The sequence below is a fragment of the Borostomias antarcticus genome (assembly GCF_949987555.1).
Source record: "Borostomias antarcticus genome assembly, chromosome: 5".
In the NCBI taxonomy this organism is placed as follows: Eukaryota; Metazoa; Chordata; class Actinopteri; order Stomiiformes; family Stomiidae; genus Borostomias; species Borostomias antarcticus.
Window position 1 is genome coordinate 9,618,868 of NC_140238.1, and position 144,179 is coordinate 9,763,046.

Genomic DNA, 144,179 nt, shown 5'->3' on the forward strand with positions numbered 1-144,179 from the left:
CACCCCAATGGCTTCACTACATCTTCAGACAGTCCTCCACAAACGATCTTCACAGATTTTTGAAATATAAAAAACAGACCCATGGCCATCAAAATGTAGAACTGTGAACAGTACTATATGCAGCTACTGCAAATACTCGCTCAATAAATTTCCAATGTTCATGAAAAAAATGGCATTTCCCATGACATGGTAGATGTAGTGTGAATTTTTTCACAATTTTATCTCAAACTGCATTTTTGACAGTAAGTCTGTCCCCTCAAACTACTGCTGTTCATACAGGAAAAAGTACACTACCCACAATCTTAAAGTGCAACAGCAATGTCTCCACCAATCACATATGTTGTTTTGGCAATCCTGCCCCAGTAGCGGACCCTAGGACTACAACTGGCAAATTTGACTCTGATTGAGAGGAGACCTGTGCCACTGATTGTTTGATTGGTTCACCTGTCTTGTTAGTCTGTATACACAGTATATATTCTACACATAGCTCCCCCAATCCAGTTCTTTGACTGTTCATTATTTGCTGTAGCTGTGCGTTGTTCCTGATGTTTCCTGTGCCATCTTGTAAGTTTGCAAACTTTGTCTTTTGTTCTCCACTTGTTCATTGTGTACCTTTGTTCTATTGTTTAGTCTTTGGTTTAGTTTTTTATCCTTTGTGGTGCCTTTAACAAACATTTTGTGGAAACTGATGAAACTTCCATGTTACATACACCTGTGACATTTACATGAAACCATTGATTGCTTAGAGGAGTAGTAAAGGGAAAATGCATGTTTAGCCCTGTTTTAAGGTTACTCCCTTAAGTCATAGTGTGAAACCATCTATGGCTTCTCACTTGGCAGGTAGCTCAAGAAAGATCATGACTTACCCTTGGTGTAATGTGAGTTCATGCCCAGGGTGATGCAGAATAAAAATGTGAATGCATACTCATTGTGCTGTGCGACTTAATTTTAAAGATATTTTAAAGTTTTAAATTATGGTCCAGGCAGTTCTGACAGACTCATGTATTTGTCATTTGTCTCCTCTTCCTCCTCTTCTACCTCATGCACCCTTCCCCATAGTTTCATTTAGCTTAGCTATTAGCCTTTGCACAGTTTATCCTTAGGGGAGTATCCGACTATAGTTTCTTTGATATATTTTTTAAAATGTGCTAGTTTGTCACTCTAGTAGTTGTAGAAAATGCTTGCATGAAGCAGATACATGCATGCATAATAGGGTTAAATCAGGAAGTGTGCAATGACCTGTTAATCGTTACTAGTTTAATACTAGGACTGTCCTTGACCAGAAAATCCATTGGCATGGGTTTCTAAAATTATTTTAAAAGCTATTATGCAATACTTCCTAGGCTCAAAGACATATTACTGAACGGGCCTGCTGGGCTCAGGCCCAGGGGCCCAAGAGCTCAGGGGGCCCTTTGCATTTTTTGTCACATCGTCAAAAGGCTTAGTCATTAATTCAATAACAGAGCCTCAAAAATTCTGCTGAAAAACTGAAGTAATAGCCTAAACATTCACTTTAAAGACATCACAAGAAAGAAACCATCACGATTAAGTGAATGTTTATCTATAATACTTCTAGAGGGGCTGAGTACTCCATGCAATATGGGCCCATCAACTCTTTTGGGGAGAAATCCAAAAAGCAGGTCCTCCTCACAGAGTTGAGGTCCCTCGAGTCAAAACCGAAATTTTCAATAAATGAAATGGGTGGGGGCCCGTTACGTGTCTACAAATGTTGTTGGAGAGGAAATTAGTAGCTTAGTTAATCCACATTAGGCCTATGTCTGAGAAATGATCTTGCATTCCAATGTAGATAACTTTAAAAGAAAGAAGAGTCAAGGACTTGCAAAGCTGCGCAGAGTATTTTGTACTCTTCACTTTATAAAAAGATTTGTCACATGAAGTGTTATATCCTGTAGGTCTGAATAATAAATCTTCTGTAAACATTGAGCATTGAGTGATCATTTAGGAGCAGCAAGTTACTTGATTTATTTAATGCATTGTGTAATATTCACAATTCACAATTAATTATTGTGTAATATCCATGAGGCAGAAGGCTGTTCTGCAGATGGATCACAGGTAGCCACGGCATATTTTTGATTTGAGCTTTGGAGAGGACATTTAATGCGAGTGTGTGTAGCGCGAGTCACGTTTTTTTGCACTACTGTATATAAAATAAAAACATGGCTACATCGGAGCTACAGTCAGATCTGATTATCCTGATGGCTGGTTCTTTAACAAACTGATGATCATGCATTTGGCCCACATGTGCAGTTACGATACAATACAATAGCCTTTATTGATCCCCGGGTAGGGGAAATATGGTTCACACAGCACAGGCAGGAAAGAGTAAGGCCTGATTCATACTCTACGCGAGCTACGCTGACGCGGCTGTGAACGCGGATATACGCAAGTATTTTGGTTCACTCTGAGCGTGTGGGGGTCGCTGCCTTGCATCAGCACCCATATCGGTTCGTGTGAAATAGCACTTGCGCTCGTGTAAAGTAATTTTTTTTGGCATGACACACGTTTCTACACAAGGACACATCAATGTCACCTTGCGTAGCTCGCGCTAGCGTAGCTTGCATAGAGTATGAATGGGCTGTAAAAGAAACATACAGGACATGGCAGTGTACTGTACTAAAAAGACAATATAGAATCAAATAAATACAATAAGAACAAGTGTCTCAATCCTCAAACTGTGCTATAATACATATGTTGCTACAAAGTGATAACTGATTGGGTTAAAAAATAATAATACCTAAACATACCTAAACCTTACATGTCTGGTTACTAACGTTATGCAATTCAGTAGGCGAGTGAGCCTCGTCGTGGCTCAGATCTTGCCGCATTTGCAATGGTAGTCAAGTCATTGCCGTTAATAGGGGATTGTCCAGTTTTTAAAAATAGAATACAGAATCAATACGAGACGCGATGATTTTCTTGTATATATGTGCACAGAACTGTAGTGTTGATGTAGGCTCTGAGCTTTGTAGCCACACAACCAAATTCAACCAGATACTACAGCCAGCCTCTCACGCGTTAGCAAGAAATGGCAAGCCAATATTACCAATATTGGGCTAGAGAGGCAGGACTAGTAGAGAAGGACATCTGGTAAGCGTTTGTATACCAAATTATTGCTGGGGACAATTCAGTAGTCTGATTATTGATGGGGACATGTCCCCAGCACCCCCCCTAAATTATATGCCCATGCAGGTAGCCTTTATGAATTTGGCATATTGCCCCTCTCAGATAACATTACCATTACCGAAGTAGAAGCTGCTGATGAAGGCCTTTAAACTGTGTTCGTATACAGTATTGCATTTTATTGACTGATTCAAAGTGGGCTCCACGCCACAAGTGTTGTACATGCAGAGAATTAAAAAATCAAGATTTCACAGGAGATCCCGGGAAAAGCATCTCAATTCTCGGGACATAAAATGTCTCAATTTCTGGAAAAATATTTAACCCTAATACATACATAAAGTACATGAAGGCTGCCACATGCCTCATGTGATTTAAGTTTGTTTGAAAATGTTTTTTTGTAGAATTAAGTTTTAGAAGATCAAGCGAAGGCCAAACTGCCAGCTTCTCACTTGGCTCAACTTGAACATGACCTTCCCTTGGCTATGTTTGTGAGTTCAATCCCCGGATGATGCAGAATAAACATGCTAATGCCTACTCAGGCATTGTACTGTTGTGATTTCAAACACATGATTTTAAAGATTTTTTATTTAATATGTTTTAAATAAATAGTCCAGGCAGAGACCTTCATGTATTTGTCTTCCTCTTCCTCCTCAAAATGTCCGGCCCCGACCCAGTGCTGCGCAGGAGCGATCATTTTCCCATGCTTTTGCCTTGTTTAAAGGATGTGCCTACCTACCGACTTCACTTTGATTTCAGCAAACGGACTCAGAACATCCGATGCATGTCTTGTAATGCGGGGGGGGGGGGCAGTTACTATGAGCTGGATCTTGGTGTCAATGATGATGGCAGGCAAACAAGCTGGAATGTTGTTGTCTTGGCCATTGACCAAGTGTGTGTGTGTGTGTGTGTGGGGGGGGGGGGGGATATATACAGTATAGAGAAATAAAGAGAGTGAGGGAGATATACTGAGCTAGCCCTGAGAGAGAGAGAGAGAGAGATACTGAGCTAGCTCTGGCATGTGTTGACCGTGTTTGTCTCATTACTCATGGCATGTTGACATGGTCCATGAGCAGTGTTAGAGCTGTCTGAGGGAATGTTACTTTGTTCTCTGACCAGCTTTTATATGAGAGCTAAAATTGTGGTATTCAATAATTGGGTGTCATAAAATTCTTATTTCCAAATAAAACTCAACGTAACCCAATAAATTTAACCTTATGAAATTGGAACATCAAAGAATTGGCTCTTTAATGCTCAACATTGTTAGGGTTTGGGGCTGGTAGGTGGAGGTACTTTAGGACCCAAAAGCAGATGGCAGGCAGGCAGCGCAGGTTCAAAAAATAAAGTTTTTAATATCAAAAATAAACAAGGAACACTGGGAGGAACACTTGGAGGAAACGCATTGATCTGAACCATTGTATATGATCATGAGGCTCGGAGATTGAGTGGATGTGCATGGACGTTGCCAGCTTTAAAATCGTCAACGTCTACAAACCTCGGCCCTCGCGAATCACACCAGGGTATCTTCCAGTTTTCCCCCACTCCTGCCTCTATGCGACTTCAATTGCCAGCACGAGGATTGGGGGTACAACACCAATACATCCGACAGAGACAACCAGGCTGCTCGTGCAGCTAATAACAGCCTAGCCCTGCTGTACGAAGGGCGCAGCCAGCTTTGTCTCAGGTCGCTGGAGAACTGGGACGAATCCTGACTTGGCATTCACAAGCGTCGGCATTGATAACCGGCTCCCTGATAGACGCATGCTAGGAAAGTTCCTGTGGTCCCAACATCAACCATCACTGCTGCCCTCCGGCATGTAAAGCGAGGGAAAGCCCCGGGGCCTGATTCTATCTGCCCGGAGCTTATACTCCATGCCGCACCTGCCTTGAAGTCCTGGTTAAGAGCGTTCCTCTCTTCCTGCTTGCGCCAACTCATGATCCCCAAAATCTGGAGAAGAGCCCTAGTTGTTGCGATCCCTAAGCCAAACAAGCCTGAAGGGGACCCCAAGAGTTACTGCCCCATCTCTGTTATTTATCCCCTTCAAAATCCTCAAGCGTATCATCTACGCCTGCGCCAAACCAATCATCTACCCGCTGCTCCCACAGGAGCAGGCCGGGTTCCGACCTGGGAGATCAACCGTAGATCAAGTCACTATGATCACTCAAGACATCAAGGACAGCTTTAAAGCTAAAAAGAAGGCCGGAGCCATCTTCATAGACCTGACGGCTGCCTACGACACCGTATGGCACCGCGGCCTCACCTGCAAGCTGCTCCGCCTGCTGCCGGACAGGCACATGGTCAGCCTGATCCTGGAGCTAGTCCGAAACTGCAGCTTTACCCTCACCACAGGTAGCGGACAGCGAAGCAGGTTGCGACGCCTTAAGAACGGCGTCCCCCAGGGATCTGTTTGGCCCCTCTCCTTGATAACATCTACACCTATGACCTGCCGATCACAGTCTCCAGGAAGTATGCCTACGCAGACGACCCTGCGCTGGTGTACTCAGCTGGAGACTGGCAGGCTGTGGAGGAGACCTTGAGCCAGGACAAGACAGTACAAAATATAGTAACACAGGGAGCAAAGGGCAGGAGCGGTTATTATCATCTCTGGAGAAAAGGGTACCCACTGTAGGAAGGAGAGATACTAGTTCCCTCTTTCGTCCACCTGGGAAGTAACAGACTTAACAGGTGTCCTACCACAGCCTGGAATAGCTCTTACCTTTCTGCTGTTGATCATCCACATGGACATATTGTCAATATCTAACCATCCACTCTCTGCCCTCTCCCCCGCCGTTCCCACTCTCTGTCTTCTGTCCTTTGTGTTTCTGTCAATCCACCCACCTCTCTCCATCATGTTTCTGTCATTCTCTGTATCTCTTTCCCTCCTCTTGCCCTCCCTCCTCATCCTCCATCTCCCTTCTCATCCCTTTGTTCCCTCCCCATCCCTGTCCTCCCTTCTCCTCCCTCTGTCCCTCTCCCCATCCCTCTCCTCTCTTACCCCAATTCTGCTCCATGCCTCTCCTCCATCCTTCCTTTCCCATCCTCCCTCTCCCAGTGATCAGTTCCAGCTGTGCTCTACTAGACCGGTCCGTGGGGGAGAACTTTCCGGAACACCTATTTCCTCCCCACCTGAACCCAGAGGATGAGAGCCATGGTAAGACTCCACTAAACAAGTCAAGTTTATTGGTAAAGCACAATGGTCAATGGTCATATCAATGTGCTTGTGTTACTCAATGTGCTTCAAGAATAAAAAGGCATACATATAAAATAGTAATATATATATATATATATCAGTGGCGGCTGGTGACTCAAAAAAATGAGGAGGACAGGAGGAAGAGAGGCGAACCGCCCATGGGCGCCGGGGGGCACTTTCCCTCAGTCAATTATTATTTGAAATATCAGCTTTAAAGTGGATTAACAGTCAATTTTAGCATATGAAAAACTGAATTACACTTTCTTTAACTACATGCAGCATTTATTTATCATATTCATGATAAAATATTACAAAACAACAATTAAACATTGTAGGCCTAAGCAATAGCTGTTGTAATGGATTGTACTCTTTTATAAAGAGAAAATAATTGATATTGGTGAGGTGCTGGAGAGGTTAGGTGATATATGAAAGATTTTTGATTAGAGGACACAGGTGTTCTGGCTCTCAAACAGTTGTTGGCAAATAGATTTGACAACTGGACAATGGAATACGTTGCACAGCAAATGCAGTATCCTACAGTTCGCTCATGGCTAGTGTCTGTATAAGACTTCTTTGCTTTGACCTTGTCAACTTTTACTAATCTTTTCTTAGTACCTTCTTCTGGTACTACTCCCGTCCCGGGAATACTAACGGTTGATCCCCAGGCAGGCGACCCTTCGGCTTTGGCGGCCAGGTCGACACTAGCTAGCAATGGTACAACTATGGGATTAGCTCATTTGGGTTGCTGTCAAAGCTGCCACTCTATGTTGCTATAGCCTACAATTATCAGAACAATATGAACATTCAGTTGAAGGTTTTCCATCCACCCATCCATCACTGGATGAGGAATAAGCACCGCAAAGCAATCAAATCTCACGCAAGCAGGAGCCAGGCTGTGGATTTCTCCAATCCGGTGTTGCGACCCAGTCTCTAGAAATGTTTTGGATGAGTTGCCGACAGTTTGCGCCTCCAGCCAATCTGCGCGCCTGCCTATTCCGTAGCCTGACGTGCACCTCGGATCGTTACCGGCTATAGCCAGCCAGTGGAACTGTCGTGTTCAGACGGCTCAAGCTTAAAATGTATTTATGTCATCTTAGATATTTAGATGGCTAGAATCAAGACAAATGGACGAACAGTTTGATGTATAATATGTCCCATAATACTTTCGGATGTATTATATTATGGAGCTACGAACACACAAAAAGTCTCCAATGGCACAGGGAAGAGAAACACAGACATCAACACCCACTCAATCGGCCTTCACTGTGGTAAATCTGGAATCTGGAATGTGATTGGACTAACAAAATGTCAATATCTGAATCCTGTTCAGACAGGGCCGGAGTACTGTCCTCCCTTGCGGTAATTTTTCAGCGTTTTGGCCAATCACAAATTGGCAAGAAAAAAGGCATTACATTGATTTAAAGGGTTCCACATATGCTATACTCAATAGAAAACATATTTTTCACCCTCATTTCGTTTTTTGAGAGTCTTACTGATATGCCCAGTCCCAATTCCTAACACTCGCTGCTCTCTCTGTATTGCCCGTGAGCGCTTTCCCCCCCTCCCCCCTCCTATCAATTGCTTCCCTTTCCGGAGGTGTCGGCCCTGACGTCACGTTTTTTGAGAATTTGCATACTTCGCCCCTGATTAGCATATTTAGATTGTTGCGTAGGCCACCTTATCATTTACCTAGCCTCGCGTCTCCAGTCTCTCCTACGAGGATGGACATTAAATTTGGTAAACCAAACAAGCCTCTCCACTCCCTCCCACGCGATGAAAGAAAGGATGTGGTTGAATTTTATTTATAATTGTAATATTCCCGAAACCCTTCCTATATCAGTCTTAGTGTGCGCTGCGCACTTTACTCGCAAATCGTTCATAAATCTCGGCCAGTTTGAACAAGGACTTGCAAAGTTCCTGCTTCTAAGGAACGATGCTATACCAACTGTTCGTGAAGACGCTGAAACTGTAAGTACAAAAATACCAAACTCCACGAGTTGTGCTTTGTGTGTTTGGATGGTGGCTGTTGTAGCCGGCGCGCTAACGTTAGTATTATTCTAACAGGCACTTAGATTGTTTACAGTTGGCTCGCCTATTTGCTATTTTGGTAATAACGGTAGGCCTATGTGACTGCTATTTTAGCCTCCTGGTTTAACTAAAAAGGCTCGGGTACATTAGCCAACAAGTTGCTGGTAAGCTATAGACCTTTTTCTGTGCAACGTCATCATCCTGTTTCGAAATTGCACACGCATCGCTGTAATGACACCTGTCAATAGAATCGATGCATTTGATTGATGCACCTGGTGGCAACCCTAACTCTAACGGCTGGTGGTTGTCGTTTTCTGGATCGCTAGGCGGGTCAAAATCGTAAGGAACCAAATTAGCTGCCATCTTTTCAAAACAGCAAAGTGGGCGGTAACATTACCTGGCGGGAACTATTTTAAATAAATAATTAGCATACTCTGAATCAAGTCAATTCAGCCTGGGGGGGGGATACTAAAATAGCCCTGATAAATAAATACATGTTTATTCAGACCAAAGGACATTATAGAACACATTTTCGGGACCAAAGGTAGATATAGAAGGTAGGTTAAATTAGCATATGTGTAACCCTTTAAGAGAAAAGAACCCGCCCTAAGGGAGGCTAGCCTCCCTTCCATAGATATCTATGGGTCCTCCAGCTGCATGTTATAGATGTCACTGCTTTAGAATTTCAATAATGGATTTTTATCCATAGGGAAAACCTGCTTTATGAACAAAACTGAGATAATATTAATTATGAATAAATAAATTAATATATTTATATTTTAATCCCTCTCTCTTCTTTCCAAAAACTGAAGAGGACTGTCCTTCCCTGCCTCAATGGACGAGCCTCCACTGATGGTATATACATTCTTTTTATTGTAATTCCTTTTTATATGACTGTTTTATCTTATCTTACATACTTTTATATTTGTAATACACTCTCAGTATATATATATATATATACTGAGTGTATTACAAATATAAAAGTATGTAAGATAAGATAAAACAGTCATATAAAAAGGAATTACAATAAAAAGAATAAAAGTAGAAAACAATTTTAGAGCACCACACACGTTTTATCATATTTTTTCCCCAGCGAGTGAGTGGGGAATTGTGGGAAGTGTGGCTCTTCAAATGCAGTGTTGATTTTATCGTGACCAGAGGGGCCGCCAAAGTGCCGAGATATCTCATGTAGCTTTAATCTGCTTTTAAATGAAGACACAGATCAGACAGCAGATCTCAGCTCATGTGGTAGAGAATTACAGAATAGTAGGACCATAATGACTGAAGGCACCAGAAGCTAATTAAGAATTTAATCTGGGGATATTGAGGAGACATTTACTTGTCGATATAAGGGATCTAACCTATGTATATTTCGATGAGCATATCAGAAAAGTACAAGGAAGCTAGACCATTCAAAAACGTAAAAATAATTAGAAGTATTTTGAAATCAACTCTTTTTACTGGGAGCCAGTGAAGAGAAATTAAAATAGGATTGATATAATCAAACTGTTTTATTGATTGATTTTATCTGGATGCCTCAAAGTTTTTTTTAGAGAGTAGAGCTGTGGCGACACGTCAACGTAGTCTTATATTGTATAGCTATACCAGTGGCGTGCACAGACATTTTGGGGGGCAGGTGCTCAGTGAAAAATGAGGGCACCTTGCGAGACGTTAACGGGGTGCCAGATAATTTGTATTTGGATTGTTGCGCGAGTTGTTGACGGGGGGGGACTTGGTTATGATACTGATAGCCTCACATGTTGTATCAACAACAAATTCTACCAACATTGGTCGTGTGGTGGTCATCATTACATTAAATCCATTAATTGATTATGTCTAGCGTCAAATAATAATAATAATAATAATAATAATCTTTATTTATAGAGCACATTTCAGACAATGTGCCTCTCGGTGTGCTTTACACAACATAATAAATACAAAATGCATATACAATAGACTTGTTAAGCAGGTGGGCAGTCGGCTAATTTAGGCTCAGCTGTTTGGCGCGGTATGAGACTTACTTCACAACAGAGACAAATAAATGCAAGTTATAGTTTGGCAACTGAGGCTTAGGGGGCAAACAATACACTTGTTTTGTTTGTGTTACCTGGCTGGTTAGCTGTCATCACTCGGGCACTCTGGATGGGGAAAGGGCAGGGGAGGAGATGTGTGTGCTGTGTGCAATGCTGCTGCAGCACGCCTCCGTTTGTGTCCGCTTTTCGCGTTTACCGTTGACAAAGGAAGAGGGGGAGGAGAGGGGCACGTGTGTGTGTGCGGGGGGGGGGGCTGGCAAAATTACAACGCATTTTGGGGCATTATTATTACACGCTTTTAATCGAGAATTGATCAATGTCACCATGGGCCACATACAGTAGGCCTACACTGTAAAAGAAAGGCATGTGAAAACCACAACAACTGAGGCATGTGAAAACCACAACAAGCCCTCGCTCTATGGAAGCACAACTAGCGATTCATAAAAATGGATTGATGAAAACAACCGTTTTGCGGCAGAAATACGTTTTAGAAGCTGCATTCTCGGTGCCCCGTCCGCCGCCATTTCATGGATATACTTGCTCGCGCTGGATTTAAAATTTCTTCTACAGGCCTCCAAATTACACAAGTTATCTCGGTGAGTCAAATGTCTTATAATATGCCGTAAATAAGGTCCAGGTTGTCGAAAAAAAGCATTCTCTTTAAGGTCTGCTGACCAATTGCTGCTGGAGGTGCCAAAAAACAGATTAAAGTCTAGAGGTGACAGGGCTTTTGCGGTGGCCGTCCCTAGCCTCTGGAATAGCCTGCCCCTTTATATCAGATCTTCCCAGAATCTTGATATTTTTAAATCCTCCCTAAATACCCGCTTATTCTCCCTAGCGTTTCACTCAGTCTGATGCTGTGTTCACACCAGGCGCGGCGAGAAAATTTGCACCGCCTAGTTTGCATCAATCTCGTGGGATTCAATGGGTTGCCGCGCGAATCCGCCGCAGAAAGTAAAAAAAAATTAGAACTTTTGCGAATGTCGCCGCACGGAAAGATTTGCGCCCGGTGTGAACACAGCATGAGCACAAGCAGCGTCTGTTTCATGCTTGTATTGTCTGTTGAAATTCATTGTTTTTACTTTGGGGCCCACCTCTGTATAGCACTTTGGTTGACTGCTGTCATTTTAAATGTGCTTCATAAATAGTTTGCCTTGCCTTGCTTTATCATACACACCTGTCGGCTAGTTCCCGCTGGTATATCCCGGTTGCCAGGAAACCCAGAGTGGTTAGTACCTGTGCCAAAACATGTAGGTTAGGTCACTTCAATATGTCCAAATGTGAACAACACATTCATTATTACCATTCATTTTTAGAGTGCTGCCTTGGCCTCATTATTCAATTCTATATGTGGTCCGTAGGCCTGTTGGCACTGACATTGTGTGAATGCACCGGGTGGTCCTTTCTAATGCTTGACCAAGTTCAGCACATAGCTCAAAGAGCACGGCTCTAGGGAGTCTAAATTGGCTGATTAGCCAGTCAGCATCATGGGCATGCAGATCTTGTTGGTCCCGGAACACCCACTCCCTTCTGATCTTCCCACCACCGTCTCCGGGGTCAGCAACGGCGTTGCGCACAATGGCATTGGCGAGGTTGTCCAGCAGCCCAAGGATTGCTGGATCCATCTTGTTCCATTACGCACAGGTGGACTTGCCGCAATATTTATATACTTGCAGCAAACAGGTGTACTTGATCACATCTTGATGACAATCTAATTATCAATGATTGGCATTTGATTTGATGGTGTGCTGGATTTGAGATACATTTTTGTGGTGAATTGGGCCATTATAGGCATGATAGTGCATTTATAAACTCTCCACGCTCTTCCTCTCTCCCTCGCACATTGAAATTCATCGACTCACCACCTGCGTCGCCATTTCCCCCTGTCTTCAGAAAGGGTGTACACCATGGTCAGAGTGGGTGTAAATGTCCACACTTTTTCCCGTCGAGTTTTGGTTTGATAGATCACATACCTGGCGGAGAAAAGTGTGTACGCACAAAATGGGGGAAAAAAGGTATACTGTAGAAAGAGGTGTATACACAATGATAAATGAGGCCCCAGGGCCGTGCGCACATGTAACCAAGTTGAATTGGTTAAACTCACTTGTCAGTATAAATACCGCCCACCCGCACCATCGACTCGCTAGCTTTTCGGTGGCATAGCTGGCTAAAGTGGTGTTTTGGCATGTCATACGACCCACGATCAGGATAGTGCAAAATACAATGGGGAAGCTATACTACAGTATACAATACACAATACAATCCCCAAAAATTTACAAAATAGACAGTGAGGGTGGAAACGATACTGACGAACGGCACAGTGAAACCTGTGACACACAAAGGAATCACACACAGACATTTAAAAGTTCAGACAGAAGTCAAGCATGCCCAAACGAAATTCTTAAGAGGGTGGAGCACCAGACTCCACCTGTCATATCTCGTAGCATCAGTAGTGGATATAAAATAACACAAGAAAATATGCATGGGATGCTATTATTCATTCAGTGAACACCATCCGGGGAAGGGTGCACAACAGAGCTATCTGAGCAGGACCAGGCACATCAGAGACACTATTGGAAAGACAGCACTCTTGCTTTGTAAAATAATGAAAAAAACATTTAAATATATTACAAATGATACCCATATTATTGTATTTCAACCCTATAATATGATACAACTGTAGAATTGAAAAAAGTGAATGTCAGAATCTTCGTGAAAACTGTAAGTGGGATTTAAGAAGAAAATGCTTCGTAACAGCAGTTGGTGAATGAGGCCCATTGTCATTCAACAGCAATAAAACGAGACTTGATTTAATTTTACAGCCAACCACTTCCCATTGGCCTATTTCTGGCCAATTCCGGAGGGCTTCCTTTGGCTTCCTTATTAGTGCTTTCCCACCAAAAAAAACACTCTCTCACCCCCTCCCCTCAGATAAACCCACTCTCTCATCCCCTCCCCTCAGACAAACCCACTCTCACCCTCAGACAAACCCACTCTCTCACCTTTCTCAATGATAATGGCGATATAGATGATGCCGGGGAGAAATCTTCCTCCTGTAGGAAACAGGTAAACAGCCTAGTTACAGATAATGGAGCTGCTGCTAACTGTTTCTAAATCTCTGTAATGATTGAAATATTAACCGTACTGGGAGCCAGTCCATGGACTGACATTGTTTGGAAAATGTGTGTATGTGTGTGTGTGTGTGTGTGTGCGTGCATGAGAAATATAGAGTGAGAAAAGAATTAGTGAGTGGGATGGAATGGCCAAAACATTCTTACAGGAGGTGTAACTATATCTCATACTTTCTCTGCCCTGAAGAAGACAGTGAGGTCGAAATATGTTGGTTTTTAGATTTTTAGCCCAAGATGATTAAATAAAGGCTTTTTTCTCCTACCTTCCTCGCCTTCTGTTTTTGAGTGCCTGGAGACTGCTGTTTTTGCATTGAAGTTTCCCTCCCAAACTCCAAGAGCACCTGAAAGACTCCTATTACCTTGTTCTCACCCGAGCGCCAAGTTGAATCTGCTCTTGTAACTATATCTCGTTGGTTTCTGCTGTTCTCTTCAGCTTCACACTGGGTCCTTGGTGTTGACAGCTGTATGATACAGTACTGTGTGCACACACTGTGTGTGATAGTGTCTTGTTCAGGACATTCGACATGTGGACAGGAGGGGCCGGTAATCGAACCGTGATCCTGCGGTCATTGGACGACCCGAACTACTTCCTGAGCCACAGCCGCCCATTGACCTCATCATGCAAATATGTGTCAATGTTACTATGTGTCAATGTTACTGTTAGTTACTACAGTATGGTGTGGTGCTGATCTTATTGCTGTGTGTGAATGGGCTCAGAATGAACAACAAGAGAACATTCAAGCCATGACGTTCATGTTTACTGTGAGTAATGATGACGTTGGTATTAGTAAGTGCTGTGTTGTGTAATAGATTTACTACATGATGGACCTGGTTCCTTACTATCCATTGATCAGTCACTGACCTAACTCCACCGTCTGGCCCCACCCTGCAGCTACTTCCTGTGATTTTGAGTCGGCCTGTCCCTGGACCCTGTCCAATCACAGCGTCCGAAGCGACTGGCGGATCAAGTCACCACAGCAACAGAGACCAAGCACACAGACCGACTTTAGGCCTTTGTCTGACCACTCTGAGGACAGCTCTGATGGTGAGGAGAAGAGGATGACCATATTCTAGAGTTAATGACCATATTTGTACAAGATATGGCCTTATGACCATAATATGGATTCAGAATCCCACTAACCCAGGTGTTCTTCCTGTTTCCCTTAGGTCACTTCCTGCTTCTGAGCCCCTCCTCTGCCTCAGAGGCCTCTGGGAACTGTGAATACCACCTGACCAGTCCGGTGTTGCTAGGCAGCGGTCCGCTGTGCTATCTGCACCTGGCTCGCTATTGGTCGGGCCCCTGGGTGGTGAACCTGTCGGTCCTGGTCAGACCTGCCCACTCAGAATCCATCATCAGTTCTTCAGTCCTCAGAGCCAGAGGACCATATGGCGGCAGGTCAGAACGGTTCAGTTTCCTTGATTGCTTATCCTCTTCCTGTCCACTTACCTGAAAATGACACAGCACAAGACAGTCCAGGGGCTGTTTAGAAGGAAACCTCCCCTTCAATCCTGATTCAGCCTCTCTAGCCCTACCCTCAAGCCCAACTCCTGTAGCCCCTACATCTCTGGCCTCTAGCCCCCAACCTCTCGAGACAGCTCCTTGAAGATTTGAAAGGGTCATAGAATAAATTACGTACAGATCCTTTTCCAGGAACTTGTGAGTTCTGATACATCTGATTCATCTAAGAGAGAGGGGAGGGGTTGAGGGAGGGGAGAGAGAGGGAGAGAGAGAGAGAGTGTGGGCGTCTTGATCATAGTCTGTGGCTCTGGGCTCCTGTACTATCCAAGCTGACCTGCAGTAGTCTGAGTGTGATTAGTGGAGGTTATTGCCACTGTGCCCATACCTGTTACCTCCCTACATCTCTGCTGGTGGATGGAAGTTGCTGTCTGGCTGGATAGTGGTCAGTATGTAATGCTGTTATATACCGAGCATGCTTTCAGCTTGGGTTAGCCTAAGTGGACTTGACACAACCTTTAGTACCACATATCCAGTAGAAAAGCCATGGAGTCCATTAAGCTTCAGATTGGAATAGGATAAAGGATCTGACTAATATTCAACAGAGAGGTGATCATCTTTCCTGACCTGAGCACCTGTTGTACAGATGTCGTTAATATTCATCAGCTGTAACATTGAACTTGAAGCACGTCCATTCCGGGACGAGATAAAAGCATTTATGTTTCCAAAAGCTGAACGTCAAAATTTATTTGAGTGTAATAGGCTAGGACAGAGGAGAGAGGGATGGACTAGCCGATGAGATTAGTGGCTTAGTTAGCGGAGGAACTTATTGAGTCTTTTATTTAGAGGGTTTGGTCTGAAATCAGGGACTATACTGTATGAAATTCTTTATTAATGTGGGATAAACCCCTTGAGATGTAACATCTTGTTTACGAGGGGGTCCCACACAAATACACAATACAACACAAACAGGACAATCCAATGTACAACACTGACAAAACAGAAACAACACGTGACAAGAACAACAATTAACAACCTTAGTCTCAACATAAAAGAAAAACAGAAGAAGAAAGACTGAGACCAGTATTGATCCCAGCCTGTTCATATGATGCTTTTTTAAAGGGAAAAACTGAACTTTGATCAGCAGTCCTATTCTGAGATGCATGATAAGTGACTCTCCAGTACTTTTTATGTTAAATGCAATTATGTAAGTCAATTTGGATAAAGGTTTCGGCTAAATGACTAAAGTTATGTGAACAGCCAAAGACATGCAATGCTGTTGCTAACTAGCCAAATAATGAATCTTACAGTAGCTGTGTGTTGCTGAAAGTTGGTGGTAGTCATATTATTGGTTGAAATTGGTTCAGTCTAACTACTGTATGTAAGCAGACATTTTGTTTTACACGCACACACAACAATACACGCACACACAACAATATGCATAATAAATGTAATTGCCACTGGAGGTTTGGTCCTGATGTCTGCCAAGGTCATTTTTCACTTCTTTATAGATTATGAAAGTGTAAATTGTAAGCTTTCAAATGCCATTGAAATCTGCAAATATTTGAAGAAGATATGCTTCTGTGAATGTTGGTACACCTGAAATCACTAAGCAGAGAAAAAGGGCTTCAAAGAGTCAGAACTGTTCACACTTGTCACAAGACATGGAATTTGACAACAAAATATGACAAATGTAGTGATCCTTAATGGTTGTTTATATTGATTGAGTTATTTGCAACTTTAATTTAAAAAAAAAAAGAAAAGAAAGAAAAGAAGGAAAAACCTATTTAAAAAAAAAAAAGAAAGAAAAAATCTCATCTGTGATTGGTTGTGGCAGGGAACAGTGGGAGGAGCTGGAGGCACTGATTGGGCGAGTGGAAGAGCCGTTCCAGGTGACCCTGCTGTACCCCTCCTGCCTGGGCAGGGAGCAGACCTCTCTGGCCCTGGACTCCCTGGAGCTCCGCGACTGTGACCTGGGTGAGTTCACACTCTTCCCAAATGGAAATGGAAAATGTATTTGTATTCACACCAAGCAGAGACATTGAAACAACCTCTCAGTGAAACAGACTTGTCCTCCTCTTTGTATGTATGTTGTCTAAAGAATCATGTCTGCTGTCCATGGCTGCAGTAAGAGATGGGAAAATACATTACATTATATTACATTACAGTAATTTAGCAGACACTTTTATCCAAAGCAACTTACAATAAGTGCATTCAACGTAGGTAGTCAAGAGATAGAACTCAAAAGTGCATCTCCTTTCTAAACAAGCGTCTAACCAGTGCTAAAGTAAAAGTGCAAAAACAGCTAAATACAAATAATAGATACAGGTACTTACATTAGGTGCTTAAAGGAATGGTCAGGGTAGTACTTCTTGAAGAGGTGAGTTTTCAGCCTGTGGCGAAAGATGGGCAGCGATTCCGCTGTCCTGACGTCAATGGGGAGTTCGTTCCACCACTGTGGTGCTAGGGCAGAAAAGAGACATAATTGGGTTGATCGGCTTCAGGGAGCAACCAGTCGCCTTGAGTGTAGTGGTTGGGAGGGGGTGTAGGGCTTGACTATGGCCTAGAGGTAGGAAGAAGCTTTTCTTTTCATTGCCCTGTAGGCTAGCACCAGAGTCTTAAACTGGATGCAACCTGCTGCAGGAAGCCAGTGTCGAGAACGGAGGGGCAAGGGAAGTTGTCTGGGAGAACTTGGGGTGGTTGAACACCAGGCGAGCTGCAGCTTTCTGGACAAGCTCCAGAGGTTTGATGGCTGATGAGCGGGGCCCCTATGAGGAGGGAGTTACAGTAGTCCAGGCAGGAGGTGACAAGAGCCTGGCTGAGCACCTGTGCCGTTTCTTCAGTGAGGAAAGGGTGAATCCTCCTGTTGTTGAAGAGCAGGAATCTGCAATAGCGCGTAACTGATGCGATAAGTGCCGAGAATGACAGTTGGTCGTTCAGGGTCACACCCAGATTCTTCACAGTCCAAGATGACCAGGCATCATTGGTGATGGCCAGGTCACGGTGTGGGCAATCCTTCCCCGGGAGGAACAGCAGCTCTTCTCCAGGTTGAGCTTGAGGTGATGTGTCGCCATCCACTCCAAGATGTCAGCCAAGCACGCAGCATTGTGTGCCTCCACTTGCATGTCAGATGGGATAAATGGCAGGACGAGCTGGGTGTCATCTGCATAACAATGGTAGGAGAAACCATGCGAGCGAATAACAGAAGCCAGTGATGTCGTGTAAAGGGAAAAAAGAAGTGGACCCAGAACTGAACCTTGTGGAACCCCTGTAGTCAGCCTGCGTTGTTCCGACATGCAGTGCAGAACTGTTCCAAGAGAACTGACAACACTCAGTTCCATCAGAAAGAAATCGAAACCACCACACCTCAAATGCATCGACAAGGTTTATGAATTATAATTACTGTAAACTGTTGGGCAAATGATGAACTACATTAAGAAGTCTAATCTGTGATATCACTAATAGTACAATATGAAAATTCAGAAAGTTGATGAACATGGTGCAGTAATGGGTGTTTCTTCTGTATATCTGTCCAGGTCACCATGATTTTGAGCTGGGGTCAGATTGTGAGGAGATCAACTCGTTCCACTGTGATGACAGCAGCTGTGTCGACAGGACACGTGTGTGTGACTTCCACAGTGACTGCCCCCTAGGGGAGGATGAGGGCTTCATCTGCGGTAAGTACCAGCTTCAGCTCTAACAGCTACCGCAGTCAGTGATGTATTAATGCATACATTTTTCATATTTATTTGATATTTGTACAATATGCAATGAAAAGTTTAACATCCTTGTCAAGGAAAATATTGAGTCTATGCAGAGACACACATGAAGTAACACTAAGACTGTTGTGCTGTTCTTTTCCTACTTGTTTGTTCTTCTCTGAGAACAACATCCTCCAGACATTCTAAGAGCTAAGATAAGGTATATGGCAGGAAAACACTCCAGGGACATACAGTATCTGTGCTGAATTTATGGTCCTAATGTTTAATCAACTGTTGTCTCGAGTTGAGTTCAATAATTTACATTTCAGATAACTCCTGTATAATTCCACTGATGTTGATCACTTGCTGCCCTGAAATCCCTCCTCTAACGCCCATTTTGGAGTTTTGAATATAATGTTATGCTGACGATATTAGTGTCGTTCTTGGCAGAAACATGTCTCCCTCCAGCAAGGTTGCAACTGTAGGTTTGGAAATAAAGAAACCATTTATTGATCTTTGAATCGAACCTTGGCAAATCCTTTGCTCATTATTTCTATTTATGTAAATGGATCAAAATGATCTATAACAATTTTCAATTTGGGGCTTGAACCTACAACCCTGAGATTAAGATTCTCATGCTTTATCAACTGAGCTAGTCATGTGGCCAATGGGGTTTGAACCCACATCTCCAGTGGATACCAAGCCCTCAGCTATTCACGTCTCAAGCAAGGTTACTTAGTTATGTGATGTGATGTTACCAAACCACTCTAGAGACCTATTCAATCTGTATGTTTTGATACAGAGAAACACACACAATACTACCTTTTTAAAGTTGTCTTAGCGAGGTTGACTCACCATACCAGGCCAAGTATTGTGTAAAAAAAAAAAAAAACACGAGTAGAGTAATTCTAGCCTGGTGTCGCCATCCTGATCACGTGAGCTCGTTCTATTTCACTCTGTAGATCAGTCTGGTCATCCTTCCGTTCAAACGTCCGTTCCACCCAACCAGATTTTGGTCAGGCCAATCACAACCATTTATCTAATATGGGGCAGGTTTGATACAACGACTGTGCTGTGGTTCAGAAGGTAGAGCGGGTCGTCCAATGATCGTAGGGTTGGTGGTTCAAATCCCGCCTCCTCCAGTCTACATGTCGAAGTGTCCCTGAGCAAGACACTGAACCCCCAATTGCTCCCAGTGAGCAGACTAGCGCCGTGTATGGCCTGCCGGCGCCACTGGTGTGTGAGTGTGTGTGTGAATAGGTGAATGAGAGGCCATTGTAAAGCGCTTTGTCCCTCAGGGGTGAGAAAAGCGCTATATAAGTGCAGCCCATTTACCATTACCATTTACCACTTGGGTGATACAATGATACTATGACTATCCAATGTTTCATTGCTCTGATTGGTTGTAGGTCTATCCAATTGCGTCCAGAGGCATTTTGCTCTGTGACCGTTGGGAATCTAAAATAAACGTAGACTTGCAGACCCTTCACATTTTTGAGAATTGGGTCTGGCGAAGAGTAATTTCCCCTCGCATCTTAAATTCACATCACAGTTCTTGTGATTGGATAGAGTCCCATTGGTTTGCATTTTGAGTAAATGAGGTCCTGTAAGTGAATGTGTTGATGGAGTGAGTCTGCAGGGAGGCGTGGCGTGGCAAGGCACAGGGACAGAGATGGAGAGGGAGAGAGATCCTAGCCCCCCTGGCAGCCTGCCTCCCTCCTGCATTAGCTGGATTCAAATGTAAGACTGTGCTAAACTGTTTATCCCATGACTGGAGGCTATGGATTAGACTACCAGGGTAAGAGAGAGAGAGAGAGAAGAGGAGAGGGGGAGAGGAGAATAGAGGAGAGAAGATAGGAAGGCAGGGGAGGAGCAGAGAAAGAGAGGGGAAGAGAGGAGCAGAGGAAGAGGGGGGAGGGGAGGAGAAAAGATAGGAGGGGAGAGGGGGAAAGGAGAGTATAGGGGATGGGAGAAGAGAAGAGGGGAGAAGATAGGGGATGGGAGGGGAGGAGAGAAGGGCAGAGGAATGAAGAGGATAAAGGGGGAGAGGGAAAAGGAGGACAGGAAAACTACTGCAGCAACTACTACCACTGCCGACTCCATGAAGGATTTTCCCATTTTTTGTCTTTTTACTGGGGCTAATTTAGTTTTCTAGGTTTTATCTCGTTTCTTATCTATCTCTTTATCTCACTTAAAGGGGTTAAGTCACACTTGTAGGTTTTTATATTTGAACAAGAGGGCATTGAAGAAACAAGATTAACGTATTAAATATGTCTGTTCTTTAGTTTTGGAGAAAAAGGCATGTTAAATGTATCGTTCTATTTTCAACTGGTTGAGAATGTTCTCCTCTAGCAAAGCCACACAAGGATAACCACTCCCCTATCATTTCATTTAGCTAGCTAGCTAAGAGGAGAGGAGGAGGGACAGGAGGGGAGGAGAGAGGAGAGGGGAATATGAGGGGATAACAGACAGGAGGTGAGAAGAGAACAGAGGGCAGGATAGTAGAGGAAGAGGAAAGTAGAGAGGAGGAGAGAAAGAGAAGGGGAAAGGAATGGAGAAGAGAGGGGGAGAGGGCAAAGGAGGACAGGAAAACTACTGCATTGCCGACTGCATGAAGACCTGAGGTGTCAGGATTTTCCCATTAGTCTTTTATTGGGGCTAATTTGGTTTTCTACATTGCTGTGCTCTTATCATTATGCCTCTATCTCACTTAAAGGAGTAACATGGTCAAAGTCACACTTAGTTCTTTAATGCTATTTGAACAAGGGGCATTGAAGAAACCTGATTAAAGTATTAAATATGTCCGCTCTTTAGTTTTGGAGAAATAGGCATGTTAAATGTATCGCCCTATTTTCAACCAGTTGAGAATGTTCTCCTCTAGCGAGCCGCACAAGGATAACCACTCCCCTATCTTTTTATTTAGAGAGTTAGCTAGTTAGTTTGCCTTCATAAGGATGTGATAGTTGTGCTTTTTTTTCTTAACTTGGCTAGTTGGCTAGAAAAAAATATTATTGATCTATATAAGTAATATTATTGGTATATAAGTCAGCGTCCTTCCATTAGCTATTAAAAATTACTATTTGATGGCTACTAGCGCGTAATGGTTTAACAGTACTCTAAAGAGTAATCCAACAGTGGCCATGTTAATTCTAAATTACCCTCCATAGACAAGAACAGAAGTAATTTGCTTAGATTCTGTGAAAATGTTAGTCTTTCTATGAACAGGGAGTGGACAGGACAATCTCTCTTCCTCTCTCTCTCTCTCTTTCTTCAATCAGTGAATAATTTTGAAAAAAAAGAATGCCGCTGCCTTGGGTCAAAGCTGTAAAAATGTGAAAATCATAGTCCAGGTGCTGTTCAAGGGTGGGCTGGTTCATAGAATTGAAAAAAGCTAAAACACCGCACTAGCCAGGGTAGGTGGACTAGGCGGCAAGAAGCTGGTCCCGAGGCACTGTATAGTTAAAAGTCCTGTATTTAAATCTGGACACGCACCAACGCGTTTCGACGACTGTCTTCATCAGGGTATGGGCATGCAAGGTAACAGGTGTACTATTAAAAACAATCAATGGGTGGTCATGTGACCAATTAGGTGTGGGAACAAACCAACAAAGGGGGGAGGGGGGGGGACACAAATGGGGAAAAGGACATGAGGCCCAGGATGAGCATAAACATAATCAAAATATACAATAAGGTGGCAACAAAGGTTAAATGGAAAAACGCTTTCCAAAAAAAGAGAATGAAAAATAAAGAAATTATGCATGCACAACAGTGGATCAATCATAGAAGGCAAAGACAACGTATTTACAAAAGTTTTCAAAATTAATACATGTAAATGCAAAAAGCAAGTAATAGAAATACATAATGGAACTAAGGATAATCATGAACAAACAAGTAATAAAATTATATAATGGAACTAAGGATAATCATGAACATTAGAAATAATATGAGGAGGGGAATGGCCCAGGATCACCCACACATGGGATGAGGGTTATGTGGAGCATACAGTGTGTAGGAAGCTGGCTAGAGGCTAGAGGAAAGGGGAAAAGTCAATCTCCTCGTTGAGGCCTAGGTGGGAGGTGGCTCTGAGTGTCTATCCAAAACGTCTCCTGTTGCAGGAGACGTTTGAGCCTGTCGCCACCTCTGGCGTGGTTGTGGACCACTTCAATTACCATGGCCTTCAAGGAGTCAGGGTTGGTGTGCCCAGCAGACTTGAAGTGCTGGGCCATGGGATAGTTAGGGTTATGAGTCCTAATGGCGTATTTGTGCTCTGCACAAGCCTCCGCTTGGTGCGACCAATGCAAGCCTCCTCTTGGTGCGACCAATATAAAAGCAGCCGCACTCACACTCAAGTCTGTAGAATAATGTTCTATGAATACTGTGACTCATTAAAAACTGTCAAGTCTCATGCTGCGTGTGTCACATGCAATGTCTTCCCCAGATGCTCTACCATTTGGTTCCCACTGTGCATTTGAGGCGGGGCCCTGTGGGTGGTCAGTGACTAATGAGCTGTCATCGTGGAGGAGGGTCACAGGGGAGGAGCTTACGTACAGCGAGGATATGCTGGGGACAGCTCTATACAACTCACCAGGTGTGTATGTGTGTGTGTGTGTGTGTGTGTGTGTGTTTATGTGCGTGCATGCGTTTGTGTGCATTTGTGTATTTGTCCTAAGGCAGACCACTATAGGCGTACTGTATATACCCACAGATGAGCCCTCAAACTTTCTTTCCACAATTCTCTTCCTCAAGTACTCATGCTATGGAACTCCTTATTTTCATTGACATCCAAACAGTATTTTCATTTCCTAGATAGTTTCCAACTATCAGGGAGGCCTCAGGGCTTAGTGTAGGAATATCCTGGGAGGCTAGCAGAATATTTTACTGGACTGTGGATAATTGTGAATCACTGGAGGACCACTGCAGTGGACTGTGGGGCCCAATGTGCACTAAATAATGTTACATTAAATCCAATTCTGTTATTACTGTAGACTGATTTCCATATATCGAGTCCAGGACCTCACTTAGCAGCCTGCTGATCTCTGTCCAACTGGCCAAGCATGGCTGATGGCAGGCAGGATTTACTGTTCCAGTCTGGAACCAGACTCTTCCAGTCTGCTCTGCTCAGTGAGCTCCATCAGTCATACCCCTGCCAACAGCTGCTCTAGGTCTTAAGACGCCCGCACACCGCAGTCGACATCACCACGCCACACCGCATCACACCACGCTGTGCAGTTTCAGTTATTTAGCTCCCATTGTTCTCTAAGGAAGCCCACACACTGGCGTCATTCCACAAGCAGCCAACGTTAAGTTCGACATTATATGCTGTGTAATGGTTTTGGACACATAATAAAATAATTTTCCAAATTGCTCACAGCTGCCAGAGGAAAAATATGTACAGTAGTGAAACTTGTACTAGGTGCTAAGAGTCCCTTTGGTTTCACCTAGCAACTAATACAAGCGGTGTCTCACTTCTATCTAACTTTAGCCACTCTTCAGACAACAGTATGAGGATGTATGGTTCATAAAAAGCATATGATTGAGATTGTAACACAATAAAAGCCACATTGAGCTATTTAGATGTACTGTACTGTAAATTACCATTGCTGTCTTGTTGACACCGGTATATCAGGGCTAATCAACTCAGCAGTTGTAGAGGTCTTGCGCCGATGGTTTTGAGCCGGTGTGCGGGTGGCTTTACGGTTATTCTGCTCCCCAGGACACTTCCTGTTTCTACGAGTGAGAGGGGATGGTTCTCAGCAAGAAGCATCCGTCCAGAGCCCCTCCTTCCCCCAACCTGTGTCCAGCACCGCCTGCCAGGTACCTGAGTTCACATCACCACCATCTCCATCACCACCATCACCATCAAGAGCTCTATTACCATGAACATCACCATCATCATCAGCAGCATAATCATAAATATCTCCATCTCAATCACCATCAAGAGCTGTATTACCATCACCATCATCATCACTATCACCACCAGCATAATCATCAACATCAGTATCATGGTCACCAGCACTAACACAACCATCACTATCAGCACCATCCCATCATTATCCCCATCACATCATCATCACTATCACCACCATCACTATCACCAGCACCATCCATCATCACTAATACCATCACCACCATCACCATCACTATCACTAGCTCCACAAACATTTTCACTACTGCATAAACTCACATAATGCAAGCCAAATATTCACAGTAAATACACACACTGCACATAATATTGCATAACACAATGAAAAAATGTGTGTGTGTGCGCGCGTGCACATGTTTGTGTGTGTACATGTTTGTGTGTGTATGTGTTTCCAGCTGCATTTCTCGCTGTACGTGTATGGGGAGTTTAATGGCACGGTGCTGGTGGCAGTGGAGGAGAATGCCACAGCCAGCTCTCCTCTGGTGTGGGTGAGACCTGGGCACTGGAAGGACGAATGGCAGGAGATAACCCTGCAGCTGCCTGGCCTCCTCCACGGGTAACTAGGACACAATGAATAACTCATTCACTTATGTAGGATATATACATACAATACAGGACTTAATGTCGGACCTGGGTCAAAAAGTATCTGAAATCCTTTCAAATGCTTAAAGAGTGTTTGGTTGGAGTCTGCCTGGAGTGTCATTGTGGGTGAGGTTTACATTTTTGGGACTAGCCCATTGGATCCATTGTCAGGAAAGACAAATTCAGCATAGATAAGTATTCAAAACTATTTCATTTAAATATGACAGCACTTCTTACAGTACCAGAAGCACACTAGGTTCGACAGTCTTTCTGAGTGTCCTGTGTTCTCTGTTCTCTCAGGTTTCATGTCAAGGTGACAGCCATGTGGATGCAGGGCTCCAAGGCTGACATTGCCCTTGATGACATCACCTTGGGAGCGGAATGCTTCGACACAGGTACAGGCACACCCCCTCTACATAGACACACAGGTAAAGACACCCCCCTCTACAGAGACACACAGGCAAAGACCCACTCCCTCTACAGAGACACACAGGCAAAGACCCCCTCCCTCTACATAGACACAAAGGTAAAGACACAGTCACTATGTAACGTAGCAGAGGTGGTTTGGAACAAGACATACCAAGGACATGTGCCTGCATCTTCAAAAGCCCAGTCTTCCTGACTCCTGGGGACATCCATCTAATTGTAGATGTTTGGTTCGAATCCCACTGAGGACACATGTATCCCATACTCCACAGCAGAGACAAACTGCCCAGGCCTTCTAGGCTTTCAGTGAAGGCCTAAGATGAAAATTAGAAATGGTGTTCAGAGTGCACAGACCTCTGCCCATGAATGCATTTCATGGCTGTGTGCATGCGCACATGTGTGCGAGCAGGACATGTTTGGTATTACTGCATTCGTTAGGTCGAGAGCATTATGCCAGTCGAAGCCCCATGTCTCTGTAACCTTCCCATGTCAAGATATGGTCCGTTTCAATTCCCCCTACTGACAATGAATGGCGGGAATGTTTTGCTACATATCTGTAAGTCCAAAAATGAATGGAGGTGAATGGCCTGGTGCTGTCGCTGGGGCGAAGGTATTGATCAAATAAAATAGAAAAATTGAATCTACTGAGGTGAAAATATATTTCAGTTATAATTATATCTTATTGATTTGGTTGTAATTTACATTGCTTTGGAAGTGAAAAGATTCCTATCAGGATTGTAGATGTTATTGTTAGATGTTGGCTCTTTCTGGGTAGAACAATTTAGTTAACGGTGGTGCATGAGACGATGATGCATGAGACGAAAATTTAAATTCTAAAGAGTGGGACATTTTTTCACAATATTCTCACCACTTCTGAGCCTTCAAGGAAATAGTACAATCCTCTTAAAATGTTGCTGTGTTACTCCTTTGTGCATGTATGTATATTTGTGTATATTAGCTAGTTAGCTAGCTATTTGACTTAAGAGCTGTCTAATGTTTTCACTCACTTGTCTTGCATACGCTGGCATAGATCGGCAAAGCTTGCAATACTTCTTCCTTCTCCTTATCATACCCTAGCCAAGGCCAGTGATCTGGCCAGTGAGGCTGGAAAACTCTCTTTCGTTTTTTTCAGACTCCCTGTCATTATGGCGCAGTGCTTCTGGTGAAAGGTGGTTTTCTTTTTTCAGTAGTTTTTTTTGCCAGGTTTTTGGCCAGCAGCAGGTGCCTTCAGAAACATTTTATTAGCAACCTTGATTAGCGGCTATGTACTAGGTATTCGGCTGGCTTGTCTTCACATTCAAGTTCTCACGCTGGCGCATTACCACAGCCATTCAGAGTAAAGGCTCGGCGGTTTGTTTTTTTGTCACGCAAAGCGTGCTGTGTTCAAGTGCTCCTCAGAAATATCCTATTTACTGTATTTACGAGTTACGAGCACATGAACGGCCCTCCAAGGTCGTATTTACAAGTGGGAAATTGGGAAATAACGATGATACCCGAGTTTACGAGTTGTGACGTTTCATGAATTTCTGGACAGCATGGTGGAAAGAGTGGAAACCCTGGCAGCAATTGACGGTAAAAAATTATAGGCTATAGTTCGTTATTCTGTTCTGCTAACAAGTCTAGCTAAGCACATTTTAGCAATATAGCTAGCTAGCTAAGCAACTTTAGCTAATTATACAGTTAATTAAGCTAAATTAACACAGAGAAAACGTGTCGTTCAACCTGGAAAGCATAGCAAAACAAACGTTTTGTCGGGGCTGATCATTGCGTCTCTGACTGCAGCCGTGGTGCCAGCCTATTCTCCAAAAATGATTTGTTCTCGCGAATCTCTCAAAAATGTGTTTTATTATGGGAAGACAATTGTAAGCTTGTATATCTTGTGTGTGTGTATATATATATATATCAGTGGCGGCTGGTGACTCATTAAACTGAGGAGGACAGGGGTAGGGATGGGGAGGATTTTATCGATACCGATACTGCTTATCAGTACTGATACTAAACAATACTCTTATTGATACTATACCCTACCACTTTGGGGGTCATAGACGTCTGTTGGCCTTCATTTACATAGTAGACTGTCACTGTAATATATTGATCCTGTGTGATACTTGTACAGTCATTGCTGGTTATGGCTACTTTTGACACATTGGCAAGCTCACCTATGATATTTCTCTTTTCAACTGCATTCTAAGCAGGTATGGGTGTCTGATGTGCCTCTGGTAACTGGGGTTAAGGGCTGTGGTCATCTCCATACAGTAACAGTTAAAGGTACTCCGAGGAGTTTATTTTTGGTTACGAAACAGTCTCATTTTAATGTGGGTGAATCTACATTACCCACACTTGTTTGTGTCCATTTTCGACATGTCGTTTCTTGTATGTAGTTTATTTTTAGATTATTATTTCGTGGTCGGGTCGTCCAGAACTTCCTTGGAATGATGAAACGATTTACTGCAGTAGCCTGTACCCCGCCGACAACACAAAGAATAATTTAAATATGACCGTTATATATTGTCAAAAGTAACGTTACTAGTAAGACCTATGTAATGACCTCGGCGGTGGTGATTGTTCCATCTTCAAAACATCCGGCTCAGGTAGCTGAGGTTTACGAGGAGGCACATGGGAAATGTGGTCTTTTTGGGTGGATTTTTGGCCTATATAGCCTACAACATAGGATGTTGTGCTGTGGTCATTTTCATTAACACATTTGATTAATCAGTGAATAGTATTAAGTCCTTTTTGATCGTTTTCTGTTTGCAGTGTTAAGTGTAACCTTATGCAGCCTCAAAAATGTAATGGTTACAGCAGTCAAACTGTGAATGTCTTCATGTAGTTGTTTGTTCTAGTGTTGCACGATATACCGGTACCAACGGTCTACCGTGGTGCCAAAACGTCACGGTGCCAACTATACTATAAGCTCTATACAACGGTACTACCGTGGAATACGGTACTACCGTTGAACACGGCAGGGGGACAATGTGACCTCTGTTCCCAAATTCACTGGTTTCTGCTAATGAGAAGACTGGCTTACGACACCGTTGTGCAGCTCCCAGTGTGTTGGCTCGCGCACACATGCAACTCCGCAGTCACAATACATAGGCTATTGACGTTATCTGTATGCCTGGGCGCGAGCCAGTCTTGTTCTCAGTAGGCTATCGTAATGTCAGAAGCGTCAGAAGCGTTCTCTAGCTCCGAGTCCGTACCATCAAATGTAACATTATTGAAGAAAGATAACTCTAAGGGGCGAATTCACTAAAGGATTGCGCAGCTTTTCCTGATGCAAAGCCTGTGCAAATAAGTCAAAAATAATGTTTGCTATTCACAAAGCCCTCGCAAAGGGTGAAATACGGTGTTAACTGCGTTGCCTTCATCATTGCGTTTCTCTGCGCCGGTGTTAGCTGATATTTAAATTAGGTAATATGGGCGGAGAATGTTCCCCTTTCTATGCAAATGAACATTTTTGCAAAACCCGCCCAATTCACAAAGATCGGCGCAAATTGCCTCACGCAGTTAAAGTGAAATTAATTGCGTTTTCAGAGACGTGGTTGTATTTAAGCACAAGGGGTGTGTCGCGGCCAGCCTTTCCGCTGATCATGGCAGCAGTGATTGTTGCGAGGCGAATTCGGCATCGCAATGCCAGGCATGTTGTTCGTGAGAGAATATTTAGAAGAAGGTCACTTTTTGATTTAACACTAGAACCACCGTGGTAGCTGTTTGGACACCAGAGCGCGCAGCTCTTCAGCCAACTGGAGGATGAAGTCGCGTCTGGGGAGGCTCAGTTGACTATGCGTCTCTCCATCCGTCCCCAGCGAGTCCAAGCTCCCCCAATGAATAATACTTATTTATAATAGCCTACATAGCACGAAACTGTGCGTATAATAGTCTATACGCGAAACTGCGCATTCCCTATAGCTGTTCATTGAACGGCTGGGGGCCGATATAGGTATAAATAAATAAAAACATAGCCTACACAATATTTTTTTTATTTGAATGGTCTTGAAAATATTTTGCTTTTGTATCATAGGTGACGGCAGGTATCATCTTCAGCCATGGATGATGACTCCCGTGCGTAATCCTTCCAACGTTGGAGAGGCGGCGTACAACTGGGCTCACATCAGGACGCGCGGTGTGATTGAGTGCACATTTGGAATCCTGAAAAGCCGTTTAGATGCCTAGATCGTACCGGTGGGGCAATGTTATACACTCCCCCAAAAGTATGCCAGATCATCGTGCTGCAACTTGCATAACATAAAATGACAATTTTTCCTTTGTTCGTCTTTTCAAATCATTCCACCTCCGTTTGCAGTCTTCCGCGTTTACACACACAAATGGCACTGACTGATTGGGAAATTAAACCCCAAATATGATTTTTTGCTGCAGTCGTGATATTTTTTGAACCTCGTCCGTGAGGCCTTCAAGTTCGCTGTCTGAAAATCGTATCTTTCTTTTTCTGTCTGCCATCGTCCAATGATATGCATACGAGTTGTATGCGCTGTATGCGCAGTATTTATAGTCATTTCCTATATCAGCAGCAAATTGCACTCAGCCGCAAACACCGAATGGGCGTGTTTGCGCTGGGATATTATTAGCGCAATGTCTTTAGTGAATAGGTTTTTAAAACGGAGCACATAGCTGGCGCAACTGACGCGCAATGTAATGGTGCAATTAGCGGGCGCAATTTGCTTTAGTGAATTCGCCCCTAAAAGTTTAATATGGAAGTATTTTGGTTTTAAACCATATAAACAAGGAAACGCCGTAGAAGATGGCCGTCCGTTGTGCAGGTGATGCAGCAATGCCGTACAGGCAAAATGAGACATCAAACTTAATAAAGCATCTACAATCTTGTCATCCAGACCTTGCACTGGAATACAAGCGAGCTGATGAGGTTAGAATGACTTTTTGTTATAACTAGCAGTGTTCTTGCCATTAGCTAATATTACAAAAATTAATGAATAAATATCTTAGCTAAAGCGTGTGCTGCTGTTGCTAGCTAGCCAGCCAATGCTAGCCAGCTGCCTAGCTAATGAAGTAACGTTAGCCTACCTGCTGTCATGCACAGCTGTTGAATGAAATTTGTCGTTCTCTCCATGGTTCTCTCATTCCAACTCCAAACTCCTTAAAATAATGTGAGCTAGATTATGTAGTCTGAGACGAATCCAATGATATCCACCTCTTGACATTTGGTCGTTTGATCTGGTTTTGACTTAAACGAAAGTGAAAGCTAGATAAAGCATATTGATGTCACTGCCATCGACCAAAACCCAGTGGCCCTCTGCTGACCTTTACTGGTGGTTGGTGATACTACACTTGTGTGTATACATGGCTGATTCTGTTGTTGTTGTTAGATATGCTTTTTAAATATTGAATATTAATAATTCAGAATATACATAATATCTTTTTACTTACCTGTAGAGTTTCAATGTAATGCGTTAAATGCATGTTATTCATGCACCACTCATATAAAGTGATTACACTGTACTGTAATGTACTGTAAATACATTGCACGTTCATAAAAATAAAATAAAAATGTAAATGCTGCGGTATCGTGATACTACTTGGTATCGTGATACTTTGGCTGGTATAGTATCGCAGGTCAAATATTGGTATCGTGACAACACTAGTTTGTTCCAAGGTCCATCTCCCATAGTTTCACAAAATTCGCTTGGAAACACTGCAATATGTACCGTTTAGCAGATGTAATAGTTATACACACAGCCTACTGTAATTTGCACAGACAGACGAACGTACTTTACTGATGGTTTTAAGTATTTATTTATAATGATTAAAAAAAAAGATAATTAAAAGTAAACAATTATGTGGGGACTCATGGCCATGGAGCACATACAGTAGAACTGACAGACACTACTGGGACAGCTACATCCACAATAGGATATAGGACAGAACAGACCCACTGGGTGGTTTGGCTGGGGAGGATGAGAGGAGGGAGAGGAGGAGGGGGGGTGGGAAGGGGATGAGGAAGAACAGTGAAATTAATGGACAATGTGATGGCAACAAATATGTCTTGGTACAAAAATGTAGCCTACTTAGCCTATGTATACTAAACTAACAAAAAAAGGAGCAATAGCAGTATGTTCATCAACACATAAAAATAACACTGATTTATTTGAGCTGTTCTTATTAATAAAAAATAGTGCTTAGTTCGTTGAAGTTGCAATCCAGAGGAGGTGTAGGCCAAAGCAACTTCACCCACTCTGGGTTGTGGCTTCAAGGGCCCGCGAGATGTTTCTTAAAAAAAAGGTCATTACCCACCAAAGTGGATAAATGACATCCATCAGGCTCAAATAAATCAGAGTTGTCATGTTTTATTTCAGGATGCCCAACACTGTTGCCGTCCAGTTCCCTAATAAATGTGACCATCACATTGTTCACGAATTTCCGAGCTTTGTTGAGTCTCGCCGGCTTGACAGGGATCCTCTTGTCCACTTGCGTCTCTCGTTGATGGGACCCTGCAGGTCCCGCTGCATCACACTGGCGAGGTCCACACTCAGGTTTTAGCCAAGGTCGTTTCCACGCAGTGGATGAGCAGGACGTCCGGAACTGTTGTTCCTCTGAGGGACTCCTCGAAGAAAGGGACAAGCCTCTTATGTTGTGGGGTGCTAATTTTATATATTTTTGCCATAGACTCAATGTGAATGGACTAGTCTGCCTCGGGCCTTGTAAAGAACTCTGTGAGGATTCCCCAGTGACTGCCATTTTCACCCATAGGCACCTGCTGATGTTAGAATGAGAAGTGCTCAACCACAGCTCAACCAGACCTGCTGTGTTTGACCTGCTTTTAAGCCCTTTTGGAGTGTTTTGCGTTTTCTGTGTGCACTGTCAAGTGTAAGCCAACCCACCTTTGATGCAGTATAGCCTACTCCATACTTTCGGAATAGGCTGCATAAGGTTACACAACACTGCAAACAGAAAACAATAAAAAAGGGCTTAATACTATTGACTGATTAATCAAATGTATTTCAAACTTAAAACTATCAGTAAAGTACGTTTGTCTGCCTGTGCAAATTACAGTAGGCTGTGTATAACTATTAAATTACATCTGCTAAACGGGTACATAATGCAGTGTTTCCAAGCGAATTTTCTGAAACTATGGGAGATGGACCTTGGAACAAACAACTACATGAAGACATTCACAGTTTGACTGCTGTAACCATTACATTTTGAGGCTGCATAAGGTTACACTTAACACTGCAAACAGAAAACGATCAAAAAGGGCTTAATACTATTGACTGATTAATCAAATGTGTTAATGAAAATGACCACAGCACTACATCCTATGCATAATAATAATGCATTTTGTGTATATAGCGCTTTTCACAATACTCACTCAAAATAGTTGTGGGATTGGTGATAAAACTTGAGTGATCATTTGACAGAAATGATTTGCCTTTTCCAGAAATGGACAGACGTGATATTTTGTAAATAACTGGAATTAACTTTATTCACATACAGTACATGGAAATGAGTTGATGTTGTGTAGGCATGAAAATGAAATGATAAACTGTCATTCAGCAATTCCACTATAATAAGCCTACTGGTAATACATCTCCGCACTGGCCTGTGAGCCCCCCGAGCTCGGCGGGTTAGCCGCGAACTTCATGCCGCAATGAGAGATCCCGTCTCTGGGTGAACAGCTGTTCAACTCACCTGGGACCAGGTCACCTGAAGCTATTTCGCCTGGCTGTCCATCGCGTTGTTGTGAACAGAATGAATACCACCTACTAGCAAACAAACATGTTCAGTCACAATTATACTGTTAAAACTAAGATGCCTGGATAAAAAAATATGTTTTCCAACGGATATATTTGATGAAAGTAGATTAATAAGCAAGCCGGTTTTCATTGCTAACTCAGAGCGGGGAGAGCCATGAATGCGTGTTTGCATTTCACATCTGTTCGTGGACTACAAGAACGCGTCATTGATACCTTTGACTGCGCATGTCGCAAGGGCCGATGTAGAAGGCAAAAAAGAAAAATATAGGAATGGATTTTTCCACCTTTTTATTTTAGGTGGGCCCTATGGATCTTATCTATGCCATGGACATGTTAACAGAACAGTGGGGTGGGCCCTCTTCAAAGTAACCAAGCAATTGATGTCAGTCCAATGACCTTGATCCTTGTCACACGCACCTTGCGTGGATAACCAACGTCAATCAACGTCAACGTCAACTTTTCTGTTCGCGGTATCATAACTAGCTAGTCTGAAGATAAAATGTTTCAATGGCAGCAACATTTAGCGATGTTTGCACAGCACTGCTGCTGTACCTCACCATACCCGTTACTGTTGCAAGCATGGAAGGCTCATTCTCCAAGCTCAAGTTGATAAAAACGTATTTAAGGAGCAGCATGGGACAAGAAAGACTCATTGGATTGGCTATACTGATAGAGAACAGCCGGACCAGGAATCGGAACTTGAGCAGTATTGTTAATGACTTTGTTGAGCGCAAGGCCTGTAAGATGATCATCTAATGAGTGAGTGAGTACAGTTCTTTTTTTCTGAGTGGGGTTGGGAATTTAAATCAATGTCATTCTAATGATGTTGGGGAATGCGCCCCTATATGCTGCTGTGCTTTCCGTGATGCTATTTGTTCTAATGACTTACCAACTGCAATTGTGTTAAATTGTTAGTGTATGCTGGCTAAAGCTATGTTGTTTAGTTGGAGAACTCAGGCTGTGGTCCAGGGCAGCCGGCTGTTATTGTGTAGTGCATTTGACGAGTTGTGTGTTCGTGCGTGTGTGCGCATGAGCGTGCATTACTAGGTTTATTTTCGGGTGGGGTGTATGTGTGTGGGTGGGGCCCAAAAAATATATTTGCCCCGGGCCCTCTGACAACCTAGTTAAGCTGGTGTACCTTACGATGTATCTTCAGATGCCCACTAAGGGATAGTTTGGGAAACACTTGTAGGAAAAACCGTGTTGTAGATCGCCAAGGTACATCGTATCTGGGAAGCGTGGCCCTGGTCCATTCTGAGGACATGTCCTAGTCAATGGAGCTGGCATTATTTAATTTCTAGCACCACATTGCGACAGTTTGTGTTTTTATGCAGGTCCTCATCAGAAATCCTTTCCAGACAGAAGATGTGACATATCCCTGGAGACATCCATTGTGGAATGCATTGATCATCTTCATGTCACTCTCAACAACTTGCCAGCTTTCTGAGTCAAACAGCAGAATTGACTTAATATTGCTGTTATACAGTCTGATCTTGGTTTTTAGGCTGTATTGCTTTGACTTCTAGGTATGAAGGATTGCGAATGCACTGCGAGCTTTCCTAAGCCTTATGCTGATGTCATTACTGCATGCATTGTCCTTGCTGAGTAGACTTCCCAGATGTGAACTCCTCAACATATTCAAGAGAGCTGCCATCCACGGTGATTGGCACATGTGTTGTTGAGTTTATGCACATCACTTGGGTTTTGGAGGTATTAATGTTAAAACCCATTTGTTTGGCACATCTGTCAGCTCTATCTGTTTTCTCTTGCAGGTCAGTATGATTTGTGGAGAGGATGGCTAGATCATCAGCATAGTCGAGATCTTCCAGCTGGGTGAAGAGAGTCCACTGGATGCCTCTAGGTTTGTCTGAGGTGGTTTTTTGCATGGACCAGTTAATGACAATCAGGAATAGAATGGGAGAGATGATATATCCCTGGCATACACCAGATTCCACAAGGAACCATTCAGTGAGGTTGCCATTTGTGATCACACTACACTCAAATTGATGGTAAAACATTATCAATGCGATTATCTTTTGAGGAACTCCATAGGATTGCAAAATCTCCCACAGGGTGTCACGGTGTAAGCTAAAAGCTTTCTGAAAGTTTATGAAATTGATGTATAATCGGTTGCTCCACTCCAGGCATTGTTCAATGATGTTCCTTAGTGTGAAGATCTGGTCAGTGCACCCTCTTCCTTTCCTGAAGCCTGCTTGTTGTTGCTTCAACAGTCAGTCGCTGTGTCAATTATGCCTAGCAGAATTCTGCAGAAGACCTTGGATGGTATAGATAGCAATGTGATGCCTCACCAGTTGTTGCAGTTTTGCAGACTGCCTTTCTTTGGAATTTTAGCATTCGGACCATCCACAGGAATGACATTTCTGTCCCAGATGTTTCTGAACAGGTCTGTGAGAACCTTAACTGAGGTGTGGAGGTCAGCGTTCAGCATCTCTGCATGGATGGAGTCAAAGCCTGCAGCTTTCCCATCCTATGTTATTTGGCTGGCACTTCTGACTTCTGTTGCAGTAGGAGGGCCGGTGTTGATGTTGAGTAGGCCTATGTTGTCTGCAGATGTGGGGTTAGAAGGATGTTCTGGTTCAGGGCAGTTGATGACTTCAGGAAAATGCTGCACCCATCTCACTGCCTGTTCACTCTGTTAACAGGTTGTTACAATTTGTGTCTTTTACAGGAGTAGATTTGCTCGTGTTTTGCCACAGATCTGTTTGGTGATTTAATATACAACACTAATTTTGCCTCTTCTTGCTGCACCTTTTGCTTTACAAGCTACTGTAGCATCTCAACAAAGGCCCTTTTGTCAATCCTTGCACTCTTTTTGACCTCCTTATCCTTGGTCTTATAGGCTTCTTGAATCTGTTTCTGGAGCCTCAGTGGCTTGGTGTTCAGCATCTTGGTCTTAAATTGTTTTCTTTGTCCTATTTTCTGCCAAGTGCTAGGTGTCAGCCACTCTTTTCTTCTTTTCTCTGTAGCCCAGGATGTTAGTAGCTGTCTCAACATAGGTGTTCTTGATGGCTTCCCATTTGCTGTGGATATCGGAGTCCTCATCAGTTGATTCAGCAAGGCCGCCAAAGGCGCCAAGAGCACCAAAGCGATTTCTCAGCTCCAACACAAACTCTTTGTTGATCTTCTGACAATTCAGTTTGCCGATGTTGAGTTGTCTCTTTTGTTGACCCTGCTGTTTAACTTACCTGAGCTTCAGCTTGATCTTAGCTATCACCAGGTGGTCGCTGTTGGAATCCACACCATGGCAAACACTAACATCTTGGTGGGACCTGCACCACTTCCCATTGACTAGGATGTGATCAATCTGGTTAGTCCATCAGATGACCCCCAAGTCCACAGCCATGTCTCCCTATACCTGTAGCTTGGTCGCAGCTGTCGGTCACCTATGATCAGTAACATATCGTGTTGAGGGACCTTGGAGACGGTTCGTTGTAGTTCCTCATACTAGTCATCCTTGTCCTCTCTCTCAACTTCATTTGCTGGTGGATAACATTGTATGATGGTAAGTTTGCAATTTCTGGAATTGAAGCGAGCCCTCGTCACTCACAGGTTCCCATTCTACCAAGGTTTTTTGCCTTTTCTTTGGAGACTGAGAGCCACGCCGTGTATGTGCTTGTCTTCATGCCCTGAGTAAAGGACAATCGATACTTCACTGGTTGTTTGCCGTCTAGAATCAGTCCATTGACATTCACTGATTCCCAAAATATCCTGCCTGTACGTTTTCATCTCACTGGTGTTGGCTAGTTTGGATGTCTCATATATGTTGTGTACGTACGTTACATGTTCCTAGGCAGACCTTTGTTTTTGGCCCAAGTAGGCTCTCTGTCGCACTCCTAGCTTCCCGTTGAAGGCTTTCACTAGGACCCTGTTTAGACTTGGTTTTAAAATGTGTTTTGGACGATCAGATCAAAAGCGAGATCAGACAGCGAGAGACAACATAATTTACACCTGTGTCTATCATGCGTCTCCTAATGTGTCCAGCTGACCACTTGTGTTCATATGTAGTAACCATAGTAGCTCACTCACTCACTCCTGCCTGCGTGCGTGTCGCACAGCTGTTCCATGTAAACAAATCAATAGGTTAGCAGATTGAAAAAAGTGTGCACGAAAGCAACCGAAGATGAACTAATGAACAGGGCCGTTTCTTGGCATAGGCGAGATAGGCGGCCGCCTAGGGTGTCAAATGGCCAGAGATGCGCACGAGCAAGAGGAAAAAAAAAAAAAATGTTACGCCCCGCCCCCCCCCCCCCCCCAGCAGCTGCTATCGTTTTGCACACAAATAAGACATAATAAAAATCCTTTCGCCGATCCGTTGACAGCTGTTTTATGAGCTCATCATTCACCTAACATTATAGGTCAGGTAAAAAGATTCTGGCTTATGGAAATCAACACCAAATGAAAGATCAACCAATCAAATTAGCCCACACATACAAAACCACGAAAAATGTTGTCATCAGTCGAAATGTAACCTACAGTACTGTAATCTGTCATTTGTCAAAATCCTTAAAAGTGGTCGTAGGGTAAGCCAGTTCTCGAAGTGCTTACATTGGAATTCCCATTGACATTTTAACATTGAGACGGTTTATCCAATCAAAACTTGTCATGACTGTCCTGTCATTCACATCACCTGTTGATCACGTTTCCCACTTTAGCTGTCTATCTACTGGCAGCATCAATGAAAATGGAAAATGGAGATCTTGAGTATTTGTTGAAAGTTGATTCCAAAATGAAGTGGATTATACGAGTTTGGGTTACGATATAAGCTAGGTCTTTTGTGATTAATTATGATTTGTTATGGTTGTGCGTTTTGCTTTGCCTAGCACTCGAGAGCGTGAACTTTGCTTCCTGGAGCGGTGGGCTAATAGGCCTAGTATCCTACTGTAGTAGGCTAGTAGTAGCCTGAACACTGATTAGTGAAGTAGGGGAGTAGGCTATTGAGTGCTGTGCCCTAAGGGGGTGTATTTTGTCATTCTGTCATTCCTCTTCGTGGTGCTTGGCTATTGTTGTCATATAACGGCTGTTTATTTAGTGTGTCCAAGCTTGGTTGTTTTGACCTAAATATTGCCCTTTTATTCACTCGCTCTCAAATTATTGGCCTTTGTTGACGTGTTCAAAAACATCAGTAGCCTGGGCTACTGTAGTTTTCCTGTATGTTTTTTACATATAAAAATGCCAATGCTCAGCGCCCTTCTGGTGCTGTGAAGCCTCCCATCAGGGCATGCTTTGAAAGCGCACTCCCCAAAAAATTGTGCTTACCCGGTTCTAGGACCCACCAGATGCCACTGTATGTACGCATCATATACAGCGATAGCTGATATCCAGTTAGTGAGTGACATGACATCTCACATAAAGTTAGCTAGCTAGTCAGTGTAAACTGTTGGAGCCAATTTAGGCTATGTTTTGGGAATATATTGATTTGTTGAACCTATTTGCTTTCATTAAAATACATTTTATATTTTGCTTTGGATTCAGAATCTGATCATTCAAAACCCATTCTAAAACCAAGTCTAAATGGGGTCTAGGAGTGGTCATACTGCCAAGGATTTTGCTTGAGTCTACTATAGGGCCAGTGGCAATTGTAGCGTTTGTCATAGTTTCCGTAATGAGTTGTCTTTTTCCGGGGTGGATTTGTTGGCCCCACGCCCAATTCCCAACCTGGAGGACCAGGTGTTGCTTTTCGTCTGACCTCTACCTTAAAACCTGCCCGGCTTGGTTGAACCTGCTGGGGGGAAGGGGGGTGACCCCCCCACCGGTATAGCCTTCATGGTCATGTAGGCAGCCAATCCTTCCCACCATGACAAGGTAGCAAGGTAGGGGAACGTTCTGCTGATATTACGTTGATGCAATCTTCAACACTGAGTGCACAGGAAGAAATCCTACAATGTTCTGCGAATGTGATACAGTAACATCCAAACGATGCAAACTTTTTTGAAAACAATGGTAGACAAAAATATCTCTGATGCAAGAGAAAATGTACGCCACCACTAATATATATATATATATATATTATTATTATATATACATATATATATCTCAAATATAATATATATATCTCAAATATTATATATATATATATACAGTATATATATATATATATATACAGTATATATATTTGGCACCGCTAGGTATCAGTACCATAATGCCACTGACCCAAAACAATTTATAAAGTTAAAGGTGCAGATTTTCATAAGATTTTAAACAATTTAAATATGACTATATTACTAGAACAAGGACCAGACAAGCAAGCAAGCACTGAACTAAATAGAAGGGCCCCTTAGTCTAATGGGCAAAATGAACTGTGGCTAGCACCCCCAGTGGTGGGCTCTGGTACATTTTGTTGGATAAACAAATGGCCCATTTTAATAGCCTTCCCCTTCCGATTTCATCAGGTGGAGGACAATAGATTTGAATGCATCACCAACATAACTTGCCTCTGTGAAGTTTTGAAGATCTAGTTCGTAAGGCCTCCATCAGACTATAGTATCACTGTTATTATAATTTTTTATTGTGTTGGGTCAGAAGTTCATCAATAGATCAAAGCCATGGGATTCTAACAGCAAAATAAAGCATTCATGCTGTTAAAATGATCTGTCCCTTTGAACATGCTCTCAAATTCATTTTGTTGGGCACTCAGGGCTCTCAGAATCTGGTCTCACTTTTACCAGAAAAGCGTCTGTTGGATTGGGGCAGGGGTTCAACGGTTATCACATCATATGACTTCAGTGGAAGAGGAAGGATTTAGACAGTGATTTAGAAAGCTGGTAGCTCTTAAGTTGAATGTTAGTTTTTTTTGGACCTGGACACTACAATATGATATCAGTTACTGTGCAAAAAGTCTGTATTGCTTCTCTCTTGTGTAACAAATTGTCTGTCTGTTCCCAGTAACCAGAGGTTGATATTCTCGGAGCACTTGCAGTAGCCTACCCACCCATCTAATCACAGTATTATGAGCAGAATAAAGGTGCAAATGTACACTTGCTTCTGGTGCTTCATTGACACAGAAGGGCAATACATTAGTGTTGGGGGAAAACATGTTTACTGTTTGTTCATCAATTCACAAAATGTCGTACTGTACCTAAAATTAAATTGTCCACTGTAGCATACTGTATGAACAAGTACATTTCAAGAAAGAAAAAAAAAAACGCTACAAATTGGCTTGGTTCAACAACAAAGAAAATGCTACAAATCTAGATGAGAGAGAGCTTTATTTTGAAGATTTCCCTAAGGAGCCATATTGCCGCTTATTGGTGTTGGCTTTATGATACTGTACGTATCAGTACCACGCACCCGTTACTTTCATGTATCACTGTTGGTGTGTAACAGTGATGGTGACTACTAATAGGTTTTAGGCTATTTTACTTGAGCGGTGTAATTGTTGTTTTGATGGGCAATCGTTTTGTGCTCCATCACTGCTATGCAGTCTGGAGCATGCCTAAGGTTTTACTGTCTCGAATGACCAGACCAGAGCAGCACAATCCAACGTACAGGCAGACAGAGGAAGGGGTAAAGCCCGTAGGCACGTTTATTTACAGGGGGAAATAATATAAAGGTCACTGCTGCTGACTAAATAACCTAGTGTGTGTGTGTGTGTGTGTGTGTGTGTGTGTAATGTAAATGGGATGTGAAACCAAATCTTGAATGCATGCATGCATGTAGATTGAGTGAAAATCCGGTGTTATATATGGTGCGATATCTACCAGGGGGAAGACTGGACGGGCTGACTGGAGGAGGGGGGGGGTGCGTCAAGGACGACGCAGAGGGAATCCTGGGAGAGCGAGGCGGTGCGCTGGGTACGTGCGTCAGCAGACACGGAAGGTTCACATGTTCAATCACAGCTTCTATGCATCATATTTTTATATAGGGCATCTCCCCTCCGACAACTACCTTGTCCTCCCACTCCTACTCGCATCAATATCTCAGGAAGATCTCTATCTTTCTAAGCCTTCCACCTCCACGGGACTCCATGCTGTAAAAACTTGGTATTTTACCCGGGGGCATGTTGTGTGCCTGATAGGCTCGCCTTATCGATTTTTGGATCAGCTTTGACCTCGCATCACCAGGCTCTTCTCTGGGGGATAGAGCTGTGTTTCCATTAACTATCCGATTCAAATCCTGTCTATAGCCTGCCTACTCCAATGCTGCATCCGGTACTTTGGATCTGGTTTTGTATTAAGTTGGATACGGTTTTGTATTACTGTAGGTTGGATCCAGTTTTGTATTAGGTTGGATCCAGTTTTGTATTAGGTTGGATCCAGTTTTGTATCAGGTTGTATCCGGTTTGTCGCTACAAGATAGAATAAAAAATGGACATACCAAACGAAGAACTGGATACATCTTTGAAGCCACTACAGCGGTTTTATATCAGAAATTTAACTGACACTTTTTTGGAGCACCCTTTGATTCCTAGGCACATCTGTAGCTATACATCCATGGGATCCATCTGGATGGATGCAATCTCTCCTTAGATCTGATCTAAAAAGAAAAGGGAATGGCCTCAGACTAGATAAGCTAGCAAAACCGTAGTCTGTCTCACAGGATGTAGGTTTTTGAGATAAGCCTCTCCCTGTGAGTGAGCACAGCCTGTCCGCCCTGGGCAGCCAGGTCTGCCTGACGGCCTGTCTCTATGACCAGGGCCCTGTACTACACAGCAAAAATGTGTTGACATTTCAGGGTTAAACATTTCAGAGTTGATTTCCACTCTCAAAGTGTACTTTCTTTTTTCATTCACCTTCTGAATACCTTCTGAATTAAATGACGTTCAGTGTTGGAGTTATTTTACAGAGTTGATCACATCAGTGTTACCCAACAACACCGAGATGTAATTAAGCTCCACACATGCATTTCACTTGTTCGAGTTGTTGGAGACAAATAAGTCGGAGCCATCTTCTTCCATGCGTGCAGTTCTATCATGGTAAGTGCAACTATGTCAAACGTATAGAAACAATTAAAAAGTTGTGCTGTGAACTGCAGTATGTACAATGGAACATCTGTGGAGATGGTTTATGCTTTACAAAGCCTTCAGGACGGAACAGTAAATTGGTCCAGGTCACCATGTGCTAACTGTCAAGTTAGCTAGCTAGCCAACAGTCTATGCTACTGTAGCTAGCTGAAAGTCTCTCATCACAATTTAACATTATAATAATTTAGCAATTTACATGCAAGTGCGATGACAAACAAAGCTTTGTATGTCTGTTTTTTATTATATAAAATCTTGTTTGTCGCTGGACCTAAAGTTAACGTCTTTTTCACTGGTTTCACTGCGGTTGAACATCAATGGGCCGCCAAACACATGTACTGTACCAACACACACTGTGTGGACGTAGCTTCATGTTGTCCGTTTTTCCATTTAGTGTTAATTTAATGTCAAACTTTCTTGCATGCCTTGAGTAAAAATGCGGGTCCAGGTGAAGTACAGCCAACTGCAGAAGTATGTGAAGTTGGATGAGGTTTAAGGATGGTTTGACTTTATGTAATTCCAAAACCACCCCACTAAAGCAATCAGAGAAGAGTATGCTCTTGGGATAGTGACGCTGTTCGCTTCCCTCCAGGATCCATATTCCAAGAAAGGCTATGTAATAGTTATTATTATTGTTTGCATGACACTTTGATGTCATACTTGAATGATGTGACATAAAGCTGTGTGCATGACATTGACATTTGAATTATCTAAGATTTCTTATGACCGCATGTATTTATTTATTTTCATCAGGAGAACTTCTATGATGCTCCAAGCAACACAGGATACCTTTCTTGGCGTCTGAAAACAGTCCTAAGGAAGATTCGTCGAGCATCTGCACTGCCACCAAACAGCTCTACTGACCTTTCTCCAGGAGGTCCAACTTCCCAGAGGGCTGTTAATATGGAAGAGCAGCTTGATGGGGATGCTTGCAAAGAGGCCATGTCTTTTATCAACCATACCAATGACAATTCCCTGATATTTCAGAAGATGAGAGAGACTTTTCAGCACCGTCAGAAGCTTGTTAATGACCCAGGCAAAGGTAATGATATCCTCTCCACTTTCCCGAGATTCCTGGATACAAAAGGACTGGTAAGTTTGGAATGGAGATGTTTAGAATGGCTTGACATTTGAAAGTATTTCCTTTAGTAGTTTAACATCTTTCTTAAAGGTGGATCAAGACTTCACTCTCCTATTTGATGATGAGACCTCCTCTCAGCTCTTTCAGAAATGGGATGTGGTCTTCAAGCCAAATATCATAAGAGGCTTTGCAGCTCACTTCAACACCGGAGTTGCGTCGCTTGGTGAAGTCAGCAGAAAGTCCCCCAGGAAGTGATCTTGATCTTGATGAGGCAACAAGTGAGTTGTATTTGTTTTGCTTGTTTTAACACATTTGCTATAATTGCAGTTACAGTTGCTTCATTCATTATTTTCATGACTATATGATGAATATAGCCCCATGTGAGTTCAGATCCGCTACAAAATTTCCCGTCACGCCCGCCTGTTCAAAATGTTGCTGCATGTTGAACAGGCGGGCGTGACGGGACACACGGAACCAAACACATTACCTAACGCCCCCAGACTTAATGCCTCGTTGTTCTCTCTGTTCTTGTGACTCTTTGTCCTCAGGCTACGACCCAGAAATGGCCTCCCTGTTGTTGCTGTTGCATCTCCTTCCCCCACCACCGACCACGACTGAAGTCTTCAAAAGTCAGTGCCTCTGATGCAGTTGAGAGACTTGTAGTCTTTCATGTAATACTATTATTAAGGTGATTATAATAATTTGTGACATGTTAACTTCTTCAGGGATGTGCTTTTTTCTGATTAAACTGGAATTCCTGCTTTTCCTAGACTTCACTGCTGTGTTTTATTCTTGTTATATAACAGCCCTGTTACAGTATGCTCTACCATTAGTGTAGGTATAGGCTACTCAATTGTCACAACAGCTTCAGTGTTCCTGTTCAGTAATGGGAGAACCTGACAGAACCTGACTATCTCTGCAGCACTCCATCCAGTCCAGAGCCCAGGGTCCTGAAGTCTCGACTCTTACGATACTCCGATGATGCAACGTTTCATATACTACTCTGGTCTGATGAGTCTGACTAGTTGTTGCCACCTCTCAGGTGGGCTTTGGCTTAAATGGAGAGCTAGAGAGATGGTTGCCCTTGCAAAAGATGGTTGTCCTTCTCCTGTCTCTGAAGTAACTCTGAAGTACTTTTATAGTGACCATTAACCACCTGCTTCTTAGCCACGTGTAAATGAGGGTTGTTGGTGGATGAAAAGTGGATGAAATTTAAATTAAGTCTTAGTTTCCCATTCTGCACTAGTCAGGGAGACGGCGTTTGAATAATCACTTCTATAAAGTAGTTTTCTCTGTTCTGTTCAAATAGAATGCCATGCTCGTAAGGCATGAGTGCCGAGTGGATTGGTTCAAGGAATATTCTAGATTTTTTAACTAGGGCCTCATTTTCAAATTACCTTTGATGTTATTGACTGATGGAGATCATTTTCAGTTAATTCCATGCTGTAGATAGCTTTGGGTCATTACATTTTCCACTGGTGGCTAATGCTACAGTAGTGCAACACAATGAAGTCCTGTTAGCCTGTCCAAAAAAACACCCCCAAACACCCAAAGTGCATAATATCGTATAATCCGTTCTGTTTTGGGGACCTATATTATTACATGCTCTAGCCGAATCTAACTGATTGTTACTCCGCCTGCCGACTCAGACAGAAGTATAAGTTCCACAAACGGACGGCTGGCCATCGGGAGCACCGGGAGTTTTCCCGGTGGCCTGGCACTAGAGGTCTTCTCGGGTCCAAAAAGACGGACCCGAACCCGAATGGATCCGATAAATTCGTTCCGAGATCCGACTGGATCCGATCATTTGAAAAAAATATATATACCGACCCGAATTTGTCCCGAGACATTACAGACCCGATCCGATAAATGTCCGAGAGCAGGAGTAGGACAGTACCCGAGTTCGGGTCGGGTCGGCGGATCCGACAGACTATTTAAAGTTGCTACTAAAATGCCACACTGCTAAAAACGTTTATCAGGTCGTAGTCTCCCTACAACATATGGTAGCCTCATACAATCAATCAAATAATCGATCAAAACAGAAAGACCTAACGAAGCTTGTGCCACTTTTTGACATGACCTGACATGCTTTAAAAGATGCTTTAAAAGATGCTAAGTGCCTGTCTTATATGAATCAAACCGGAACAGTCCGCCACACGTAGTACACTTAACAGCGCCTACTTTCTTCTCCTCTTTGTTGACAATATGCATGAAGTTGGCCCAGACAGAAGAGGTGCCGGTGGGTTTGACCTCTTTATATTCATTATTCTGTAACTTTAGTTTAACATCAGACAAGCTGCTAACGGTGTCCATCTTTCTTTGTTTGCTATTTTCCCCGCTCTGTCTCAACTCGCAATCACGCATGCGTTTCTCTCGTGAGATTCAGCGCTGCGCGCCAAAAGAAAATAATGATTAAAAAAAAGAAACGATTCAGCGCTGCGCTGATCACGGATCTTCTCAGATCCACTCGGGTAATACACATAATGATAAACAGACCCGGGACCGACGGTAATAGAATGGGATCCGACCCGGACCCGACTGACCATAATAAAACGAGGAAACGTGGACCCGAACCCGTACGGGTCTCGGGTCGGGTCTCGGGTCCCTCGGGTATACCCGACCCGTGAAGACCTCTACCTGGCACGCTAACTGGCCTGGTCCGTGGTGAATGGCCTGCGTCAACAAATCGCACGACAATCAGAATTGCCTGTCACCCCCCCGTCAACAAAACGAAACTGAGTGTTCCATCTCACCGCGTCGGCTCGTGGCCTGACTGGGGCTACATTTCCCGGCCTGAATTATTTCCCCAGTCCGCCCCTGTCCACATATCAGAACGGATTACACAATAGTTTGAATTCAAAACGGATGGTAAATAGACAAAATAATCGTTTGGCCCTAGTTCAAAAATTCCAGAATATCCCTTTAAACTCATTCCTCAAAAAGAAACACCCATTACTAAGCTCTGCCAAGGGAGCTAGCTCTCTTGGCACAGTTGGTAGTGCATCCGTTTGTGGAGCGTGCTGTGGAGAGCGTGGTATCAAATCCCGCCTCTGCCCCTGGGCAAGCCCTTCACAGGCGTTACAGTTGCACATTATTCTTGTCTAATGTTCAGTTTCCTTATCTTACAGTATCTCTAGTCATGCTGCAGTTTGGAGGAGCATCTCTGCAACCAGCAGGGTCAGCAGCTGTACCTTCTCGCTGTTGGGCGTCAGGAGAGCAAGATTGACTGCTTTTATATCGTCATGGATAAGCATCTCATCCCATGCCAGGCGAACCGCTCGCTTGGGGCATTTGATGAACTTTCCAAAGCACATTTTGTGTTTAACGTGTCTTATGATGCTGCACTTGAGAACTTCTACACATTCCTGCAGACGACAGTGTTTAACATTGATGTGGGGAAAATGGAGACACCGAGTTAGGGAACTGAGAGCCAGACTGCTTAACCATACAGTACTCATATACGTCGAGTAAGTGGCGAAAGCAATGCTGAGCTGTTTCATGTGTCAAAGTATATCCCGACAGTCAGCAGTTGATTTCACATTTAAGTGTCCAACTGAAGGAAAAGTTTGCGCTGTTAAAATTAGATTCAAATGTCAGTCAGGTGCGTGGGCCCAAATGCACTGATCAAGGAAAAATGGAAGAAAAAACCCACACACTGACAAAAAAAAGAGAGGAGGCACTCTCATACAGTAGGACCCCACTTATCCGAACCCAATGGGACCGAAGGTCGTTCGTATCTCTGAAATGTCCGGATGACTGAAACGTATGTTAAAATGCACCAAATTCAATAAGTGGTATACTTGTTTCATATAGCCTAGACTCATAATAGACCGATAAATACGCTTACGCTTACTTTCACACTTGTGAAAATGCATCAGAATTGCAATCAAATGGCCAACTTATCTCATATAACCTAGCCTATAATAGGCCTACAGTAGCCTATAATAAAATCAACTAATTTCCACATGAGTGCGTGCTTTGATCAAATACAGTACTTTATTCTCAAATGAGGCCTACGCTGCATCGATAGGCTACTGTATTCGCAGAACAAAATGCTATAGCCTAAAAACAACCCAACATTAGAACAAATATTACAAATTAGAGCAAATGATAATCAATAAATAAATAAATGAAATGACAGACAAGTTGTCGTGTCTTAGGCTATTGTAGCCTAAAAGAAAGTCTCTAAAACAACCGATGTAGGCAAACGTGGCCTAGGCTGTAGACTATTATTTAACAAATACAGTAGGCCTAGTAGGCTAATTGACATGCTCACAACACGTCTGTGTTCCTGAAGTCCATTAACTGGGAACGAAACATGACTCGATGCTCCTCTGCTTCAGGTTTCTGACGTGCTTTCTGGCTACCAAAGAATGCAGCTCTCGCAGCAGACTCGTTTTCGTTTTGCGCTCGACATTAGAGTAACAAGGAAATGAAACGTGACAGTAGGCCACAGCCTACAGGCAACATGTAGGTCTACATACAGTTCTGTTTTTATTCACAGTAGGATACAGTACATGTTTATTATGACAGATTTAAATGCAAGTACAGTACTGTAATGAAAATCCCACCAGTAACCAGATAGCAGGCTAAAAAAAAAGAAACGTTTTTTTTAAGCCTGTCCGGTAGACCAGGAGGTTCAGATCTCTGTAGTTCGGATGAGTGGGGTCCTACTGTACAAATAAAAAGCCATGTTCAGCCCTGAATACAAACATTTTGGCATGGTATATATAGGGAGACAGCAATTGGCAAATGCCAAACAGGGGAGGGGCTGATCAATTGACCTAATTGGTAATCAAGCAGTCATCCTATATAACCACACAGTAGAAACACACAGGGTGAGTGTACATAGCAATTCGACCCATAAAATCAAAATACTTAGACAGATTCCATTTCAATTCTTTGTAAGCAACATTAAAGGAGTAGAAAAGGGGAAAATCATGTTTAGCCCTGTTTTAAGGTTACTTATGATCATATACAATGGTTCAGATCAAAAGGTTGACAAAACTAGCACTTTTGAGAAAGTTGATAATTGCTCTACCACCGTTTAGGTCATACAATGGATGTGGGTGGGCACCTTGAAAAAGCATTCAAAAACATGTTAAACTTTCGATTTCAAACACAAGAAGCTCACCGAGGGGGTAATTGGTGTCCGTTGGTGTTCTGACATCAAATTCGCCGCAAAGTATGAATCCTGTAGGGTTTTATTGATCATTTTATGAAATCCATTGACTTGTATTGACGCGACCGTTGTAGATCTGTAGATCAATCCGCAGAGGGCATTCAGGAAGTGGAACTACTTACGGTAGCTATTGTTTATGTTGCTAGGCTACCTAGTTTGCGGAAGTTTACACACGTATGTGCTGCGACTAAATAGTTCTATGCTAAATATTTAAAAAAGCCTTTCCAGAAGAACTAGAATCTTACTTTATGGCAAATTTTATGTCAGAATGCCAACTAACACCTCGGTGAGTTTCTTGTCTTTGAAATTGAGAGTTTAACATGTTTTTTGAATGATTTTTCACAGTGCCCACCCACATCCATTGTAGGACCAAAACGGTGGTAGAGCAATTATCAGACTCTCAAAAGTGCTAGTTTTGTCAACTTTTTAATCTGAACCATTGTATATGATCATAAGTAACCTTAAAACAGGGATAAACATGATTTTTCCCTTAGGTGAGGGACCGGCGGCCAGGATAAAATCACGGAGTCTGCAGGTGTTTGCCTCCCACTCTGCACGCCAGGTGTGGTCTGCCTATCCTGCCTTGCTGATGTTAAGATCTCTGCATTGCTGCAGGAGGTACCGTGTGGCAGGCACAAAAGGGTGTCTTGACTTGAGACGCTGGGGAGGCTCCACTGTTGCAGTGAGCCTGTCGTAGAGCAGATGGTTAAGCTCCACGGCCCGGCAGGCGAGACGTTCTGTGGTTCCCGTGCGGCGGAGGCCAGCGGGCTGGATGCTTGCAAGGATGGGGAGGTTATCCACAGGAGTGGGATGCAGGCATCCTGTCACAATGGGCAAGGCTTCATTGATTGCTGGATCAATGAGCCGGGTGTGAGTGCTGCGGCACCACACTGCTGCACAATATTCACTGGTCGGGTAGAGGGGCTAGGACTGCCATACGCAGTGTTTTTGTGCCGGCTCCCCAGCCTGATCGGACCAGTCGCCTCATCAATGCCACACAAGCTGTTAACTTCTTGCGCAGTGACTCGAGGTGTCGGAACGTGAGCGACCTGTCCAAAGTCACGCCGAGAAAGGTTGGTTCGGCGCAGCATGGCAGGAGTGTTCCATCGATGTGCACTCGGAACTCACGTTTGTTGTTAAGGTGGAAGGCTGACCATGTGCCTGTCCGGCAGCAGGCGTAGCAGCTTGCAGGTGAGGCTGTGATGCCATACGGTGTGGTAGGCAGCCGTCAGGTCTATAAAGATTGCTCCGGCCTTCTTCTTAGCTAAAAAGCTGTCCTTGATGCTGTCATGGAAGAAGGCACAGTGAGACTCTCACACTCCACATCCCAACATGGTTTAATGCTATTTCGACGTCCACGTGGGATGGATTTTTTGGGCGCTTTCACCAGAATGCCGCAGAGTTCCCAGTACGCCTCGTCCACGTTGTTGGTATTAGGTGGTGGAAGGCACCTCGTGGATCTATGGGTAAGGAGGCGGTAGCGTTTCCATTTGGCCTCTCGGAAGTTCCATCGCTTCACCGGTTCACTCAGGACGAGGTCCACAGGTTTAGGCATGTTATCAGCGATGGTCGATGTTGGGACCGCGGGAACTTTCCTAGCACACATCTATCAGGGAGCAGGTTATGCTGGCTGCGCCCCTGCGATCGTACAACGGGGCCAGGCTGTTGTTAGCTGCCTAAGCAGACAGGTTTTCTCCGTCGGATGTATTGGTGCTGTACCCCCAATCCTCGTGCTGGCAATTAAAGTCGCCAGCATAGAGGCAGGGGTGGGGGTAGATTGGGAGATACGCTGGTGTGATTCGTGAGAACGGAGGCTTGTAGACTTTGACAATTTTAAAGCCGGCAATGTCCACGCACAACCACTCAATCTCCGAACGAGTCGGGGATTGGTCAACAAGAGTCCAGTTCAACCTTTGATGGACGAACGTAGCAAGGCCATGCTTCCTGCTTAGGATAGACCCAGCTAGAGCGAAAGTTGGAAAACTAGCTTATCTGCTGTTACGCAGGGGGTCTCCTGGAGGAGGATGACGAGGGCTTTGGTGGTGCAGGCCAGGTGATCAATGACGTCGATCTTACTGGGGGTGAGCCCTTCGATGTTCAGCTGCAGAATTCTGGGTTTGGAGCTGGCAGAGCATGCTCCGCCGGCTGCCCTCCCCACCTGTGGCAGCCGAACACCAGCCCGGGTGGTGGCCCTCAGTTTGAAGAGTTTGCTTCGCCTATGGTGGTTAATTGCAGCTACTGAGAAGGTGTCTGCCTTGCCCCACCGATGATCCTTAAGTCATCCTTCGTGGAAAGGATGTGTTTGAAATGCATTGCCAGTCTCCAGGAAAACCCACAATTGAAGTATATGGTTTGAAAATAAAATGTACACTTAGTTTATTGAAGTATTTCCATGTTTGTAATAACTATTCATTTGATATAATGCATGACCTTCTTGAGGGAATGGCTCAATATGAGATAAAATAGCTTTTTGGATATTTATTGTTTTGATTAGGGATTTTTAGAACGAAAAAAACGTCCCACAAAGATCATTCTGTAGAGTGCTGGCAATGGCATTGGTCTGACTTCTATTCAGACATTGTGTCTTGTGAAAAACATCTCACTGCATTATTCCTGCAGGAAACAAACACTAGAATTTGTTGCTGTTGCTACTTCAAATACTGAACATAGTTTTTTCACCTTCTCTCACTCTAGGTATGACAACATATTTAAAGCATTTGATTGTTGAGCACCACACACTATTTAAGCTCCTGTATCTACATAGAAACGTAATACCTAAGCATCATTTTATGATACATTACCCATCTTCTATAAGGAAAATTGGCCCTTTATTACATATGTGGTGTATGAGGTTTGAAGCCAAACACAAGGTGTTTAAAAATTATTTTAGAAATTTCAAAAATGGAACCAAATCCAGGGCCGGTTCTAGTCAGGGGCAAGACAAACAAACAAATGCCTTGGCCCCTCAAATCAAATCCGCCAAAAAAGGCACAAGCTTTTTCATCTCTCTCTCCTCTCTGCTCCGTGATCTGTGCCGGCTGTATGCGATCTAATCTCTGCAGTTAACGTAGACGCTCCCTCAGTAAAGACCAAATCACTGTTAAGTATGCAAATGAGCAAAGAAGTAGCTTGACTATCTGGTGTCGGATTTCTCACTCTCACTGAGGCAGGATAAACGGAAGCGGTAAGACTTTCTGACTTTGAGGCAGTGGCGATTGCGCCTATAAGCCGGGGTAAGCCTGGTTTACCCATATAAATCCAAATAAAACGTGATTTTTGCGCCTTCACGAAAATGGACTTTCAGACTTAAATGCGTCTTGTATTCTGCCATCACTTCATTTTCATCCGTGTTTAGCGTTTTGGTAGTGCTCCGTCGCCGCCTACAGTCCTCATGAAAATACAATCCACGTTACGGTTTGTCGACACCAGTCTTACTAGCTTGTCATTCACTTAACATTGTAGGCCAGGTAAAATGATTCTGGCTTACGGAAATCAAGACCAAATGAAAAATCAACCAATCAAATAAGCCTACACATACAAAACTGCAAACAATGTCGTCATCAGTCGAAATGTAACCTAATCTGTAATTCGTCGAAATGTTTAAAAGTTGGCGTAGGGTAAGCCAGTTCTCTAATGGCCCTTTTCCACCAAAAGAACTCTGGTTCGTGAACCGGTTCTTTTCTAAATTCCTGGAACCTTGGTTCTGTCCAGAGACCAGTTTTGAGCCGAACCGTTGTACGTCAGCCCACGCCCATGATCTCATTTCTTTTTGGTAAAAATGCTCGGAACCATTCAAAATTAGGTTTGTGAACCGGCACCGAACCGGTTCCCTCTTGGTGGAAAAGGCCTATAAGTGTCATGTCAAATGTCAATTGGAATTCCCATTGACATTTTAACATTGGGACGGTTTATTCAATCAAAACTTGTCATGACTGTCCCGTCATTCACATCACCTGTCAATCATATTTGTTGAAAGTTGATTCCAAAATTAAGTGGATTAAATGAGTTTGGGTTACGATATAAGGTAGGTCTTTTGTGATTAATTACCAGTTGTTATGGCTGTGCGTTTTGCTTTGCCAGGATTTAATCAGCACTCGAGAGCTTTAACTTTGCTTCCTGGAGTGGTGGGCTAATAGGCCTAGTAGCCTAGTAGGCTAGTAGCCTAACACTGATTAGTGAAGTAGCCTAGGCTATAGAGGGTTTTCACAGCCAGCCATGTTGGAGGTTTAAGCTTAGGTTTAGCAGGTGTAAGCTCAGGTTTAGGCTAACGACTAGATGGATAGGTAGATAGATAGGTCTATCTACCTGTCTATTGATCTATCTATCTAGCTAGCTATCTACATTCAGTAGCTTCAACCTCCAACATGGCCGACTGATGACGGGCCGTGAAAACCCTCTGAGTGCTGTGCCCTAAGGGGATGTACAGTATTTTATCGTCCTGTCATTCCTCTTGCTTCGTTGGTCCTGGCTTACCCGGTTCCAGGCATGGTTCCAGGACCCACCAGAGGCCCACCAGACGCCTAGTCATGTCGTGAGATACTTAATAAATAATTAACAACTTGGCCCACAAGAAGACCATTACACATAACCTGGACATGGATGTTTTTGTGAGAGTTTTTGCACGGGGAAATAGGAGACTGTTGTTGTAGAGTGGAGGGCGGAGCTTGGAGTAAGAAATGAGAACATTTTTGAGCAGTTAGATTTCTAACAAAACAAAAGAAAAAAAAGAAAGAAAAAAAAAGTTATAAAATGTAATAAAAAGAAAATGCTTGGTAATTTTTTGAGATGCATAGATGCCTAATGGCCATGATCCAATAAGATAAATGTTGTTGTTGGTTGTTAAAACTTGGTTGAAGGATTTTTCTTTCTTCTTATTTTTATTTTTGGTTAAAGTTGGTGTAGAATATAAATCTGGACTTGTTATTTGCAGTGCAGTGGAAGAAGACATGACAGTCTTTTGTCAAAAAAGTGTCATACTTTTGGTTGAAGACCACATTCATTTTTTGACAAACAAGCTGTTCACTGAGAATTTTGTTGACCATCGTCATGCATTAAGAGTGTCACGAAGTGAGGAAAGGTGTATAATTAAATTGTCTGATCTTAAATTTTATACACCATTTGATGTTGAGAGATCATACAATGTTTCAGATGAAAGTTTGTATGTTATACCTTCATTCGCAATGTTTGAATGAATGAGTGCAAGACTGACTTAACTGGGAGAAAAGGCAAATAAATGTTTTTTGCTTAACTCAAGAGTAGTGTTATCTGTTTAATCCCTTAGTGTTACTTTATGTCAAAGAGTTAAAGAATGAACTGTTGGCATAGTGTTAAATGTTTAACTATTTTGAAAGTGTTAATTTAACTCCTGGACCTATATAAACCCTGAAATTGACTTACTGTAAACTCTGATAAATAGTAAAAAAATAATAATAATACTCAGAGTAATGTTGTCTAATCCCTTTGTTACTTTAACTCTGGTAAAGAGCAAAACCTTTAACTCAGTTAAACCTTATATATAGTTATAAAGCAGTGTTATTTGTTTAATCCTTTAGTGTTATTTTAACTCTGTTATACCTTACTGAAATATATTATTTTCATAGGGTAGCCTACTTCTCCACCTCGTGTTTCAATCTTAATTTTTTTTTCTTAATCTCAAATTCTAATCTTGTATAGAGACATCACACTGTCTGCTGCAACCTGAAACATATCAAGTAAATTAAAGCCTGCACTTGCTTTATTTAAACGTCCCTTGCAAGGCTCACAGGGTTGCAGCTGATAGGCATAGGCTACAACTGCTTTACATGGTATAAAAATATATGGCCCAATTATAGTGATAGCCTACTCATGTGGATATTGCTAAAACGCATTCACACTGTAGGCAATATTTTGGCAGCTTTCCTTCCTGCCTTTGACAGCAGCGACTGTGTGCCTGGATAATATAGTTCATATTTCTATAATATTGCCCCTTGTGTAAAATGCGGCGGACAGAGCTTGGAACATGGCTGTGTCCAAATACCCATACTAAGGTAGTGATTGGTAATTTTGTGCAAATATCTCCCCTTTTACCGTGAACGCGATCATAGCTAGATTGGACCAGCTGGGTAGATTTAACGAGTTGATGGCTGTCATGGTACCGTTTATCCGTGATTGTGGTTGTTTGGTTTACTCGAGCGAGCTACTGAAAAGTTATCCTTGATATGTTGAACTAGCTTCGTAGTACAGGGCTCAGGCGTGCTCAGAGAGCCTGTTCATACTGTAGTGTGTGTGTGTGTGTGTGTGTGTGTGTGTGTGTGTGTGTGTGTGTGTGTGTGTGTGTGTGTGTGTGTGTGTGTGTGTGTGTGTGTGTGTGTGTGTGTGTGTGTGTGTTGTATATCAGTGGATCCCCGTGAGAAGGTTTATCTGTTTCCTTGACATTTGGACCTTTTCTGATACACCGTGAATGTAGTCTTCTTCAGATTGACTGGCATGGCCCACCTCTGGCAGAATGAATGATGTTGATCCAAGAGCTGTGGAGCTGTAGCGAGTAGCACCAGGTTATCTGCAAACAAACGGCTTTGATTTCAGAGTTGTTTACTGTGGAATGAGACCTGCCACTTTTGATTAATCAATAGTTGTTGCCAATTCATATAGATGGTGAATAGACCAGGGCTTAAGTTACAACCTTGGCATACTCTACATTTTTGGGGAAAGGAATCTGTTTACTTATTTTCAATTGACTACACATCAGGGTTGTTCCTGCATATAGGAATTTGAGATAATTAATAGACAGGTTATCAGTATTTTATACATATACATTTTGTGTCATGTCGGGAGATTTCCTGTGATTGTGAAAAGTGAGCTCAGTCAGAACGACAGCGAAGAATATAGGCCTATACTGTACATGCTGGTAGGCTACTCGGCATAAAATTGAGGTTTCCCCCCAAAATTGCATGCACATCACCCCCCAAAGACCCATTCTGAGCCAGGAAAAACCCTGCACATGTGTTGTTTTTGTACAACGTTTTGATTATTTTGAGAAATTTGAGAAAAGGTCCATCATGCCAAATCAATGAAGCAGGAGAAAATCATGGTTTTGTTTTGGTTCACATGTATCCCTAAAGGTGTGGAGGGTGTACAATTAGGTATTAATCCATTTGACTGTTGTGGTTGCTGATACAGTACATATGCCCCGATAAATATTTGGATGAAATTTGCTTGTTTTTGGTTTTATTAGTCCTTTGTCCTAGATGTCAGGGAAATATCTTTCATATTCAGAACTATGTTGAATAGTCCGTGTATGGTGGTATTGAATTCATGATCTGTATATTTGAACATTTAATTCAACATTCCATCTTTCTGGGTTTAAGGGCCTATATTTTGTTCGGTAATCCCTGCTCTGTTATTGGGGAAACCAATAAATGCTTAGCAAATCATTTGGTATTAATGTTTGGGTACTCATTTCGAATGACACATTCTGGGAACTCTCTGGATTCAGAGACAATATTTCCATAATTAGCAAAAATAATGAGAAGATTGTGACATATCGCCCTTTGGATATTAATTTCTACTACATGGGTGGTTTGTGTCACAGTTGCCAGGCTCAATTTGAGGGAATGCATTCCTCTTTATACGAGTGGGCAGTCCACCTTCCCTCAGTCTTTTATTTTCCTTCTGATAGTGCACAGTGGAAAAAAGACAAGAACTAGAGCAGAGAGAAGTATGACAGCATAGCATGAGCCGGGTTTTGAAACCATGCAGTCACAGCCTGAGCTAGGATTTGAAACAATGCAGTCACAGCATGTAAATGGTTTTTCAGGTCAGTGCATTATTTCACTCAACCACCTGGGTATATAATCCAAAGGTGCATATCTCATACAAGTCGCCACTTGTATTAGATTAAATGTTCAAATTGTAAAACATTTTTTTGGGGAAAAGGAAAAAAATAAGTTTGGAGTGAAATCTCTGGAGACGGCCAATGTAACCCCTTGTACTGTACATGTTGCTGCGATCGCAGTTGGTTAAGTAAATCAAATAAAGCTTTGATTGATTGATTGATTGATTGAAGTGACAAGTGTTTGCAATAAGCTATTAAATACATTTAGCACACAGCTACAATACATGACTGCACGCAATTAGCACAAATTAGTTTCTGATACGTACCTGATTGTCACGTTCCACCCTGTTCCCCTGTGACTGTTCCCCATTCCTCTGTTGGTTCAGTTAACCCTTCATTCCCCGGCCTTGTGTCTGTGTGATTACCTGCACCTTTCTCTCGTCTTGATTAGTCTCACCTGCACCTCCTTCTCTCATTACAGTAGGCCCATCTTGCTTAAAATACAGTACCAGCCATGATCCTTTGTTCCCTTGTCAAGTCATTGGTTTGTTTGTGTCCTGTTTCGTGTACATCATTTTTTTCATGTACCTTTATTTTTTAATTTTTTATTAAATCACGCTGAACCTGCTCTGTCTGCATTTGGGCTCTACTCCTACCATTACGTAACAGACCATAACACCTAAGCTGTATGTGAGTGTGACTCACATACAGCTTCAAACAAAATGTTTTCCCAGCACAATTACGTAAACCAAAAGATATAAGATGATTACATAATGTGTACAAGGAGCTTGCCTACGTTACCACTTGCTTATCTGAACAAGTAGCCTTATAATTATTTTGGTTTCAATATTTTTACGTATAGGTTATCAATCCTATGGGTTCGTATACTGTAATTTGATTTGTTTGAAAATATGTAGGCTATGGTTATAAATTACAGATTTCTGTTGCCATAAATCATATGATTCCTCAGTTAAAAGCTGCAATGACATTATTCATCCATCTCGGTGTAGTGTTCTTTGAATTGAGATTTCCAGCAAAGAGTTGTAAGGTATTTTCTGCAGAAATGCATGTTGTCATTCTTGAGTAAATACTTTTGAATTCATCACAAACAAGTATCACAGTAGTGATGTAGTTAGTTTATGACCACAAAATGGGGGAAACACACATGGTTGTGATAATGTAAAGGGGATTTGACTCAACCCCAAATTAGTTTACATGTAGGCATACAAGCAAAATATAACGTTAAATCAAATTAAGAACACTAAGATATTAAAACAATGTTAATCCAAGGATACTGTGGTGAGGAAAGCACGTAAGAGACTGTACCACCTCAGACAACGGAGGAAATTCACAGCGTCCCACCAGACCCGACGGAGCTTCTACTCATCCACGATTGAGAGCATCCCTACTGGGAATATCACGACCTGGTGCAGGAACAACATCTACACCAGAAGATGCTAGACCAAGGCCAACAGGACCCTGAAAGTCCCCAGCCACCCAAGAAATGGATTGTTCTCTTTGCTATGGTCAGGGAAGAGATACCACACTCACACGGAGATGGCAAGCACGGAGAGAGCTTCTCCCGCAAGCCATCCCGCTCCAAAATGACTCTAACACCCCCCGGGACTTTATTTATTATAGAATATACATAACTCACCCATGCCCCCCCCACCCCCAACCACTTACCAGATATCAAAGTCTGTGAGGGTTCAGGGTTTGAGGGTTTAGGGGGGACATTGAATTTGGGCCTTCAGTATGTATCATCCGGGTATGCTACAGTAGGTGTTTCCCCCTGAAGCAAGGGAAGGGAATGTAGAGACGTAATCTTGGAATGGAACACACCCCTAGAGTTCTTAACCTTTATTTAGAGTTCTTGAGAGAGTTAACAGAACCATTTTTCAGAAAAGAGAGATCCTAAATAATAATCTGAGCATTCTGGAGCAGTAGCCTTTTTTATTCACAATAGATTATGAACTGGTGACCAACACAACCCACTCAAGCTGTGATTTCAAGAGAAATGCTTCCATCCAAAGCCTAAAGGTTGTGGATATGTGGATGACCGAAATTGGGGGTGTGGGTGGGGGGTGTAAAGCCATTCTTGAAAGCAAAGAGAGTGCTCTTCAAGAACATTGTGGATGGCATGGATATTGCCATGGAATAAGAGAGAACCAATGATGATCAATCTGGGCAGATTACACACCCCAACTGCAGTTCTCCTGATTATTACCTGTAGTCTAGGAGAAGACCACACATCTCCTGTCTTTACTGACTTTTAGGAGTCCTCCTCTCCCATGGAGGTCACAACTGGTCCTCCAAACTTACATTGGGATAATTTGATCTGTGCACAGGTGTAGTAGATTCTGCTGGTAGAAAATCAAAGCCTTACTTGCTTACTCTTGGTGACACATCAGAAACATTTCTAACTACATATTTTGGCTGCAGCACCCAAAGGCTTGACTGCACACTGAAATATATCAGGTACAATGGTTGGAGAACCTGCACACAGAGAACACTCAGATTCTACCCCAAATGAATTACACATGTATGAATTTACTTTTTATTTTATTTTGTGTAGCTAGTTATTTTATGTTTAGAGACACTAATCTTCTTTCATTCAATTAGTTTCTGGCTGTCCGTATGTCTGTCAGCAGGATTACGCAAAAACTACCAGACCGATTTTCACGAAACTTGGTGGAAGGGTGTAGCATGGGCTACCTTAGAACCAATACAATTTTGTTTGGATCCGAATCAAGTTTCTGCTTTTGAGGCTAAAAGCTACCTCTCCTTTGCCCCTCCTCCTCTGTCTCTCCCCTCTCTTCCATTATCCTTCCATCTCCTCTTCTCATCCTCTCTCTCTTCTTAACTCATCAATTTTTTTATCTGCTCAGCTCTGTTTGCTTAACTGCTCCTACAAAGCTTGAGTGACTGCTTTAAAATCTACTGAACCATGTATCTGTCTTTTCCCCACCTACCATCCTCTTCCAATCTTCCTCCTGTCCCCCTCCCCTCCTCTGAAGTATTTGAAGAGAATGATGGATAAAGGACATAGAGAATGCCCTAAGAGATTGATGCCTGTGTCTTACTCTGTCTCTCTTCCTCTCTTTCTCTCGCCCCCCCCCATCCTCTCTCTCTCTCTCTCTCTCTCTCTCTCTCTCTCAGATCTCAACTCCCTTCTGTTAGGACACAGGTTCTTCCACGAGTTTGACTCCATAGGGGATCTGGATGATTTCTTTAGCCCACTTCCAGAGCCTTCTGCCTCAGGTAGGCATCTCCCCCCCCCCCTCTCTCTCTCTCTCTCCCTCTCTCCCCCTTTCTCTCTACCCCCTCTCTTTCTCTCTTTCTTCTGATATGACATTACATACCAAATACATGAATGTGGTATCCTCTTGTTTTCCCAGCAGATGCACCTGTACAGAATTATATTTTGTATTTGCACTGTTTTTTGTACTGTTTTGCACTGTCATGTCTTTGCACTGTCCTGTCCTGTCCTGCATCATGTCCTATGTCGTCAAGGGTTAAGGCAACAGCGTATGCCTTAACCATAGTCAAATTCCTAGTATGTGTGAACCCTATACATGGCTAATAAACAGATCTTGAACCTTGAACAGTATGTGGTTGTCGTGTGCAAGACAGGATGTTGCCTCTCAGGAGTCATCCGCCACCTGAACTGATGTGAAGACTTATCTTTTCAATTATCTCATAACCTCCCCCCCCCCCCCCCCCCCCCCCCGCACGCACACACACACTTCCAGAGATGTCCCTGATGACCTGGTGGTTTACGTCATGTGGGGCCAGTGGCCCCCGGGGGCCCACCCAGGCCCAGTGTGAGAATGCCTACAGGAACACCAACGTCTCCGTCACCCTGGGGAAGGACGGCCCCCTCAGGGGTGTGCAGATGTGGAGGGTCCCTGCCACCAACAGATACATGTGGGTGCCGGAAGCATCATCATACTTTATCATTCGTCCTTTATGGGATGAGCAGAAAATGCAGAGAATTGAGGAACACTTCTATTTGAACCTAGCCGATTTGTTGATCTATCTTTGTAGTTCCCTTTACTAAAATGAGTCTAGAGGCCTATATTAAGTACCCTGCATCATGTTGCCCTACCTGCTTCCTAGCCTGGCTCTCAACCCTCTGATCAGGGATTGGAAACTACTTTGCAGATGACTTGATGCTGTTAGCTTGAGCTAAAGTGTCAGGTCCAGCTCTCTGGCTTGATAGAGGAAAGTGAAGGACCCGCTGCTCTACAGGCCGGCTGCTCTGCCCTCTGTCTGTCAGACCTACCTGTGTCCAACCCTGCTCTTCAGTCTACTGCACAAGAGAGTGTTAGCTCACTGAATTAAAGCCTTAACCCTTAGCATTACCATAGCTTGGTGATAGGGTTGGAACAGGGTTCAGGTTAAGGGTCACTTAGCAAAACACCAAACATGGCCTCCAGGGATGTCATGTCCTGTGTTGTTTCTGATGTCTTTTTCTCTCCAGGATCTCGGCCTATGGGGCAGCTGGAGGTAAAGGAGCCAAGAACCACAACAAGCGCTCCCATGGAGTCTTCATCTCCGCCATCTTCCCCTTGGAGAGGGGGGAAGTCCTCTACATCCTGGTGGGACACCAGGGGGAGGATGCCTGCCCAGGGGTGAGGGGATGGTGGGGGGGCGACAGTAACAGTAGTTTGAGCCTCTTACTGAGAGGAACATTTCAAATGGCTTAGCAGGCTCTGGTCTCAATGTGTATTTTTCTCTCTTTGTCAATCTCACCCTCTCTCTCTCTCTCTCTCTCTCTCTCTCTCTATCCATCACCCTCCTTCCCTCTGCAGAGGAACCCTTTGACCCAGAAAATCTGTCTGGGAGAGTCTTCTGTGATCGAGGAGGATCACACTGGAGACAGCTCGGGCTGGGCAGGCGGAGGAGGGGGAGGCGGGGGAGCCACCTTCATCTACAAGGTAAGAACAGAACCCCTCCCTGTGGCTGACGCTATGGCTGAGGCTGGGTAAGGGGAGCAGGAGGAGGCAGATATGCAATGAATGTACTAATACATAGTTAAAATGGCTAAAATTAATTACATACTCACAAAATAATTACTGGACCTCAACGTTCAGTATTAGCCACACAGCAATTAGCCACATTGAAGATGATCACCGCCTATCCTAAATGCTCTGCTTAAACAACACTTGGCATCACACCACATCAAAAGAGAATGCTGGACGGCAACCTTACGGGTAGTGTGTTTGAAAGTGAGGTGTCCGGAGGTGTTGTCGGCTCGAAGAATGGAAGAGGCACGTGACTGATGGTCAGTCCGCAGTTCGCGGAGGTTAGAGTTTAGTTTCAGAGTTCAAAAGTTTCAAATGTCTCATTCGAAACCTCTGCTCTTGCCAGAGGTGGATTGTTTGAATAATTTCCACAAACAAGAGTTAGTGGAAATTCATAAGGCCCTGGTGTCAACCAGTTCAGCAATTCCACGGATACAGATTGACTTTCATCAATCAGGCACAAGTTTGGATCCTTGGGTTACGTGTTACTTGAAGAACACAGCACCTGAGAGAGTTGAGAGAACTTGAGAGAGAGAGAAAGAGAACTGTCTGGTCTCTACTTAAAAGGGCCAGGAAATGAGGCGTGTCCTGTTTGAATAGCCAGCACCCAGTTGGTCACTTGGTCACACAAAGACCTTCCGCTCCCGTCATACATGGGGAGCCAAGATTCTCTTAGGAGTCTCCTCCTTACACTGGCTCCCCATCAGTTCTAGGATCCAGTTTAAGGTACTGGTCATCACTCTGCATGGTAGGAGGAGTCTGTAATCATCAAATATCCCTGTTCAACATTTCCCCAACATGCATAATCAACTGATTCATGATTTTAGCTTCAGGTGGATACCAAACATGTTTAGTTTGACTTAGCAGCATATAACCAATTATTTATAACACACAGTAACACTTGGTTACAAATGCAATGCATCAATGCCCATATTTTATTCCCATGGCTTATTCTGGTGGTGGTTGCATCACATAGTTGGGAGGAAGTAATTCCATTTCATTAAAGAAACAAGAGAATGTCATTCCTTTGTCTCACTGTGAGTCTGCTGTTGAGAGGTCTTCCTTGGAATGTGTGGCCTGGGATTATTGCTGCAGGGGATGGGGAGAGCAGGATGTGTTAGGCCTGAAAGAGCCTTATCAGACGTCACCAACATTCCAATCAGTGAGATGGTCTCACAATATGGTCTGTGAAATATTTGTCATGTCCATAATCTACTACAACATGAAATGTGCTAAAAATTAAAAATAAATAAAAAAACTTCTGGAGGGTCTGGGTCCTCTCTTATCTTTTCACTGACTTGACTGGGGCCTGTAGAAAGTAGAAACATGAAGCTGCTGTTAGTTGTAGCCTGTGCAGAGAGCTGCATAAACACTTCAATGACTACAGATACTGTACAGCCAGAAGAAGATGTGCTGATAAGCAGCATAGTAACTCCAGGGGTCCTGAAGGGATTCACCACAGTCTAGCTCTATAAATACAGAGCGGCACATGGTGTGAGGTCAGATGCCATGTACTGTAAACAGGTTTGGACTATCATGTGAGCAGTGTGACAGAACGTAACTTAACTATAAAACAGGGTTTACAGAAAGATAAATTGTCTTGTGATGTGCCATGTGTGTATGTGTGTGTGTGCTTTTGTGTGCGTGCTTGTGTGTGTGTGTCAGATGGAGGGAGGGGTGCTGGTGCCCCTGCTTATAGCAGCGGGTGGAGGGGGAAAGGCCTACCTGGAGGACCCGGAGAGCAGTCACGACCAGATCCCCCTGGAGCAGTATGAGAACGACACAGTCGCCATCAGCACCAACGGACACACCGGCGCCGCAGGTACTGCCATCATCTGTCCAGTACTCTCATCCCTCTGTCCAATACCCTCATCCTCTGTCCAGTACCCTCATCTCTCTGTCCAGTACCCTCATCCCTCTGCCCAGTACCCTCATCCTCTGCCCAGTACCCTCATCCTCTGCCCAGTACCGTCATCCTCTGTCCAGTACCCTCATCCCTCTGTCCAGTACCCTCATCCCTCTGCACAATACCCTCATCCTCTGCCCAGTACCCTCATCCCTCTGTCCAGTACCATCATCCTCTGTCCAGTACCCTCATCCCTCTGTCCAGTACCCTCATCCCTCTGTCCAATACCCTCATCCCTCTGTCCAGTACCCTCATCTTCTGTCCAATACCCTCATCCCTCTGTCCGATACCCTCATCCCTCTGTCCAATACTCTCATCCTTGTCAAATACCCTCATCCTCTGGCCGGTACCCTCATCTCTCTGTCCAGACCCTCATCCCTCTATCTGGATATCATTTGCAGAATAAAGATTAGACTGTAGTCTAGATTAGGGCTGGGCCTGAGGGATTCTCCCTGCATTGCTGCTACAGGTATAGTATATGATTTATCTCTCAACTTTTATTTGAACTACCCCATAACATTCATGATATGAACATTGATGCCGTTGGTAGTTTATTGTTACTCTGGAGTGTCTGTGGACCATCTGCCGGGCCTTTCACATAAGATAAGATAAGACAAGACTGTATTGATCCCCGTTCATTGATCCACGTGGCGTTTGGGCATTGAAAAATTACAGAAAGATTGGAAAGAAGAGAAACAGTAGATACAGAGTAACAAAAAGACACTAGATAAGGGGGCGGGGGGGGGGGGGGGGTAGCAGCAAAAAAAGGGATATCAGAGACTATGTGCATCCATATGTACAGTAACGTTTAGGAGTACACAATATACTGTATATGTACAAGATATGTACCTGCATACATTCAGTCTGTATAAATATACAGTACATAACTTTACAACTATATACTGTAAGTCAAGGAGTATACTTACATACATACATACACACATACATACATACAAACAGGATATGGTAGGATAGGATAGATTTCAGTTTGTCCCTCATCGACCTCTCTGCCACAGACTCCAGGCTGGCCAGTTGTTGCCCCACGACCTGAGGCCTTTTCTAGTCTACCAAGAGAGAAGAGGAGGTGGATGAGGCTGACGTGGTGGCGCCGTGACAGAGACACTACTGAGGTCCTCTCTACAGATCTAGCTACTCTTTGAGACAGCTGGCTGTCCTCTAGCTGAGCATGCTAGAAGACTCTCCCAGACTAGAGCTTCCTCGGTCCAGCAGTGTCAGAAAGCAGCAGCTGCCACTTCCAATCTACAAGCTCTCCTGGTTTGAGATCTTAGATAATCCTGGTTCCCCCAGCCCCAGCTCTCTGCCAGGCTCTGACCCCTGAGAGGAGGACATATATGGCAATGGAGTGTCTCTCATGGCCTTGGAGAAGCTCCATGGAACATTCCCCATAAATCCTCCAGGACCCGGTGGATCTGCCTCTGAATATTGAACCTTCTGCACATCTTAGTTAACCATGAGTGTGGTGGTACTGAGAGAGCAGTGTGTGTGTGTGTGTGTGTGTGTGTGTGTGTGTGTGTGTGTGTGTGTGTGTGTGTGTGTGTGTGTGTGTGTGTGTGTGTGTGTGTGTGTGTGTGTGTGTGTGTGTGTGTGTGTGTGTGTGTGTGTGTGTGTGTGTGTAAGCCCTGCAGGAGTACTGTAGGTTGGAGGTTAGAAAGTATGGTGATGTCTAGTGTGTGTGTGTGTGTGTGTCTGTGTCTGTGTGTGTACTGTATATGCATAATGTGTGTTTGTGTGTTTCAGGGGGAGGTGGAGGCTGGAAGGACACCTCCAGCCAAGTGTGGGCAGGGAAGTCCCTCCTGGAGGGGGCAGAGGGGGGGTCGTCGTGCCCCCAGGCCCTGGCCAAGCTGGAGTGGGCCACCTCTGGGGGGTTCGGTGGAGGGGGTGGGGCCTGCACGGCCGGCGGAGGGGGAGGAGGGTACAGAGGTGAGCTATAACTTAAACACACAGAAACTATGAGGTATTTTAACTCGTGCAATACTACAGTATATGTCTCGATCTATCTTTATCTCTCTCTCACTCTCTTTATGACTCCCTCCCTCTCTTTCTTTTCTTTCTTTCTTTCTTTCTTTCTTTCTTTCTTTCTTTCTTTCTTTCTTTCTTTCTTTCTTTCTTTCTTTCTTTCTTTCTTTCTTTCTTTCTTTCTTTCTTTCTTTCTTTCTTTCTTTCTTTCTTTCTCTCTCTCCTCACTTTTTGAACAGCCAGCCTATCTCTGCAGGCTTTATCATGTGATGTCACAGCCTTTAGCCGCTCTCAGGCTGTGGTGAATCTGACAGGGGTGTTAGGCCAGAGAATTTACATTAACCGTGGAGAGAGGTCAAACTGATACTGAAACTGACCCCAGCCTACATCTCCGAACTTTTACACCCTCACTCTCTGAGTCGGTTTCTGAGGTCATCCGACCAGGTTCTCCTGGCGGTGCCCCGGACCAGACTAAAAACCCAGGGTGACAGAGCATTTGAGCATCTGAGAGAGCCATCCACTGAACTCATGTTCAAAAAAACTTCTTAAGACACGCATGTTCAGGCAGACCTTTGGCCATCTATAACGCCTTGCTGCTCGCAATGTTGTTTTTTTCTGTTCTGTGTTGTTTTAATTTTGTCTCGTGTTGTATTGCCATTTTAATTTATTACTGTAAAGCACTCTGTGCATCCGTGCTGTGAAGAGTGCTATATAAATAAAGCTTACTTACTTACTTACTTACTTATACCTCTCACTGCCTCTGCTGGGGCTGGGTACAGTGGAGGGAGGAGGGACTAGTATTGCGATTCCAGACTTTGGAGATCTCTGCCTCCGAAAGTCTGGAGACATCTCCATTGAAAATTGTCACTAGAAAAGCACCGAAAACCGACACTACCAATCACAACCACTGCCTACATATCTAATAGGGTGAAAGACCCGCCTTACCTGAAATTATGTCCTCCAAACAAACTGGAGTGGAAAATCAAAACCAAATGTTCACCACCCTATTAGGAAGGACCGCCCTTAAGACTCTTTCTCTCTTTTTTTAAAGGTATTTTTCAATATCTCAAATTGTTTCCACTCACTTTTAGCAACAACATCTTGATGAATGTCTTCAGTCTCTAGTTGGCCCATTTAGAGATTGACTCATGAGTCTAGTTATAGACTGATGCTGCCCAATGATATCACGATAGATCAGGGGACTGTTCAGATTCCCTAAAAGTTCCTTCTGTATTACTCTCTGCCCTTCCTTCTGGTAATCTGGGATTTTCATGATTTTATGATTACAGTATTTGGCTTTTATGTGCTTGATTTGGTTAAAAGGTTCTACACGGCTGCAACCTGTTAGGTCATGTGAGATCAGTGATTTGTCTAAAGCAGGATTGTTCTTTGAACGGGGCTCAGGTGTTTTCTTCAGGCGGTTGGTAGGACAGCTCACTGACGTCCCGCCTCCTCTACACCCTATACTGTAGGTGGAGACGCAGCCCTGACTGATGACATCACTGCGGATGGTCAGGACGGCATCTCCTTTGTCCATCCCATGGGGGAGATCTTCCTGCAGCCACTGGCAGGTGAGATAACACACCAATGGGGGAATCGAACCAACAACCTTGGTCGAAGTTGCGAGCACCATGCGCCAATCAAAGGAGTCGTGTCTAAACCACAGGCTGCAACAGAGGTCTGTGTGTGTGTGTGTGTGTGTGTGTGTGTGTGTGTGTGTGCGCGTGCATGCGTGCATATGTGCCTGCGACCACCTGATTCTCATTATTCAGACAGACAGAGGGGTGGGGACGAGCCTGTTGCCGTGGACACTGATTAACTAATAATTCACGGCCTCATGGAATTTGTTGCTGTCGGCGCCACAGTGTCTTGTTTATATTAGCCAATGTGAAAGGAACAGACAGCCAATGATCCCTCTCCCCCCAGCGTGACAAAGATGACAATTTGTCCCAATCATGTGCTGCCAATGCTTCTCTTGTGGAGCGTTCAATCCTCATTTCAAACTGTGCTCCTGTATGTGGCCTGCAGCCATGGAGAGCCACGGGGAGTGTGAGATCAAGGTGCAGCTGAACTGCAGCCACTGTCAGACACAGAGCTGCAAGCGCGACGACGACACCAGACTCATCCTCTGTCTCTGCCATGACGAGGTCCTGGCCAGCGACAACATCACCTGCACAGGTAGCTATGGCTGTGATGCAATGTAGCTACACACACACACACACACACACACACACATACACACACACACTCTGTAGTACCCTAATCTTATGTCCAATATCCTCATCCTCTGTCCAGACCCTCTGGCTGTGATGCAATGTACCCACACCCACCCACACACACACACACACACACATACACACACACACACACACACACACACACACACACACACACACACACACACACACACACACACACACACACAAACAAATGTTGTAAAAAAAGAAAAGAAAACCGCAGTCATCCTTCTTCCAAGGTAACATGGGGTTTAGCCTCAAGGGTCTTGGCTGGGAAAAAAAGATTACAAAGAAAAAAATTGAACAACACCTCAGCCCACCGTCTCTCTCCTGGACGATCTCATGACCTTTGCCCCTTGTCCCCCCCCAGCAGCCCCTCAGGGCCCCACCGCGGACGGCCAGCTGTCGCTCTCGCTGATCCTGGCGGTGGTGGCATCGACGGTGGCCACAGGCATCGTGCTGACCTGCGCTAGCCTAACCCTCAGTAAGAGACTCTTCCAGTTGTGCGTCGACTCTGTGCCCTCCACCTTCCACCGCCTCTGAATCCCCCCCCCACTCACACATCTCTCACCCTGACCCCCCCCCGCCCACACACACACCCACACCCAAAGCTGTTTATTTTGATTTTGAACATAAAGAATTGGTGCTCCACATTCACAGACCAGAAGGCACACGGGGGGAAGTAAAATGTTAGTGTGTGAATGTGTAACTGAGGACAGATTTATTGTAACAGGAAAGAGATGCAGACAGATGCCCCCCCAGGTGCTATTATGCTGAGTCAACCTGGACCGCTGTATCAAACTATCTGATGGTCTTGAAGGGGTGTGTCCGTGTAGATATGCCTTAAAGGGGAGGTTATGTTGTATTTTTACTGCAGGGGAAAGTGACACAAACCAAGTTTGTTCTTAGATATGAACCTTGTGAAATGCGAGACTTCAAATGTGAAACTCACTGTAGAGAACAGTACGGAAACACATGGCGTTTTGATTGAGGGTACAAGGGTCAGTACATGTGAGATGAGACACCTTTCACTTCAGCACTTTGTGTCATATCCAGACTGATGTTCTCGAGCGTTTCTGCCAGAGTTTGAGGTGCCCACCCCTCCGTCTGGCCCGTCTCCAGTCTCCGCTCTAGTTTCAGAGATCATTATGACTGCTGCTATGTAATATTTATACTTAATGTCTACTATATGCTTCATGTGCACCAAACACCTTATCATGAGTGTGTTATAGCAGGGACGGAGGACAGTGAGGGATTAGGGAACCCTTCTCTTTTGAATGTCTGTCAGCTGCAGTGAGAGATGGAGAGTACTCCTCCTACCTCCCTTCACTCCCCCCTCTTCCTCCTCCTTTTCCTCCTCCTTCTCCTTACCCACCATCTCCTCCCTCCTCCTCATCCTCTTCTTCCTCTTCATCCTCCTCCTCTACCTCCTCCTCCTACTCTTAGCCAACCCTCTCCTCTCCCACCTCTCCTGTGCTGTGGGGGAGGAGGGATTCAAACCTACAACCCTACAGGCCAGGCTATCATTGTAAATAAATGTCCTGCCTTATTAAGTAGAGGTTAGATAAATACAGATGAATTGCAGTATCAGCATAGCACTTACAGTACAGAGCTAACTATGTGGTAGACCTTTTGTCCATTAGGACAATAATCATGATATTTTTGGGGGTTGTTTCTTATAGTTTTTGTTGTTGTTGTTGCTGTTATTGTTGTTGTTGTTGTCATTCAAACTGACAGCATCAACCAGAGGGCCTCTGTCGCTCTATGCAGTTTGACTTGAGCACTAACTGTACCAGACTGTGCCATGACTGAAGTGTAACCATATATGTTTCTAATGCTGAATAAAAGCCTCCAGTAACATGAAGATGCACCGCAATCACAGTTTCTCCAGGTAGCCCCCCTAAGTGACACGACAGGATATGACACACACACACACACACACAGGGTCAGGTTACAGCCGCATGTCAGAGCTGGACCTAGGGCTTGATGTCTCATCGGATCAAATCATGTTTCGATGACCTTATCATCACAGTAGAGAGCTAATTACAAAGGCATGATAGGCCACCTGTAGCACAGTGAACACACTCACACAGACATACGCATACACGCATGCACGCACGCGCACGCACACACAACTCACACACACAAACACACACACACACACACTCAGTTCCGGGCCCCTACAGGTGATTTCTACCAGAGGTTAACAGTGTCTCTCCACCTGAGCTCTCCCCCATGCAGGGTTGGTAGTCTGTGAACAAGCCCCCCCCACCCAGCTTCCTACCCCCCCCCCTCCCCCACCCCACCCTCCCAGTCCCGAACGTATGCACCGGCGGCTCGGGCGGTCGGCAGAGGGGACCTCTTACCTGCACGCAGCGCCCCCCCCCTCCCCCAGGCAGACTACCAACCTGCATCGGGGCGGCGGGCCGCTTCACGGAGGGTGAGTCCTCACTCACTGGCACTGGATCAGGGATCATAGGTCAGGAGAGAGTACAGTACAGTCAGCTCCGGCTGATGTTGATGTTAGAGACGGTTGTTGTATCTGTGTGTTAGGGCGATAGGCGCAAGTCATAGTAACCAAGCTTCCTTCTCTTCTCTCTCTCTCCTTTCTCCCTCTCTCTCTCCTTTCTCCCTCTCTCCCTCCTCTCTCCCTCTCTTCTCTCTTCCTCTCTCTCTCCCCCCCCCCCCCCCTCTCTCCCCAGTCTACTACCGTAAGAAGAACCAGCTCCACGCAGTGCGCCTGCGTCTCCAAAGCCCTGAGTACAAGCTGAGTAAGATCCGTTCCTCCACCATCATGACCGACTATAACCCCAACTACTGCTTCGCCGGCAAGGCCGCCTCGCTCTCCGAGCTCAAGGAGGTGCCCCGCAAAAACATCACCCTCCTCAGGTAGACGCACACACACACTCGTGTCAGTACCCATGCATGCACACTGCGACGCTCGTCAGGATCGCTTCCCCGCCCACTTTCCCAACGCTGGGTTCAACCTCAAGTCCTCTGACTTGCCAACGCACGTGACCACCTCTCATAAGCCTCTTTAGCCAGCTACGCCACCGGAAAGCTACAGTATAGCGATTCAATGGCAGCGGGTGGGTGGTATTTGTACAGAAGAGTGAGTTTAGCTAATTCAACTTGGTTACACATACACCCACCCACACACACACACACACATGTGCACATACAGTAACACATGCACACGCACACACAGACACACACACAAACAGACAGACATACACACACACGCACAGGGTCGGGTTCACCCTACTCAGGACCACATACTATAGACCACATTGGTACATTACTATCAATAATGTGAGTGTTGTATGTGTGTGTGTGTGTGTGTGTGTGTGTGTGTGTGTTTGAGTGTGTGTTCATGTATATGTGTATGTGTTTTACAGGGCGCTGGGCCATGGAGCGTTTGGGGAGGTATATGAGGGCCAGGTCCTGGGCATGACAGGAGAGAACACAGCCATGCAGGTGGCCATCAAGGTCAGTGTCTGATCAGGCGCGATACACACATAGGTTTGAGTGAGTATTGTGTGTGTGTATGCGTGCGTGTGTGTGCGTGCGTGCCTGTATGTATGTATGTCTGTGTGTGTGTCTGTATGTATATGTGTGTGTGTGTGTGTGTGTGTGTGTGTGTGTGTGTGTGTGTGAATACAGGTACTGTAGCTGTCTGACGGGAGGCCTGTCTGCCTCTGTTCTGCTTCACAGACCCTTCCAGAGATCTGTTCAGAGCAGGACGAGATGGACTTCCTGATGGAGGCTCTGATTATGAGGTGAGCAGGACCAGAACACATTAGTTCCACACAGACACACACACACACACAACCCAAAAGTGTCAAGAGGAAACCCGACCAGCCACAAACACTTATCATACCACTACTATTAGTGTCCTGTTGTGTGGGTAGCAGCCGACCCCCCCGCCCTTAATCTCCATCAAGCAGAGAACAGCTGATCCACATCAGAACTAACAACACAGTGCTAGCTAGCATAGCTACGGATCTCGCCGTGGCATTGGCAAGCTAGCTAGCATAGTTACACAGCAGACCAGGGGAACAGAATTCAACACATTTTTTTAAGAATAAGACAACAGAAGATGGTTTGACAGAGGCATTCTTTTAGTTAGCCAGTTATTCAACTCTGTAGGCCATCTTCTTACTTATGGAGTTAATTAGTCTGTATAATTTTCCGAACTGTATGTATAGTCTGTATAATCACTCCGAAGGATTATGCTATTTGATGCAATACCCACTGGTGCCAAAATGTTATTATCATCTGTGTCTAAAGGAAAAGATTGTATGATTCCTTCCTTAGACCCTGTTAACATTTTTATTGATGCTGAATGTCCCTTAATGAGTGTCAAAGCTACTAACCAATGCATAAGGAATGTAATTCTAAGGGGTAGTATTACTACTGTACTCCCTCTGCTGTATTTTTCCAGAATAATGTGTTTAATTACATTCAGTGGAAATGGGCATGGCTACTGTCTAAGAAATACTTATTAACTAAAGCTGAGGATACACTACAAGATATTATGCCCGATTTTATACACGATTCACAATCCTGCCGAGTCTGTCCTAGTCAGCAGCAGTCTGCACTAGTTGGTTTTAGTCGGAGTGGCAATTTGGCACAGAAATTTGTAAGTGTATGAGGGGTACAGATTTAAATCGGCAAGTGTATGTTGAGAATAGACTTCTCCCGATCTGAGTCGGAGCGAGTCGGAGCATATCAAACATGTTTGATATTTTGGAGCAGATTCTGGACGCAATCGTGTAGTGTAAACTCGTCACCACCTTGTCCAGTCGTTAAATGTGCGATACCCAGTTTTTCAGTTGTCATACAAAAATCTGCAGAAGCCAGTCGTCTATTGTATACTCCGTCATTTCATAATCTGTTAAGATTGTAAAAGTCTTCTAGTGTATCCGAGGCTTAACAAGGTTAAGGAAGTTTCATTCAAAATAATGCACTACTGCTATCCTGTTAAGACCTACTTTTCCAGATATAAATTAATGAGATTAGTGTTAGCTGTAGTTTGTGTAGGAACAAGGATGAAATCCTAATTCATGTTTTCTGTGATTGTACATATAGCAGTATCTTCTGGACTGATATTAATAAATGAATACACTAACTTCAATGTGGAAAAAGAGCATGTAACTCAACATATCCTTAATGATGTCAACTGTCTGTTTATTATTTATCTAATTTTATTTTTTGGGTAAATATATACATACCAGCAAATGTTCTGCCCAAAGACCCAACTTGTTTGTATTCAGAGCCATGTTCCACCAATATATAGAAACTCTTAAATTTAGTAAACACTGCAAAGCCATTCAGACAAAATTTGAAACCTTTATCTTGTCTTCATGAGCATACTCTGTTGACCCCCTGCCTTTATACTGTATGTACCTTACTCTGTAAGCTTAGTTCTTCTTGTATCCTGCTGTTTGTATAATTGCATTATACCATAACTATATTGTACTGCAGCTGTTACTGTAATTTAATTCATGCGTATAATGCAATTGTATTAGTATTGTATTTTTCTTGAATAAAATATATAAATATAGCGTAAAATATAAATACATATTTATATATATATATATATATACATACATATATATATATATATATATATATATATATATATATAACATACTGTATAACATAGCTGGAGCTAAGATAAGATATAACTTTTAATAATCCCCAGGAGGGGAAATTTGGGCATTACAACAGCAGAAAAAACAGAACAGGTAAATAATAAAATCAAGAATTGAGAGTTAACATCAACAACAAAATATGTGAATTAAATACGTAAGAACTATGAAGCTTGGGAAGAAGAAGGCAGTGAAAGCATCCACAGCAAAACAAACTCCGGAATGCGGTGTTGTTGTGGGGAGCATTAGCACAGATGCAGCACAGGGAGCTGGTGATAAAAGCAGCCATTTCCGAACACTGCTATTAGCTGGGTTCAGTCAGTGTACACCGCCTCACCTTAGGCGGGCGCTCAGCTCTGGAACACGGCCGTCCTCCAGCCTCACAGTCATGATTCAGAGAATCACCCCACGGAAAACAACAGTTGTTTATGGAGGAGCTAGGTATGTATGTGTGGCTGAGGAGACGTCAGTCCATTAAAAGGTCAGGAGGATACTGGCAGCGACACAGACACTGTCAATGTAGGCCCACACAGCTGTTAGGCAGAGTGACGCATTATGTAAAAGTGGAAACATCTCATAATGTCATACAGATGTCAGTATTGTTAAAAAAAAAAAAAAAGGATGTAAGACTTTCTTCTGAGTTTCCAAATATCTCTCTCTCTCTCTCCCTCTGTGTCTCTCTCTCTCCCTGTGTCTCTACAGTAAGTTCAGCCACCAGAACATTGTGCGCTGCATTGGTGTCAGTCTGCAGATCCTGCCCCGGTTCATCCTACTGGAGCTGATGACAGGAGGAGACATGAAGAGCTTCCTCAGACAGAACAGACCCAGAGCTGTCAGTATCCCAACATCTGCCTCCAGCCTCTCAGTACTTATACCTTCCTATACTGCTGCTCTGAGCTGGCATTTCTCGGTAGCAATAATACAGTAGCTTATGTACTGAATGGCAGAGCAAAACACTGTGATTTGTGCGTGTATGTGTGTGTGGTAACTGTTATGTGGCTCCACGCTATGCACCACCCAGGGCCAGTCCTCGTCTCTCAATATGCTGGAGCTGTTGCACATGGCCAGAGACATCGCTTTCGGCTGCCGCTACCTGGAGGAGAATCACTTCATCCACAGGTTACTTTGACCACGCACAGATTATTTCACATTATCACACATTACTCCACATTATCACACATTACTAGGTGGTATCGCTTTATACACAGCAATGGCGGACTGGCCATCGCTTAGCACCCCCCGCCCCCAGCACCCCCCCCCAAACAAGTCGCTCAGCAACCCCCGCGCCCCCGCGCTCAACAAATCAGAAAGCCCGTTCAATGGGCCTTAAATGATCACTTCATACACAGATTACCATATGTTATAATAACCACACATGATCACTTTATACACAGGTAGCCATGATCACTCTGCCAGTGGATAGTCATTGCAGAGCTAAGGTGTCAAGCTTTAGGGCAGAGTATTCTGTACCTGTAGGCGTTGATAAGATAAGTGTCTGATAGAGGGAGCTGTAGAGGAGATGTTAAAAGATTTGGTCTATCTGTCTGAGGAGACGTTTAAGGGGATGCTGAAGGTTTTTTTCTGTGTTTAAGGAGATGTTGAAGGATGTTTTTTATTATTAAAGAAATTGTGTTGATGGGTGTTTTTCTGTGTCTCAGAGACATAGCTGCCAGGAACTGCCTGCTGACCTGCTCGGGTCCAGACAGAGTGGCCAAGATAGGAGACTTCGGGATGGCTCGTGACATATACAGGTAAACTGTATCTCTTTGCAGAAGCACACTGTGCAAACCCCTCCAGTGTTCAAAGCTGGGTTCACATACAACAGCCGTGACGAGACGCTAGTTTTAGAACGTCCATCTCGTTGCCAGTTTTCCCATAAGATCTCACATGTTAAATCTTGAAAATTGCAGTTTTAGGACACTTGCGGTTCCAAATTGGTTGTGAAACAACAATTTAGGTTCTAGAACTGTTTCAAACTGCTGTGGGGTGTGAACCCGGCTTTAGACGACTCAACCGGTCTTAACCCTCAGGACTGGATGCTGTACTGTAGGCTTACAATATGAGAGGAGAATCAGTATGAAGCTCTGTCTGATGGTCTTATGTGACCTCTGTCTGCCTGTACAGAGCCAGCTACTACAGGAAGGGCGGGCGTGCCATGCTGCCAGTCAAATGGATGCCACCTGAGGCCTTCATGGAGGGAATCTTCACCTGCAAGACTGACACATGGTAAACATACGGGCCCCGGAGTACATGATCTGCAGTACTTCATAACACAGTGTATACATGTTAGGATGCAGCTGTAGTGACCTTGGAATGAAAGTGTCAAGGTCAGAAAGAATTACCTTCACCCATTTAAAGTTTAAGAGTTTTTGGGTAACATAAGACAATGCTACAGTATATCTTTATCATGGGGTAACATCTGTTGAGAGCCTGACTTTTAGTATGAGTGCGTAGAGGAGGCTGTGCTGTAGCATGGAACAGTGGTTGGTTTTAACAGACCTGTGTTTCCCCCTGCAGGTCATTTGGAGTACTGCTGTGGGAGATCTTCTCTCTGGGCTACATGCCCTACCCGTGCAAGACCAACCAGGAGGTGCTGGAGTTCGTCACCAGTGGGGGCAGGATGGACCCCCCCAAGAGCTGCCCTGGCCCCGTGTGAGTACAGATACATCTACAGCAACCACTACAATATTACTACTGTATATCTACAATATTACTACAATACATCTACAATATTACTACAGTACAGTATTACTACTGTACATCTACAATATAACTACAATACATCTACAATATTACTTCAGTACATCCAAAATACATCTACAATATTACCACAGTACATCTACAGTACAGATACAGAACATCTACAGTACTATATTACTACAGCTAGGGCAGAGTCTCTCTTCAAGATTGCACAGTACTTCATCTTTATCTACAAGAAGACAGTTCAGGAGTTGTTGTAGATGTTTGCATCTTCTCTGGTCTATAGACCAGTTTGATTCTCAGATGTGCTGCTGTGATGGTGAAGCTGATGACCCCTCTGTGTGTGTCCTGTAGCTACCGGATCATGACCCAGTGCTGGCAGCACTGTCCAGAACACAGACCCGATTTCTCTACCATCCTGGAGAGGATCAACTACTGCACTCAGGTACCCTGGCCTCCCAGTAGCACAGCAACCTCTCTCTCTCCCTCCCTCCCTACCTCCTTCCCTCCTTCTCTGCCCTCCCACCTCTCTCAAGTCCATAGAGCGGAGGGTCTGATGTCATTTTGAGCACATCACAGAGCTGGCAGCAACATTTCACTGTGATTGTACACTGGTATGTGACAAATAAAGATCTAAATCTGAATCTGAGGCTGAAAAGTTATCACCGCCATTTGGTTCTGAGTAAGTTTCAGTAATAGTTACCATATCTCAACAACATCAACCTCAGAACCAACTAAGGGCTTCAAAATTCACAAAACCCATCTTTAATTATATATTTTAGCTTTTATAACAAAACATACACCAGTCTGGTAGTCTGTTAAAAACATACTTACCTTATTTTCGGCAGTTTTTCGCAAATACCATTAATTTTTCCCATAGGGATTTAGAACTAAGAACCAAATGACGGCGATAACTTTACAGTCTACAAAATGATGACCTCTCCTCACCACTTGATTCACCCACTCTGTCCCTCCCTCCCTCAGGACCCAGATGTCATCACCACCCCCCTGCCGGTAGAGTACAGCCCTACGGTGGAGGAGGACAGGGCCGCGGCCCTCCGCCCAGAGACCTCCGGCAGCCTCGCCCCCCTCCTGGTCTCGCACACCACCTCCCAAGAACCCTCCCCCGGTCAGCTGGGCAGCCTGGCTCTCAGCCCTGTCCCACTGGCTCTCCCCCAGCCCCACAAGCCCCGTCTGCTTCTCCAGAGGCCCCAGCAGCTGCCGCAGGAGGTGACGTCGTACCGCGAGGCCCTGGAGCCATCCTGGGCAGAGTCCGTGCCAGCCCCCGGGGTTGGGGCCGCCGCGGCTGCCTGCCCGGGGACATGGCTGCACCCCGAGCCCCTCCTCCTCCACCACCGGCCCTGCTCACGGAGCTCCTCCTCCTCCGGCAGCCAGCGGCTGAAGAACAAGACCAAGAACTTGTGGAACCCCACCTACGGGTCCTGGGTCCTGGAGAGCTTCAGCAGGGGGAAGAAGGCCCTGGCCCACACCCAGTCCATGCCCCTGTCCTCCTCCACCCCACAGTCGGCAGCCTCCTCCAACCCCGCCTCAGAGTGCCCCGAGCCTGGATGCGAAGGCTCCAGCAGCCTCCCCGGGACCAGCCCCAGCCCCTCGGCTTCCTGCCAGGCCCTCTCTGCCCCCCAGCCTACAGCCAGCCTGGCCTCCCGGAAAGGCCCTGCAGGGGGCGCCACAACGGGCACAGCAGTTGGCATGGACCTGGCCAAGCTCCAAAGCTTCCCCTGTGGCAACGTCAACTATGCCTACGACGAGCAAAGCTACGAGGCTGAGAGTCTGCCCCTAGTGGTTCACAAAGTCCCAGAGCCCAGCACCAGTGCCAACACCAACACCAACACCAGCACCAGCACGGGCTCAGCCCTGAGCTTCTCCTCTGGCTCTGGCTCTAGCTCAGGCCTGGGGTTGGGTCTGGGTCTGGGCGCGGCATCGTCCTGTATGCCCAAGCTGCTTCTGAAACGCCACGCCAGCTACGGACACGAGGACGTGAGGAGGCACACCAAGGCTGAGAAGCCTATCAGGGACAGAGACTCTGGCTTCTCTCTGTCCGAGGACCTCAGTGTCACTCCCGTCTAGAACACTGGAAGACAACCCATCTCGGGGGTTTTAGAACACCAGACCAGAGGAATTCTAGATCTCCTGTCAACTGGGGGGTTCTAGAACCACAGAACAGAGGAATTCTAGAACTCCTGAATAAGGGGGCTTCAAGAGCACTAGAGCACAGTCGTCACTGTGGTAGCAGAACACTGGAACACACCCAACATTGGTGCTCTAGAACACTGAGATATGCTGTATCCAACACTGGCGTTATAGAACACTGGAACATGCTGTACCCAACACTGGAGTTCTAGAACACTGGAGTAATCCTAACACTGTGGTAGCAGAACACTGGAACACACACACACACACACAGTTTAACACATTGCAGGAGATGGCAGCCCTTTTGACCAAATGATTTTGACTACTTTCATTTTCATGAAGTGATGCTACTGCTGGTTAGAATATGAATTTTCTTGTAGATATTTACATTTAGATGTTCTGATACCAATGTAATAGTTGGTTCTTAGTTGTATTATGTTCCTTTACTACTAACTTAACTCTTCTTCTTTTCCATATAATCATATAGTGACAATTTACTGATAGTTCTTTATGTACCATTGTCGCAAGAAGATTGTTACGAATTAACAGTAATCAGTAAGATTTGACCTCAGAAATATAAAAACAAAGGTGATGGTGGTATATGTATAGAATTCTGTGAACTGAACTAACCCATGAAATTTGTAGCGGTTTTACATATTTCATCCATAGTGTATTTATACTATATATATATATATATAGTACTGTGTGTGTGTATATATATATATATATATATATATATATATATTTGTTATTTGTTAATTAGTATGTCTTACAGTTTTATAGTTGATCGCTACCGTTGGGTATTGTCACTGCACTGCTAGTTTGTGATTTGGTGCTCTGCAGTACCTCCTTCCTCTCAGCAGGGGGCAGCGTTCACATCTGGAACACCATCCACCTCACTGGGTGGCGCTTCACTTGTGGACTTGCCATTGTACTTAATTTGGTTTGTATTTATGTGAATATTATAATTTCGGGGGGGGGGGGGGGGGGGCGGGGGTTGTAGATGGGTTATTGTGTATTGTGAGAGGTTGGATGATGATGATAATAATGATGATGATGAGTCAGTTCCATGAAGACTGTCCAGGCATGTTAACGTCTGCAGAAGTATTGCCTTGGTGATAATAACATCAGTGACCAGGGTTTGATGGTATCCCAGAAGGAGCACGAGGCCTGGTTAGTCTCATGCACTCTGTACTGTATGTTGTACAATACACTCTTCTGATCTCCAACACAGACACAACCATCGAACTGTGGTTTTTACTTTACTTACAGTAGTTTCACGACATGCAAGTGTGATGAATCACTGCCTCATTTCTCCTGACTCACCAGTTCAGTGTCGTGCCTACACCTTAACAACTGCAAATAGCAGTCTGCTGTGATATAAACTCTATGCAATACATTTGTTCTCATGTACCCCTCCTCTACCCCTAAATAAATATATAGATACGGTGTGTGTGGGTATCAGTAAGTCATTCACGTGTACTGTTCAGCTCAGGCAGCAAAGACCAAACTGATTATACAGTGTATTTACTTGCACCGCGGAGGCGCGCAAGTAGGTTAATCACTGCTGTGTGTGGTGGGTGGGTGGGTGGCTGGATGGGCATTTTGTTTACACCATAGCGCAAAAACAAATAACCTTATGATGTTCATACTTGGTACATATGTTCCACCCAAGGTACTCTGCACCTGATTCGATTTTGGAGCAGATCTGAATTACAGGGCAGATCCACAAATTATTTTTATTTTGTTATAAAAGTATAGGAGTTATGCTTCCAACCTACCACTAGAGGGCAGCAACGACTACCTCCCTACATTGCATGCAATTGTATCCAAAATATAATTCCTCACCCTTGTATTTCTGTCCATGAGAACAATATTTTTTCCAGCGGTGTTTTTTGTTCATATGTGTGGTGTTTATTCCATTTTGGAGTCTCCCTTGACCAACCTAGCACTCAACAAGGAAGTGATTTGGCATGACAGCATGAATTCACAGATGTTTAGGATCAATCTGTAATGATTTTTTTTCCCAGCGAATATTTTAGTTAATACAAGGTTGATTGATCTAGGAAAGCAGTCTTGTGTTTGTTTATGTATGATATTTATTCACTTTCGCGATTGTTCTCGAGTAGCGCGAAGAAGGGAACTTCAACCAGCATTAAACAGGAAACCCACCTTATATGACCGGACATTGCTATGACGACCAACGACATTTAGGGGAATACTATTTTGCAGTGCATTGTGAAAAAAGTAGTGGAGGGGGATCTATTAACTAGCCTGGCGTCGCCAGCCTGATCTCACGAGCTCACATTCGATTTCACTCCGCAGATCAGTCTGGATATCCCATTGTTCAAACAGAATCCGCTCAAACAGAAATTTGGTTGTAGGTCTATCCAATTGCGTCCAGAGGCATTTTGATCTACGCCCGTTAGTACAGTAGCGCCCCTTGGGTATCGAAAGCAACTGTGAATTTCCAGACCCTTTGCATTTTTGCAAATTGGTTCTGGCGAAGCCAGGCTATCTATTAACATATCTGAGGCAAAAACGTCACATTTTCTTCCTAATAATGTAAATGTAATAAAACCAGACGTTTGTGGATAACAATGTAGCTTACTTTGTAGCTCAAAATATCCTCTAACAATTCTGTTTTTCAAATCTAATATAGGCTGTTACGCGTTGTCGGTTTTAAATTGGGTTGCTAATTTTGACGATAAGGCTGCAGTTTGGAATCTTCTGAGATGGGCTGTAGCCTACTCCATCGAATGTATAGTAACGGCTACAGTCATAGGAGAGACCGGGGACAATTGTAACAATTTTTGGTTTTGATGTCATTACTCAAAAACCTCTTGAACTATTTGGATAAAAATTTTATGTAGGTAAGTTGTATCTGTGTTCTACTTGTTAACAGTCAACAAATGTTTTTACAAGCAATGCTAGAGTCACAATATTGATTGAAACACTAGAAGTCAAATGTTACATTTGCCCCCACATCCAGGGGCGATTGTAACAGCATATGGGGGCAATTGTAACGACACACGTAATACCTTTATATAAATACCAAGGACCACAATGAACTAATTCCTACACTGCCTACACTGTAAAATGTGTCAAAAAGAATTTGGGTAACACTTTACATTAAGTGTGCATTAACTACTATGTAGACTAACTACTATGTAACTACATAGTAGTAAATGCATTTATTACATAGTAGTTACTAGTATTACTATGAAAATACTATGTATACCATGTAAATACTATAGTGTAATTACACTACAAGTCTTACTTGCTGACTTATATGCACATAAAAAGCTTCAAATATTAATGTAGACTCTCTATGATATGTAATTGTAGGAGAGTCGGTCACTTTATTGTTGCAGTTTAAAATGTCACTAGTAGGCCTATAGGCTACAAGGCAGAAACCAGTCTTGTCACAGCGTATCTTGGCATTAATTCATCCCATCTCAAGGGTTGGCAATCATAGATCCCCCTTGCAAATGACGTCAAATCAAGTTGAATGAAGTCGACCCGGTAGCATGCTATGGAAAGACGCCATATAAGGTGCAAGTTGGCACCTCGCCCGAGTGCAGTCTAGCTTATTACTGTATCACTACATCCCAACAGACAACAATTGCTAAGTCATTGAGATATAAGGTTATAGTGTTCATCTAGGAGGTTATTCTCATCAATCACCAGCAAAGACCAAACCGATAATACAGTGTATTTTATTACTGTATCACTACATCCCAACAGACAACCATTGCTAAGTCATTGGGATATAAGGTAATAGTGTTCAACTAGGAGGTTATTCTCACCAATCACCATGAGAATAACCTGCGTCTATGTATACATGTTATTTGACACAGTCAGGATGCAAGGCATATATCATCAGTCATATCAGTATCAGCCGATGTTAGTCATTTTTTAATATATCGGTATTAATATATCAGTATCGGCCGATGTACAAAACAGGGCAGATGTGAACAATTATTTGTCTAGCTGCTGTTGTGTTGTTTTTGAGAGGAAACAAATCGTAAACCTATGATTTTTAGGCTTTTCCAAATGTTTTGGAAATAGAAACAGTGTTGACGTGTTTCAGTATGTACAAAATCTGTTTGTCATAGAAACTGTTTTTACAGAACATATCAACATCGGTAAATATTGTTTATCAGCCATAACAGCAATATTAATATCTGTTAATATCAGTATCTGCCAAAATGTTCATATCGGTGCATCCCTAATATATATATACCATATGGACAAAAGTATTGGGCCACCTACACATTACACCTACAGGAGCTTTTATGACATCCCATTCTTAATTCATAGGCATTAATATGGAGTTGGTCCCCTCTTTGCAGCTATAACAGCTCCCACTCTTCTGGGAAGGCTTTCTACAAGATATTGGAATGGGAATTTTTGCCCATTCATCCAGAAGAGCATTTGTGTGGTCAGACACTGATGTTGGACGAGAGGGCCTAGCTTGCAATCTCCATTCTAGTTCATCCCAAAGGTGTTCGATGGGGTTGAGGTCAGGTCTGTGCGGGCCAGTCAAGTTCTTCTACACCAACCTCACCCAAACATTCCTTTATGGACCTTGCTTTGTGCACTGGGGCACAGTCATGCTGGAACAGAAAAGGACCTTCCCACAAAGTTGGAAGCATAGAATTGTCCAAAATGTCTTGGTAAACTGAAGCATTAACATTTCCCTTCACTGGAACTAAGGGACCTAGGCCAACCCCAGAAAAACAACCCCAGACCATTAACCCTCCTCCATCAAACTTTACAGTTGGCACCATGCAGTCAGGCAGGTAACGTTCTCCTGGTATTTGTCAAACCCAGACTCGTCATCATTGCCAGATAGAGAAGCATGATTCATCACAGCGTGCTTTACACCACTCCATCCGATGCTTGGCATTGTGCTTGGTGATGTAAGGCTTGCATGCAGCTGCTCAGCCATGGAAACCCATGTCTTTAAGCTCCCTGCACAGTTTTTGTGCTGATGTTAATGCCAGAGGAGGTTTGGAACTCTGCAGTTACTGAGTCAGCAGAACATACGCACTATGCGCCTTAGAACTCACAAATGTTTGTAGAGGCAGAGTGCATGGTTAGGTGCTTTTATACACCTGTGGCAATGGGACTGAATGAAACACCTGAATTGAATGATTAAGAGGTGTGTCCCAATACTTTTGAATATATATATATATATATATATATATATATATATATAGGTATGTAGAAGATTGATTGATATTTTGTTCCTTAATCTTCTATCTTAATCTTATATATATATATCTATATTGAGAGAGAGAGAGAGAGAGAGAGAGAGAGAGAGGGAAGATTAAGGAACAAAAGATCAATCAATCACACATTGGAAAATACCTTGAAATACAGGTATGTTCACCTCCAATGCTCCAAGCAGGGGTTTTCAAACTTATCTTTGGGGCACCCATACATACATTTTCTAAAGAATGTTGTGTGTAATCCACCAACATTTATCTAAGCCTTAAAAATGCCATGGGTTGCATTGCTTACCTAATGGGTGAGCCTGCCTGCTCTGCATGACCTTACTCCAATCTGAAGCATTAAGTCTCATCATAGTAGGTAACATGTAGTGGCTGCTATGCTTTTGAGACACGCTTGCCATAGCTTGAGTGGCTTTTGGAAAACTAATATTATCTGCTCACAATGCCTGAAAAAAACCACAATCCCTCCCGTGTAGTTTCAGGTTAAAGAAGTAGTTTTGTATTTGGCATCATAAGACCTGTTATAAGGTTATTTATGATGCTAAATACTACTACTACTCCTTTAAGTTCATTGAGAATCTTAAAAATGTCAGTATGATAAGAAGGAAAAAAAAGTCATTTTTTGTCAGTGGATATGCTAATTTAGATAGAGTTGACTCCTTTTGCAGGAGAAAAGTTTGTATTTCATCCCTCACTCAGTTTGTAGTCTGCCAATAATATTTCCCTTCAACAGCTATTGCACCTGTATGAAACTAGCCCAAATGTGATGTGTTTCTTGTGTTAAAATGATGCAGGCTTTTTCATTCTCACCTTGTACTGTATGTATCTACTGTATGTTATTCCAAAATCCAAATAGGTATCTATCACACTCTATCGTGCTTTTATGCTTTGTGTGACAGCTATCATAGTGGCTCTGCAGTGAAACTTGCACTTTTTGAACTAATCTATACACAGTAGGCGTAACAACACATGGTAGTCCTAGTCAAGTTGATTCAAATTCATAAATGTAGAAGGTTTTGCTGACCCATTTTAAAAATTCTGTGACCGTTCCAATGGTTGCAACCCAGGGTTTTAAAACCACTGCTCTACAACACTGCCTGCACCCTACCAATACTGCAGGAGACCAATCATCTTCCACCCAGTCAAAGTAAAATACCTTTTCAGGTCTGTAAGGGTCCATATAGAACCTGTTTTAGTTCAAAACAGCACTTGATAGAGCTTTTTTAAATTGTTAAAATGGTTCTATATAGCACCCTTTTTTTTAGAGTGTTCAAAGCCCCCCACAGGTATCACACTCAGTGTGCTCTCTGCTGTCCTCCTCCGCGGCCCCCGCCATGCCGATGGAGTCCAGGATGCTCATGAGGTTGTTCAGCCCCCACAGGTAGCCGTCCTCGCGGTTGCCCTCCTCCCAGGGAATGCTGTGGTCCAGCGTCTGCCCCTCCGGCAGTGCCACTGTCTTGCCGAAGTCGATGAGCCACACCTGAGAAAGCTCAGTGTGGTCATGGATGAAGAGCAGAGAGCTGCCAATAACCTGGGGGGGGGGCAAAGGTGGGCAAAGATGAAAGGTCATCGGATGACATCGTTTGACCTACTCTCTGGTGCACTGTAGGAGGGCTGTGTCTACCAAAAATGGATCAATAAAGTTGCATTCTGTTCTATTTTATTGAACCTAACAAAGCAGAAACAGAATAGAAATCAGACGTTTCCTCACCTCGTGTCCTTTGAAGAACGGGGACATCTTAAGCGTCTGCTGGATCTCGGATAGTCTGCTCAGGTAGGCATCCTGCAGGACAGGCATCACAAACATCAGGAAAATCAGATCTGTCTGAGGGTTATATATGTGGTTATATACTGTATGTATATGCCCCTAGAGATCCATTGTGTGCACACAGTAGCTGTGACGAAGAGAAATGAGCACTAATATCTCAAGAGTGCAAAGTCTGTCAAAAATGGACTGTTGTATATGATTGTGAATAACCTACAGGGCTTATAAAGCTAAATACCAAGTTCGTTAAGAATCATAAAAATGTCAGCAAGATAAGACAGGGGTCTGGAAAAAATGACTTGTAATCTTGTTTATGGGTTTGGTATAAGGTTGAATTGGCATTCCTGGTGAACATTATAGATACAGGGTGACGTTACTGTGGCCACCTCTGGATACTGTACACACCGTAGTACTGTATATGCTAATGAGGGCGCCTCTCGAAATAAATCCTTTACACAAACAGATAGTATGAATATTACCTGTTTGTGTAATAATGTCTCCATCTACGCAGTTTGTTCTTGCAAACCAAACATTTACCAGGTGGTTTTAGCTGTCAGGGGACCTCCATGTGTGAGAAGGTGCTGGGAACTATTCAGTCTAGGGGCCTAGGACAGAACATGCAGATGTCTGCGGATGTGAAAGTGTGTATCGGCGCGTTACTGTGCTACTGTATGTGCGTTTGAGAGAGAAGGGAGAAAGAGGGAGAGAGAGAGATGCCATACATACAGTGATGCGTGCGTTGCCTTCTACAAATTCCCTGAAGACTTTGGTGACCTCCTCCCTCGAATGTGTCCTCTTGAAGTCCCTGCTACATGTCCCATCAGCTTTCTGAAGGGGGCAGGAAAACTACTCACCGAGTGTGTGTGCGTGTGTGTTTGTGAGTGCATGCATGAGTGTGTGCATACTATGCATGCACGCATGCATGCATGAGTGTGTGTGTACGCGTGTGCATGTGAGTGTGTGCGTGTGTGTGTGTGTGTAGCCTGGCCTACCTTAATGCCCTCTATCCTGAAGCCCAGCGTGTTTGAGGAGCTGAGCGTCTCCCTCCACTGCATGTAGCGCGGCTTGGTGATTGCCCCCTGCTGGCGCTCCTGCGGGTTGGGGGCCTCGGGGTCCACCTCTATCATCTTCTCATACAGGTCCTTTCTCAGTTTCGGACGCTCCCGCGCCCGCACCAACTCCTCCTCCTGGTAGGTCCTGAGAGAGAGAGAGAGAGAGAGAGAGAGAGATGGAGAGACAGAGAGAGAGAGACAGGGAGAGAGAGAGATGCAGGGGAGAGGAGTACAGGAGGTGGGGGAGATCCAGAGAGAGAGATGTAGTGTGAGGGAAAGACAGAGGGATCACTTTATTTAGAGAGTCTCCTTATAGATTGTATATTGTGTTAAACTAATATCAAGTGCTACATTATCAACACATTAACTACAATGGGAACCTAAGACTGTGTCAGTGGGCCACTGAACAGCAGCCTGTACATCAGTGCAGAAAGGTCTGGTATGTTATTCACGTGGAAGTGAGACTTCACTCACATGTGCATTTCAGTTTCATTCTGTTAACCGAACTTCCGCTCTGCAAAAGCAGGAAGCATACAGGAGACACCGGAGTACATAGTCTGAGTGTGTTTGTTCTGTGTGTGTGTGTTTGTGTGTGTGTTATGAGTCAGTGTAATTTTGTGGTTGTGTGTTTTTTCAGAAGGGAGCCTCCAGGGACGCCCTGTGACGGCCTCCTTTTGTTTGCATGTGTGTGTGTGTATGTGTGTGTGTCTGTGTGTGCATGCGTGGCTGAACACAGGAAACCTGTGGTTCAGTACTGTGAGGGCCTGTGTGCGTGTGTGTGCGCGTCTGTGTGTGTGCGCGCGCCTATGTGTGTTGTGTTTCTGCTGAGATACCCCTTCCGCCGTGTCAGTAAGTCCTCATATACAGCAGGTGTTCAATAACATCTAATCAGACTGTAGTCTCAGACAGTAACGGCGTGTGCTACAGTCCTCTGACAGTTAAAGCTCTAATCATGTTTCTACCCTTTGTTTTAATGTATTTCTGCCACACCAGTAATTTCCCCATGGGGACTATAAAGCTGAAGTTTAAGCAGTGAAAAGAGTGTGCGGGAGTATGCAAATGTTTATTTGAAAAGTTTTTCTGAGGGGATCGACTCCCAGCACCACAAATATTTTTGAAACTGTGCATGTTAATCCCTACTTGTGGAAGTTGTTTAAATAGTCAACAAGCAGTTACACTACAGTAACTGTCTATGATATATAATAGCCTCTTACCTGCATCCTCACCTTAAGTCAGCCACAGACTTACCAAGCAGTTAGTGAATCCTATTCAGACCAAGAATATTTGATTCAGACCTAGAATAAGCTCTCTCTCTCTCTCTCTCTCCCTCCCTCCTGCCGCCTACCTCACTCCTATCTTGCAGTCCATGACGCAAGGTTTGTCAAAGGGGGCCAGCAGGTCAGCCATGTGGAGGAAGAGCTCTCCTTCTCTCTCCACCACCCCGTGGTACGCCGGCACGAACGCCTGCAGGACGTCCCCCTGCACGCCCTCGAAACACACCTTCTCGTTCTCCGAGAACTTCTTCAGGATTTTGCCCTCGCTGCCGGCCTTGAAATTGCCTGGGGTAGAAAGACACACGGACAGACGAACGGACAGAATGACAAACAGAGACACAGACGGACGAAAAGACAGACAGACACACGGACATACAGACAGATGAGAGCTGGTAGCGGAAGAGAGACAACGGCGCTGTCATCACATCTTGCGGAGAACCTGAATCTAAAGTATCTGCAGGAAACGTCCCCCATGCCCCCTCCACCGTGACAAGGTTTGGAGGTCCCGTCACGACCCAAACATGGGACTCCTTGAAGGAACTCATACTCCACGACCAGGAGGGTGTTCAAGAAAGCACTTTTTGTGAAAACTCTTGAGGGGCGAATTCACTAGAGCGAAATTGCGGCAGTTAATTGCACCATTACATTGCGTGTCAGCTATGCTCAGTTGTAAAAACCTATTCACTAAAGACACTGCGCTAATAATATCCCAGCGCAACACGCTCATTCGGGGGCGAATTCACTAAAGCGGAATTGCGGCCGTTAATTGCACCATTACATTGCGCGTCAGTTGCTCCAGCTATGTGCTCCGTTTTAAAAACCTATTCACTAAAGACATTGCGCTAATAATATCCCAGCGCAAACACGCCCATTCGGTGTTTGCGGCTGAGTGCAATTTGCTGCTGATATAATACTGCGCATACAACTCGTATGTATATCATTGGATGATGGCAGACAGAAAAAGAAAGCTGCGATTTTCAGTCCTCACGCACGAGGTTCAAAAACATGTCTCACAGCTTTCCGCAAAAATATCACGTCTGCAGCAAAAAATCATATTTGGGGTTTAATTTCCCAAGCAGTCCCGTTGGTGTGTGTAAACGCGGAAATACGGACTGCAAACGGAGATTTAATGATTTGAAAAGACGACACACCAACCCCTTGCGCTTAAATACCACCACTCTGAAAACGGAATTAATTTAACTTTAACTGCGTGAGGCAATTGGCGCTGATCTTTGTGAATTGGGCGGATTTTGCAATAATGTTCATTTGCATAAAGGGGAACATTCTCCGCCCATATTACCTAATTTAAATATCAGCTAATAATACCGGCGCAGAGAAACGCTATGACGAAGGCAACGCAGTTAACACCGTTTTTCACCCTTTTCGAGGGCTTTGTGAATAGCAAAGTTTATTTTCAACTTATTTGCACAGGTTTTGCGTCAGGAAAAGCTGCGTAATCCTTTAGTGAATTCGCCCCCGAGTTTGCTAACCCTGAGATTGAGGCCCTGTCCACACGAGCCCGTGTACTTTTGCAACCGTGTAGCCTATTTGTCTTCGCGGTTGCACTGTTCGTCCACATGCAACCGCGCTTTCGGGCCCCTGAAACCGTGTTTGTTTGAAACCGGAGTCCAGGGTGAAGTTTTTGGACATTTCCGGTTTCAGCGGTTGCGTGTGGATATGATAACCGCAGTCTTTTATTGCTCGTCTCCATTGTTTGACGTCAGAGCGACGGTAAACACAGGTAAACACAGAAGTAAACAGTAGCTGTGTTTGAAACGGTTCAAAATCGTCCACTCACTCCCTATTCCCTACAGTAGTGTTCCCCATATGGTGAACTACATAGGGAATGATTAAACGGTTTTCACACACTACATGGAACGTCATTCCGTTGGATATTCATGTACACAAGCAGCGCGCATAATGTAAACAAACCAAGCACTGATGGCACTGGCAGCAGGTTGAAATGTACTCAGGTAGTATTCAGTTTTGAATGTTGAATCCCAAATAAATTGCTGAAATTCTAATGATGTGCAAGTGTGGTTTTGTATGGTGCTGTCTGCTAATAGCAAGCTGTAAAGTTGCACAATAAGACCGTGATAGCTAGTTGGCTCACAACAGCAGCTTCCATAACATTAACGGTAGCTGTTGGTGGTTTAAGCAATTAGCCAACATTACAATGATGATTCCTGTAGCTATTTTGATGCTGCGTTGGTTCGACTTCTGTTTCTCAGGCATAAACGGAGGCTAACTCAAACTCACATTAGCAGCAAAACAGCTACAGGAATCATCGTAACGTTAACTAACTGCCTTTGCCACCGATAGCTACCGTCTTCTTCACGTCGTATGTTTGTATCTGTTCAAACAAAAGATTCTGCCCTGCGAATCAGAATAAAGATAGACGGGGACCGCACTCAAAGGAATGTCTTGTGTATTTTTATTGGCACAAAACGTTTTCGGCCGTCCGGCCTTCTGTACATATAACAATGGTTTGGTTTGTGGATCTTAAATAGGCTGGTGTCCCTGCGAGTCGCCATTGTTGTTTGTGTTTTCGTATTTTCCACCTTTCTGCGCTCCTGTTCCAGTATTGACTCTGGCTTCTGATTAGTTAAAATGGCCTTTCCGTTTGAAGTTACATCGCCACCTACTGCTTTGGCATGTATATTACATCACTTGGTAGCGGATTTTGCGGTTTCGTGTGGAAGATAGAATTTTGTATCACGCCACTCGTGGGGACGATGATTTTTGTGAAACCGGAGATCGAAAAACTTTGGTTGCAAAAGTACACGGGCTTGTGTGGACAAGGCCTGAATTGAATTGAATCTAGAGGTTTTCAGAGTTTTCACTAAACCTGCTGTCTGGAATACTCAGGTGTATGTTTCTGTTGTTGTGTTCTGTCCCTTTATGTCTAGCTAGCTGGATTTATGTTTCTGTGTGTGTTGTTACCTTTATGTCCAGCTAGCTGGACCCAGGACAGTTGTCTCCTCTGGGAAGCAGCAATGGGCCAGGAGACCATGGACTTCAGCCTCCACCAGGGCTTTATCGGCTGAGAGGCACACAGGAAGACAGGACAGGTTCACATCCTATAGACAACACTGGCTACCAGAGACAGGACAGATTTGCATCCAATAGACAACACTAACATAGAGACAGGACAGGTTAACATCCTATAGACAACACTGGCTAGCACATACTGTAGAGACAGGACAGATTCACATCCTATAGACAACAATGGATAGCACACACAGATACAGTACAGGTTAACATCATATAGGCAACACTGGCTAGAACATACTGTAGAGACAGTACAGGTTAGCATCCTATAGACAACCCTGGGTCACGACCTTAGAAAATGGGTCGGCAAAACCATAATTGTACATTTATGAATTTGATTCAATTTGACTTGTATGTGTAGACTACAATTTTTAGTATGATCAGACTTTCAGAACGAGCAAACATTGACATGTTATTGTGCATACTGTACTGTAGATATAATAGGCTTTATTGGCCCACTGGAGTAAGTACCGAGAGTTTGACTGTATCTAATCTATCTACTGTAACCTCTAGCTACTGTATGTAATGCATGTTTAATTCTGCAAATTCAGCAATTTTTTCAGCAGTTTTGTTGCAGAGACTCTATAGCTGGCATATGTTTGTTTATATTACTATTGTTTTTATTACTATTATCCTGTACTATACTGTCTTTACTGTCATTATCTAGTGTTGTTATGATGTTGTTGCTACGAGGTTGAGGAGCCAGAATCCAAGAATTGTACTCCTCTGTACATGTATAAAAAGACATAACAATAAAGTAATCCAGATGTGAAAAGAGCACTGAGTTTGATTCATACCTAACAAACAATAACAAAGAAGGTGAGAATGAAGAAGAAGCCAGCAACAGTTTTTAGGGCTGGAGCCAGAGGCCACACCCCCTAACATAGTCTTTGGCTGCGTTCCAAATCGCGTACTTCCATACTATATACAGTAGTATGCGAAAATCTGTAATACCTCAATACATAGTATGCCACTTGCAATATGGAAAAAATACCAGTATGTCCTACTACATCCGATTGTATTTTGCTGTATGCAAGCCAGCACACATTTCTGGCTATTCTGACCCACAATCCTGTGCTCAGCGGAAATTATGTCACATGTGCAAGTCATGTCGGAGGCATTTTGATGAATTCCAGCTGTGGAATAATGTCACTGTGACGGATGTGGTCAAATTTCAAGGCACAATGTTATGTCAAGGTAGTATGTCCCCATTGGATGCATACAGCGTGCAAAGTGCATTCTTTCTAGGGGCAGCTGTAGTACATACTAGTAGTAAAAAGTAGAAGAATGCGATTCGGAATGCAGCCTTTGTCTCTTTCTCCCTCGGTAACTCCCTCGTTCTTGTCTTGTTCTCTGTTGGCACCACAAGAGGCAGTAGTGAACATGACCAGAGGCAGTAGTCCCTCCACAGATTAGTTCTGTGTTGAACATAGTGTAAAACCAAAGTGTAAAGGGAGCCAAAGTGTAAAACTACGCCCTCTACTGGTTTGGTTCGCACCAGCCCTATATTTTGCATGGGAGAAAATGTTGAGATAATTCTTAAAGTCGCAATGAAACGGACGTTTGAGATCATCTAACTTCGATAGTTTGATGTATTTCTGACGCAAACAAGCTATGAGGGTGGGACATATGTTTAGAGGAATTTGATTGGAACATTGACAAGTGGACGGGTTTTAAGAACTTTAGACAGATTTGATAGAAGGATAGCGTTGATTGACGGGTGGATGTCGTGAGATTATTGGCCTAAAATCTAAGGAACCGGTTGTCGTCATTGCACGTGATTTACCGTTTTCAAGGAAGTAAGAAATTATATACTTTGATATAAGATTACCGCAAAAATAGAATTTTGTAATTTTTTTGGCATACAATGTTGAATAGGTGAACATTATGACCAATTATGTGAACCAAAAGGGGACAGAATGCTTTTTTCATTTCAGTGCGACTTTAATCGCTATCAACACAAAACTTGACAACAAAACAAACAATTTTGGATAGATCACCAATAAACTACTAGCTACATCAAGTTCCATTGCAATAATGTGTGGTTCCCCAAAGGTACTTTTTATTCATTTTGCGTTTTGTTTATTTTACAGTGAACTACATATCTGGGACTCCGTGTTTTGCACACTTCACTGGAGAGTGCAGCTGACCTGTGGCCTATTCCAGAAAAAGGGTTCAATAAAGTCTGGGTCTAACCCTGAGGTTTGAATTGATAAATCCTGCGTTAGTCCGGGAGCCATGGGGTTGAACCTTGTTTTGTCGGGTGGAATTTTTTTCTTTGCTGTTTCTTGTAGCTTGGGGGTACCTCTTCAAAATACAAGAGGGTGCTCGGTGATATCCCTTGAGCATTGTCAGGTATTAACCCCTACATGCCCGAAAATGCCTAAATCACAAAAAAATAGAGACTTATGATATTCCATGCTGAATATATAAATAAAATGCATCCAATTTACATTCTCTAATGTTTTTTTCATACAAGGGGTGATGGGAAATGTATTGCATTCCAAATGATTAGTATTAACCCTTTCAAGCCAGGCCTATAAAACAACTTTTGTAGCAGGAGTTATTAGCTGCGACACACAACTCAGTCACTCAATCAATGTTGATTTTTCTTTAGAGAACGTTGGCTCTTAGTTACAATGAGGAATCAGGTCAGCTTTAGATATCATCTTAGATATCAACTTCATTTATTTGCGGTTCAAGCAACCAATATATTATCTTATATGTAAAACAAAATAATATCTGAGGATTACACAAAAACTACCAGAATTTTCACGAAACTCAATGGAGGGGTGTAGCATAAGCCAACTTAGAACCCATCCCAGAGACATGGACACTGCGCTAGTGCCCCTCTACCCCTCCCAGAGGCATGTACACTGGGCTAGTGCTCTACCCTTCCCAGAGGCATGGACACTGGGCTAGTGTCCATCCTTTTTACCCCCCAGAGGAATGAACACTGGACTTAATTTCTGTATATAGTTTTGTAACTTATGTCTTCTGTTATTGTCTATAATGGCTGATTGAAAAAAATACACAAGTATGTTCAGTTGTGTTCATACAGTACATGACCACCTCTCATAAACACCACAATCAGTAACACCACCAAAAAGCTTACTATTCAAAGGTGCAAGTGTGCTTTATTTATACTGAGGAGTGAGTTTAACCATTTCAACTCGATTACACCAACAAAATGCATTAATGGGCGGAGCCCTGTGCTCTCTGAGCACCCTTTCTAGTTAAGAGATGAGTTTGGTTGCAATAAAAGCCTATATTTTGGATTGATTATTGACAGATATTTCTACTGTATTTCTTTGATTTCGTTTGAGAAAAATACCAAATAATGTGTAGACACAGGTATCCAATATATGTCTCATTGAATAAATATATATCATGACATGTTTTCTATATGATAGATTTACTGAAGGTTAACGTTAGTGAAACACACACAAACAATAGCCTACCAACTAGCCAACATTATCTTTCCTCCAGAAAGATTCACAATTCCATAGGCCTAGCTCTTGTTTCCGTGGTGTTTCCGGAGTTGCAAAGGAGGAGAGCAGGCTTTTGAGATTTTGAGGACCTTTTGGAATGATCAAGACTTAAGTAAATAAGTAAGTTGTGTTATGGCTATGCATTTGGCTCCTGCTCAAAAGGTGATATTTGAATTCCATTCGATAGAATCAGAATGTTGTTGCGAATTACACAAAATTAATTATAGCGCAATAACACGGAGCATCCTTCTTTGGTAGTTAATTTGCTTTAAACTCTTATGGAAAAAGGGATGTAGAAGCCTTTTTCGTGACTGGGGAACATAGAGCCTGGGAAACATAGGACCCTTTTTGAGACCGGGGAACATATGACCCGGGGAACATAGGTACACATAGGTAATTTAGCAGACGTTACATTTCATGTCTTTTCAGTTCACAGATAATGAAACAAGCTGGCCCCAAACCCTAAACCAGGCTGGAACTGGTCTAGTTCAGCAAGAAACCCTCACATTTACTTTTTCTCACAGACCAGTTTTGGCCCTGTGTCCGTTCAAAATGTGCCATTCACTCTTCCAAACAACTTGACACTCAACACTGCGCGTGCCTGCTCAAAACGTGCCTGTGCAGTTGAAAGGGTTGCAATTCTTAATGCCACGATTCCTGGATCGATTCCCAACTCCCAAGAATCAATTCTTTTTTTCTCTCTCATCTCTCTCCTTCCCTCCTCCGCACTTTTCCCCCACTACCGTTCGCCCTTTCTGGCTTCTGTAGTTGTTGCTACAACAGAGCGTGGACAGTGTGGCTAGTAAAGGATATGCTAATGTTAGCAGTGTAGCTCTAACATTAACTTGAAAAGAAGAACAACAAATAGCTCAAACATTAACAACAGTTAGTGATGTAGAGGCTAAGCCTAGTGCTTTAAGCCACTGAGGCACTGCTGCTCTGGGTTGACCTACAGTAACTGACGCACATTTTACGTTACCATGTTTGTTGATAAAGTAGAGTCTGACAATAAACTGCTGTGCGAACACTTGGTCCATTTATTGTCCTTCCATAATCAATAATCCAATAATCCAGCAAACAACCCGGTACGCATGTTTGTGAGTGTGTCTGGTCAAAAACTGTTTGCCCTCGATGCAGCAACACCTAGCCAACAACAGGTGAGTCCCTACCTAAATATGATCAGTTCCTATTAACATGGGAGGAGCAACGCATTGACCCAATTAACCAGAATTTGACTCTTACAGTTAGTAAGCTAGTTCGCCTCTACTTCTAACATTTATCTGGCGTGGCGTTGCATGTAACGTTAGTTGCTGAAAATCATGGGAAACGAGGACAAGCAAGGAATACAGCCTGCCCCGTCACAGCTGAAGGCAGGTATTTGGACGCATTGGGGCTTCTACAGTACTTTCTCTCAGGCAAGAAGGAGCTTGACATGACTCACTCTCACGTTGTTTAAAAGGTTTTTCGTTTAACTGTGGTCGGTGTTCTATTTACTATTCCTCCCTACAAGGATGTGTAGAATTTTATTTTTGAAAGAGGCAAAGTTTTTCTGATAAATGAAAAAGGCAGCTACTGTAGCCTAAGCCTCCCAATTTTATTTATGTAACTGCATTTTTATTCTTTGCATTATCACTGTTTTCCTTGACAACACTGACTTGAGAAATACTTGAATGTTTTATTTAAGTTCAGCAAACTAACTGTGAATTGAGAAATACTTGAAGTTGAAGAGAAATTGTTTCCTTGTTTTATTAAAGTTCAGCATGGTCACTGACTGAATTGAGAAATACTGGAAGTTGAAAGTCCATCACTGACTGTAATACTTGAGAGGTTGAATGTCAAGTTCAGCATGCCATTAATAAAGGTTATCTTTTTTGTCTTAGACTAGGCTTTGTGTGTTATTGCAATATAAAACTACATAATGTTATACACTTTATTCTGCTATATTCCACTTTCTTATCACACAGCGGACTGGAGTAGATCCTGAAATCCGTCTTTGTTGAAAATCCATTGAGAATCTATTCTAGATTCTGGAATCAATAATCATTGGAATGGAGAATCGGATCGTGACCCCAGGAATCGAAATCGGATCGTGGCTTAGTGGAATCGGAGCACCCCTAATTTGAATCTAGTCAATGTATCTACCCCCGGTATTGTGAGTAATGATTTTTACAACCTACAGTACATGTGCAGCCCCGCAGAGTTTTTCTGTATGGGTCATGGATTTAATCACTAATAATAGAACACTGGCTAGCACACAGGTCAAAGACGAATAAAGCTTCTAAAAGGAGGACTTCAAGGCCCTGATTGGCACTGTTTTGCAGACGGGCAAGACCTGCATCATCTCCGGTCCCTTCTCCTCCCCCCAATATGGCGATGCCAAATACAGCAGGATCCGCCAGCTACACATCTGGCTGAAAGGCTACTGCTGCCAGCCGAGGGTTCCTTTTATCGATAACTTTGCCACCTTCTGGAACCGACGGGACCTCTTTGCTCGGGACGGCCTTCATCCCAACAGATCAGGCGCCCCTCTGCTGGCCCTGATGTCCTGCAGGTTCTGATGTGGGGTTGGTCTGATCCTTTCCTTCCGACTGTTTACTCCATGAATATAGACCTTCTGCTCCTATGGATCGGGCTACATCAGGGCTTTCTGGTGGCTGTTTACCCTTCCATGTGACAATGAGTCCTCAGCACATGCCCACTAGAATCACGGTTAGAATTCCTGTCCGTTCCTCAAATTGGGCTGACATACTGTATCTATTAGACCTAGGCCTCCACTGAATCGCACTGTGAGATACCTATGCCCCTTGACCCAGGCCCCTGTCATTCTAGGCTCTGTCACATATAATTTAGAAGTCGCCCCGGTTTGTCTAAACCAGGGGTGTCAAACTCAAATACACAGTGGGCCAAAATTTAAAACTTGAACAAAGTCGCGGGCCAACATTGAACAAATGAAAATTTTAATATGGACCCAAACAAGTTTTGCTTTAACATTGAATATGCACTTATCACTTTCGGCGCATCAATGGTGTGCACTAACATATGTGAATACGCCCTCAGACACAAGTGTTGGTGCTCAGTAGAGAAGCTTGTAAAACCCTGACTGTCCTACAGCTAGGCAGACAGACAGACAGCCAGGCAGACAGGCAGGCAGACAGGCAAGCAAGAAGGCAGACAGAATTGAATGAACAGGAACAGAGCAAACACAGCGGCCGGCTAGGTCAACACAGGTGTCTCTATCACAGTGAGACGTTACATAACGTAAAGCTTCTGTTTTCTGCCTTTCTTTTCGCCATTTTTAAGAAGGGGTAACACGGTTACAGTTGTAGTATGAGATTGCTATGACTACTGTCACAGAAGAGAGGGCGTTTCTGGGTCCTGTCTTGATTGACGCGCCAAAACAACAGCAGAGCATTATGGGATTTGTAGTATTAGCGGTGAATGCGCTGTATAATACTGGCGGGCCAGCTCTAGTAGTCATTTGGTATTGCCTCGCAGGCCAAATATAATTACACTGCGGGCCAAATTTGGCCCGCGGGCCAGAGTTTGACACCCCTGGTCTAAACAATCCAACTGCCTTTAAGGAAAGGAGAGGGCTTGGGCTGATTCATCTAAACGTAAGAAGTCTCCTTCAGCAACATAAATTAGACCATCTGAAAATGTTAGTCTCTCAGGCTGACCCTGATGTCCTGGTAAGTCCTGGCAAAAAAAAATCTGATAGTGACTCTGCAGTAGCTCCGCAGCAATATAACTTATATAGATAGAATTGATAGAGTTGGCAGGGATGGTGGTGTTGCTATTTATGTAAAATCCCGCCTGTCTGTCTCTGTCATAAATGCTATTAAAATTCTAAAGTGTTTTGAGCTGCTTGTATTGAAGGTTGAACTGGGGCCTAATAGCTCATTGTTTGTGACAGGCCTCCCAAGGCTGAGGTCAGCGCTATTGACAGAATCGCTGATATACTCTCCTTTTATTCAAATTCAGAGATGATAGTGATGGGTGATTTTAATCTGGACTGGTGGAGTGTTGCTTCTGGTTATCTGAAGAAGTCAGTGGTAATCTGGGCCTTTCTCACTTGGTCACTGAGACTACTAGGCCGGATCCCAAAAATTATGCTAAATCCACTCTTATTGATTTAGTCTTCGCTAACAGATGTGACAGAATTTCTGCTTGTGCTGTTTTTGATTTGGGTATAAGTGACCACAATCCTACGGCTTGCGTTAGAACTACAAAGTTGGTAAAAACACGGACACATATTGTTTTGAGGAGAAATCTTAAATCCCTCAATGCTCAAGTCTTTTTGGATGACATTATTGACTGTAATAGTTTATGCTCAATTGTGTCTGATGATGTGCAAATCGCCCTTGACTCTTTTGGATTAAAATAAACATTTTTTCAAAAATAATACATCCATAGGGCTTTGCGAAGGCTGCAGAGTAAAAGTATTGCTTTTCCATAAAAAAAATATATTTTGTCTGAAATTATTACATTATGAAATTTTGACGGCCCGACAATGACAATGATATCATACCAGCCAATAGTATTACAGTGTTGGTACTGCTCGCTGGGTTGCCAGGTACTATTCTAGCTTCACCACTGTGAGATTAGCAGTAGCCAGCTAACGTTATACTTCCATGAATTAGCAGCATTATAGATGTTGGTTTAAACATCAAGTATGTGTGCGACTATAAAACGGCAGCTTTTCCATCCACTTCCGCTCACTCTTTTCAGCTTGTTTCGTCGTCCTGCTTCTACGCCTGAGCCCCGGTGAACCGTGCGATATGAATCTCAAAAGCTCAGTGACCGAAGAAGGAGCAAAAGTCAGATAAATATTGGTCCAGCCTTTGCTCGTTGGACGGAGTTTATGGAGTTTCATGGGATAAAGTCGCATGGTGACATGGCTACTTTTCTACTAGACCAGTAAGCTAGCTAACTACCTATCGTTATCTTTCTTGGAATATGCATAGCCAGACCTAACGTTATCTCCACCCTGCAGCATCTAACGTAATTTATTACATGGCACTCTGAAATACTTGATTGTGATTACTGATTAGTGTTGAATATTGGTTGATTTTCAGAGAAATTACTTTTAATCTGATCCTGTTAGCTGTTCCTAATTATTATGATTGACCTCTGAGTATGGCTGTAGCTGGAGCTTTCTGTAAGAAATGGTGTCCCTCTTCCATAGACTTATGAGATAAAGATGACATTCCATGGCTGGTACACTCTGTGCCAAACAGCAATTGTTGTGGGTAGCGCCAAGGCGGCGTAGCTTATCTTGACCAAACAAGGCCACAGAAGAGACCAGAAAGATATTCTTATCGGAGAAGAGACGAGGGGGGTGACACTCAAACCACATAAGAACGTTGCAACGAGATCAATGCTTTGATTTGGGTCCAAACAGTATACAGAGAGGTCAACTGTACATTAGACTATATGCCATCGTCTTTTGTATGTAAAACCTTCTGGAATAAACATGCTTTTGCTTGAGGCTCAAATCCCGTGTTGGAGAGATTCATTTGGGATACATCAGAACAAGGAAACACTGGACTGTGTGGTATTGTGTCTGATATTGGGGCCGTCTTTTATTGTCATCAAAACACAACGCAGAGCTAAATAAGGACAATGACAAAAGACAACGAAAGTCAACAATTGGTGACAAACCGGATCGGACATCGAACCCTGAGAAAGTCCAAGACTGGTCGTCAGCCAAAGCAGACAGCTACAGCCACGGGAGATGCCTGGCAGTGCAGCTGTGATCTGAACGACCCCGGACAGAGAATCAGACCCAACTGGGTGAGTGGGTTCGGTATCCCGATCATAAAAACGAATCAATAAATCTCAACTATACCACACATAGTCTCTCAAAACTACCAGTGCTGGATGTAAATGTATGTCTACATGTATGCCTACATGTATTATGTTTGAATGTCTATACGCAATGCATTGTCTTGTATTGGGAAGCTTTTCCCTATATGTATGGTGTGCACAAACCAGTAGTTGGACCCGCAGGATTTCCACATCCTGGGGTTCCTTCCACATGAGAGACTGTTGAGGATGCCCCTTAAGGCTTTCTTAAGGTAGACCCGCAGGATTTACATCCTGGGGATCCTTCCACATGAGAGACTGTGGAGGATGCCCTTAAGACTTTCTTAAGGTAGACCCACAGGGGTTCCACATCCTGGGGTTGCACGCCCATGCAACTTGATCAATGGGTGGTTCTCTTCTAAGGACCAGGCTCCTTAAGAAGGCCCGTGAGAGGTCGGGGTTGTGTTAATGTTAAAGGTAAACCTGTGCGGGACACAGGACCGAATTGCCTTTGATAAGACCCATGGGGGTCGGAAGCTAGATGTGTATGTATGCATAGGCCTATGTACATGTATATATATACATTCTAGGGAAGTGTTGTTGGTTAGGTCACTGTGATAAAAACATACAGTGTGTGACCCAAAACTTTATCTGCTCCAGCGGAGTGCTGGAGCCGTTCCTTCTCACTCACCGACTCAGCCCCTCCCCTACACAGCCACAGAGCCAAACTACAGTAAGCCAGTTGCTTGACTATCAGTGAGAGCAGAGTAGGCTTAGGGAGGGGAGTCGGAGGAGGAGATAGAACACCATCAATGACGGTCCGAGGTCTGTCTCATCTTACCAAAGAGCGCTTGCCCCACTGACGGGGGCGGGGCTGACAATGCCGTCAGATGAGGAAATGAGGAAATGAGAAATGACGAGAGGTTAAAGGAGGAGCCCGAGTTTTCTGCCCCCTCCTCACAAGCTCAGGAGAGAGAGGAGGGATCGTACTGTAGATGTAACACTCCCACCAGCTGTTTCGAACTTGCGCCCCATACGACCGGGGGGTGTTACTGTCGGTGCAGATGGCAATCTTGAATGCTGGTCGGCTAGTGTAAAACATCCACGCGATGTAGGTGATGTGAACATGCCTCAGGCCAGTCACCCGTTGATTGGTGACACCCTAACTAAAGCAATCACCACCAAGGTCAAGAGAATATAGGAGAAAGCCAGAGCTCCACAGATCCCATTCAGAGCTAGGGATGACAAACAAGAGCGCTGTCATCTTTGTGGGAGCAGAAGCTCAGAGAACAGCTTTCACCCTCACACGGCTCCCCCATTATTCAGCAGCTGATGCCGCTCCGTGTCCGAGGCCGCCCTGTTACAAAAGCCAGAAGGCCTGTGTGTAACAACCACCTTGAATGGACGCCAAAACATGTAGAGTTCCTCCTTGATGCGAGGGGGGGGGGGTGGCTATCGTCACTCTTCATCGCTTTCTAGAGGGAACCGACACCAAATGAGAGAGCGAAGGCAAGGCATGCATGGTGCATTGGTGAAGGGGGGGGGGAAGCCTATTTTGGATGAGAAAAATAAACCAGGCCATTCCTGCTGGAATTGGGATCTGTGTCTCTCACAACCTCTGTGTGGGTGGGACCGGTAGGATAACCCCTACTGGGCCTTGATGTGTTAACAAATAGATTAATCCCCTCAGTTCCCACGAGGGAAAGTTAAATGGAGTTTGAGTTGGGTAAACAAACCTGACTTAGGAAGAGTTGCCAATCTGGGCAAAAGAATGAAGTGGTTTCTGAAGACACTCACAGGACCTCCAAAAGCCCAGCGTGGCCTGTGTTGAAACCTTCAGGTGAATGGCGCCTCTGTGTGAACTACAGAGTGGCCAATGAGTATGTGGATAAGATAGCGCCCCTAGTGGCAGACCCATCAACCATTTTCAGTGCCTTGAAACCTGAACACCAATGGGTTTCAGTCATCAACGCGACACAAGGCTTAGCGTCCCTCTTGCAGAAAAGGTGCAACCGGGGACAGCTTTTAATATTGATGGAGATCAATATCAGTTCACTTGAACTTGGGTTTACACAACTTTCCAAACACCTATCATTAGGCGTTGCATAATCACCTACGCGAAATGTCTCCCATCACTTTTCACTTAAAGGGCAAGACTGCAAACATCCATGTAGTCAGTCGGTATGCACATGGCATGACTTTGAAGAGCTTTGGAAACCGAGAGGTTTCCTGTCAGCATTTAGGGACGCCCATTAAGAATGGGGAGTTGGTCAGGGAGCTCATGGAGGACATCAGCCTTCCAAAAGAGGTGACAGTGATTAAGGTCAAAGGACACTCGCGTGGAGTTTGAGTCGAGGTAACACTCTGGCTGACCAAGCAACAGAACAGGCAGCTCGTGACAGGGAGACCGTACAAGAGCATTTGTCCTCAGCCCAACCTGCACCCCTGTATCAGATTGATACTATCACTGACCTCAAGGTGATGCAGGCAGAGACTGAGAGGGGGGAGGTGTGGACATGGATGGAGAATGGGGCAGAAATGGACTCAGACGAGTGTGGCGACAAGGTCAGAAATTGGTTGCACCACAACGGTTGCTCCCTTATCTGGCAACACAGATTCACTCCACTGTTCTGATCATCCTCAGAGTAGTGGACTCAGACTGAAAGAATGAACCGTGTCATCAAGGAGAGACTCACAAAGTCATCAGGAGGGCGTGCGTTGGCCCGACGCTTTGAGTCTCGTGCTTTGCTCCATTCGAGCAACACACAATCAGGAGATGGGCCTTAGCCCTTTCGAGGTCATCTGTGGCAGGCAGATGTTCATCTCACTAGTGATGTGTTGAGTGGTTACTGTGAGTAATTGAGCATGGCTGTGGCCAGGGCCCACAAACAGGTGCTAGCAGCATGGAGCGCGATCCCCGAGGGGGGGACAGGCTCTAATCCCAGGCCAGTACGTAATGATAAAGGAGTTTTCAAAGAAGAGAAATTAGATGCGAAGTGGGAGGAGCCTTATCAGATCTGGCTCATCACCCACACAGCAGTTAAGGTAGTAGGGAAACCCAACTGGAGCCAAGCTAGTCAATGCAAGGTGGTAGCGGCCACCAGACACAGATTAGACTGAGTACACCTCAAAGTAAACACACCCGCGTAGAATTGGATAAATAGTAGAGCCAACCATTCCAGACTCAAAACATTGTAGTAGAATAGCATCCAGGTTTAGCACCCCAAAACTAGGGACAGTCGTGGCAGCTGTTGTTCGAGCAGAGTCCTTGAGCTAAAGATCCATACGTCTAGCGATGGGGGCCAACTCAGGATGAAGACGACAAATTAGAGAATTACGTCCCGTAATGTTCTAATTTGTGCCAACTGCTCGGATGACTGTAGCGCTGCTAAAGGTTTCCTATGTGAAATATTGATGGCTGCCGTGGTGTGAGGGTGTCTAACAAGCTCTAGTCTGCTGGCCCAAACAATTGCCTATTATGGTCCTATAATAAGTTAAATGTGCTGTTTTTTCTACTAAAGACAATTACAACTTCCTCGGGCATCAAAATACAGAAGCTGTGCCATCCCTTTCCAGCAATTCTTCAAGTTTATTGGACCAATCCGTTCTCCTGTGTGAGGGTAAGGCAACGAGCCCCACCATGGCTGAAGGCCTAGTCTCTCTCCAAACTATTTTGGATGGCATGCATCAAATTAAACTTGAGATGATTTCACATATTGACTCCAAACTGGAAATTATCAATGTCAGCCTTAACAAAATTGAGGGCTCTCTCTCTACACTGGGAGAGCAAGTCGTCGAACTTGAACAGAGAACTGGAACCAACGAGGATGACATTCAGGACTTGATTCAACGAGTCAAAACACTTGAAAAGGATAATTCCTACCTGAAGGAGCGGGTTGATGACGCTGAAAACCGAAGTCGGGCCTCTAACCTTCGCTTCATCTCCGTCCCAGAGAAAGCCGAGGGTAAGGATATCCTCAGCTTCATGAATAAGCTGATCCCGCACCTTCTGGGTGAGGCCAACTTCCCTACCCCTCCAGTCATCGAGCGCTGCCATCGTTCTCCAGCCTTTCTCAGGCAAAGCTCCAACTCCAGAGTCCGACCAAGGCCGATCCTGGTGAAATTCCTTCATTTCCAGGACAAGTTAAAAGTCATGAAGCTTGCCAGAGAAAAGAAGGAGCTTGTGTACGGTAGTACACGGGTTCATATCTTCCCTGATTTCAGCCGCGAGTTGGTCCAGAAACGCCGGCAGTACGACATAGTCAAGAAGAGGCTGGAACCTGGGACCTATTCCTTGATCTTCCCTTGCACGCTGAGGGTGGTGCACGGCGGTAAGATCAAACTTTTTCGCTCCCCCGAAGAAGTTGAAGCTTTTCTTGATCAGATCTCCGCTGAGTCTCCATGACACGGATATGATAGCCTTATGGCTCTGATATGAACTTTTCTTTCGTATTCTCCTATGTAGCCTAACCTGGACACTTTGGAATACTTGACTGTTTCGCTGTGTTGATACTCCCAATAACAGTATCTATATTTTGTTTGTGTAACTTTTTGTTATTGTATATGGGTTGGTTGGCTACCTGTGGCTACGGCGAGCTTTGGTTGTCTTCCCGAAGCCGCAGCATGGACTTTTGTTTGCCGTAAATGGTGTAGTAAACTCACTGTGTGGAGTTACAGCTGTCGCAAAAAATTCCCAGACGTAGAAAGTAAAACATCCTAGGCCATGCAGTTTGAGCTGTTTGTTCAGTTTTGGGTTTCCTCTTTTTAAGATGCAGCCTGATGTTTGTCTTTGTCCCTGTTTCGTATTGTCTGTGTCTGTGTGTGTTCGTGTGTTTGTGTTTGTGCGTCTGTGTGTGCTTGTTGGTGTCTGTCTTTGTCTTGTTTGTTGCTCGCACTCTACACCCCCTCCCCTCTCCCTTATTTCCCCAAGTTGGTTCTTTGACCATTTATCTCTCTTTCTTCTGTAGGTATTACTGAGTCAGCCAAAGGATTAAAGGTTATTCACATTAATATCAGGAGCCTAGTTCCAAAAATCGATCTTCTTAGAGCGTGGGTTACTCTTTACAAACCCAATGTTATTTCTATATCTGAAACTTGGTTGCATAATAATATCACTGATGATGAAATTAAAATAGATAATTATGTTCTATATAGATCTGACAGGGCTTCAAGAGGAGGTGGGGTGGCCACCTATGTCTCTGATAACCTTTTTTCTCAGTGCACCACTCCTACTGTGGATCCAGCTCATTTTGAGAGTATTTTTATTAACATCATCCTCCATGACAATAAACATCTAACAATTGGGACCATCTATAGACCACCCTCTGCTCCATCTGAATCTGTAAATTGTATACTATCGACTATAAATTCCTTAAAGAGGCACAATGAAATGATCATCCTGGGAGATTTCAATATTAACTGGCTGGCTAACTCTTCTTCCAATGAGAGATCTTTATTTAATAGTGTAAACCTCAGTCAATTAATTAAGGAGCCTACAAGAGTCGATTCTCGATCTTCATCTTTATTAGATTGGATTTTGGTCACTAATCCTGAAAGAATAATTTCATCTGGTGTTATGTCTGATTGTTTTAGTGATCATTCTGTTATATTTTGTGTTTGGAAAATTGGAATTCCACGTTCTCCTCCTAAATTCATTAGAATGAGACAATGTAAAAAAATGAATGTTGACTGTTTCATTCATGACATAACTGCTATTAACTGGGATAGGTTTCAGCTTATCCCTTTTCCTGAGGATGCTTGGAGTTTTTTTCATTCTGAAGTTACAAATATTATTGATAAGCATGCTCCTTTTAAGTTAATCAGAGTTAAAGGCAGGCATTTACCCTGGATCAACTCAGACCTCATCAATCTTTTTAAACAAAGAGACAAAGCCTGGGCCAAATATCGCCAGTTTAAAGATTCTGTTGATTGGGAAATTTACAAAGGTTTGAGGAACTCTTGCAAGACCAAAACAAGAAATGCAAAATCAAATTATTATAAAGATAGTCTATCTCAGGACTTCAACAACCCCAGACAGTTCTGGAATCAGCTGAACCGTGTTCTCAACAAAACTAACAAAGGCCTTATAAACCAGATAAATGTTAATGATCAAACTATCTCTGATCCCTTACTAATTTCTCAGGCCTTTAATCAGCATTTTACCTCCATTTCTGGTCCCCCTGATGCCAATTGCTCTGGTGCGGCTGACTCCTTGAACCTTACAACTTGCAACAATTCATTTTCTTTTCAAAAGATTTTGCCCATGGATGTTTACAATGCGATCTTTGAGTTTAAAGGTAGTAGTGCTGGCCCAGATGGTGTGGAAGCTAAGTTTGTTAAATTAGCAGCTCATGTGTTGGTGTATCCCCTCACAGACCTATTTAACCTGTCTCTCTCTACTTGCCTAATTCCTTCAGTATGGAAATGTGCCCGTGTTACCCCTCTTTTCAAAGGTGGAAACCCAGCAGACATGAACAACTATCGTCCAATTTCTATTATTTGTTTTATTGCAAAGGTTTTTGAGAAATTAATTTTTAATCAACTGTCACATTATCTTGATTTATTTAATATCTTATCATCATCTCAATCTGGGTTTAGACCATCCTTTTCAACTACCACTGCCCTGTTAAAGTTTACTAGTGATGTGCTCTCATCCTTTGATAAAGACCAGGTCACTGGTGCTATTTTTATTGACCTTTCTAAAGCTTTTGACATGGTTGATCACTACCTCCTTCTTGATAAGTTATATTTAATTGGTTTTTCTCAAAATGCTCTTTTTTGGTTTAATGCATATCTTCATAATCGTCATCAATATGTTGCCATTCAGGGTTCTCAGTCTGATTATTTAATTGTTGAAAGGGGTGTTCCTCAAGGTTCCACTCTTGGGCCACTACTTTTTTCCATTTTCATTAATGATCTTCCTCTGTCTTGCTCCAACTGCCTTGTTCATCTGTACGCTGATGACACAGTTATCTACACCGCTGATAAAGACATAGCACAAACCCAGAATTCCTTACAATTAGATTTTCACTCAGTCCAAAACTGGTTTTATAAAAACAAACTTGTTTTGAACAAGAAGAAGTCTTGTAGTATGGTGTTTGGCTCAAGACATCGGCGCCCAAATCTCTTAAATCTAAATATTACTTATGATGATGGCTCACCCCTGGAAAAAGTGGAGTTGTTTAAATATCTCGGACTCTGGGTTGATCCTGAACTCTCTTTTAAGCCCCATATTGATTATATTATAAAAAGAGTGTATGGTTGTCTTGGTTCACTTTACCGTTCTATTAACTGCTTTACTCTGGAGATAAGGAAAAGACTAATTTCTCAACTTATTTTACCCATTATAGATTATGTTGATATAGTTTATCAAAACACTAATGACACTTACCTTAGGCCCTTGAATGTAGTGTTTAACTCCCTATGCCGCTTTGTCCTTAGATGCCCCTATAGAACACACCACTGTCTCATGTACGACTCACTTAACTGGATGCCGCTTAAAGCTAGAAGACAATTTCATTGGTATCAATCTATTTTCAAATGTATTCATTTTAATTATCCTCCATATTTGAAAGAGTACTTAGTTCCATCTAGATCCTCCTACCCTTTGAGGCATTTGCAACATCCCTGTTTCTATGTCCCTAGAATCTTTAAAGAAGTAGGTCGTAGGTCATTTGCATATAAAGCCCCTACTGATTGGAATAACCTTCCCCCCTCTCTTAGGTCCATTACTTCATACCATCGCTTTAAATCATCTTTACTTTCTCAGCTTAAATCAACTTGTTCATGTTTTTAATTCCTGTGTCTGTTTATTGTGTACTTAATTTGATTATTTTTATGTTATTATTTTCATGACTGTTATTAATACTTTATTGTTCTGGTCATTGTAGTTCTTTCCCCTGAATATTTACGTGTGGTCTTCGGATGTGGAGAGTGGCCTTGTTGCCATCCATACCTTACTGGCTCACTTCTGTGCTCCTTGGGCCGGGTGTGTGTTGTGGTGGTTAAGATGTAACTAGGCTGTGTGGGTGGGTTGGAGTTGTTGAGCTAAGTGTGCGTGTGTATTTGTGTTGTTTTATGTATTCTGTAATTCATTGTTTAATGTTTGTATTTGTGTTATAGGACCCCCTCGAAAATGAGATGATACATCTCAAGGGGCTATCCTCAATAAATAAATTCAAATAAAGGGCTAGAGAGAATGGGTGCTAAGACCGCAGGCAGGTTTAGAACAGTCTGGAATCGCGGCGGCTCTTTTAAGAAATGAAACAATAAGGATTTTGAGAAACCATAATCTCTAGATCTGGTCTGAGTGATAGAGAGAGTGAGAGAGAGAGTGAGAGATATGCTATCACAATCAGAGTTGTGGAATGAATGATACTGTCACAGTTTTCTTGTGTTTTTATGTGCTAACGGGTGGACTTCCGGGTTGACTTGGGACACGATGGCCATGTGTGCTGGAGTTCAGCAGGGAGGACTACACTACTCCGGATGGGACATTTGAACTTTCACACCACACAATAACCACATCTTCCATTCACAGTTTGCTGGTCAGGGACAGGACGTCGATGTCAGTGATTGTGGAGGGTGTAGGTTATTGTCATACTGTGAATAAAAACTCCAGGTTGCACTTGAGATATACTCATTAAAACAGAGACAGGGGTATTGTGAAGGGTATTTTGTTAAAAAGGTTCTGTATCTCTGGACCGGGGACATTCGGATTTGGAGTAATTTCCCTTTCACAGCAGAGATACACACAGCAATTAAAGAACCTCTCTCAGGGAGAAGACACGTCGATTTCGAGCTCACAGACTATAGTTGGATGGTTTCAAATTGCTATCATGAAGGGTTTGTGTCTTATCATCCTGTGGTTTTTTCGTGGTTAGACCAACAGTCAGCCATGGAAAACCTCGCTTTGAAATTGGGCTTATGAGGTAGCTACGTCAGTCAAGAATGTTTCATCATGTTTTGTGTGTAGGCAGATGCCAGACTCCCAAGCGAGCGGAGTGCCTCAGATGGCACACCCCTTAACCTTAATGCTACAATACATCAACGGGTCCAGGGAAGTAGCAGACGCTGAATTAGAAAGAGGGATTGTTCAGATGATGGTGTTAAATTCCAATCTGGAGGAACCTACAGAGAACGTGAGGCTAGGACCGCAAAAGTGGGCTCAGATACTGTTCAGGAAGCCATTGAGAACCCGAAGCTTTCTTTTAATATGCTGCAAGAAGCTCTCACCAATCTGAAACTAGTCCTTAATCCTAGCAAATCTAAATTCATGTTGTTTTCTAGAGCCATGATTACAGATTATGATAGGCTTCATTTACTAACGGCTAATGGCTTGCGTATTGAGAGAGTCACTGAGTACATAGGAGGGCCAAATCAAATAGATATTTGAGATAATTTGTTCCGTCAGCTGTTCGATTCTTAAATAAGCTTTAGGCTTAGCTGCTACTGCATAGACACTTTAACAATATGTACTCTGTGTTCTTATTTATACCTGATTGCAGTCTTTATGATGATCTAGAATGTTTTAATGTATTTATGTCTTCATTGTATATTGTCATGTGTACTACTATTACTGATGCAAATCAAATTGCCCCTTGGGGATAATAAAGACTATCCAATCCAAATATCTTGGTCTGTGGCTGGATGATAAACTCTCATTCAAGTTTCATGTAGACTGTCTAGCCTCTAAGCTGTGGCAGAAAATTGGCTTCCTGTACAGAAACCGTTCAAGCTTTCCTATGTTCAGCAGGAAGAGAATTGTTCAAGCAGTCTTCTTATCAGTATTAGACTATGGTGACAATCTATAGACATGCTTCTTTGACTACCCTGAAACCCCTAGACTCTGTCTACCATTCCGCCCTAAGATTTATTACGGGTGATGGTTATGACACCCACCACTGTGTTCTTTTTGAAAAGGTAGTCTGGTCTCCTCTCTCTGTAAGGCATACCTATCACTGGTATTTGTTTATTTTCAAAGCCATTATTGGTAAACTTCGCCCATACATCTCGTCTCTGTTGGACTGGAGCGTTGGTACCTACCAGACCCGATCAAACGATTGGTTTGTTTTCAGGGTTCCTCGTGTGCATTCTGAACTCGGTAGATCTGCTTTTGTCCATGATGCTCCTTATACCTGGAATACTCTACAACAGACTCTAAAGCATGTAAAGCCAGGGAAAGCTCCGGGACCTGACTCTATCTGCCCGGAACTTATACTTCATGCTGCTCCTGCCTTGAAGTCCTGGATAAGAGGACTTCAAGGCAGGCGCTTGCATCAACTCAAGATCCCCAAAATCGGTTGAAGAGCCCTAGTTGTCGCGATCCCTAAGCCGAAAAAGCCTGAAGGGGACCCCAAGAGTTATCATCCCATCTCTCTGCTATGTATCCCCTTCAAGATCCTCGAGCACCTCATCTATGCCCACGTCGAACCATTCATCGACCCATGGGTCCCATAGGTTCCATAAGAGCAGGCCGGGTTCTGATGTGGGAGATTGACCGTAGATCAAGTCACTCTGATGACTCAAGACATCGAGGACAGCTTTTTGGCCAAAAAGAAGGCCGGAGCCGTCTTTATAGACCTGACAACTACCTACGACACCGTATGGCACCGCGGCCTCACCTGCAAGCTGCTCCGCCTGCTGCCGGACAGGCACATGGTCAGCATGATCATGGAGCTTGTCCAAAATCGCAGCTTTACCCTCACCACAGGTAGTGGACAGCAAGGTACGTTGCGACGCCTTAAGAACGGCATGCCCCAGGGATCTGTCCGGGCCCCCCTCCTTTATAACATCTACACTTACAACCTGCCGAACACAGTCTCCAGGAAATATGCCTACGTAGATGACCTTGCACTGGTGTACTACGCTGGAGACTGGCAGGCCGTGGAGGAGACCCTGAGCCAGGACATGCAGACACTAGCGGCATACCTCCGGAAATGGAGATTGAAGCTCAGCGAGGCACAGACGGTGTCGGCGGCCTTCCACCTTAACAACAAGGAAGCCAAATGAGATCTCCGAATTCACATCGATAAACACCCCTGCCATGCCTATCTCGGCGTGACATTGGACAGATTGCTCACGTTCCACCGACACCTCGAGTCACTACGCAAGAATTTAACAGCTAGTGTGGCATTGATGAGGTGACTGGTCCGATCAGGCTGGGGTGATGGCACAAAAACATTGCGTACAGCAGCCCTAGCCCTGGTCTACTCGACCAGTGAATACTGCGCACCGGTGTGGTGCCGCAGCGCTCACAACCGCCTCATTGATTAGCCTATTGATGAAGCCTTGCACATCGTGACAGGATGCCTGCGTCCCATTCCTGTGGACAACCTTCCCATCCTCACAGGCATCCAGCCTGCTGGCCTCCGCCACACAGGAACCACAGCACTTCTTGCCTGTCGGGCCGTGGAGCCTAACCACCTGCTCCACGACAGGCTCGCTGCAACAGCAGAGCCTCCCTGGCGACTCAAGTTGAGACACCCTTTTGTGCCTGCCTCACGGGATCTCCTGCAGCAATCCAGAGATCTTAACATCAGTGAGGCAGGATGGGCAGATTACACCTGGCGTGCGGAGTTGGAGGCAAACACCTCCAGACTCCGTGATTTCATCCCGGATGCTGGTCCTTCCCCCACCGGGATGGACTTACCCAGACCGGCGTGGGTGAGGCTTAACCGCCCTCTGTTCTGTTCTGCCTTGCTATGTTTATGCACCAAGGCCAGTTCCTCTAGTAAGAAGCCTTCTTGGCTTAAATTAAAATCAGATTTTGATTGCCCACCCTGGATTCGACCTGCAGTACTTGCCAACGCACCTGACACAACCCCACCTAAACCATTATGCGATCGAAAAGTTGGCGAGTCGAGGGCGCGGATGACCGGTATTCATTCAGAGAAGTGACATCTGCGCACGACCCTGTAGTTGCATGTATTTATGGGGCTAGCGGGGAGTTTACTGTACATATGCTAATTCGGGTGAGTGGCCATGCACTTTCAACTTGAGAAACCATGGGATTCAACATTAAGACAAGGCAGGTGTGAACACATCCAGCGGTTTACGAAAATCACGTGAATCAGATGGGAGCTTTCTTTAGAAACATTCTTAGGAAGAAATTTAAGAACGGAACTTAGGAAAATATTGGTGAATGAGGCCCATTGTTCTGAAATGTCAAGTCATAGATGTGGGATTTGTGTAGGAGTAACTATTTAAACAGGCCTAAAAACAGTCCAGTAGTGAATAAAAAGGTATCCTCGTTGCGCGTCAGCTTGAAAAGGGCAGCCCGGTGCTTCTTTCTTAAAAAGACGAACGTTTCAAAATTAAATCTTCATCAGAGTCATGACTTACCTGTACCTAATAAGCGGCTTTAAATGTCTATGTGCTCCAGTGACTCATCCTTCAAACAGTCCAGTAGTTTTTGTGTAATCCTGCTAACAGACAAACGCACACCCACACCCAACCACACATGCTATCGAAAAGATTACCTCTCGCCCTGCACTATCGCTGGGATGGAGGTAATAAACATTTTAGAAATATGATTGATCATCGTAGAGATCTTAATAACATTATTTCATATAGCAACATTCCTTACAGTTGTGCCAACTGACTTATTGGTTGTGCCACCTGTCTTTTACAATTCATTTCAAATTAAAAAGGCTTCTATTTCGACACCTGTATTAGCACTTGCCTTTGCTTGCAAGATCATACAAATACTTTTTTTTTAATGGGTTTTATGATGAAATAAGATTTTCCTAGTTTAACATTGGTTGTACCACCTGACATGGAAAGTGTACCAGCCTACCTATGAGTTGAAAGTAGCTATTTTATCAATATTTTATAAATATCTACAAACATTTTCACTCAGCCATTAACCTCAGTTGGGGTCCTCTTGATGATCCCATATCCATAAAACTGTTATTACCTCTTCACTTCAAAATAAAAGTCCCACGTTAATGGTTGTGCCACCCTGACATTTTTAAAACACAAATTGCTGGACAAAGGTTTTTCAATCATCTCAAAAACTTTAAAACTATGTTTATTTGTGAATTCTGTTTATTTGAAAGGCTTCAAACATAAAATCGTGCCAGTGTTTTATATTTACTTTATTGTCATTAAAATACCATTTTATGGTTTCCAAGAACATTCTGGCATTCACCAATGCTCTCACGTGGAAAATGAGAACAGAATCTACGAACATGGAAGAGCAGTCTTAAGTATGGACATTCATGCGAAAGACACCATTTAAAATAATTTGTGATTGCATTTACATTAAATCTACAGCCGTATAACATTATAGGATTGCAATACAATAATATTTGTATCATTATATATCTTTTATTAATGGTTTTCATTTCAGTTTTCATTGAATGACTTGCTTTTTGTTTTAATGCTTTTAATTTGTCCTGCCTTTTGTTTTAAATGTCTATAATGTCTTGCTTTTTGTTTTAATGCTTTTAATGTCTCATGTAAAGCACCTTGAATTGCCCTGTGGCTGAAATGTGCTATATAAATAAACTTGCCTTGCCTTGCCTTCATTATTTTACAAAGCAAGAGTGCTGTCTTTCCAATATTATTCACCTGGTCCACCTGTGTTCCCTTCTCCGGATACAGTGTTCACAGGAGTAATATCCCAAGAGCACCCCACGTTACTGACGCCAGAGGCGTCATGCCTATAGAACTTGAGGGGGCACGTGCCCCCTCAGATTTGGGGGTGTTCTTTTTTTTTCTTTTTTTCTTTTTAACATTTCTGTTATTGTTTGTTTACCATTACATTTTACAATGCGGAGCCATGATTATTTTCTCTACTGAGCTGAATGTATTATTTTAATTATGTCATAGACCACCTCGGAAAGCCACCATAACCTCTTTCAAAAAGCCAAACACTCTCTTTCCCGGTGGATTTGGTTTCTTCCAAACTAACACTGGACCTGGAGCCCCCCCCCTCGCCTCAGATACACACGTTTTCATGGTCTGCTTGCATACATTTAGATTAAGGTTGTCCTTAACTGATGAACAGGTCCTCCAAATATTAGGCTATTCAGTATATCAGATTCAATATACTTCATACCTCAGTATACAGTATATCATTCGGACCAATGCCAAGTGAGTAAAAAAAAGTAGATTTGTTTTCCCTTACCATTATTTTGAAAGTCCTTGAAAGACCGCTACCGTTAAGTTTAATTTCACACCGCTTGAGTGGCAACTGGTAGTGTGCTGTGTCCTGATTTTAAACTGCAAAAATGCACAAAAAAACACTAAAATGTTGCGTGCACTGTGCGTGCTAATAACGCCTCGCTATCTCGTGCCCCCTTGGTTTTTTGGGTTGCATGACGCCCCTGACTGATGCTACTAAATATAACAGGTGGAGTCCGGTCTTTAGATTTTCGTTTGGGCATGCTTGACAGCTGTGTATTTTATAGCCTACATTTGTATACACTGTATGTTTTTGTATATTGTATTCTATCACTTCAACATTGTATTACACACTGTCTATTCTCACTGTTTATTGCCATGCACATGGGGCTGTCGGGGAGTTGACCTATGCTAATTCGGGTGTACAGCCACGTGCATTCAATTTGCGAAATAATGGGATTCAACATTATGAGAAGGCAGGTGTGAACTCATCCAGCAATTTACGAACAGATCGTGAAACAGACGGGAACTTTCTTTAGAAACGTTCTGAGGAAAAGTGTAAAAACAGAACTTAGGAAAATATTGGTGAATGAGGCCCATTGTTCTGAAATGTCAAGTGATAGATGTGGGATTTGTGTGGGAGTTACTCTTTTAACAGTCCTAAGAATAGTCCAGTAGTGAATAAAAGGGTACCCTTGTCGCGTGTCAGCTTGTAAAGGGCAGCCTAGTGCTTCTCAGGAAGGGACTGTAGAGTTTGAAGGAATCACTGGAGCACACAGGCATTTAAAGCCATTTATTAGTTGCAGGTAAAAAGACTAACGTTTCAAAATGATCTTACTTATCTTCATCAGAGTCATAAATGCTGTGTGCTCCAGTGACTCCTCCTTCAAAAAGTTCAGTAATTTTTGTGTAATCCAGCTGACAGAAAAATGCACAAAGGCACACACACAGCCACCCACATATGCCACCGAAAAGTTACCTCTCGCCCTACGCTATCGCTGAGACAGAGGTAATAAACATTTTTGAAATATAATTGTTCATCGTAGAGATCTAAATTACATTATTTCATGTAGTGACATTCCTTGCAGTTGCGCCAACTGACTTACTGGTTGCGCCATCTGTCTTTTACAATTTATTTCAAATTGAACAGGCTTCCTTAGCTAGCAAGATCATACAAATACATATCAAATAGAATAAACTGTTTTGCCATATCCTGTTTACTGTTATTACCTCTTCACTCAAAATAAAAGTCTCATGTTAACGGCTGTGCCACCCTGACATTTTGAAAACACAAATTGCTTACAAAGTTTTTCAATTATGTCAACAACTTTAAAACTATTTTTATTTGTGAATTTGTTTATTATTATTTGTTCATTTCAAAGGTTTCAAAAATAAAACCATGCCATAATATTTTATATTTAATTGATTATCATTAAAATACATTTTTTAACAGGTTTCTTTCTCAGGTCTGTTAATTTGCTCGTAAGGTTGCACCACCTGACATTTTGGGGGTTTTATGCCAAAACATAAAAAATTATATATTATTTGAATTATGTCCTGAAAACACATTAAAACTAAGCTGGTTTTATAGAATAATGTCATACATGACTTGATTAAATTATTTAAAAATGCAAATAATGTACTCAGAAACAAAAATATGCGTGTCATGTCACTGACCCACACACAGTGACAGTACAGGTTAACAACATATAGAGCACACAGAGACAGGACACATCAATTTCACATAGAATCCACAACCACAACAGGATTACAGGTAATATTAACATGACAGTGAATATAGAAGGGGGACACAAAGAGACAGTAGGGGTTAACAACATTGTGGAGAACCGTAGCTCTGCATCAAGAGGTTACAGTAGGTCATCACTCTAACACAGTTTAGTCACACACACAAACACATCATGCTGTCAACAGCATGTGTTGAATCTCTCTCTCTCTCTCTCTCACACACACACACACATAAACAAAGACACACATACACTGCAACTGGCAACAGCATGTGTGCCTCTCAGACATAGGGAAGTGCGTATCACTTGCTGGAGATGACGCAGACAAGGAGGTGAAGGAATTTACGTGAAGGAAAGAGACTGTCATCACGACCTGTCATTCACATGATGTGACCAGCTTCCAGTCAAAGGCCACGAACGCTGGTTTAACACTTAACAAAAACACTGCACACACTCAACTTGAACACTTCATACACTCAGCTAGAACACTACACACACTCAACTAGAATACTACACACACTCAACGGGAACACCTCACACATTCATCTAGAACACCTCACACACTCAACTAGAACACCTCACACACTCAACTAGAACACTACACACACTCAATTGGAACACCTGCCACGCTGAACTAGAACACATCCCACACTCAACCAGAACACTACACACTCAACCAGAACACTACACACTCAACGAGAAAACCTTACACACTGAACTAGAACACTACACACACTCGACTATAACACCTCATAAACTCAACTAGAACCCCTCATACACTCAACTAGAACACTACACACACTCGACTAGAACACCTCACACTCAACTAGAACACTACACTAGACTAGAACACCTCATACACTCAACTAGAACACCTCACACACTCAACTAGAACACCTCACACTCAACTAGAACACTACACTAGACTAGAACACCTCATACACTCAACTAGAACACCTCACACACTCAACTAGAACCCCTCACACACAACTACAACCCCTCACACACTCAACTAGAACACACTCAACTAAAACACTACAAACACTTACAGACTTAGTACAGATTCTGCAGAAAGACTCGGATACAGAACAACTCAATAAACACTGTAAAAAGATAACAGATTAGGCCTCATTCACGAATGTAGTTAAGAATTTCTTAAGAAGCATTTCTTCTTAAACTGCACTTAGACCATTTCCAAGAAGATTCTGGCATTCACCAATGTTCTCACATGTGGAAAATAATAACAGAATCTACGAACACGGAAGAGCAGTCTTAAGTAGGCTACGGACATATTAATGCGAATGACACATTCAAAATCAATTGTGATTGTGTTTACTTCAAATCTGCAGTTGTATAACATTATAGGATTGCAATGCGATAATATTTGTATCATTATATCTTTTAATAATTGTTTTCATTATTTTACAAAGCGAGAGTGCTTTCTTTTTTAATATGATCCCCAAATCGCCCGGTCCAAATGTGTTCACTTATCCGGATACTTCTCCCAGTATCACCCCACGCTACTGACGCTTCTACATATGACAGGTGGAAACCGGTCTTTAGATTTTTGTTTGGGCATGCTTGACAGCTGTGTATTTTATAGTCAACTTTTTTTTTTTTTACACTGTCTGCTTTTGTATATTGTATTCTATCACTTTGACATTGTATTTTACAGTGTCCAGTCTCGCTATGTTTATTGCCATGCACCAATGCAAGTTCCTCATAGGAGGAAGCCTACATGGCTAAATAAAAATCTGATTTTGATTGCCTATGCTGGATTCGATCTGCTGTCCTCTGACTTACATATCCTTATATGGAATTAGCAAAACAATGGGATTCAACATTATGCGAAGGCAGGTGCAAACACATCGTGAATTAGACGGGAGCTTTTTTTAGAAACGTTCTTAGGATGAAATTTAAGAACAGAACTTAATAAGATATTGGTGAATGAGGCCCATTGTTCTGAAATGTCAAGTGATAGATATGCTCCACTAACTACTGCTAGTCTGTTTACTGGCAGCCAGCCATATCCCGCTGTGTGGGAGTTACTCTTTTAACAGGCCTAAAACAATATATCTCTCTCCCTCTCTCTCTCTCTCTCTCTCTCCCCCCCTCTCTCTCTCTCTCTTTCTCTCTCTAAAACACATACAGTAATCATCAACAGTATGACCACTTTTGAATACTTCTTTTTAATGATTCATTCTGAATCCAATAGCAGAAAAAGTCTAACAGATTATTGTAGAGCAGTGGAAGTACCGGGGTACAGTAGTACTGTAGATTTTTCTAGATGGTTTGCTCTTCAGTAAAAGTTACTTCTTATCTCGCATGTAGTGAGTATTTTCTCTTAAGAGGCTCTACAAAGTCGATTAAACACTAGAAACCGGACATTTTCAATTGAGGAACAGAAAAAGACTGTAGATTTCTACAGTGAAGACTAGCTACAGTATGTCTTCAGTATTAATAATTGACATTATATTACATAATCAAGTGTTTTAAAAACCCTGCTTATACACTGGCCACGGCCATGCTGGTAACACTGTAGAATAACTACCCCTTATAAATAGTTAATAGATCATTCACAGACTGTTAGTTAACAACTTGTTAAATGTTTGTTAATAGTTGGTTAATGATTGTTAATGATGGTTAACAACATCTTATACAGTAAATAGTTCATAGATCATCAAGTGATTAGTAGGCTAAACCACTTACTAATGACTTGTTAAGTATTTCTTAATAGTTGATCCACCTACAGCTGGCCCCATTTGGCCTTCCATCAGGGGACCCATCTAAACACAAATTAATTAATGTTTAGAAGTGAGTAACAAATCATTAAAGATTAGTAAATATATTTGTTAAGACAATGTCAATAGTTTATACCTTATTGGGAAGTTATTCGAAAGTTGCAACTATTATTAACACTAACACATTATTAACACTAGTGCACAGTGCCCATGGAACCATTGTGGTCATTTTCATCTATCTATCTATCTATCTATCTATCTATCTATCTATCTATCTATCTATCTATCTATCTATCTATCTATCTATCTATCTATCTATCTATCTATCTATCTATCTATCTATCTATCTATCTATCTATCTATCTATCTATCTATCTATCTCGACAGCTCCACTGTGTACTTTGCACTAGTGTTAGTAAACGAGGAATACAGTAGATGCAACTTCATAACGTCCCAAAAATAGCATCCCAAAAAGGTCTGTAACTAGAGTAATAACTAGAATAAAAAGGTCCATAACTACAATTATAATTATATATAAGAATAACGTCCCAAAAAGTCTAGAACTCATGAACATTATCATCAAATATATTAACTGACCTTTTACAAATGAGTTGATAATAATTAGTTATCAATATACTAATACAAAATGACCTTTGTGAAGATTAGCAAATGAGGAAGAGACAACTTTAGAATAACATCCCAAGAAGGTCTATAAACGATTAACATTCAGCTCTGCAACTGGCACGTTCTGTTTTAATATCTGTGTTGCTTTTATGGCTCTGCGTGCTACTAACCCTTTTCTGCCTCCCCTCTCCCTAGTGCCTCTCTCTCTCCCTCCTACCTTCTAACCAGGTCCAGTGGATGCCCCACTGTCACCCGCAGACCACCCTGACTCCGATAGATGCCCCCGTGTCTGCTGTGGATGTCCAGTACAGCCACTAAGCCTGTCATCCTCCCTAGTGTCTCTCCCTCTTATACTCTATACAGGTCCTGTGGACTCCCCTTGTCTCCTGCAGGCCACCCTGTAGCAGGCCCTGGAGAACCCCCCCCGTCCTCGGCCAAAAGTCCACCCTATGGCTCCTGGAAAGGCCCCCTGCCTCCCCATGACTAGCTCCTTCCCACTCTGAGTCGTCAGCTGTCCTTACGTAGCCAATCCTACCCGTTTTTTACCTTTGGCTCTCCGCTTTCTGTTTCCCCACCTCTGCCTTGCGGCATTCTCTATGAGCCTGTTCTGCTAAGTGCTTATTGTGCTTTGTTATATGATTCACTCAAATATCATATTATAGACTACAGTGATAGCTAACACATAATGGCCTATCATGTAGGCAACTTCTCTGTAACTATTTGTGGACTCTCCTGTTAGAGCACCCTCCCATTGCTCTCTGTAAAGTGAGTAGCATTTAGTTAACACACACACACACACACACACGTACACACAGACATACAGTACACCAGTCCACTTCCGACTTTAGGCCTGGACCTGGGCCCAGTCCCCCTTCCCCTCACCCTAACCCGGGTCCGTATCCTTTTCCTACCCCCACCCTACCCTCGACCCCTGCCTCTACCTGGACCCAGGCACACTCACACTCACACACAGACATACACCAGTCCTGGGCACAGATCCCCTTCCCCTCTCCCTAACCTGGGTCCGCATCCTTTTCCTAACCCCACCCTACCCCCAACCCCTGCCTCTACCTGGACCCAGGCACACTCACACACACACAGACATACACAGGGTGTTTGCCATGTCTCTCCTATGATGTTTTTAGCCCTTTTTGCTCTGAAAATGTAATTTAATGTAATTTATTGCTCTATAAATGTTCTTAGCCGTTGGACAAAAGATACTCTAGGAGCTTGCTCGATCGTCTCGTTGAGAGGGGCCAGGGAAGAATTTTTACAACTCACTTTTCTGGCCCCTGGGTGATACTGTTTTTTTGCTTCCCTCTGGAATATGTAGGGTGGGACCTATGCCCACCTCCCTTGTTCTCTGTGAAGCGCATTGTGTTACCTCTGTGTATGAAATGCGCTATACAAATAAAGCTTTGATTGATTGATTGATTAACATGGTGTTAAACAATATAATGACTATGATTTGTCACTTAATTTGTGTTTAGATAGATCCACTGATAGAAGGCCTGATGGGGCCAGCTGTATAGGTGGATCAACTATTAACAAATACGTTACAAGTCATTAGTTACTAATAGCTTGTTCATGATCCATTAACTATTTATAAGGTATAGTTCTAAATCATTAAAGGAGTAGTAAAGGGAAAATCATGTTTAGCCCTGTTTTAAGAGTGAGAGTTTAACATGTTTTTTGAATGATTTTTCACAGTGCCCACCCACATCCATTGTATGACCAAAATGGTGGTAAAGCAATTATCAGACTTTCTCGAAAGTGCTAGTTTTGTCAACTTTTTTATCTGAACCATTGTATATGATCATAAGTAACCTTAAAACAGGGCTAAACATGATTTTCCCTTTACTACTCCTTTAACCTACTATTAACAAACATTTAACAAAGCATCAATAACTCATTAACTAACAGTTTGTGAATGTTAACAAACAGTTTGTGTATTAACTATTTATAAGGGATAGTTATTCTAAAGTGTCACCAAATTAATCATCAAAACACATCTGGGCCAACAGAGTGTGTTCTACCCCGAACCCTTTTATTTGTTCTTGACTCTGAATATAGCCCGTGGATTGTGCATACACACCATCACACACACCCCTTGACAAATATTGAACTCCTACATTTACAGTGCAAAACCAACCACAATCAAACACACACACACACACACACACACACACACACAGAGAGAGTGTTAGACTGTTATGGAACGGATGTTCTACAAAAACGACTAGACAAGACAATTCAAAGGTTTGGATTGGATTGTGCACACCAATACACACACCCCTTGACAAATATTGAACTCCTACATTTACAGTACAAAACCAACCACAATCAAACACACACACACACACACACACACATACAGAGTGTTAGACTGTTATGGAACTGATGTTCTACAAAAACGACTAGACAAGACACTTCAAAAGTTTGGATTTTTCTGACCCCCTGTTCACATACATGGTTGAGGACACACCTTCCTGATTTTTCTGGCCTACTGTGTTGAACAGAGAACAAGACACCTAATTATTGCGGCAGCCACAAAGCAAATTCAGCTGATGACACTTGAACTTTACCAACACATACCATTGCATAACAGTCACACTGTCAAGAACAAGAGAGTGATATTGATATGATTCACTCAAGCGGTTGGTTTCCATCTCACCACAGGGTTCTAAATTAACCGTATTAGCGTGATGTTAACAACCTTGATTGAGTGTCTTTGTTCTCCTTTTATACTGCTGTTGTAACAAAGTACCTAAAGCACCTACAGTACATAGCTATGCTGTTAATGGAATATCTGAGAATGGAATGTCAGAATGCTTGACTGATTGTGAGGATTCTAGAGATCTAATTTCTAAAGTATTGTAGCCTGTATAAGCTGCTGCCTGTCTAGACATATGACACACAGGGAGCTTTGGTAGACAGTCTGGGCCTGAGCAATGGTGAATTTGTCACATTCAGTGAATTCATCATCACTTGATCACACGCACACACACACAGGCTTGTCAAACTGCACACTGCACACATACCTGTGTGATTTCATTTGCATTCACGCCTCCTTATTGTTAATAACATGTCATACAACGTTATACAGTGTAGGCTATGTTCAGTTCCCAGTTGGCCTGATTGACCTTCATCTTTGTGGGCCATGCTGAGCGTTTAAAAAACAAAATGTCAATGTGGTCGGTAGGCTGAATGGACATGACTGACGCCTGGAAAAGTGCCTCTTTTCAGACCATGTTAAGGCACTTTTTTCCATTTCCCTTTAATCTGTTAGTGAGTGATTGAAACGGCCAACGTCTGTGGAAGGGTGAGGCGATAGCAGAGTTTGTGTTTCGAGGCGGGCCTCCATACTGACCCTGAGAGCTCTGCTGAAGGGGAAAGAGCAGCCTGGCCTGTGTACACAGCAGACCTCGCACGCCTGGCCCAGAGTGTTCTTCAGCGTGTTTAAAGGAAGCTGACAGTGCCAGGCCTTCTATGGAGGTGGTTGAAAGTGGAAGCAGGACTAGGGAGAAACACAGGCCGTGCAGCGAGGCTCAGACTAGAGGCTAGAGCATGACAAGCAGGATGTGGCACTGGCCTCACTGACACTGATCAGATATCTGCTCTGTTGTTATGGCTCGCACCAAAAGTGGTAATGTGTGTGAAGTAACATCAACATGGTCAGTGTTGACACAACACACACACAGAAGTGGATCACCAGGTGTCTCATAAGTGTGTGTGTGTGTGTGCGCGCGCGCACATGCATAGGTGTATACTCTATTCTATTCTAAAACTCCTTTCACTTTAAAAACTAACTCTCAAAAGGTAATCTTGGGCAATGATATGCATTAACACATTACTCATAGTTATTTTCTTTACAGAAAAATATACAGCACTTGGTTTAACTCACCAAGTCAGACTAGAAAGACACCCGTTATCTAGTGAATCAAAGGTCAAGCTCCCAGTGTCTGTATTACAGCACGCTTTGCGATAAGAAGCTCTTGGGCCAATGAGCGGTGTCATACACTTCAAGGTTCCAAACACTCAAATACATCAAGTATGATGGGGATAATATGATTTCCTGTTGATACTGTATCTGCCTTGTCTCAAGGAAGCCTCCGAGCACGTCTGAAGATTACCACAAAAGAGGAAATGACCTTTGACATATCTCACATGATCACAAAGAGACAGTACAGTACATACAGCAGCTGAATCTATTGTTAAAGGTCCCTCAGTATTCATAGAGAACTAACCGGTTAGTGCAGAAGCCTGCTGTTTCTCTCTGAGTAATGTGTTTACTGAGAGTGCTCCTGCCTGCTAATGGATAGGAATGGATTATTCATTATACTCTAAAAAACAAAATGACACAAAACACATGACATGGCCGGCCCCCACACAACTTCATATTCAGTCCATTTTGTGGCTTTATGTCTCATTATTGTGAGGCTTTTCAGTCTGGTGCTTGTGGAATCAGTGGTGAAGGTTTGGAGACAGAACTGCTCATAAGCTTCTCTCTCTCTCTCTCTCTCTCTCCTCTCTCTTAGGCAATTGCCTGTCAGAGTAAGAGAGCCCTGAAACCCTATGGTGGGTAAGAGATTATAGCCTATATTGCCATCTGTAAGTCTTAGTAAAGTACAAAGTAGCTTAATGTCCATACTGTTCTTTAAAGACCACACTGTGCATAGTCAGTCCCGAATAAGAGAGAAAATATAGAGACTAATATACCTCTCCCACTCTCAGTGAACCACTGAACAACTTCCCAATAGCCTGATCAGATCTATGCAATTCGTATTCTCCACAATTAATTAATTCAGACCAATGGCTCCACTTCTATAAGCCAAAACATGTACGGGTCATCTCTGAGTGCACATCCCTGATTTCTCCTACAAATCAAACAGCAGAATTCCATTAACTCTAGTAAGTGAATTGGTGTTGTTTGTTTTGCAGCTATGTAAACTTGAATAATTTAGCCTACACTCAAAAGTAAATGCAGCATACATAATTCATAGGTTAATGTGCTCAACACAATGGCACTTGATAAAACCATCACTAGGAGGGATAGGGGGAGTTATCCGTATGAGCAGCTTTCAAACTCAGTAGGCTATGGCTGATAGGCTACTCACTTCCACCGGGTCCAGGCCATCCAACGTGATGATCCCTCCGTCGTCGTCTTCGGAGTCTATCGACGAACCTGTTGAGGAGATGGAGGAGTTGGACAGCCTCCGTCGCAGCGCGCCGTCTACATCACCCAAGTCCTCCAGCTGCATCTCCCGGGAACTCCCGGCTCCCTCTGGGGTGATCGTCACCTGTGGCACCCGGGGCGCCTCCATCGTCGTGTCGTCTTGGGCCGAGTTCAGAAAAGGATGCTCCGCCGAGGGATCGACCACCTGTCCCACTCCCGCGATCTGGGAGAGCTCATCGCAGGACCCCGAGGATCTGCCGCTGGTTTTGCGCTCGCCGATGGTCCCAGCCCCAGGGAGTGCAGCCTCATTGGAGGTCTTTCGCCTCTCCTTTGGCATTCGGCTGTGATGGATGAGCGCGCGATGAGATTACCACAAATACAATATCAGTTGAAGCGAGCTCCCTCAAACACGGTCATGTGTCTCCCAGCTTTTGTGGCTGTGGGAAGTCTTTGAGTGAACTCCACAGCTGCAATAAATGCTCTTCAATTTACATCATGAATTGACGTAGAAAAAGCCTCAGGCAATCCTTTCGGAACGCGGCCAAGGTGCTGACTGAGTAGTACATTACTGTGGGGAAACCCTCTCCATGCGTGGCGCGCACATGCGTCAACGCGGTTAGGTTCCGCATTGATTGCAGGTCGCCTCTCTTCCTGAGTGGGTGAAATCAACTGGCATTGTATTTTGAGTTTTGGACAAGTTACTTCCTTATTCAGTCTCGCGCTTCTTTTTTATGTTTTATTAATAGCCTGTAGGCTATTCAAACAAAATATATACACGGCAAATGGACTTCTACATTACAGTAGGCTATATAGCCTACATTATCTACCAATCCAATTGACAATAGACATATACAACTAAATAAGACAATCATAGTAGTAATTTAGAATACAGTTCAATCATAGGCTACTATTTTCTGAGAGTGCGGCCTGCCTGACCCCAAACCTGTCCGTGCGCTGCGCCGTGCGCAAATGTGTCTGGACAGACTGGAGCATTCCGTACACACGTATAGACCTGTATCTAATAGACAGTTGTATTTTGTAAAACAGCATCCAACTAAGACAATACTAGTTTCAAACCTTACTCTTGTATCACGTAGGCCTATCAGAATCCGTTTATTTGCCAGGCAGTTTTTACACATAGCTACTATAGGAATAAGTTCCGGTCAGTTGGTGCATAACATTTATGGGTTGACAACAGTGTAGCCAGATTGGGCGGGTTCACGCCCAATTGGGCTTCTTTTGATCACGTTTGGCTGGAAAAAATAGCATTGGGCGGTTGGGCTGGAAAAAATAGCATTGGGCGGGCGTTTAAAAAAAAAAAAAAAAAAAATTAAAACTGGCGGGACAGACGGTTCAATTGTATCTAATGATGTTAATAGGGTGGGAGATGTGCACCTGTCCAATAGGGGCGAGGGAGCTCTCCCTGTTCAATGCATTTGATTCACACGGTCAAGGAGAAGGTCGAGGTCAAATCTAGCTAGCTACCCCCTGAAGAAACCTAAAGATGCCAACGTGGGGATGTGGGATCAGCAGGTTTCTGTCATGATCACCGCATCGATGCCTTTTGGCTGGAGGTAGAGGCCTTTAAAGATGCCGGAGGAAATCTGTGCTTTCAGGATGTGGCACTTGGCGCAATCACACTCTGCCCATATCAAATGCTCACTCTGCCCATATCAAATGCTCACTCTGCCCATATCAAATGCTCATGTGGAGAGAGCATTTTCCCAAGTGACGCTAAAGATGATGGCAGAAATCTCATGTGATTACTGCTGCTTTCTGATTACTGCTGCTTTCACGCCTCCAGGGCGACCTGAACGCTAGCTGGCGACCGATCGGCCATCCTGACTGTGGAAAATGTTAACTCTACACTCAAGTTAGCCATGCACACTACAACAAAGCATTTATATGAAATACAGGAATTCCAAAAACATGTCAAATAAAGATTGCCTAATAACGTCTTCTTCTTTTAATAATATTCATGTACACTCCGTATCAGAGGGAGGCGGTAATGAGTCTACCCTCTGTTGACTGACAGCTCTTCGGCACCATAGAAATGCTGAGAAGTTGTAGCGTAGCTAGGTGATAGATAGCAACATCTGACAGTGGCACGACCTTCCAGTTTGTATCTCCTTCTCAGTAACATCGCAATGTTTGCAGCCAGGAGTGCGTTGCGTCTCGGCTTCAGAATCTCTGCATCCGCGGTGGCGAGACGTGGGTGCGCTGGGTCCGCTACCCCGGTAGATGACGTTGTCAACGGGCTCACCGAGGAGCAGATTCAGGTAAGTTAACGTTAGCTAACCGTTAGCTAGGTGCCAATCTTAGGAAGCAGGGAAAGTTCATTGGATTTACTGGGTCAGATTAGACTATCGTCAGTCATGAAATCCCGTACAGAATCCATCAGTGCATAAACTGTGTAGGTTTTTAAAAAGCTTGTCAAAGGACGCACACGACATGGAAGGCTAACGTTAGCTGATGACAGCTAGCTAGCTAACTACGCAGGCTAGCAAGTGCTACGTTAGCTGAGAGGGTCTAGCTCGGCAAGCCTATGTTCGGCAAGTCTGCCTGGTTGGGTGCCAATATGAGAAGGGACTAACGTCAAACGGTCGTGAGAACAGTGAAAGGTAGCTTCAAGCTTGACTGACCATTATAAGGAAAGGTTACACGAGGTCACCGACATTGAGTTGGACGGACAGGAGAGAGGGAGACGAGGAGGGTGTTGTCCGTGTGCAGTCTGTTGATTGGGTCGTTCTGTCCCTTCCTACCCCAGCTCAGACAGATGGTCCGGAGGTTCTGTCAGGAGAAGTTAGCGCCCATAGCTGACGAGATCGACAAGACCAACGAATTCCCAGGGATGCGGGTAAGACAATGATGTTGATGATGCTGACCTGAACCCTCTCTGTATCCTAATGCTAATTCGAATAGAGCTGGAGGGATATGCTATAATTAACCTCACCGGCTTTACTCTATGCCATTGATTTTACAAAATGACACTTCTGTTGATAAGTGTGTGCTGTTGACATCAGAATGTCCTGCATAATTAGATTAGATTCAAATGTATTGTCATTATACAGCACAAGTACAGTTCAACGAAAATAAGTTTGCCATCTAACGTTCAGTAAAGATGAGTCCAAACGTCCAAACGTAACAGTAAAGTGCATTAACAATATAGTACAATAACAAAAACAGTAATGTATAGTGCTGTTAGATTGTTGACACTGAGTTGTTCACCTGCAGAACTTCTGGAAGGAGATGGGCGAACTTGGACTCCTCGGAATGACAGCCCCAAGTGAGAAATCAGTTACTTTGTTGGCTATTAGCTACTATATTCTTTCATCGATCATCTTTCATCATGATGAATGTGTTTGAATCCTGACGAGTAGATTCCTTTTTTTCTTGCAGTGGAACTTGGCGGCACGGGTCTGGGATACTTGGATCATGTGATCGTTATGGAGGAGATGTCTCGGGTTTCGGCGGCCATAGCCCTCAGCTACGGAGCGCACTCCAACCTGTGTGTCAATCAGATGGTGCGCCATGGCAACGAGAAACAGAAGGAGAAGTACCTGCCTAAGGTAGGCTGGAGTGGTTCATATGTTTGTATTTCCTTTGTTTGTTTATTTGTTTGTTTGTATGTACGCTAGTGCTGTCCCCAACTAAGGATTTTCATAGTCGGATCTGATTGTGTAAATCTTGCGTATCGTCGACTGATCATAGAATCATGTTTTTATATTTGCATAGGCCTACCTGTGTAAAAAAAAAAAAACCTTAACGAAAATATAGGCCTACGTTTAAATAACAAATGCATTCGATAGATAGATATGAACTTTAATACTTTAATAATGCCCATTCCCCACAGGGAGAAATTTGGGAATTTCAGCAGAAGGAAAGTACAGCATAGGTTGGAATACAGAATATACAAAGTAGCGAATATACATAAAAGAGAGAGAGAAAGGACAAGGAGTAGGCCTATATACATACAGTATGTTTAAAATATAGAATATAAATACATCAGAATCAGAATTCGTTTTATTGCCATTGTAGTTTTCCAACATACTAGGAATTTGTTTTTGGGAATGGTGCATAGCATGGAGACAACATTGGACAGGGTGCAGGGACAAGACAGGACTGTGCAAAGAGCAAGTTCACAATAGAAGTGCAAAATAAGATAAGATATTAAAAAAAACAATATGCAAAATGTAGAGTGGTCAGTGTATATATAGTGAGTGTGCAAAATTATGTGTATGCGAGTGTGTGTATATGGTGCATGTGGTGTGATGTGAGTGCAGTGTGTCCTATGTACAGTACATTCGGTGGTCATGTGCAAATGTCTCAGCGGGGGCGGTGGGGTGGGGTGGAGTCACAGTGGGGCATGAGCCTTGTTGAAGAGGCTGGTGGCCGTGGGGAAGAAGCTGCCTCTGTGGCGTGCAGTCATGATCCTGATGGACTGCAGCCTCCTGCCGGAGGGGAGTGGCACGAAGAGATTGTGGGGTGAGAGGGGTCGGACGCAATCTTCCTGGCCCGCTTCAGGGCCCTAGAGGCATGCAGGGCCAGGAGGGAGGCAGATTACAGCCGATCACCTTCTTGGTGGAGCGGATGACGTGCTGCAGTTTGGCCCTGTCTTTAGCTGTAGCGGTAGAGTACCAGACGGTGATGGAGGAGGTGAGGATGGACTCTGATGGAGGTGTAGAGGAGTACCGTCAATGGACCTCATTCCTGAACATTTTCTTAAGTGTCTTTTTAAATGTCTTCTTACGAACTTCGTAAGACCAACCCTAAGAAAGATCCCCGCCGGATTCATGAACGTGTGGAAATGTGTTCTTAAACCTCCAAAGTGTTCTCAGCTGTGCCCCCCTTCTTAAGTTGAATGCGCATTCTCGTACACCTGAATTTGCATACATAAACGGCCCGCCAGCTCCTTACTACAGGGTTGTGTGCACATAGAATCCCCAGACAGCGCGGAAAAAGTTGATTGATGTTCAAGTTCACGTGCAAATTCAACGTTTTATTCGTCACACAACATACCAGTAAAATGAGCAGTGAGCTGTTTCTCTGCTGGCTCTTACAACGTGCACACTAAGCTTAAGCAAGGTGAAAAAACCCAATACAAAATAACAAAAGAAAACAAATGAACAAACAACAATATGAACTTTTAATACAAAATGCAAAATATATAGCCTACATGAAAGGGATGGGATGTGCTGAGAGCAGATTAAATTGTACAGTTTAGTTATATGCATGAGTAGGCTACTTGTGGATCTTGATGGGCCCTACAGTATCTATATTATGTAGGCCTATATCATATATTTTAGTTATGAATATTCACATGTTTATTTAGGCTACAGAATGTAGATGTGTCCATTCTGGGAATATAAGGTGTTGTTGTGCTGAGTCTGAGTATAGCGACTGAGTTTAGTGCTTATTTATTCATTCACTGCCATTTGCAGTGTTTGTGTGGTGCTTTTATTTATTTTAGGACACCACAATGCCTTGTAGAATCATGACTATAAATGTGAAACGTAATTGGAAATGATACAAATATCCTTGTATTTATGATTATGATTATTATTTCAAGCCTAGTAGATCTGTAGAATTGATGTGAACACAATGACCTCAGATTTCTCCTAAATTCAGCCCTTGCGAACATGGCCACACTAATCTGGCCTACCTACGACTGCATTTCCACATTCTTAAATTCTGTTCTTGGATAAGAACAAATCCCAGATAAGAAACCATTCAGGAATGCCAGATTTGTCCCGGGAACTTCGTAAGTGGAGTTAAGAAGAAATTTCTCGTAACTCTTTCTTCGTAACTTTTTCTTAACTGCGTTCAGGAATGAGGACCATTGTTTTTGGTAGTCTGATTTTTTTCAGCTGCCTCAGGAAGTACATCCTCTGCTGTGCCTTCTTCACAAGGGAGCTGGTGTTCAGTTCCCATTTGAGCTCCTGGGAGATGACGGTGCCCAGGAAGCAGAAGGAGTCCACAATGACGACCGGGGAGACATTCAGGGTGAAGGGGGGTGGAGAAAACGGTCTGCTCTGTCCTTTCCTATAGAGGGCCTCAGTGTTGTCTGTCCAGTCCAGTTTATTGTTCAGGTGCACTTGTAGGAACTTGTATGAGTACACAATCTCAATTTCCTCCCCCTGGATGGTAATAGTGGTCAGGGGCCTCTTGTTCCTTCTGAACCCCACAATCAGCTCCTTGGTTTTGCTGATGTTGAGTTGGAACTGGTTCTCCTCAGACCATCTGAGGAATCTCCCAATCACATCTCTGTACTCCTCCTCTACATCTTCGCTGATGCTGCCCACAGTAGAGGAGTCATCCAAGAACTATAACTATAACTTACTGTACATCACTACTTTACAAGCGAGACCAGTGGTTCGTTGCTCCCTCAGGCGTGGGCATGATAATATCCTGAAGTGTGTGATGAGGCGTTATTTTCAAATCTTGTTTGAGATTCTAGAGGAGAACATTTGATGAGATTATCCTCGTGTGTGATGCAACCCAATTTCGAAATCGGTTAGGATTTTTATAATCTGTAGCCCAGCACCTAAATTATATAAAGTAGCTCAGCCAAGCTACTGCTCTGATGGTGCATAGGCTATTGCAAGTTAGTCTACCATGGTGATTTATTCACACGCACACTAAAGAGATCTATCGAAAGCACATGAGTTATATTACATTTTTATTGAAAGTTATTAATAGTCTGATATTTATACCAAAATAGGCTATATTATATCATGATTCATTGGAGAAACCAGGCAATTCTACAGTATGTAAAAGCAGACATTCAGCACCCCATAGAGCCTGAATGGAATGATCCTGTCCTTCATAACCACGTTTTGCAGCAACTGCGATGATTCGACTGTGAAATTGGCGTTCGAATCGGGCTGTTTTGACCGAATCGTCGAATATTCGGGGACATCCCTAATGTAAGCATAGTTTACGCATAAACAGCATGACAGCTGTTGTTATTTTTAATATTTCATTTAACCTTTATTTTAAACAGGCTGGGAAATTATTAACCAACAGCCTGGCAAAATGTCATTGCAGTATTCACTACATTGGCCCACGCAGACATCCTGAACACTTAGACAAGAATTAAACTCGGACAAGAAAGCTGTTCTACTCTCAGGGTGGCTGTACACTGTGGTCGGCAGCTATCCGCCGCAACGTTCCAATAGACCTTTCCGACCTGTCGATCACGCAGAGAATAATAACCAATAAGGTTGCCTGATTTCTTAAGACCACGCCTCTGATGTCCCACAAACAAAGCATGTCCCGCGCTGTGTTCATAGATTAGACATTAGTTTGAAGAAAAGGGTTCTTAAAACATTCAGAAAACCGGCCTGCTGGCTGCTGTACCATCATGTTATAAGAAAACAAGCTGTACGATACTCCACACCTCCCTCCATACATCAGTTTACAGCAACGCTGACACAAAAAGCTAGCTAGTAACTTTAGGTTAACATCATTCTTTCAGGTTTATTTTCTAAGAATGTATGCCACTAACTTACTCAACCTGCTTTACATGTGCAGTTAGACTACAATTTTGTCCTGATGAATTTCAATCTGGAGTGTGTGAGCCGTCTTTGCCTTCCGCATAGATCGCCAATACCTAGGATCAACTTGTATCTTGTCACCTGCTCCGTCCAAAATCCTAATCTCATGGATATATCCTTGTGTAAAATAGTTCAGGCCTTTCTGTAGAACTCTCTTAGACAAAGTTGTGGCATGTAGAAAATAACATTCAGCAATATTGTCAGGAATCCTTGAGAAAATCATCAGGTATGTGCTGTTCAGTGGACATTTTATTAACTTGCTCCAAAGCTTGTTATGCATAGCAACAGTAGCTATGGGGGGCGGAACTTGCTGCCTGAATCGGAAAGGTCTATTATTAAGCTCCCATTGTTTTCTATGGAAGCCCGCACACCGGTGTCGTTCCACAAGTTGCTGACAGAAGTCAACATCGCCGGCCCGGGATTGATTTGGATCAGTCAGTTTAAGAACGGTGTGAGATCCACATGCAGGCTCCAGTGTTCCTGTTCACCTCTCATACCGTCTCCTGTGTGGTCTCCACAGCTGATGACAGGAGAGCATGTCGGGGCCCTGGCCATGAGCGAACCTAACGCCGGCTCTGACGTTGTCTCCATGAAGATGAAGGCCAGGAAGGAAGGTGAGGCCTGGTGGAACATACTCATTCTCAGAGGAACCTCATAGATCACACCTGTAGCTGCCTAATAGATCAGACCTGTAGCTCGTCTTCATCAGTGCCCCCACCTCATCTCCAGCCTCAGCTGAGCCGCTCACAGTTCTCAGAGCTCTGAGGTCATCCCAGGTATATAGCAGTCTTAAAAACATTCAATAAATTTCAACAATGATTATAACACGAAAACATTTCACTTCAGTCCAGTGAAATCCTTGGTGTAGGAAACCCACCTGCCAGCCCCCTGTTTAACCTGGTGTGTCTCTGTGTTGTCAAGGGGACCACTACGTGCTGAATGGCAACAAGTTCTGGATCACTAATGGGCCAGACGCAGACGTACTCATTGTGTACGCCAAGACGAACCCAGAGGCCGTGGCCCAGGGCATCACAGCGTTCATCGTGGAGAAGGCAAGCTTAGTCTGCATCTGGGAAGCCTTAAAGTTTCTCTGTAACCTTTGTTATGCAATTATTTGATGTGTGTGTGCGTGTGTGCGTGTGCGCGTGTGTGTGTGTGTGTGTGTGTGTGTGTGTGTGTGTGTGTGTGTGTGTGTGTGTGCGCGTGCGTGCGCATGCGTGCGTGCGTGTGTGTGTGTCACCAGGGCATGCCAGGGTTCAGCACAGCCCAGAAGCTGGATAAGCTGGGTATGAGGGGCTCCAACACCTGTGAACTGATCTTTGAGGATTGCAAAATTCCAGGTGTGTGTGTGTGTGTGGAGGACGGTATCTGTTTTGTGGTGCATATGTGGGTCAATTCTGTGTGAGTGTGTGTATTCTGTGTTAATGTGTGTTGTTCAAAACGCACAGATCTCTTTAACACAACCTGTTATCTGTTACCTCTACCTTCCAGAGGAGAACGTTCTGGGCCCTCTGAACAAGGGTGTGTATGTGATGATGAGCGGGCTGGACCTGGAGAGACTAGTGCTGTCGTCAGGACCTATTGGGTAACTCTGTGATAAGATGGTGGAATTATTGGGTGAAAATAATTCTGGGGATCAGCAGCTAGGTAGGTAGTTAGCTAGCTAGCTATTTATGGCTAGTAGTCTATTTTGTTTATTAATTTAGTTACAGTATAGTCTCCTCTTGGGGCTAAGTTCCCTGATGTCTTTGAATCCTAGAAACGCCCCAGTGATGATGTGTTCTCCGTTGATGTAGCTGTCTGTGTGCTGCAGCATCATGCAGGCGGTATTGGACTATGCTGTTCCCTATCTCCACGTGAGAGAGGCGTTTGGCCAGAGGATTGGACACTTCCAGGTGAGGACACGTCCATCGGGGGCTGGGTGGGTCACGAGAAGGGGGAGGGGCGCGGGGGTACTAACAGGCAGAGCAGTTGCTGCCACCACAGGGTTTGTTATCTGACATGTTGAAATTAGCCTGGAACAATTCAACAGTTGTTTGATAGAGACAGAGAGAGAAACACATTGAGTGAGAAATTTGTTTTTATTTCATAAAGAAGTAATTTTGAGTCTGAAACTGTGTGATGGAGCTGGAAGTGTCTTTCCCAGAGGGAAGTAGAGAGACTGGACAGATGCAATGGAGTCTTGAAATCAGGTTCACAATACAGGTTTATTGTCAACCCAAAAGCTGCATGCAGGGAGAAAGAAGCAAAAGTCAAAGCTTTCTCAGATTATATTCAGTACAACATACCTTCTATACAAAGTATTCATGGGGGCGGGATGTATGTCCCTCTACCCCTAACACCCCTAAAAGGGCATATTCTATCCTAATAAGGCAATGGATTTGTTTCTAAACAATTTGATTGATAATCAAGGTCAACATTTAGGTGGTTTCATGCATCTGGCAGTCTCTAGGAAGGCGATCACGCTCAGCCTCCTCTGGTACTAGCATGTACAGGGCCTATAGAAAGTATTCACCCCTGTTGACTTTTTCTTTGTGTTACTGTTACGGACCCCTCCCAGATGGTAGGTCTAGGGATAGAGAGGAGGGGACCACGCAACAAGCAGTGCCCGTGTGTAGGCTACCAAGAGCCGGTGTGGAGGTAGCGGCAAAAACAGTACAATATAACTAACCCAGGGACGACTTACAATGGGGTAAAAGGCAACAACCAGGAATGAGGTTTATTGCAACCAAAGAATAGTAATAATAATAATAATAATAGTGAACAAATTATAGTGACAACCAAACACGTACAGAGGCAAGGCGAGCCTCTGGAAAACTAAGGGGAGGACGCCAAAACAGACTCGACCAAAAGAAATTAACAGAACAGAATTCCCGCCCTAGATCTATAAACCCTATCGCTTCCCTATCCCTACCTTCTCTAATACAATAATAAGAACAACGTCCTCACTAACTAAACTCACTAACTGTCCCGCCTAGTCTAATCCCATAAATACAGAAGGTGGCACCCGCCTGGGTAAGCTAACCTAGTGTATTTAGACACAAGTTACATGCGTGTAAAATGTAAGCCCGCGGGCTTCTAACCTAACATACCTCGCCCTCCCCTGAGGGGAGACCTACTAGGGAATGTTGAAACTAAGGTAGGCTATGACAAAAAGACGAATATAACACAGGACTAACGATCAGACTAGTGGACACAGCAAAAAACATACAACGAAAACGTGCTCTGACTAACAAAGAATGTCACTACCTAACCGAGAGGGGGGAAACAGGCGGCTTTTAATAAGGCGCACACCCCTCTGATAGGGCAGCAGAGAGCAGGCAGGAACGACGCCATTGGAGGAGGAACAGTGCGGGAACCCGCCGGGTAGACAACAAACGCAACACACAGAGGGAGAACAGAAAACACAGACAGCATAACAGGAGTAGGCCTACATAAAGCATATTATGAACAAAATGTGATAACGTGGAACGTAACAGTTACAACATGGAATCAACATTTATTTAATTTAGTTTTTTGTCACTGGAGTCCACCTGTGTGGAGTTATTATTATTATGTGGGGTATTTCACATGATTTCAGACTAAATACACCTGTCCTTGGGTGATCCCACAGTTGGTTAGTGCATTCCCAAACTAAGACTACACCATAAAGATCAAAGAATGTTCCAAACAGATCCAGGACACAGTTCTTGAAAAGCACCAATCAGGGGAAGGATATAGGAAAAATTCCAAGGCATCGAATATCCCCCAGAGCACAGTTAAGACCATCATAAAAAATGGAGAGAATATGGTTCAACTGTGAATCTGCCTAGAACAGGACGTCCTCAAAAACTAAGTAACGGGGCGAGGCTGGCCATAGTCAGAGAGGCCACCAAGAGGGCTGGTAACTCTGAAGAAGTTGTAGTCTTCCATGGTTGAGATGGGAGAAACTGTGCATAGGACAGCAATATCCCGGACACTCCGTGAATCTGGGCTTTATGGGAGAGTGGCAAGAAGAAAGCCCTTGTTGAAAGCAACTCACATACATTTTCAGCTAGAGTTTGCCCATAGGCATGTGGGAGACTTTTGAGTCCAAGTCGAAGAAGATTCTATGGTCTGATGAGATCAAACTTTTTGGCCTCAACACTAAACCCTATGTTTGGCGCAAGCCTAACACCGCACATAAACCGAACACCATCTCTACCGTGAAGGATGGTGGTGGCAGCATTGTGTTATGGGAATGCTTCTCTGCAGGAGGAACTGGAACATTTCACAAAGATAGAGAGCAAAATGAATGGAGCAAAGTACAGAGAGATTCTGAAGGAAAACCTGCAGTCTGTAAGAGACCTGGGACGGACGACAAGGCCACAAAACATATAGCCAAAGCCACACTGGAGCGGCTTACAAACCAAAAAGTCAATATCCTGGAATGGCCCAGTCAAAGCCCAGACCTCAATCCAATTGAATCTGTGGCAACTAAAACATTGCTGTTCACCAATGGCACCCATCCAACTTGATGGAGAAGAATGGATGACAATTGCTGCATTCAGATGTGCAAAGCTGATCGAGACTTACCCAAAGACACTCTCAGCTATACAGTAAATGCTGCCAAAGGTGCTTCTACTACTAAGTATTAATTCTAGGGGGGGGGGGGGGGGGGGGGGTTGTAATTAATGTAGGAAAATCTGTTGCATTTTTTTCACTTTGACGTAAAGGTTTAACCCAATCAACTTTAGTGATCTTTTGATTATCCTAATAATAATAAATACTGTAACTAAAAACAATAAACGGTTAATAAGTTTGTTTTTGTTTATTCTAACATCCATTATTGTCAGTTATTTAAAGAGGATAATAATTTCCTCTTACTTTTATAGGCAGGGTAAATGAGAATATCAAGTGAATGATATTGTTATAATCATGAGAAATGGTAACTCAAGACAGTGATCATATCTAGATTAATTAAAGTAAAACATGGGGGGGAAATTATGGCTGACAGGTGATTATGTGTAAATGATGCCAAGAATGATTAGATTCTTGTTGGTATTTGTTGCATCGCATGTGGTTTCTGGAATTACAGCTCCAGCCTCCGTCCCAACATGTGTTTTCAATGGTGTCCTGAGTTGAGGTCATGTATTCTTCTAACCATCTACCCCCCCACCCTCCCCCCTCCAGCTGATGCAGGGCAAGATGGCGGACATGTACACACGGCTAAGCGCCTGTCGACAGTATGTGTACAACGTGGCGAGAGCCTGTGACAAGGGACACTTCAGCTCCATGGTTAGCGCTGCTCATTCCTACTGTTTACAGTACTATAATTGCTTAACACTACAACCTGTCTCTAGTATTATTCAGAAAGCCCATTACTTCCACCACTGCTAAATAGCAATTACTGTTTCACTGGATTTCTCTCTGCCAATCAGGAATCCCTGTCACTATGACACATTATCCCCAGATCGTACGACACTCACCTCTCCTCTCTTCAGGACCATCAGATCATATCACAACCCTGAGTCATGACCCTGAATGTCCCAGTGTGCTATTCTGATCTGAGCTGGTGTTCTTCTGTAGTCTGATTATTGACCAGCTGAGTATTGATCGGTGTCGTCAATGCAGGACTGTGCCGGGGTGATCCTCTACTGTGCTGAGAACGCAACCCAGGTGGCACTGGACGGTATTCAGTGTCTGGGTGAGTGCCAAGACAAACTGCTCTTACCAGGGAATACATGCCAGCACCAGGGATAACTGGCAGGATTAACATTGATATTGATGGTTTATCTGCATAATCTTGATTCCACTTTTATAATGGCAAGAGTGCAGTGGTTAAAGCTCTTTGACTGTTGAACTACAAAACAGTTATTATCAGTTTACCATGTAACAACACATGGTTATACTCTACGTAGCAATTACAGAGCTACAGCAATGGTAAAAAGCCCACGCGCATTTTTATCTCACTGAAAAATTCACTGTGAATTCACTTTTGACCTGACTGTTGGCAGGTTTCAAGGAGTGTTGTGTGTTCATCTGTTATTTCTCTGTAACACTCCCTCTCTCACTCCCTCTGCAGGTGGAAACGGCTATATCAATGACTACCCCATGGGTCGTTTCCTTAGAGATGCCAAGCTGTATGAGATAGGGGCAGGCACCAGCGAGGTGCGCAGGCTCATCATTGGTCGAGCCTTCAACGCTATGTACAAGTAGGCAGAATCTGGCTGGACAGAGACACAAACAGAACTCACAGACCGGCAAGACCACTACACACACACACACGCACACACCCAAGGCCTTACATAAATTACTACTGCTGTCATGATGAACCGGTCTTAAGTTTCCAGGAATCTTCAAAACACTAAGATGCGTATATCCACTCTCATTCCTCAGATGAAGAGTGATAGCAGTAAAGCTTTGTGGAAAGCCCCTCCTGAAGATGTGAAGTGTCTGAGATTATTCATTTGAGAGGGACCTCAGTAGCTCAGTGTTGGATGGTCTGATGAAAAACATCCATCTGTTCAGCCACTATGAATGAATATGATATAATGAGAGCTCTATTTATAATATAATACATGCAAATAATAATAGGAAATCCTCAAATGGGGAAAATGGGAAATGTCTGTGTCTGAATTTTCAAGTGTGCTCTACTCTGCAGTGACATACAGTACTAAGGTGCCACATGTAGACTAACATTTTATTTTTATTCTTAGTATCTATATTAGCAAACCAACCAGGTTAAATCTGCCAGATTGGGGAATTGAGTCAAAGTATTTCCTTACCGCATATGTTGTAATTGGTGATGATATTGCATTTTACCTCAATATTTACAAAATGAGCTTTCATGAGCATGTGCAGTGCTAATTTTGTAAACAAGTCTGGCCAGGAAAACTCAAACATGCACTAAATACTAGACACAGATTAACTTAAACCAGCCCTGCAAATTTAACCTTCATTTGCTATTACAGGTATATGTAGAGAAAAATAATAATACATGTAGCACCTTCAATACACAGTAATATGTGGGTTACTGATTAAACTGTGACAGTTAAACGGTAAAGATCGTTTCTGATCAGCCAGCTAATAACTATAGAGAGATGTGTCTTCTGAAGGCTGGTTGATACGATGCGCTGTCTACAGACCATTGGAATGTTACAACACAATGTGTCCCTACACAGTTTTCGCATTCTAACAGTCAGCAGACAATGTACAGTATGAACCAGCCTTAACCCTGTCTCTGTGCAGCTCTCGGTGTGTGCGCAGCAGACTACGGTTCTGATTATGACTGACCCAGTCACCACCACCTAGAGATTGAAACTCCCCCTTTCCATTACTAAGCTCCTGCTCCTGTCCTGGTATTTCCTGGGTAAATACTGTATCTACACACACACAGGGTGCTAGTATGGCCAGCTTCTGTTGATTGCATTATCTCTCTTATTGTAAAATAATGTTTTTGTATATACCTAGTGTATTTGATGTGTGGAGAGTAGAGAACTACTACCATGAATAAATGCAACATCAACATGTTTTGACCAGCATAGCAGAGGTCTGGTTCTGGTTACTAATATCTCCTATTGTAGAAGATACTATTGTAGAAGATATTATAGAAGATGTCATGCAAACGTGCTGTATTAAACTGTTGAACCAACTGAAAACTGCCTTACAAGGGAGGTTAATTCTCCCAAGAGTTTTTTTTAGCCATAATCAGTCAATGATGGTTGTTTGTTTCTGGTTTGTGTAGAATAAAATATATTACATTTTACACCACTGGAGTGTTGATTCTTAAGTTTGCAGTAACGCAGACAATTAAGTACACATGCTGCACACAACACTACATGCTGTTTTTAGAGATAGCCACAAAACAGTACTGCTGGACTAATATAGTGGAGTTGCAAGTCATGTAGCTGCATCTCCTTAGTACTGTATCTCTCACTCCTAGCCCTCCTTACACTCTCCCTCTCCTAGGCCTCACTCTCCTTCTTCCTGTCCTAGACCTCTCACTCTTCCTCTCTTAGCCCTTTCATTCACCTTCTTCCAGTCCTAGCTCTCACTCTCTTCCTCTCTTAGCCCTTTCACTCTCCCTCTTCCTGTCCTAGTTCTCACTCTCTTCCTCTCTTAGCCCTTTCACTCTCCTTCTTCCTGTCCTAGCTCTCTCACTCTCTTCCTCTCCTAGGCCTCTCACTCTCCTTCCTGTCCTAGCCTCTCTCTCTCTCTCTCTCCCTCTTTCACTCCTCCCTTACTCCCTTTCATCTCATATTACCAGGCTCCTTTGACCAGGGTTTTCTCCTTTGTGCTTCCGTCAGTAGGCTAGAACAGAAACTGCTCCAACTAACATTATAGCAGTGCTGCTGTCACCTGCTGTTCACATTATAGATGGACAACTAAACTCTCTTCTTGAGACTGGGTTTTCACTCTCAAACCTCACTCTTATATAAGTGGATCACAGACCTCTCACAAATGGCTGTTTGAACCACAAACGGTTGGTAAGTTATGAAGGAGTCCTCTGCGCGCTTCTGCTGTGTAGGCTGGCCGGTGCGTCTCAGGAGTATAGGACTGGAATCACTGATAAAGTAAGTTCTCACTGGAGCACAGCGGGCGATTAAAGCCTTTTATTGGGTGCTAGTACATAGGATGACTAACGTTTCGATGTTAGTGCATCTTCATCAGAGCCATACTTAGTTGGTAAGTTATCTTTGCCTTGGAAAGGTGCCATCATATGTAGCCTATAGTGGGGATTGAATGCTGGTCTTCCACAGGTTAAGCCAATTGAAGCTACTAAGACCAAAATGCCATGTTTGTGGTCTGAGAATTACATGTGGGTTTACAATTCTTAGGCAGGGCTAATGTTTCCAAACCACCCCCACCAGAACACCCTTCCAAACCTTTGTTACCATGATTCCTGTTAGTCTGTTGTCAAGTCTACACAACTCACAGTAAATGGTCTGCACTATAACACTTTTATCCAAAATACTTTACAATGAAGACCTCATTCAACCATTCACACACATTCACTCAGCAATGGCGGCATCTGCTATGCAAGGTGCTAGCTTGCTCATTGGGAGCAATTTTGCTGTTCAGTGTCTTGCCCAAGAACACTTCGACATGTGGACAAGAGGAGCCAGGATTTGAACCACTGAACTTCCGATCGATCATTGGATCACCCGCTGTACCTCCTGAGCCACAACCGCCCCTAACTCATCTTGACATGTTCTCAAAGACTTCCTAAATCAATCAATCAATCAATCAAAGCTTTATTTGTATAGCGCATTTCATACCCAGAGGCAACACAATGCGCTTTACAGAGAACAAAGGAGGTGGGCATACGACCCACTCTCTACATATTCCAGAGGGAAGCAAAAAACAGTAATCACCCGGGGGCCAGATAAGTGAGCTGTAAAAATTCTTCCCTGACCCCTCTCAACAAGGCGATCGAGCAAGCTCCAGGAGTATGTTTGTCTACCGGCTAAGAACATTTTTGAAGCAATACATTGCATTGAATTACATTTCAAAGTGAGAGAGGCTAAAAGCATCATAGGAGAAAGAATATTCTACGGACATGCTACATCATCCACAGCAGACACAGGGGTATCTATCGGACTTCGGGAGGTCTGCTGGTGACAGTGGGGCATCCACTGGACCTGGTTAGAAGATAGGAGGGAGAGAGAGAGAGGCACTAGGGAGAGGGAAGGCAGAGGGAAGGCAGAGCAGGGTTAGTAGCACGTAGAGCCATTCAGATCACACAGATATTGAAACAGGCAACCTGGGGCAGGCTCCTGGAATATATTTGTCTAATGGCTAAGAACATTTAAAGAACATTTAAAGAACAATAAATAATATTAAATTAAGTTTAAATTAAGTTTTCAGAGCAAGAAAGGCTAAGAGCATCAGGTCCAGGCCTAAGCCTAAGCCGGATGTGGACTGATGTGTGTCTTGTGTGTACGTGTGTGTGTGTGTACTAAATACTACGATATCCACAGCTCCGCAGCTGACACTGGACCTGGTTAGAGGATAGGAGGGAGAGAGAGAGACACTAGGGGAGACAGAAAACGGTTAGTAGCACACTGAGTCATTGAAGCAACACAACAGTCAGAACAAGCCTGTTTCAGGATAACCAGCTTCTGTACACTACTTGATATACATACATTGCATAGCAGGACAAATATCAATGTATACAGAGGATTCACAGGTAGGTTTGAGGCTGCCTTTCTGTATCTCAAGGTCCTAGCTAGTGATTGTAGGCTAGGTCGAAAAGGTACGTCTTGAGGTCTCGCTTGAAGACCTCCGTTGTTTCAGCCCTTCTTAGGCACTCCGGTAGGGTGTTCCAGAGGTTGGGGGCATAGAAACTAAAAGCTGCCTCTCCATGTTTCTTGGTCCTGGCTTTTGGAACTGTTAAAAGTTCAGTGCCTGAAGATCTAAGTGGTCTGTTTGGCATGTACTTAACAAGCATGTCTGAAATATATTCTGGTAAGTGACTGTGGAGAGATTTATAGACTAGTAATAGTATTTTAAAGTCTATTCTAGAGTTGACTGGTAACCAGTGTAGTGATTTTAATGCTGGTGTGATGTGTGCCCTTCGTCTAGTCTTAGTGAGGACTCTTGCTGCAGCATTCTGTATTATTTGTAGCTTAGAGATTGCTTTCTTTGGTAGGCCTGATAGTAAAGCATTGCAGTAGTCCAGCCTGCTTGTGATGAAAGCATGCATTAATCTTTCGGTGTCAGCCAGAGAGAGAAAGGGTTGCACCTTGGCAATGTTCCTTAGGTGGTAAAAGGATGTCTTTGTAATATTCTTGATGTGGTTTTCGAAATTAAGATCTGAGTCAAGTATGACACCTAGGTTTTTAGCCTGGCAATTGGTGTCAATTTCCAGAGTTTTTAGGTGTGCAGCTAGTTTCTCTCTTTCAGCTTTTTCTCCAATGATCAGTACTTCTGTTTTGTCCTGGTTTAGTTGGAGGAAATTATGTGACATCCATACATTTTTATCTATAATACACTTGACAAGGCAGTCAACCAAGCTGTAGTTACTGGGTGTTACGGAAATATAAAGTTGAGTATCATCTGCGTAGCTATGGTAGCTAATATTGTGCCTCCTGATGACACTGCCAAGGGGCAGCATGTACAGGCTGAAGAGTAGAGGTCCTAGGATCGATCCTTGGGGCACCCCACAGGTCATAGGGATCTTTCTTGAGCTATATTCACCGAGGGCAACGAAGAAATCACGACCGGTTAGATAGGTCTTAAGCCAATTTAGTTGGTAAGTTATCTTTGCCTTTGAAAGGTGCCATCATATGTAGCCTATAGTGGGGATTGAATGCTGGTCTTCCACAGGTTAAGCCAATTGAAGCTACTAAGACCAAAATGCCATGTTTGTGGTCTGAGAATTACATGTGGGTTTACAATTCTTAGGCAGGGCTAATGTTTCCAAACCACCCCCACCAGAACACCCTTCCAAACCTTTGTTACCATGATTCTTGTTAGTCTGTTGTCAAGTCTACACAACTCACAGTAAATGGTCTGCACTACAACACTTTTATCCAAAATACTTTACAATGAAGACCTCATTCAACCATTCACACACATTCACTCAGCAATGGCGGCATCTGCTATGCAAGGTGCTAGCTTGCTCATTGGGAGCAATTTTGCTGTTCAGTGTCTTGCCCAAGAACACTTCGACATGTGGACAAGAGGAGCCAGGATTTGAACCACTGAACTTCCGATCGATCATTGGATCACCCGCTGTACCTCCTGAGCCACAACCGCCCCTAACTTATCTTGACATGTTCTCAAAGACTTCCTAAACAATCCAGCCATACCACTTGGACCAGATCCTTTCAGTCAGTACACCATTTTCCAAATGAATGACATACAATATATTGTCATACAGCCTTAAGCACTGGAGGATTCTGTTATAAGGTCATGCAATTCTCAGTTGTATTGCAAGTGTATGAATTCATTGAGACAGCAGTCACACGTACGTTTCACAAACGGCAGCACACCTACTGTATACAGTGTAGGCTACATGCCCATTTGAGTGAACGTCTTTTGAGTGGGTTCAAAGTGACTTTCAATCTAAGCTGCACTATAGCCTATCTGATATAAGGTTACGCAAACTCTGCTCTTTGCAAGTGTATGAATTAATTGGGATAGCAATCACACATTACAGACAAAATAAGTCTATAGAGATTCAGCAAAGATATTTTGCAGTGTTGAAGATCCCCATCTAGACACTGCATGGTTTCTCTTCTCAGAGACCCACCTGTGGTAACTGATCTCTGGTCAATCAGTTGATCATAATTGATTTAACAGGAACAGGTAGATAACTGATCAGTTCATCAATAGGCGTCTATAGTTTCGGATTACATGCATTATGCAATATTTATTTTGTTTTATCTTAGAGAATGTGACATGGGACTGTAGCCTACTGTAGGCCTACTATCATGTCCATGGCCCTTTAAGAAACTCCTCCATGTTTTCGCAAGCCTACATGTGATGCGTCAACAGAAAAAGCGGACGATGCTGTTATGTAAAAA

The 144,179-nt window shown here is 43.5% G+C and overlaps 3 protein-coding genes across 3 annotated transcripts; 2 read left to right on the forward strand and 1 right to left on the reverse strand.

Moving 5' to 3' along the window:
* Positions 1–14,265: 14,265 nt before the first annotated feature.
* On the forward strand, positions 14,266–77,978 carry ltk (leukocyte receptor tyrosine kinase; the record flags this gene model as incomplete). The annotated part of the gene is made up of 28 exons (XM_084438883.1): positions 14,266–14,308; positions 14,414–14,566; positions 14,689–14,917; positions 16,815–16,954; positions 18,514–18,654; positions 23,117–23,266; positions 24,392–24,492; positions 24,997–25,157; positions 25,484–25,578; positions 59,549–59,650; positions 60,142–60,316; positions 60,873–61,023; positions 61,204–61,329; positions 63,082–63,238; positions 65,081–65,263; positions 66,772–66,870; positions 67,328–67,477; positions 67,907–68,020; positions 70,239–70,425; positions 70,935–71,025; positions 71,251–71,315; positions 73,893–74,022; positions 74,212–74,309; positions 74,849–74,941; positions 75,315–75,416; positions 75,708–75,842; positions 76,245–76,335; positions 76,875–77,978. 28 exons carry the CDS (start codon positions 14,266–14,268, stop codon positions 77,976–77,978), a joined length of 4,566 nt encoding a protein of 1,521 aa, XP_084295009.1.
* Positions 77,979–84,551: 6,573 nt separating this feature from the next.
* itpka (inositol-trisphosphate 3-kinase A) lies at positions 84,552–91,343 on the reverse strand (the record flags this gene model as incomplete). Its single annotated transcript, XM_084438884.1, has 7 exons — positions 84,552–84,812; positions 84,993–85,064; positions 85,773–85,874; positions 86,039–86,243; positions 87,444–87,657; positions 90,316–90,415; positions 91,338–91,343. The coding sequence occupies 7 exons, from the start codon at positions 91,341–91,343 to the stop codon at positions 84,552–84,554; spliced, it is 960 nt and encodes a 319-aa protein (XP_084295010.1).
* A 34,863-nt stretch (positions 91,344–126,206) lies between these two features.
* ivd (isovaleryl-CoA dehydrogenase) lies at positions 126,207–139,377 on the forward strand. The gene is made up of 13 exons (XM_084437826.1): positions 126,207–126,411; positions 126,900–126,989; positions 127,367–127,418; positions 127,532–127,701; positions 132,209–132,302; positions 132,610–132,740; positions 132,932–133,028; positions 133,180–133,273; positions 133,502–133,583; positions 136,840–136,944; positions 137,281–137,353; positions 137,732–137,861; positions 138,046–139,377. The coding sequence occupies exons 1-13, from the start codon at positions 126,280–126,282 to the stop codon at positions 138,047–138,049; spliced, it is 1,254 nt and encodes a 417-aa protein (XP_084293952.1). The 5' UTR covers positions 126,207–126,279; the 3' UTR covers positions 138,050–139,377.
* The last annotated feature ends 4,802 nt before the right edge of the window (positions 139,378–144,179 follow it).

What these genes read in the sequence shown, in the direction of transcription:
- ivd (XM_084437826.1), top strand. Translation starts at nt 126,280, where the DNA reads ATGTTTGCAGCCAGGAGTGCGTTGCGTCTCGGCTTCAGAATCTCTGCA. An exon ending in TCACCGAGGAGCAGATTCAG is followed by an intron (nt 126,412 to 126,899) that starts GTAAGTTAACGT and finishes TTCCTACCCCAG; the next exon opens with CTCAGACAGATGGTCCGGAG. An exon ending in ACGAATTCCCAGGGATGCGG is followed by an intron (nt 126,990 to 127,366) that starts GTAAGACAATGA and finishes GTTCACCTGCAG; the next exon opens with AACTTCTGGAAGGAGATGGG.